Source organism: Dendrobates tinctorius, unplaced genomic scaffold, assembly GCF_039654945.1.
Source record: "Dendrobates tinctorius isolate UK_male_01 unplaced genomic scaffold, ASM3965494v1 ptg000129l, whole genome shotgun sequence".
Classification (NCBI taxonomy): domain Eukaryota; kingdom Metazoa; phylum Chordata; class Amphibia; order Anura; family Dendrobatidae; genus Dendrobates; species Dendrobates tinctorius.
In genome coordinates, this window is record NW_027361797.1 from 50336651 (window position 1) to 50447788 (window position 111138).

General features: G+C 44.2%; 1 protein-coding gene and 1 pseudogene across 1 annotated transcript; both read left to right on the forward strand.

Moving 5' to 3' along the window:
* Window positions 1–8826: 8826 nt before the first annotated feature.
* Window positions 8827–53690, forward strand: LOC141047862 (cytochrome P450 2K1-like; annotated as a pseudogene).
* A 13872-nt stretch (window positions 53691–67562) lies between these two features.
* LOC141047813 (uncharacterized) lies at window positions 67563–70145 on the forward strand. The gene is made up of 2 exons (XM_073543133.1): window positions 67563–67865; window positions 68432–70145. The coding sequence occupies exon 2, from the start codon at window positions 68665–68667 to the stop codon at window positions 70084–70086; it is 1422 nt and encodes a 473-aa protein (XP_073399234.1). The 5' UTR covers window positions 67563–67865; window positions 68432–68664; the 3' UTR covers window positions 70087–70145.
* Window positions 70146–111138: the final 40993 nt, after the last annotated feature.

Sequence of the window (111138 nt, forward strand, 5' to 3'; positions counted from 1 at the left end):
GCCCTCAAATTCTATTTAGCTGACTGTAATGGTAATGTAAAATATGACATAAGATTCCACAGATTATCACATTGCAGAATCTTCTATTTACACACTGAACTATGCTATGTCATTGTAGGGGCTTAACCCCCCTTCCTTTCCTTAGCTTGTCACACATTGCAGCCTTTGCCTGCATCTGCATTAACAGCTTGTAACACTACACCAGCTCTTTCCTGTCTCCCTCCCTCCTCACTGCAAGGAATGTTAATTATACAAAGAGGGTAGTGCAAAGTAATGTAAACATCCTATGGGACAGTATAATAAACAATATGTCACAAGTGACCATAATTAGTGTCCCAATATATTTATAACATTGGACTGTAATTGACCAATTGCCAAAATTCATGTAGAGAAGAGGGGGGAAGGACGAATCCAGAAAGGCAACCAAAGGTCATGGTGAAAAATATATTTTATTTAGTGGAAATGCAAGAAACAAATTAGGTACAAGTTTGTAAGCATTTACAAGCAATATATGCCCACTGGAGATTTTGCTTATTTTTGCTATGTTTATCCTGAGAAAATAGCGGCTTTATGTCTTGCATGACAACATTGGTATATTACTGGCAACATGGTGCCCAGGGTCCTAATAATGTGTTATCAATGATTAACTAGTACTTGCATGTTTTTTAGCCATTTGTTTCTTGCATTTCCACTAAATAAAATATATTTTTCACCATGACCTTTGGTTGCCTTTCTGGATTCGTCCTTCCCCCCTCTTCTCTAAAGGAATGTTAATTAGCCAGGAAAGAAGGTTCTTTGTCTAAGAGAACATGTACTTCTCTTATATATATGGGAGATATTAAAGAGGCCGTATCTCGGACCCAATCAGTGACAGAAATGTGAAAATTACATTTCTGCGATGGGCGCCGACTCAGCTTCCTAGCCCATGTTTTTCACGGTTCCAGTGCCAACAGAATCGGAGAAATGGATTTCTCCTGAACGGTGTGGAATAACTAGTTCAAGTTTGGTCTTGAATTAATGCCAGCGACAAGCTGGAAAAGATGATACTATGTGCATGTCTATACGAGGTACCCTCTCCTCTGCAAGATATGTTTATTATAAGTTTCAGAACCAGATTGTAACTGTAAAAGCAGGGGGAGGACCATTACCAGACAGCCCCTTTGGTGATGTCACAAGCCCAGACTTATAAGGTAGTTGCTGCTTGCGAGCTGTGCCACAAGACCTCATCCATGAATTATGATGTCTGGCTCCACCCCCAGGATGGTTCTGCCTGAAATGATGTAAGCAATATGTAAGTTATCTCTGCTTTTAAATCCTTTTTATTTGCAATCGTATTGTATATACGGTACTTTTATTGTCTCATATCGTAAAACCTATTTATTTTCTGTAAACACTGCCCATATTTTGGGAATAAACTATAACATTTATTAGTTCTGCCTCCTTGCTCTGTGAAGAATTCATACATGCCTATAAGCTAATTACGCTACTGCTTTGGGTTTGCTTCGAACCCCTCTATTAATTTTAAATATGAGGAATCTGAAGCTGGTGGCAGCAAAGTGTGTTCTGGCTAGGCGGGTAGTACTGGCAGTGACTGAGTGGGTTTTATAAGCTGATTGTGTGGCTGTGGCCAAAGCATTTATAACTCCCTCACTGCAAGCGGGCCTAATAGCCACTGCACAACAAGCAGCCCAACCAGCGACTAATTATCCAAGGTGTAGTTCCCTGACTGACCTCAGGGTAAGGGGGGTGCTGGAGAGCTGCAAGTTCCAAAGTGGAACTGGAAAGGGGGATATCCATAAATCCTGACAGCTTGTAACATATTGTGGCAGTGGTGGGATAACTAAAATAAACCCCCCAGCGGTAAATTGTTAGGGCAGGACTAGCTTGCTGTTTTTATCACATGGTGACAGCGGTGGGATAACTAAGATAAGCCCCCCTGTGCCTGTGATAGCCGTGTGCAGCCAAAGGTCACACCCCCTGATCATGACACTGACTACATTGTTAATTTACTAAAACTTTAATACATCAAATCTACTGGAATTAAAAATTGTCACAACAAACCTCTTTTTCCAAGAATTAAGCAAAATGAGGTCTAGAGTATTTTAAACAAGATTGATATGTTATTGAACAAAAAACACATTATATTTGAATATTTACAGAGTATCACACACCAAGCAGAGTGAGAGGGAGTTCAACTACAATATACAGAAAGGTTAAGATATGCACTAAAATAGAAAGATAATGGAATTATTCTGATTGTATAAGGCCGTGCTATTCTATCTTAATAGGACTGATCAGATGAACTTAAATGCCATTGCACATATTATCTCATAACAAGACTTAAAGAGGCAGTGCCCTAATAAGACTGATCAAGTGATCCTGAGGTTATTGCACAGATTGTTCCATGAGAAAACAAAATCACATGCCAGTGCACGGGAACCTCAAAGCAAAACCACAGTATAAAGTGCCAAAAAGTGCATATAGTGCAAATCAAATCAATAAAGATAAAGTGCAAGTGCCATCGTAACTTACATTGCAATGGAAGACCTAAACCCCCAGGATGCCGCTTCAACGCGCATTTCACCTTTCTTCGTCAGGAGGCGTGGCTTCAGTCAGTCTAGTATCAGTATAAGTAGAGGAAAATAACCAATAGTGGGTCTGCTATTTAGTGACGTCTGCTTTAGCTGGCGCATGGTATGGATGACAGATTTACAGGGATTTGTGAGCCAGTGTGCTATACACCTTGAGCTGCATGTTTTCCCTTAGAGCGGGCAAGGGTGGGATTCATAATATCCCTACTGTCGGACAGGGCGTTGGAGTGGGCTTCTCCACTGTGGGAGCGTGACGATCATGTGGTGCAGAGTGCTTCATGGTTCCTGAGCACCCTGAAACAGGTCTTTTTGGGACCTCGAGTCACCCATGATACGGCGCTCCAACTGCTGGTACTGACTCAGGGCTCATCCATGGTCAGCCATTTTGCCATCCACGTCCGGACTTTAGCATCTGAGCTAGAGTGGCCGGACAAAGTCCTTATCCCTGTATTTTAGAGGGACTGGCTAACCATGTGAAAGACGCTTTGGCCACTAGGGATATTCCTGCCACACTGGAGGAGCTAATAGCGGTGTCAACTCGCATCGACCTTCGTTTTAATGAGTGAAGGCTGGAGCGGGCCCAGTGTAGGCAGAGATTTCGGCTGGCTCCCACGTTCGCCAAACCTCTGGAGTCTCCAGTCCAGGCGTCCGAGCCACATGAGGCCATGGAGGTGTCACGAGCGGGATCTAAGTCCCGGACCGCTCGTGCACTCAACGTCTGTCATGTCTGCCGGCAGTCAAGACATCTTGCCTCCAGAAGTCCTCAGCGGTCAGGATAACGTCCCCGTTTAGTGACTGTAGGAGGTGGTTCACTAGACACAGCGGCGCATTCCTCCAAACTGTCATTTAAGGGGACAATTACCATTGGCCCATCCACTCATACGGTAGAGCTTTGCGTGGATTCCGGGGCGGAGGGCAACTTTATGTCTTCTGCCTTCCACCAATGTCACGCAATTCCTCTGGTGATGCTCACCAAACCATTGACCGTACGAATGGCAAATGGGTAGACACTGCGCTCACAGATAACTCATCAGACCATTCCATTTACTCTCCATGTCTCCCTGCTAGTCATTCCCGAGGGAATTGATGAGGTCCTCTTAAGGATACCATGGCTACGCTACCACTCCCCTCATGTAGAGTGGTCCTCAGGGAGAATTCTGGGATGGAGTGAATCCTGTGAAGGTAGATGTCAGAGGGAGTGCGTTCAGGTTGCTACTACAAAGGTACCTGCAGATCTTTATTCTCTCCCCAAACACTATTGGCCCTATGCAGACGTGTTCTCCAAGAAGGCTGCGGAGACCCTTTCGCCTCACTGCCCCTATGACTGCCCTATTGACCTCTTGCCTGGTGCTGAGCCTCCCTGGGGTCGAGTTTATCCACTATCTATCCCAGAGACGGAGGCAATGACTCAGTACATCCAGGAGAATCTGGCAAGAGGATTTATTAGGAAGTCAGTGTCACCTGCAGGGGCGGGGTTCTTCTTCGTGCAGAAGAAGAACGGAGAACTACATCTATGTATAGATTATAGGGGTCCTATCGCCAATATAATAAATTGGAAGCAGAAGGGCACCACTGAATAAAGGTGAGGGATACACCTGTGATCAGTAAAGACAACACTGTAGAATGAGTAGAAAAAAGCTACTGATCACGAACACAAGGATCACCACAAAAAATTACAATTTTTGTTCCATGATGTGTTTTTTCTGCAATACAAATTGTAATTTTTTGTGGTGATCCCTGTGTTCGTGATCAGTAGCGTTTTTCTACTTATTCTACAGGGGTCCTTTCACCATCACCGTTAAGAACAAGTACCCTCTGCCCCTGATATCTGAGCTATTTGATAGGTTGCGGTGAGCGAGGGTTTTTACTAAACTTGAACTGCGGGGTGCTTACAACCTGATTCGCATCTGTGAGGGGGACGAATGGAAGACGGCATTTAACACCAGGGACGGCCACTACAAGTATCTGGTGATGCCCCTCAGGCTCTGTAATGCCCCTGCCATTTTCCAGTACTTTGTAAGCGATATCTTCCGGGACATGCTCACCACCTTGGTCGTAGTCTATCTGGATGATTTTCTCATCTACTCTCCGGATATAGATTCCCACCGGAGAGATGTTTGCAAAGTCTATAACCTCCTACGGGCAAACTCCCTCTATGCCAAGTTGGAGAAGTGTGTGTTTTGAGTAGGAGTCCTTGCCTTTCCTGGGCTATATCATCGCCACCCAGGGATTGGCTTTGGATCCTGCCAAGCTACAGGATGTGATGGACTGGCAGGAACCCCATTCTCTCAAAGCAGTGCAGCGCTTTATGGGGTTCATTAACTCTTTTTGCCAGTTCATTCCCCACTTCTCAACTTTGGTAGCTCCCTTGGTAGCCCTCACCAAGAAGGGATCAAATCCCAAATTGTGGTCAGAGGAGGTCTCCAAGGCCTTCCTCTCTATCAAGTCCCACTTCGCTAGCGCTCCCATTTTACATTGCCTCTATGTAGATAAACCATTTATAATGGAGGTGGATGCCTCATCCATCAGTGCTGGAGCATTCCTCTTCCAAAAGGATGCTCAAGATCGGAAGCATCCTTGCTTCTTTTTCTCCAAGACCTTCACACCGGCAGAGAGAAATTATTCAATCGGGGACAGGGAGTGGCTAGCTATGAAGTTGGCCTTCTCGGAGTGGAGACACCTCCTGGAGGGGCCTCATTTTCCCTTCCAAGTCTACACCGACCACAAGAATTTGGTGTACTTGCAAACCGCCCAGCGGCTAAATTCTCGCCATGCTAGATGGTTACTGTTCTTCTCCTGGTTCCATTTCACCCTCCATGTTCCATTTCACCCTTCATTTTCTCTCCGGGGAGAAGAACATTCGTGCCAACGCTCTCTCCCGCTCCGTAGTGTCTTCAGAGGAGGAGAAGGAGCCTCGGTTAATTGTCCCTTCTGATAGCCTGAGGACCATGGCACCGGTTTCGCTTGTCTGTGCCCCCGGGCAAGACATTTGTGCCACCTGATTTGTGACTGGAGGTTCTCTTTTGGGCTCACTCGTCCAGAGTGGGTGGACATTTTGGGACCAAGAGGACATGTGAGCTTCTGGCGAGGTCGTACTAGTGGCTGCATATGGCCTGTGACATCGGAGACTATATTCGGGCGTGTGTCTCCTGCTCCAAGAATAGGTCTTCTTGACAACGGCCTGCTGGGCTACTTTACCCCCTGCCGATGGCAGACGGACACTGGGAAATGGTCGAGATGGACTTTGTGGTGGGTTTACCCAAGTCCCGTAGCTGCACAGTCATCTTGGTAGTCATCGACCATTTTTCCAAAATGGTGCACCTGGTGCCCCTTCCGTGGGTACCTCTTGGCAGCATTGTTCATTAAGCATGTTTTTCGCCTACACGGTATGAGTGACAAAATTGTCAGTGACCGGTGTCCCCAGTTTGCGTCTCGGTTCTGGAGAGAGCTTTATCCACTACTCAGCATTGAGTTGAATCTCTCTTCAGCTTTGTTAGAATCTGTTCAGTTTGTGACTATCCGCCATTTTCTTGTAGTATTCTGGCTGCTGGTCTTTCTCCCCTGGTGCTGGATTTGTCTTGGGTCAGGTGATTGTATCACCCTTTATTAACCTGCACCTGTCTCCCATTCCTTGCTGGACAACAGTGTTAATCCGCTTGAAGTCTGGCTTGGAGCCTTGCTTTGCCTTCTGTTTGTTTAATTAGTGCAGTTCTGGGACCTCTGGTTCTGCTAGTCTTAGTTTCTGTTTTCAGTTTGTTTCTGCAGCCTTCTCTTTGTTTTCTATTAGGAGGTGACCCGTTTTTGTACCCAGTCCTGAGATCTTTCAGGGACCCCCTTCCCCCTATCTATAGGTCTTCGCTTGAGATTAACCTAGGATCGTCGGTGGGTCTATTCACAAGGAATGGGTCGCCCACTTCATCGTAAGGTATCAGCCTAGTCGCAGTGCATGGTCAGTTTTCCCCCCTTCTACCCTAGTCCTGTGCTGCAGAACCGTAACAAGCTTACCATCCCGAGACAAATGGTTTGGTAGAGAGGGCCAGCCAGACCCTGGTCACGTATCTGTGACATTTTGTTTCGGCCAGGCAGGATGACTGGGCATCCTTGCTACGTGGGCAGAGTCTGCGTTGAACAACGCCGTAGCCGATTCCACTGGACAAACCCCATTCCTCCTTAACTACAGCCAGCATCTGTGGGTTCCTGTGCCGATGCCCATGTCTTCCACAGACTCTAGGGTGGTAGACTGGGTGGTGGAGAAACGTGACATTTGGGACCGCACACAGGATGCCGTCTGGGCCTCCAGGGGGATAATCAGGGTTTCTGTCGATGCTCACCGGCACCCCGCTCTGACCTTTGCTCCTGGTGACTTAGTGTGGCTCTCTGCCCGTAATATCAGGCTGCAAGTTAAGTCCAGTAAGTTTGCGCCTCACTATATAGGTCCCTTCAAGGTCCTGGAACAAGTTAACCCTGTGGTCTATTGTCTTGCCCTTCCTCCACGCCTAGGTATCACTGACACCTTTCATGTGTCCTTCCTAAAACCCGTTCACATGTCCCGGTTTTCTGAGTCATCGGGCTAGTCTACGGACGATTATGATGTGAACACCATTGTTGGGTGCAAGGTGGTATATGGCAAAAAGTACTATCTGGTGGACTGGAAGGGTCATGGCCCAGAGGACAGGACCTGGGAACCTATTGAGCACATTCGTGCTCCTCAGCTCATTGCAGCTTTTGAGCGTAGCGAGGCCCAAGGAGGTGGGGGCCCTAGGAGGGGGGTAATGTTAGGCGTCGAGTTCCTGCCACTGCTCAGGGGGAATCTCAAGCCATGTCCTCTGTGGTCTCCCATTCTTCTTTAGCTGCAGAAATTCCTGCTCAGCAGAGACGTCGGTCATAGCGTTTTGCTCAGGTTAATGCTATGCGTCTGGTTGCTGCTGCCGCCCCAGGTTCAGCTATAGCATCCAGCATTAGTCAGCGGTGAGCAGACGCTCCTGGGACTAAGTCCTGCTTTTCTTCATCTGAGCATGCCTGTAAGATGACCACTCATTGGTGGTCGGAGGCCACATGCTCAGGTCTTCAAGCAGCTCAGATTGGGTCATCAGCAAGGTCCTGGAAGGCTGCGGTTATAAAAGGATCGCATGGCCGTGCTCTACTATAGACCATGTGGAGTGAGTGTTATATGTACGTATGAATGTCTCTGGTGAATGACTCATTATGAAACACCCCTACCCTTGGTACACATGTGTTGGTCAGCCTTTCCAGTTAGTGCCTAGGCTGATAGTGCAGGTAGGAGGCAGAGTCAGGGCCTAGCTTCAGTGCCTATTAGTGTCTTGCCTGTACGCCACTGTGCACTTTGTACTTCACAGTTGCCAGCATCTATTAGTGGCGTTTGCAGGTGCGACGCCGTGCGCTTAGTGGGTCTAGAGAAGCTCTTACCCCGCATCCTTGGGGAAGAGTCTTGTGACCGTACTCTTGCGCTGACTCAGCTGTGCCCTGTGACAGTCAACAGGGTAAGGCATCTGTGTTATGCGGTTCCGTGGCTCTGTGAAGCAACAGAGCCCGTCGCTACTACACACTGGGTGGCGTTTAACCCACGTGTGTCCAGTGTGATACCGCCATTCAGTGTCCGCCATTACCGAGCAGCAGTTAACATCTCTGCACGGTGGACTCCAGGCTGCGAACGCACCTTATTACCATCTTTATATTATTTGGTGCATTCTGCCAGCCCTAACACTCCCTTAGATGTAATTGTCAGACATGTCCAAAAATGGAAAATCTTTTCAACCTTTTGCCCATCAAGTTCTGTTTAGCTGATTACATTGGTAATTTATTAAAACTTTAATACACAAAATCTAATTCAAAACACTTGAGCACAATAGATATAAAGTTCATCGTGCTATAACTACAAACAGATTCATTCATGTCCCCAAACATTAGTATGTGAACTCTACCCCATGGCGCTGGTACAGCTGCAGAGCAAATAAGATTAAAAAATGCAAATCATTTTCCTTTATCCCACTGTACACATCACATTATAATACACTTGGCTAGCATTCATTTGGATGAAATACACAATGCTATGTATGTAATAACAAGAACATCTAAGCCAAGATTGCCTGACAAAGGTAAATGGCAAAGGGCCAATCAGTTTATTATGGGTAATTTGTGCCTTAGTAAAGATTAACACATGTAGGAAATAAGCCGAAGTGTATAAATATAAGGACAACAGCACAATCAGAACAGAATCTTACCAGTACTTCGCTATGGCTTTTATTGCCTACTTTTTGGCTAGAGCCGATGTGTTGCTATACTTTTCAATTTTCATTGCACTATTCATCTATTGGATAAATGGAATTAAGAAGAGCACAGCAAAGATGCCCCCTGGACCTATGCCTCTGCCGGTCATTGGAAATCTCAACCTGCTGGACCTGAATAGACCCCACGAATCTCTGATGCAGGTAGGATACTGCACTTATTGTATAGTCAACGGGGGTGTAACATTATTTAGCTGAGGGCAAAGGAATTGGGGGTATTTGATGAATGAGACAGGTATAAATGGATTCATGGTGGGCATTAGCGGTCTGGAGGTCTTATTCTTTGCTGCATTATACACAAACCATTGATGTGAATGGGCATTGTGTAACTCTTCATTTCGCATGTCGTGGCGAGGGAGAGAGATTGAATATTTACTGGCAGATTGCCCTGGTAAAATAGCTGATCCCTCCAATTGCTGGCAGGTAGACACTTTGTGATGAAAATTTTAAGGGACTGTCTAACAAAATAGGGATTGTTCGAAGTCAAGAACCTTTTGAAGAGCTGTAGACTTGTCATGCTGCTGGAGATGCGTGCAACCACGTTCTGCTATCATGGTTTTGTGTTAATTTACAAAGTTAGTTTCTCTTTTATCAAAACAATAGGAGAATAACAAATGGATTAATGACAATAACATAGCATTTAATATATGGCCAAATGTAAAGACACATTAGAAAGTAATAGACTCTATTATATCTATACTCTGTTTTGCAGTCTCTCATATACAAGAGCTGTGCACTCCTGGCTCACACGCTGCACATTTCTCTGCCATGTTTGGGGTGATCGGTGAGGGTCTAAGAACCTAGACTCCCTTCGTAAAGTGTCTTCAAAATATAAAAAAAAGTGTAAAAGTTATACTCTTTATATAGTTAATTATCAGGATCAATGTTTATAGTTATGACTCCAACTGAACTCCAAAGAAATTTGTCTGAACTTAAAAGTCAATGAATGTGTTGATTCATCATGAGCTACTAAAGGGCTAGATGATGGTGAGCGTGGGTGCCATTCTTGCATGGTGTATCTAGGGTGCTAATCTCCCCAGGCAGGTAGGCTATTGAGAGTCATTGTCTGACCTATCTTGTCCTGTAGTTCACTTGGCGCAATAGTGGAAATTCGAACCACTTGGGCCATTATATATTTGGATAATTTGGGAACTTCAATAGTATTTTTTTACATTTAATTGTAAAAAATAAAAGTTATCTATTAATGGGGGAATTCAATATATTAGTCAAACCTTGCAGAGTGTGCTATATCATTTAGTATTCAGGACAGGAATTGAGGCTCTAAGCTTGATGGTTACACTTCAAAATTGAGGCAGAGAGCTTAGTGGTTGTGGAGTAATAGGAGTATTCTTTTTCACTCTAGCATCAGATCACTTACAGTCACAGGTAGAATACTCAGGGCTCAAAAAACTGTTGCAGCATACTTTCCACTATCTTACCTATGCAGGGCACAACTGCTTCTGGAGACACACACTTTGTCTTTGCTCAGTTCTCCTGGTGAAGGCCACAGTTTCTCACTGCTGGCTCAGGTCTTAGAAGACTTCCATTTCAGGCCACAGCTTACCTCCAGCCACAGTTTCTCAAACAGTTTCTAACTATAGTACCCATTAGCGTTCCGGCCATAGCTCCTCTCTTACTTTCATGGGAACAGTAGCCATTTCAAGGCAGGCAGACTGATGTATTCAATTTCCCAAGGTCACCACAGAAGGTTCTAAGTTCAGTATTTGTCTTAAGGTCAGGACATTCATTCCTTCTGGACATTCCCTCAGTTAGCTTGGATGCTTCAAACACTAGCTATTTCGAACTCTAGCCTGCCAGGCTTAATTTTTCACCTGTTCCAAACAGATTTTTACACCTCTTGTTCCCTATCTTTAGTGATAATGCAAAATTCCTTGAACATATCACGATTCTTGCATATTTACCCAGCTTCATGATCTCAACAGCAACTGTCTTAGAAGTTTATCTTTATTAGCTCTGTTTAAGTGACATTGTGGTTTGAAAATACATGTTTTGTCTTTACAGAAGTATGATTCAAATTAATGTTTTATGAAAACAAAAAAATTATGATATTTTGCAGCTTTCGGAGAAGTATGGTGAAGTATTTACTTTGCATTTTGGACCCAAGAAAATGGTGATACTTGCTGGATATAAAATTATAAAGGAAGCACTTGTTACGTGAGCTGAGGATTTTGGAGAACGGGCGACTTCTCCAGTCTTCGATATCGTCTCTAATGGACATGGTATTTATAGAACTATTGTGCATTCTATGAATCGTAAAATCCACAATGGTGACCTGTTAGGTGACCTGTTAGGGGAGCAGAATACTATAAAGTCAAGTAATTATGGATGATTCTGCTAATAAAAGATTCAGTAACAACAAAGGTCATTTATGAGCAAATGTTATGAGTTGAAGAACACTTTAAACATGTAAGCCAACTCTTAGAGGTTGCGTAATGACTGCAGAAAGTCGTAGCGGCTAGTGGCTTTACTTCTGCATTCTTCTTATTCCTACTTTATTGTCATCATCATTCTTCATCCTTTTTCTCATTTTCATATTTGTTTTAAAACATTATTTGTGAATTTTGCACAAATTAATATACATTAAAATGAAGCTGCTGATATTCATTGAACAAATCCAGGGGAACAAACAACTGAACATTTTTTATCAGTCAAGGGTGAACATGAACAAGAAAGACACAAAAGAAAAAGGGAAGAGAGGGAGGCGCTCAGGTTATTCCTAGAAAGTAGCCAGCAGTCCTGTTTTTAACTTTTATCCACCTTCTCCATCTTTATTTAATCTCCTTCTACTTCTCTACACCATTTTTCTTCTGTTTCCATCTTCTCATTCATCTTCCTCATCATCATGTTCAGTCTTCTTCATTTTTCATTTTGTTTTTTTCTTTGATTTCGTCTTCCTTCTTTTTGTTTTTTCTTTATCTAATTATTCATCTACTTCATGATTCTATTAATTCTATTGATTCTATTAATTTTTTATCTTATCTCCTTCCTGGCTTCTTTGCCATCTCCTTAATCATCATTATCATAACATCATCTTGACCATTCCGCCATCACCTCTTTCTTCATCTTTATTATTATCATCTACATTTTACATTTCCTCCTTTGTTTCTTCTTTCTCATCCATCATCTTCTTTTTTAACTTTCTCCTTCCGTTTTATCACAATTTTCTTCATTCTCTCTTTCTTACTCTTCCTGTGAGTTTGGGTCGCCCTCCCAGGGCTGTGGGGTACTCGGTAGTGGGCGGGTCTCTCAGATGGAAATGTCACAGCAGCGGTGACCCGGTCCGTGGCCCTGGGCACCCAAGTAAAAGGGAGATTGAATGGTGGAATGTAGGTGATTATATGAATAGTTCGTGACGCCACCTGTGGTGTTAGGCAAGGGAGGTGTTAAGCCGACGCTGCATGCAGATCCTCTGGGATTGATGGTATGGTGCAGCAGAGATGTTATAGCTCCCCACAGGTGGAGCTGTAGTCCCAGGGCAGTGTAGATGTAGAGGCAAAGGGAAGGCGTAGGTGAGGCAATGTCGGGCACCAAGATGTAGCAGTGCCGGGTGTGTTGGAGCAGGAATAAGTGGAGGACACCAGAGCATGTAGTTCCAAAGCTTTACTCACAGTCTGTTGTGCAAACAGGTGCCTGCCTCCGTGCCGTGTCCTCCGGGTCAGGGACTCAATCAACCTCCAGGCCAGATGGAATGCTCTATTCCAACAATCCGCCAACATGTGCCTTTCTGAACGTCTCCTCTTATAGCGCCTATAAATGAAGTACTCCTAGTACTGAGTTACACTGGAGTACCTCCTGTTCAATGTTCTTATGAACTTTCCTTGAACGGCAGACAGCTGTAGCCTGCTTCGGGGACTCCTTGCTTCCTAGTCCCGGCTCACTTCTCTGATGCTGTTGTGCCCCCAAGTCTGATGTGGGAATAAAGTATTGTTAACTTCTACTCCTCCGGTGTCTGCTGCAGGATCATTAGTATCCATACAACCTCGGGGACTGGGCCCCGGCCTTGCGCTTAGAACTTCTAGGAAGGGTTCTCCTCTAACCCACGCCCTCTGTTCTCTTTTACTCCTCACGTTCCGTACTAATCCTTTCTTTCTATGGAAAACTCAGGTTTCCTTTCTATGTCTCTTTCTTGTGCCAGCAGACCCAGGTCACTCACTCTCAGTGACTGAATGACTGAATCCTCAACTCTTCCCGCTCTTTGTAATATAAACTAACTCCATCCACCTCCCAGCACGTTTCGTGTTCCAAGCAGGGAGCCACCAATGGGTGCTTTGTTATACTCCAAGCAGGGAGCAGCCGAAGGTGCTTTGCTACACTACTTTGTGGTGTGGGGTGCAGGTGTTGGAGCGTGTTTGGGAGTTTCCACCTTACCTGGATGGTGGGGTACCACACCTCAGGAGGAGGTGCAGTACCTCTGTGGCGACTGAGCCTCAGGGGCACCACATTTTCTTATCTTTTTTTTTCTTGTCCTCACTTTCTCTTCTTTTATGTAACCATCATCCTTTTCTTTTCTGTTTCTTCTCTTCTTTCCTTTTAGGCTAAGTGCACACGTACCGGAACTCTCGCGGAAATTACCGCGAGAATTCCGGAATTCCAGTCCGCGGGAAAATCGCATTTTAAATTCCCGCGATTTTCCCGCGGAAAAACTAGCATTTTGCAAGCGTATTTAGCTTGCAAAATGCTAGCATTCTCCAAGCGATCTGTAGCATCGCTTGGAGAACTGATTGACAGGTTGGTCACACTCGTCAAACATAGTGTTTGATGAGTGTGACCAACTTTTTACTACTGAGGCCGCCTATGCAGCATCAATAGTAAAAGATAGAATGTAAAAAAAAAATAAAAATGGCGTTATTCTTACCCTCCGACGTCCCGCGCATCCGTTCCCAGTAATCCTTTGCGAAAATGCCCGCAATGACATCAGTTCTCGCGGGATCGCGACGTCTCGCGGTCATTCGCGATGACGTCGCGCGAATGACCGCGAGCCTTCACGATCCCGTGAGAACGGACGTCATCGCGGGCATTTTTGCAAAGGACTACTGGGAACGAGAGCGTGAAGAGAAGCAGGAAGACTGCGCGGGACGTCGGAGGGTGAGAATAACAATATTTTTTATTTTTAAATTCTATTTTTTACAGGGATATGGTACCCAAAGCCCGGAGGACAGTCTCCTCTCCTCCGGACCGTGGGTACCATCCGCAAATGTTCTGCTTACTTTCCGCATGGTGTGCACAGCCACATGCGGGAAGTAAGCGGAACAATGCATTCCTATGGGTGCGGGATCGCCGCGATTCCGCAAATTAATGAGCATGCTGCGGTTTTTACCCGCGAAGCGATTCCGCCGCGGTAAAAACCGCAGCATTAGTACAGCATTGCGGAATCCCATAGGAATGCATGGGATGCTTATGTTTCGCGTTTTTGCGGCAAAATCGCGCGGTTAAAACCGCCGCGGAAACGCGAAAAAAACGCCACGTGTGAACTCAGCCTTACTTTTACAACATTTTCTTCTTTCTCATTTTTTTCTTTCTCATTATTAATAAAGTTATTATTGTGTATGACAACCTTGGTTGTCAATTTACATGTATTTTCTTACTTGTGGGTGTTTTCTTTATAGATGCAATTTTTAAGTCACTGAATTAAACTTCTTCAAATTTTAAAAGAAACCACTTGTTGGATTGTTTAGATTACTAAAGGCTATTTTCTAATCAGTATGATTAATTAATACTTACGAAAGTTTTTCATATTTAACTACACTTTAGGTATAATACTTTCTAATGGAGAAACATGGAAATCTATGAGGAGATTCACGCTATCAACACTTCGAAACTTTGGAATGGGGAAGAAAAGTGTGGAAGCCAGAATTCAAGATGAATTAATGCCCCTTATAGAAAGTTTTAGATCTCACAGTGGTAAAATACATCATTCACATTTATCCCATAGCTTTTATATACTCTATCTTCTTGACTGTCTCTTTTCACAACCCGGTCTACAAAATCCACATTGTCAATCCACAACACCATTAAATTATAATGTTATTCAAAGGGGTTTTGTAGACCCCCATTCATATATAGTAGAGGGTATGCCACAGTGTGAAGTTTTTGCTCTATTTTTGCATCACACTTGGAAAATATCTGCAGCATCTAAACATATCATTAGTATTTTAATGGACTGTAGAGTTTCTCCAATTATCACTTGTTTGTTTGTTTCAGTAATCTACTGTCATTACTGAAGGTAGTTTTGACCTGAGGTTACAATATCTGGAGCATTTTTTTATTCATATTTTATTTTATTGTAAATATATTTTTTGTTATTTTAGGCAAACCATTTGATACTCACATGCAGATAAACACTGCAGTTTCCAATGTAGTCTGCTCTATTATCTTTGGGAAAAGGTTTGAGTATGGTGACCCAATGTTTGAAAAATTACTCAAAATGTTAGAAGAAAATGTCAAACTGGTTGGGACACCCACAGTTATGGTAAGAAAACCTTCAGATCTTATATCTAACCTTTTTAGTGAATTCTCAGAAGAAAAGTATCAGGTTCACCTTTAGGACTAATGATAGTGCAATCATAAGCTCAGGCAAATGGACTCACACTCATATTTTGCTTCTCACCCAATACCCTCCAGTTGCCTCAGTTATAAAATAAAAGTGTCATATATTTTAGATGATGATGTACAAACTTGATTCAATACATGGTTCCTTACAATTAATGTACAAAATCCAATTAATATTCTGTTTCCCCTTTCTAAAATTTAGTGGGTTACTGTACTGGAGCAGAACAGTCCTTCTCAGACTTTCACCAAATACAGTGGGCATAAGATGAACATAATAGGGAGTTTAAGGAAACAGACTGGTATGAAGGCTAGATAATACTGATTACATTCCTCTATTGATTTATTATTTCTATAGAACCAACATATTTCACAGCACTTCACATATTAGAGGGGACTTGTAAAGACAGTAAAGACATTACAGAATTACACATACCTCAGATACCAAGAGGAGTGAGGGCCCTGCTCGCAAGCTTACAATCTAGGGGGTGCATGAAAGTTAGATGATAAAAAGCGCTTGTGTTGTATGGTCCAGCAATCCATATAATAAATAGGGTACTCACATAATGCTGCATGTGGAGCGCCCCGCAGGGCCTTAGGTTACTCGGTACATGGCCGGTCAAGTTCTCTAAAGGGGATGTCATGGTGGCAGTGACCCGGCCCGTGGCCCTGGGCATCCAGTAATTAAAAAAAGAGGAAAATTATATGGTGTTTGGTTTTGACGCCACCCATGGTGTTCGGCAATGAGCGGCTGACACTGCGGTTTTGGTCCCCTGGGGCTGTTGGTGATGCAGCAAAGATGGTTCAGCTCCCCATGGGTAGAGGGGGCCCTAGGGCAAATATATTTAACTAGATTATGGCCAGATGCTATCGCATCGGGAGGATGCGATAGCATTACACCTCTTGCCATGTTAACCCTCAACACACACACTCCTCTCACCTTTCACCATCTCCACTCACTCTTTCACTCCACATACGACCCCTTCTCTCACTCCGTCTCTCATACTCACGCCGTCATCGCCGCTGCTCCACGATCCCCGACATCTTCTTCCGCCGGCGCAATCCTGGATCCAGACGTTGTCCACGCCGGTGACATGTTCTTGCGGCGACGCCATCTTGAGTATCGTGAAATCCCGCGATACTCAAGATGGCGTCGCCGGAAGAACATGTCGCCGGTGTGGACGATGTCGGGATCCAAAATGGCGTCGGCGAAATCTCGCTAGTTTTCGCCAACGCCATTTTGGATCCCGACGTCGTCCTCGCCGGCGACATGTTCTTGCACGACGCCATCTTGAGTATCGCGGGATTTCGCCCATCCAAAATAGCGTCACCGCAGGAACATGTCGCCGGCGTGGATGCCGTCGGGATCCAAAATGGCGTCGGCGAAATCTCGCGAGATTTCGCCGACACCATTTTGGATCCCGACGTCCTCCACGCCGGCGACATGTTCTTGCGTCGCGACGCCATCTTGACTATCGCGGGATTTCGCCGATCCACAATGGCGTCGCCTCAAGAACATGTCACCGGCGTGGAGGACGTCTGGATCCAGGATGGCGCCGGCGGAAGAAGATGTCGGGGATCGTGGAGCAGCGGCGATGACGGCGTGAGTATGAGAGACGGAGTGAAAGGGTCGTATGTGGAGTGAAAGAGTGAGTGGGCATGAGTGGAGATGGTGAAAGGTGAGTGGAGTGTGTGTGTTGAGGGTTAACGTGGAAAGATGTGTGCGGTGACGTCAACGGTTGCAACTGGACGGAAGTTGTTACAACCGGAAGCTGCTTAGGGCATTTATTATTATAGATTGTTCAGATGGTGGTGAACGTTGGGGTTCAGAGGAAAAGTGAAGGACACAGAGAGGTGTGGTTTTCTTTACCTTTTACTTGAACGTAAATGCAATCTGGAGTACCACATACAGAGAATGGATTGGGTCCAGCTCGCCTGGAGGCATTCAGGGGACCCACCCTGCCAGGTGTGGTTGGGGACCTTGCTTCTGTGCTTTCGGGTCCCTGCTGCTTGTAGCTAAGCTGTGACCCTCTCCTGCGTGATGATTGCTAACCTGTATGGCTGACAGCATGAGCCTATATCACGGGCACTGTCTTGTTCACTGTCAGCCCCGGGCTCTTCGTCTGCTGCCGTGCCTTTAGGTATCAGTGTGGCCCAGGAACTTGCAGGCCCCTGCACTCCAGATTCGGCGGTCAGGGCGTACAGCTCCTGCCCAGCCAAGGACTCTGGCGTCCCTTTTAACAGCGCTTCGCTCTGGGGTCAGCTATATGCAATTTTAGTTCCCCCAGAGCCCCTTGTCTCTGCTCCTGTCCCTTCCCTCTCCACAGACCAACTCTCACTGTCTGTAACTGTCTTTTCATGAGCTACAACTGCTCCCATTTCCATGACAACTCTCTTGTTTACTCTCTCAGTTGTCTTCTTACTTACTCACTAACCCCACCTGCTGGCCAGAATTTATAAGGAAGCTCCCCTTTCTGACTTTCAGTAGGAATTGTCATGTACACTGTGTTACCTGGCATGGGGACCCCCCTTCTGCCTCCAGGCATGACATCACCCCTTAGAGGGAGGCAATGTCACTAAGGCAACCGGACTCTGGGGTGCCACATTTCCCCTAGTGAAATTTACCTGGACTGAGGTAACATAGCAAGAATTGTTAACAACAACAATAAATGAAATTCTACAGTCTTAAAAATGTAAAAATTATCAAAACAAAACAAAAAAAAAATAGCACAGTTACTGCAGCGACCAGTCCTTACGCTGCTGTCCTTGAATTGTCTTTGTCCTTGTACCTGGGGTTTGGTTGATTGGAACCGCCTTAGCCCACTTTGTGTGTCATCCCTGGGCGTGGCTACAGGGCACTCTGTAGATGGGCCTGGTTTTTCAGCCACGCCCGTGGCTTATTTTCAAGGCCAAGTTGGGGTAACTATTTACAAGTTCTGACAACACATAGTCCATAGGCCCAATTGTCCTTCAACTGATTATTACAATTTAAAAAGAACAAAAAATCACACAAGCGCTTACTGGCAAAAAAGAGAACTGTGTCCTCAGCTGCTGAGGTCAAATAGGGGTCGGTGTCAGCCCAAACTGCATAAAATAGCGAAAATAAACAAATTGACCTGCGCTATAGGACTAAAGAAAATAAACAATGATAAAAACCAAATAGAGAAAAAACCCACTCTAAAACATACATAGATAAAATAATGGCATGTACAGTATATGTAACATATCACTCACCAATAAAAGGCAATAGATGTGATGCAAATTGGTGGCTGTGACTGCTGCTCTTTGATAGAGGTGAGAAAATGCATGGCAGATGTCTTACTCCAAGGGGTTAAGTGAGCAGTGCTCCTTATCAATGCAAATGCAAATGACAGCTTGTGAAAGCTGGTGGGAGTGAAAGCTTTTAACAATAAACTGAAGCCAGGTAAGCTCCAAGGCAGTGAGGCTGTGATAAAACCCAGCACAGGGAGGGAACTGCAGAGAGGCAGAGGCTGGCTGACACAGAGTGGAAGGAGGGCGGGAGGTTAGAAGTGTAAGGTAAAAGCAGGGAAGCTTCAGCCGAAAGGGTCCCTGGATACCTGCTTGGAAACAGCCGCCCGAAAGTAACTGAGCGTGTGACGTCACAGCTCGTCACAGGGCAGCACAAGGATCAAAAAGCTAACCAACGCGTTTCAAAGGCCTAAGCTGCCTTCTTCATCACCTGAGAGTATTTATGGGCGTTATCCCAGGATCATAGGCACCCTGATGAAGAAGGCAGCTTAGGCCTTTGAAAAGCGTTGGTTAGCTTTTTGATCCTTGTGCTGCCCTTTACGGGTTGTGACGTCACACACCAGTCAGTTCTTTTATTGATTGTAGATTGTGACAGGAAAGGGTGAATCTCTAAGACGCAATAAAAGGAGTATTACAGAATATATAACTTTACAGTGCTTAAAATACAAATAGTCTGCAATACACAGTAACATGAGGTAATATACGAGTGGATGATTACTGTGACGGAGTCAGCTTACGCTGAGTTGATTTCTTTAGAGTGGATCCTCTGGGTCGTGGCCCCCACCCGCCTAGGGCGAGCTGACCTTGTGAGGAACCACCCCCTATACAGGGAGTTTCTATGGCAAGACCAAGGGGGTGAGCCACCACGACTGCTGGAACCAGAAGGCCGGCTCAAGTAGACACTAGGTACGAGTGTCTGACGACAAAGGACATGCAGGAAACAAGACAATACGTGAATTCAAGGTATCTTCATTACGGCAAATTCAGGATAACATTAAGTGTAAAACGTGATAACAGGCAAACACAGCAAGCTGCGTGCGTGGCACGCCAAGGTCCATGGCATGGTACATGCCAGAAGGTAAGCCCGGTTACCGGCAAGGACACAATGGCATCGGACTCTGGCCAGCTGGCAAGGATCAGGGCATCAGGCTGCGGACACCAACTCTGGACATCAGGCCGTAGTCTTCATGCTTACGATCTCTGGCAGTGATGGCAGGTTCCGGGAATCCAGCAGGCAAACCAGGGTACAGGCAAGGAGGCACGACAGATCTGCAGACATAGTGCGTGTTAGGGAACACGCCGAGATCCAAGGCAAGATTTCAGGCATGGTGTGTGCTAGGGGCACACCAGGGTCCAGGGCAAGGTGCAAGGCAAGGTGCGTGTGTAGGGGACACGCCAGGTTCAAAGTGCAAAGTACAAGACATGGTGCGCGTGTAGGGGGCACGCCAGGGTTCAAGATCCAAGAAACAAAACAAGGTGCGTGTGTAGGGACATGCCAGGGTCCAAGGCAAGGTCCTGCACGTGCCGAGGGACACGCCAGGGACAGGGTTCAAGGCAGAGTCCTGCGCATGCAGAGGGGCACGCCAATTTGTCCTCTCGCGGGGGAGACATCAGACGTTGTCTTCTCACCAGAGAGGCATTTTGGATTTATCACCTTGATACAAGATATCCGAAAGGTCTTAATAAAAGACATGATTTAATGTTGCATTATTGTTAATGTTTTTATTGTGTTTTGTTTGAATTACGATGTCTGTCTGAAATGTCATGTGACCATTGGAAGTAATTCTATTGGACAGGTATATTATATATCCTACCCAAAATGGAGTTTAGATATGGCTGTGACAAAGACCATGTAGGTCGAAACGCGTAGCCTCATCTTGTTCTAATCTGGTCTGATATATGGAGAGATTCATGATGTGTCTATTTTAAATCGATTTAATAAAGAAGAATTTTAAGCAGCTGGAGCTGAACTTTCTCCTTTCTCAACATAGGAACTACTACAAGTCCAAGGATAGCAGAGATAAAACATGGCACAAAAGACAACACAAGACATGGCACAGGACAAGAGACAAAGTACAAGCACAGAGCGTGTGCAGAGACGCGCGACAGGGCAGAGTGCAGGGGCACAGAATACGGGGAGCGACCGAGCAGACCAAGCAGCCATGCAGGGAAGCAACACGATACTCAGGCCCCGACCATAGGAAGGGGCGGTCTGAAAAAGGGCATTAGCACCTGCACTTCCGGCGCAAGACCTGGGGAGAACTTCCGGTTCAGATCCTCCTGGATCATAGAGCATTGCTAGATCAGACTGGGCTAGACCATAGAGAAGGTCACATGATCAGGACCTCCAAGATCATTGAGAGGATTGTTGGATCAGACTGTGCTGGAACATAGGAAAGGTCACATGATCAGGGGCTCCAGGAATACAGAGAGGATTGCTGCATCAGACAGTGCTGGAACCTAGGAAAGGTCACATGATCAGGGGCTCCAGGAACACAGGGAGATTGCTGCAGGCAGAGCAGAGAAGGCTGGTCACACAGCAACGGCGTGTAGCCATAAGGTAAAACACACATGCGCACTGGCAGGCAGCCATGAGATGAGGCGCACGTGCACACTGCTCCAGGCATCTTGCAGCACAGCAGTCATGAGGTGCGTGTGCACACTGCTTCCAGGGATCTTGCAGCATAAGACATAACGGGCATGATAGTTCAGTGCGCGTGCACACTGCTCCAGGAGTCATGCAGCATACCAGACATGGCGGGCATGACAATTACATATTTAATACAGCAAACATACTTATAAACACAAGACTGTAACACACAGATAATGACTTACCAACTATGCTAATAGCAGGCTGTTTACAAGGAGCATGCAGAAAAACGAGTGGTGTGTTTTCTCCTCAGAAGCATACAGGAACAATGGCTGCTATTCCTTTCACAGTGTCATAATAAGACCACAATGCAACAGGAACAATCCCACAATGCCCTATACATTAAACCGCCAGCAGATGGTGCTGTTACCTTACAAAATAAAAATATAGGAAGGATTAACCCCTTAGTGATGGGGCCAATTTTTTAAATTCTGACCAATGTCACTTTAGGCTGTCTTCACATTTGCAGATGTCAGAGCTGCAGAGGGCTGCATAGTTTCTCCGTGAATCTCCACCCACTGCCACACCTCCTCCGTTCATCTCCACCTACGCCTGTATGCGACCTGCGTATCTATCTTTAACATTGGGTACGCAGGCGGTATGGATGTATGCAGTTGCCTCCGCATGCGTCGTTTTGACGCTGCGGCGACCTGCGTCGAACGCAACATGTTGCATTTTGTTGTCAGCACAGCTTCAAAACATCACATGCGGAAGCATCTGCACACATCCGCATGGCCTGCATACCCAGTATTAAAGATAGGTACGCAGACCGCATGCAGACGTAGGTGGAGCTGAACGGAGTAGGTGCGGCAGTGGGCAGAGCTTCATGGAGGAACTACGCAGCACTCCGCAGCTTTGCCGAACACTAGTGTGAAACTAGCCTTATGTGATGATAACTCTGGAATGCTTCAACAAATCTCATTGATTTTGAGATATCATTTCCCACATATTTGCCTTACATCAGCACCATTTTTATAAAGCTAATTTATTTTGTTATCCTTTTAGGAGGTTTAAAAATGTAGCAGTTAATTTTTCATTTTTTCCAGGAAATTTACAAAATACAATGTCTGTAATATCTGAGACACAAAAAATGACTAGACTTTTAGGCAGCAATTATATTGCTGGAGAGGACAATAATATTACCTATTGAATACATCAGATTTTAGTTTGCTTCATACTAGTCCCAAAAGCACAGAAAGTATAGGCCCCGTTACACATAACGATGTCCCAGCGATCCCACCAACGATCCAACGTGGATGGGATCGCTTGGACATATTTAGGCTGATCGCTGGTGACCTGTCACATAGACAGACTCACCAGCGATCCGGACCAGCGTGCATGCTGGTTTCCAGGGTAAACAGTGGGTATCCAAGATCCGCGCTGCTCTTAGAAACCCACTGTTTACCTTAGATACCAGCGTGCAGTGTCGCTGATCGTTGGTCTCCCGCTGCCACGCGATACGTGCTGGCTACCGGGAGACCAACGATCAAAAAATGGCCCAGGATGATCGTGCAGGATCAGCGATACTCGGCGGGGGGGGGGTCGCTGATGTGTGTCACACACAGCGATGTCGCTGGCGAGAACGCTGTGAAGTCACACAATCAGCGATCTCGCTGTGTGTGACGGGGCCTTATGAGTCTAAAAAAGCCCCAGTGGCCATTGTGAAAATTTCAGGATCACCATTATTTTTTCTTAAGTAAAGATCTTAAAAGTAAAAAGAAAAAATATATGTAACACAAACAGTAGGTCATTTTGGTAAATATGTGATGATAGCTTCCCTATAAGTGATTTATTTTTAGGTGAAAAATTAGACACAGCCGAAGCATTACTCTTTCATAAAAAGGAGACCATTTTTCAAATTCTAGTAAATGCCTATAATTAATTGATTGATGTGATATGTCCTCTCTTTGATAAAGAGGTTTGAATAGCACTCAACAGAGATCGCCATTATTCTTATCAGTTCTTGTCCCCAATAAGGGTCACAATCCAAATCTGTCTCTCACTCACATACTAGGACTAATGAGCCTACACGCCCATTTGCGTTTTAGAATATAGGAAAAAAGTGTAGATTCTCGAGGAAACCCATGCAAGCCTATAAGAAGAACATACCAACTTAGGTCCCATTTACACAAGTTTTTGTATATGTTTTGCATTTTCTTATTTGCTACTATTATAGTCTATGGCCATTTCACAAACCCAAAGTCATATCCGATTTTGATCCATAAAACTTATCGATTTCAGTGCATTTGTGCAGTATCCATTTTTCACTGAGTAATGCTGGTTGAAGCTTGGGAAACTTGTGCTTTTTTCTCATATGACAAAAATGGATGACAAGCATGAATGGTCAGGAAAAATCCATCCACACAGACTAAAAATGTATACAACCGGATCCACTATACTGATAAAAGTGATGTAGAAAAAAACTGAACATGGTCCAATTCAGACAATACACTTGGCTGGATTCTAACCTAGGATCCTAGTGAGGTAGGGTGGAGCGCCACTGACTGGCCGAGCTGCTCCCAATATATGCTGTTATTGAATGTATTTATTGTTGTAAGAAAATCTAAAGAGGAATTGTTGATTTCCACAGCTGTATAATTATTATCCCTTCCTCGGATCAATCCTTGGCCTACATAAGAAACTAAAGCAGAACATACAAGATCTGAAGAGTTTTATTTCCGAATGTTCGATGAAACGACGATTGGAGTTCGATGCAAATGACATCACAGGATATATCGATGCATTTCTTCTGAAGCAGGAACAGGTGCATTAATGGTGCATGTGTTACCTTAATTTTCATTCATAAGATCAAAAGGATGTGATATCAATTATTCTGGGAACATCTGAGAATTTTACTATCTACTTCGTCACGGTTGGTTTTAGGCGACATGTGACCATGTCGCCGAAAGTAAAAGTGAGACGTTAAATGTTGAACCATTATACAATGAGACACGAGTCACTGCAGTAAATATATATACTACTTACTGCAAGCAAAGGGAGGTCAAACAATCCGAGGTCAGGTCCAGGAAATGGACAGTATAACAAAGGAAAGTCAGAGACGAATTCTAATACACGAGCCGAAGTCAGGAAAGCCAGAGAGACAAAACAGTTACAGGGAGCAGGCACCAGCAAAATCAGGTCAGCAGCAAAGGGTCTGAGTCCAGGAAGAGAGGCAAGTCAAGAAGGGTCAGGCACAGAGCGCAGAGGGATTAATGTTATACTGGCAACAGTAAGTGTAAGATTGACACTGGGGGAAGGAACTAGCATGCTGTTAGGGCTGGCGGAACGCACCGAATAATAAAGAGATGGTAGGAGGTGCGTTCGCAGCCCGGGGTCCACCGTGCAGAGATGACAACTGCTGCTTGGTAAGGGGGGGACAATAACTGGTGGTATAACTAGTACACAGGGGTTAACTTCAGCCGGTTAATAGGAAGCGGACCCTGTTGCTTCACAGGAACGCGATACCGCTGAGTGAGTGCTAGTGTTGTGGTCACAGGACCCTGCCCCAAGGACACAGGGTTAGAGTCCCTCTAGACCCACAAGCGTTTGGCGCCGCTACTGTGGTGCCTGGACGTACACAAAGTAAAGATAAAGCACACTAGGTGCAGACAGCGCCGCACTGGCGGACGCCACTAACCAGCCTAACCTTAAGGCTGGAAAGCGCAATGTTTGCGCATGGCGCCACACTGGTTGTTGCTGCTTGACCCTGTATAGTAGTGCCTTGTGCTTGATTGCACAATTAGACGCTAAGTGTGGTGCAGAGGACGGGATGCACCGTGGCACATAGGTAATACCACCTGTAGGCGCTGACTTATCTCCAATACCCTATCACTTGCACAACCAGAGGAAGGGAGTCTTAATGAGTCAGTCACCAGAACGCATACATCCATCTTCACACACACAACTACAAAATACTGTCTATACTAGCGCATGGCCTAGCGGCCATGCGAGCCTTTTATAGCAGCGTCCTTCCTGGACCTTCCTGATGGTCCAATCCGAGCTGGAGAAGGACCTGAGCATGTGACCTCCGATCTCCAATGAGAGATCATCCCACGGGCATGCTCACTAGACCGAAAGGAGGATTTAGAACCTGGAGTAGCTCGCTGCTTACCATGTGTTGCTATAGCTGGACCAGAGGTGGCAGCAGCAACCAAAGCCACAGTGCTAGTCTGAGCAGAGCGCCGGGATCGACGAGTCTGCTGAGCAGTCTCCTCTGCAGCCGAAGAGGAATGGGAGACCCCCGAAGGCAAGGCTTGGGATTCCTGCTGTGCAGTGACAGAACCCGATGCCTAACACATGGTTAAGTAGAAGCCTGATTAAGGAAAATGAACACAGGTGATTGCAGCACAGTCCCAGCACAGACAGACAGCCCCGACACAATGTAAGAAAGAGACAGAAACAGAGTGGAAATTGTGATATATCAACTACACAATCATATTTAGTCAGCACAGGTCTTGTGCTGAGAGCAGAAGCACCGATCTCTGAGCTGAATGTACATCAGGCAGAGGTCTGGGACTAACAGAACAGTTAAGTAGCCTGGCAATAATCTGGGACTCCCAGTCTCAGATTGGGTGACTGAGCTGTCAATCAAAGTACTACCATCTTCAGCATGCCCCTGTACCAGATTGGACGGCTGAGCTGTCAGTAGCTGCATCCCAGACACATTGAGGGGTGAAACCGTAACATTTCCTTAATATTTCCCATTTAGGAAGCTATAATCATGAGAACGTTATTGTGACAAACTTAGTGTTTCAGGCAAGAAAAATGTAAGTAATAGGGGAGGTTGCCTACCAAATAAGAAACCTAAGAAGGTGATAATTACCTAGGAACAAGCTTACTATAGTAACATGGGGAATATTCGTGTTATTTAATTTTAGGAAGCAACGAAAGCTCAGTCATATTTTAATGAAGAAAATCTACTTACTTCCGCCCTGGATCTCTTCGCTGCTGGAACTGAAACTTCATCTACAACAATCCGCTGGGGAATTTTATTGATGATGAAGTATCCAGAGGTTCAAAGTAATTCTTGATATATTTTTAAAAGTTATGTAAGAGAGTAGGTGAAAAGCTACAATCTCTATAGACCACTAAATCACCTCTTCCGGAAGGCTACCACTTTACCCAGATATTCTTTTATTTATTCACTTTTGCATCATATTCTATATACTGTATAATGGTCGGCTTTTGATGTCCGCCCTTGTAGAAGTCAATTTTTAATTGCTATTTACTATAATTGTACAAACAAATTATCAATTAAGTTGAGGTAATTCTAGTATATATTTTTTTGCATTTATTGCAAGTTTTATATTTTTTAATCCCTTTTCCCCCAAGGGTGGTTTGCATGTTAATGACCGGGCCAATTTTTACAATTCTGACCACTGTCCCTTTATGAGGTAATATCTCTGGAACGCTTCCATGGATCCCGGTAATTCTGACATTGTTTTTTCATGACATATTGTACTTCATATAAGTGGTAAAATTTCATTCATATAACTTGCGTTTATTTGTGAAAAAACGGAAATTTGGTGAAAATTTTGAAAATTTTGCAATTTTCAAACTTTGAATTTTTATACCCTTAAATCACAGAGATACGGCACACAAAAAACTTAATAACATTTCCCATATGCTTACTTTACATAAGCACAATTTGGGAACAAATTTTTTTTTGTTAGGAAGTTATAAGGGTTAAAATTTGACCAGCGATTTCTCATTTTTACAACACCATTTTATTTTTAGGGACCACATCACATTTTAAGTCACACCATTCTAAAAACTGCACCCCTCAAGGTGCTCAAAACCACATTCAAGAAGTTTATTAACCCTTCAGGTGCTTCACAGGAATTGAATGTTTAAAAAAATGAACATTTAACTTTTTTTTACAAAAAAATTACTTCAGGTCCAATTTTTTTATTTTACCAAGGGTAACAGGTGAAATTGGACTGCAAAAGTTATTATGCAATTTGTCCTGAGTATGCTGATACCTGACATGTGGGGGGGAACCACTGTTTCGGCGCATGGCAGAGCTCAGAAGGCGAGTAGCACCGTTTGACTTTTTCAACGCAAAATTGGCTGGAATTCAGAACAAAAACCAGCATTTCATGAAATTTTTTTGGGTGCTGCGTTTACACCTTTCCATGTGTGGTAAAATTGATAAAGCGGTTTGATTCTGCGGGTCAGTATGATTACAACTATACCTCATTTATGTCTTTTTTTATGTTTTGGCGCTTTTATGAAATGAAAACAATTTTATATAAAATATAAAAAATTATTATTTTTGCATCGCTTTATCCTGCGAGCTATAACTTTTTTATTTTTTTGCTGATGATGCTGTGCTGCAGTTTGTTTTTTGTGGGAGAAGATGATGTTTTCAGTGGTACCATGTTTATTTATATTCGTCTTTTTGATCGCGCGTTATTGCACTTTTTGTTCAGCGGTACGATGATAAAGCATTGTTTTTTGCTTTGTTTCTTATATGTATTTTTTAAGGGGTTCCCTAAAGGGGTTAACTAGTGGGACAGTTTTATAGGGCAGGTCGTTACGGATGTGGCGATACTAAATATGTGTACTTTTATTGTTTTGTTTTTTTTTATTTCCAAAAAATGAATTTATTAGGGAATATTTTTTTTTTTAATTTATTTAGGGATTTTTTGGTTTTTGAATATTTTTATTAACCTTTTATCATTACATTGAAAACGTGTATATATTATATCCATAAGGAAAAGAGGGAAGGGAAAATGAAAGGTAAGGGCAGGAAAGGACAGGTACATTGGTAAAGAACTCTGGTTGGTAAATAGTTCTGGGCATGGTAAAATTACAAAGATAACATAAAATTAATCACAAATTATCAAAAAAATACCTAATTTGGGAAACTATAAACAAAGTTATTAAATACAATAGTCCAATGTTATTTAGTTTACTCGTATTACTTGTGTTAGGAAGTATTCTGGATGCAAAACATCAGTAAATTGTCAGGGGAAATGATTAGACCAGTATTTCCATTTTTTTGAACACTTACATAGACTGTCATTATTAATTGCGAATAGGAATTAGAATGATTTATGTAAGTTTATTCTTTCTTCTATTACTGAGTAAAGAGGAGGGTCTTTTTTCTTCCAATTAAATGCTATAGAGTTTTTAACCACAAGTAAGATGTGTGTAATGAGAGGTTTTATTGAAGGGTCTCTGTCTTCCATCCCTAATGACAAAAGTGCCATTTGTGGTGACAAGATTATAGGTTTATTGTTCAATTTGTTAACTAATTTTGAAATTTGCTTCCATAATTTTTGAATTTTAGGACATTCCCAAAGCATGTGTAAGAGGCTTCCTTGTAGGCCGCAATTCCTCCAACACAGGGGAGAATTGCTTTTATCAATGTGTGCAAGTCTTACTGGAGTGAAGTACCATCTGGAAAGGGTTTTAAAATATGTTTGGTGTAGGGACATATATATATTTGAAGCATAAGTCAAACTCATGGCGTCTTCCCAATCTTCCAATGAAAAAGAAGAGTTTAAATCCTTTTCCCCATCCGATCATGGATGAGTTCTTATTTAAATGATTGTCCTCATTAAAATGATTATAGCTAAATCTGAGGCTCCAAAAAATGTTATGATTAGGATTACACATGAGTTTCACTAAAGCTCCAGACACTGATCTATTATTTAGAAGAAAATCCGATACAGACTCTTTAATCATCGTAAAGTATAAAAAATCTGTTACGTTGAGTTTATATTTACTTTTGAGGTCTTTGAAAGGGAAGAATTTTTCCCCATCATGGATGTCTTTGATTTTATTTAAGCCTAATTTTGACCAATGTGGGGGGATCGGTTTGTTGTGCAAAGAGGTGATAAAGGAAAGCTCAAAATTATTTATAAGATTTGAATTTGTTGTATTCCTATTTTTATTTTTATTTAACGCTAGCTTCTTCCAGGCTGTAATAATTGCTTGAAAGATTGGATGAGACGGTTCATGGTGTGATTTTTTGAAAATACTGTTATAGAGAGTAATACACGGATGAGTATTATTGTTTAAATAGAGTTCTTGGCAAGACCAAGCAGGTGAGTTTTCCTGATTTAACCAAAAATGGCTCTGTTTAACAATATTGGCCCAAAAGTAGGCATAAATATTTGGTAAGCCCAATCCTCCATTCGTTTTGCATTTATACAGTGTTTTTGTAGGAGTTCTTGCCTTTTTGTTATTCCAGATGAATGAGTTGATTAAATTTTGTATTTTTGTAATGTGGGTATTAGGGATTATAAAGGGTAAATTTCTAAATATGTATAACATTTTCGGGAAAGTGATGGTTTTTATTATCAGTGTTCTACCTATCCACGAGAGGTCTTTGTCGGTGAAAAAGAGTATATCCTTTGTTACTGTTTCAATAATAAATTCCATGTTTCTAGTTATTAAGGTATTAATCTTTTTTGTAATGGCTGTTCCTAAATATATTAGTTCGTCTTCCGTCCATCCAAATTGTGATTCTTCATTAATTCTTTTTATCTGAACCTCACTTAGGTTAAACTGCATTATTTTTGATTTGTCTCAATTAATTTTAAAGTATGAGATTTTGGAGAAGTCTTCTAAATTTTGCAGAACTTCCTTAATGGAAGTAACTGGATCTGTGAGAGTGAGAAAAATGTCATCTGCAAATAAATTGATTTTTAATTTTCCCAAAGTCAAATCCTTTTTTTTCTTATTATCTATTAAGGGCCTGTCACACTAAGCGATATCGCTAGCAATATCGCTATAACTTGTGACGTTATAGCGACATTGCTAGCGATATCGCTGTGTCTGATACTTACCTACAACCCGCTCCCCTGCTGGTTATCGCTGATCGCGCGAGAACGTCCTGGACTGTTTCTCGTCATCAGCTTCCTGCGGCGCTTCCTGTGGAGAGACGAGCGAAGAGCGTGGAGCCGGGCGGGAGGACGTCAGGATCGCCTAGTGTGACAGGTAAGTAGCGACCCCCGTCCCCAGTGATGTCGCTGGTGAGATCTGTGACCACTTAGCGATGTACCAGCGATCCTGACCACATCATATCTCTGGTCGGGATCGCTGGTACATCGCTAAGTGTGACAATACCAAAATCTTTTGAGCTAGAGGCTCTATTGCAATAGCAAATAGGAGAGGGGAAAGAGGGCAACCCTGTCTGGTCCCATTTGATATCACGATAGAATTGGATATATGGTTGTTTGTGTAAAGTTTAGCTGTTGGATTATAGTATAACGCCTGAATTGTTGATATAAATTTATTATTAAAGCCAAACCTTGAAAGTGTAGTCATCAGATAGTCCCAATTAATCCTGTCGAAAGCCTTTTCGGCATCCAAGACCAGGAATGTTGAAGGAGTTTTTGAAGAGTTAATCATCTTTATTGTATTGATTAACCTTCTTGTTCCTTCAGTTGGTTGTCTGCCTTCCACAAAACTGATCTGATCATTAATGATGATAGAAGGAAGTATAATTTTATGTCTATTTGCAATAGCTTTAGCATAAATTTTGACATCTGTATTTATTAGAGAAATTGGCCTATAGTTTTTCACACTTTCCAAATCTGCTTTAGGCTTAGGAATCAGGGTTATAGTGGCCCCAAGCATCTCCTCAGGGAAGGAACCTGTAAGGGTACCGTTACACTTAGCGATGCACCAGCGATTCCGACAACGATATGGATCGCTGGTGCATCGCTATGTGGTCGCTTGTGAGCTGCCACACAGGCAGATCTCACTAGCGACATAGCAGGGGTCGGGGGTCGCTATTTACCTGTCAGACGTGGCGATCCAGACGTCCTCCCTCCCACGTCCACGCGTCGCTCGTCGGCGCCGCAGGAAGCGCCCGACGAGAAATGATCCAGGACGTTCTTGCGCGATCAGCGGGGGAGCCGGTCAGAGGTAAGTATCACATGTAGCGATATCGCTAGCAATATCGCTGCTACGTCACAAAACCAGTAACGTTACAGCGATATTGCTAGCGATATCGCTATGTGTAACGGGGGCTTAACAGATGCATGATTAAATATTTGAGTAATATGGGGGGTGAGGATCTGGTCAAAAGTTTTATAGTACTCATTAATTAGACCATCAGGGCCAGGGGATTTATATGATTTAAGTTGTTTGATTGTGTCTAGTATTTCTTTTTCCGTTAAGGGAGACGTAAGCTCTTCTAAGTTTTGCTGGCTAATTTGGGGGAGATCAATGGATGAGAGAAATTATTCTATGGTGTCTTTATTGGGTTTAAATTTAGAATCATTCCCATTAATGTTATAGAGGTCATCATAGTATTCAGCAAAGGTGTCGACTATGTCCTGGGGGTAAGATTTAATTGTACCATTTCCAGATCTTATCTTGTCTATTCTATTGTAAATTCTCTTTTTTTTTATTCGACGCATCATAAAATTTGTGGGCTTATTAAGCGAGGAGTATAATTTGAATTCTGAGTTTTTGATCGAGTCATATGAAGCAATCAATTTGTTTTTAAGATCTTGTCTAAGTTGGGTGATTTCTTGCTTTAATTTTTCTGAGGGAGATTGTAAATTAGTCTGTATATTCTCCTTAATCTTAATTTGAGTTTGGATATTCAATATTTTTTGCTCATCTTTTCTTTTTGTGTGTAGAGGAGAGTTGAATCATAGTTCCACGAATTACGGCTTTGTGTGCATTCCAACAGGTAAACGGTTTAAGTGAGTCGTCTTTATTTTCTTTAAAGTAGTTTTTTAGGCAATTTTCAATAATGGCTTTGTATTTCGGGGTATACAAGAGAGTAGAATTGCGTTTCCATAAAAAATTATTTTTAAAACTGGGGCCTAATTTAACTATACCAGTAACAGGGAATGGTCCGAGAAGGTTTTATCATTAATAAAGATTGAACTAAATTTGGAGATGGTCAACACATCTGTAAGTATCAGATCAATCCGTGAAGCTGATTGATGGGTATCTGAGAAGAAGGTATACTCTATTGATGTGGTGTTGATACACCGAAAAACGTCAAATAATTCGTTTTTTTCAAGCCAATTATTTAGCGTGGGGTATAGATGTCTTTTGGGGGCTGAAGAGTCCATGTGTCCATCCAATGTTAAAATCTAATAGGAAAGAGCAATTAGTTCCAGCTGCGTGTAAAAAATTTCTTCTTTATTTCAACATTTAAAATATGTCATCTTCATAGTAAATGCCATACACACGGACACGGCAACGCGTTTCAATCTGTATGATCTTTGTCAGAGCCATAGAGATACACTGATCTCAGCTACATATATGCTGCATTTAAACCAATGACATGCACAGATATAATCACATGACAATTACACTCATTAAAAATGCAAAACAAAATACAAAATTAAAATAAAAACATATGTTATAAAAGAGAAATATTGCTCCTTTCAACAATAATGAAGCATTAGGTCATTTCGTTTGTTCAGACCGTTCGGGGATCGGGCATTTAGGTGATAAATCCAAAAAGCCTCTCTTGTTAGCAGGCGTCGCTTTGGATCTCCGCCACGGAAAGGAATTTTAACCTGTTCTATTCCTTGCAATTGAAAGCTCGAAGTATTTCGAGCATGATGCCTAATAAAGTGCTGAGACACAGCTGATAAATTCCGATTCATGTTATTGATATTTTGAATGTCATGTAGATGTTCTCTGATGCGCATCTTCATTTTTCTAGATGTGCATCCTATGTATGATAATTTACAAATGGTACAATTAATTTTGTATATTACATTAGTTGAGTTACAATTAATGTATTGTTTTATAGTATATTGCACTTTGTTCACCGCATCTGAGAAATTTTTTGTGACATTTGCATATCTACATGTTTTACATTTTGTAGCTCCACATCTAAAGAAACCATTGCAGGTTAACCAAGTTCTATTTATTTTGCTATTGAGAGAAAATAGATTAGGTGATAATTTATCTCCCAATGTAGGGGCTCTTCTCGACACTATATTGATACCTGACTTTAATATGTCTGCTAATTTAAAAATGTGCAAAATTATTCATCTAGAGATCTAACTCCAGATCAAATTGAGATCTTATCCTTGGGGTTAAACTTTGCTCCGGATCAGGACTTTGATCTGTTCACGACTATATTAGATGTGAATAAGTTCATGCGTAACTTGACTGTTAAGAAACATTTTATGAACGATGTACAAACAACAATTAATGAAGAAGGAGAACGTGATGATAACACCCAGATAATGACTAATGAATTTTCACACATGAACTTTCAGGAGCAGGTGTCCTTGGTAACTTTACAAGATTTGGATACAGACAAGAACGGAGAAACAGAATATGTCAATCAGTCATCAAATTTTTCCACAAAAAATCCCTATTTTTATCCGGTCCATGCGAGATCTCAGTGTATGGACCGATTTCAAGATATAGTGGAAAAGGAACTGCAAATCTTGTTTAATCAGAAAAATAGTAAAATAGGCAAATTTAAAAATCTGTCTGGTAAGCAATTTGCAGCCCTAAAAGAATTAAAATCAATGACAGACATTGTTATAAAAATGTCAGATAAAGGTGGGGTAGTTGTGGTTTTAGATTCCAAAGATTATTATGATAAAATGATTGAGTTATTATCGGATAAATTGACATATAGAAAATTGGATCAGAATCCTTTAGAACAATTCAAGGATAAAACTAACCAAATTATAATAGAGGGTTTGGAGTTGGGAGTTATTACCAAAAAACAAGCAGAATATCTGCAAGTGAATAAACCGGTGCTCCCAATTATATATGGAGTACCGAAAATACATAAAGGTAGTGGTATTCCTCCCATGCGGCTGATTGTATCAGGCATCGGATCAGCACATGAGCACTTGTCGCAATGGGTTGACACACTGTTGCAACCGCTTGTACAAAGAATGCCTGGCTACATCAGAGATTCCAAACAGGTGTTACAAATTTTTTCCAATAAGATTTGGTCGTCCTCATACTCATGGCTCAGTTGTGATGTAGTATCACTATATACATGTATCCCTCATGATCTAGCAATAAGAGCTTTGCAATTTCATTTAGAAAGGTTCAGTAATTATTCTATAGATTTAATTAATTTTATTTTGCAGGTAGTAATATTTCTGATGTCACATAACTTTTTTTCCTTCAATCATTGTTATTACTTACAATTGAAGGGAGTAGCCATGGGAGCCAAATTTTCACCGTCCCTTGCGAACTTGGTCATGTCATATTGGGAATATGAATTTATTTTTTCAGGTTCCAATCCTTTTTACAGTCAGGTGGCATGGTATGGCAGATATATCGATGATACCCTAATTATATGGGATGGAGATTGTCATGTCTCACGACTTGGGAAATCATTTAATATTTGCATTGCTTGTGTTGTATCCTTGTTGCTAGGCAGAAGTTTGCCTTTCTCTGTATTTTGTCCCAACTCTCTCCCTGTAGTCCTGTGATGTATGTTTGTTCCCTCCCTTATTCTCCATTTTGTGATCGTCCCTCCATCTGTATGCATCTTCTTACATGTCCTCTGAAGAATATTCCTTTTTACCTGCTGCTTTCATCATAATACAAGAATTTCAGTTAAAGCATCTCTCTTTTCCTTTAGGCTTCTTACATGAGATCGTGGCTGAGTTAAGCTGTCTGATTAATCGGTATGAACGTGAGTACAGGTCGATACGGAAGGGGCCCAGAAAGAGAGGTCTATCCAGGCACCATACGTTCTACATATCCATGAGTCAGAACAGTAAAAAGGAATAACCTGCCTTCAGAGACAGTAACTCAAGGTCTGTGCTGAATCTCAGTGGAAAAGGACATTTTCCAGATAGACTGTAACCCAGTTCCAGCCAAACCCCAACGTGCATAGAAGCCACACTGCAGCTGAACAGAGAGGAATATAACTCCCATCATTACGCAAGACCCTGCAGCTGCACCAGCATTAGATACAAAGTATCAACTCTGTGCAGAGTCTGTGTATTTCCTGTTGCTGAACAGTGAGAAGTATAACCCTCATCATCCACTCTTCCTGCCTGCAATCTAGTCATGTCTGAAGCAAGGAATACAATGTCCCTACCAGACTTACAAGCACAGGAAAGAGACCCAGACCCCCATCCACCATCTAGCGAAAGGGAAAAACGTACAGTCAAACCCACATGGAAAGTCATGGAGAATTTAGAGACTGCAAAATGTGAATTATATAGTGATGTGTCTTCAGTATGGAAGAAAGTGCTGAGTCACATAGACACTGCATCAAGGCCTGCTTCTCATGAGTTACCACCAGAGGGAGTTCTAGAACAATTATGCACAGCATACCAAATGTACATGCAGAAGAGTGACCAATGTATTATTCTCCTGAAGAAACTGAATCTCCCAGAGACTTTAAACGAATTGCAAGGTTTCCAGCAGCTTAATTCTGAAAGAGACTGCACTGTACGTGACATTAAAGCCAAGATAGAGGCTAGAATCGCACGGACACCAGATGCATCAACTCGCTCATCCAAATCGTGTAAGCACTCAAAACGTTCATCTAGGTCAAGTTCATCAAAATATTCTACTCTTACTGAGCAGCTTATAAGAGCACATGCTAAGGCTGAAACTACTAAGGTACAAGCTGCCTTTGCACAAAAGAGAGCAGAATTGGATGCAGCTGCTGCACAAGAGAGCAGAAATGGATGCAGCTGCTGCACAAAATAGAGCAGAAATGGACGCTGAAGCAGCACGCATGGAAGCTCTAGAGAAGGAATGTGAGCATGCAACAGCCATGGCAGAATTAAAGGTACTCGAGCAGGCTATCAGTGGGAGTCAAAAGAGACAGCGTCAGTTTGTGTGAAATGGAGGCAGAAGACCCTATTGAACGCACAAGAGACTACGTGCTAAGCCAAGATGGCGAACCGCAGATCATCACTAACACTCCTGATGGTGTTGACGCTTCTCCAGAGCACCAGGATGCCGATCCACTTACAGAATCCTGCATTCAAGGTCAGTACAATGCTCCCAAACTTGAACTTCCTTCATATTCCAGTATGCGCCAAAACCCTGCATCTCACCAAACTCCACAGGCTAATACCTACATGCAACCCAATATGCCGGCAGGTCATTATCGCCTCGACTACCGCACAGTGCCACCTCCGCAGGTAGCAGAAACTATACCCACCAAACCAGTTGCTGGACTAAATGCATATGCCACTCCATACTTCCCCATGTTTCAAGGCCAAGACGTCTCCACCCCTATGTACAACACCGCTCAGCCTACAATTGTGCATCCTAAGTCAGAAAGAACAGACATGTCCGACTTCGCAAGGTACATGATTCGCCGTGAACTTACTAAAACCGGTCTCACAAGGTTCGACGACCAACCTGAAAATTACAGAGGTTGGAAAAGTGCCTTTAGAACCGTAACTAGTGACCTCGGCATCACTGCTGCGGAAGAGCTGGACCTGCTGATCAGATGGTTAGGACCACAATCCACAGAGCGTGTCAAGAGACTCAGGTCTGTACATATCAGTAATCCAACGGCTGGTCTCATGGCTGCATGGGAAAGACTAGAGAGAAACTTTGGCAGTCCAGAAGCCATAGAGGATGCACTGTTCAAGCGACTACAGAGTTTTCCAAAGATATCAAGCAAGGACAGTTCAAAGTTCCTAGAGCTCAGTGACCTGCTGTTAGAGCTCCAGCTGGCCAAGGCAGACACCCACCTACCTGGCCTCAGCTACCTGGACACTGCTCGTGGAGTAAACCCCATTATCTCCAAGCTACCATACAATGTACAAGAGAAGTGGACTGCAATAGGGTCAAAATACAAGAAAGACCATCAAGTGTCATTTCCTCCGTTCTCCTACTTCTGTGAGTTTATAAAAGACATTGCAGAGTGTAAGAACGACCCAAGCTTTTCCTACGGAGAATCCAGTGGCCCAGCTTCACCTAATTCTAAATACGTGAGCACACGCTCGAATGACAGAAACCGCAGGGGTCCAGTGTCAGTGAAGAAGACGGATATTCTTCCCTTACCAACATCAGCCCCAGGCAAGAACAACAAGGGTGAAAAGATAGAGAACCCAAATCGTGAGTGTCCCAACCACAAGAAGCCACATCCCTTTAAAAAGTGAATCGGCTTCAGGAAGAAATCGCTCCAAGAACGCAAGGAACTTCTAAAGAAGTTTGGGGTATGCTACAGATGTTGTGCTTCTACTGAACACCTTGCTAAAGACTGTAAAACTACAATTAAGTGTATGGAGTGTGACAGTGAGGATCACGTACAAGCACTCCACCCATACCGTCCTGACTCTACACGTACTCCTTCCCACACCACGAGCCATGGCGGGGAGGACGCAGCTCAAACTGCAAGTCATACCACAATATCTTCTTCATGCACAGAAGTCTGCGGAGAAGGTCTCTGGGACAAGTCCTGTGCGAAGATTTGCCTGGTGAACGTATATCCCAACGGTCACCCAGAGAAAGCCGTGAAGGTGTACGACCTCTTGGATGATCAGAGCAACCGATCACTTGCAAGGTCAGAACTCTTTGATATGTTTAACTTAAAGGGAAATGCTTACCCTTACACCTTAAGTACCTGCAGCGGTGTTACAGAGGTCTCTGGGAGAAGGGCCAGTGGTCTTATAGCGACATCCCTCGAAAACACCGTAGAGATACCCTTACCTACACTTGTCGAGTGCAACCAGATTCCATCCAATCGAGAAGAGATCCCAATGCCAGAGGCTGCTCTTCATCACCCACATCTCAAGGGGATAGCAAACAAGATACCAGCCCTCAACAACAGCGCAGATATCCTGATTCTGCTTGGCAGAGACATTCTCCGGCTGCACAAGGTACGTCAGCAAATTAACGGACCACACGACGCACCATTTGCCCAACGCTTTGATCTAGGCTGGGTAATTATAGGCGATGTTTGCATACACAAGATGATGAGACCTAATAACATCTCCTCTTACAAAACACACATCTTGCCAAATGGTCGCAGCACTCATTTTCAGCCATGCCCACATCATTACTGGGTGAAAGAGAAAGTGAGCAACACCAAGAGGCAACAGGAATCCTTCAACAACATGAACATGCTCCAACCCTGGGACGAAAACCTCGGGTCAACAGTGTTCGATTCCACAAATGAAGACAACAAGTTAGCACCCACAAGGGAAGATAAAGAATTCATAAAGGTTATGGACAAAGAATTTGTTCAAGATGACTCCAACAGTTGGGTAGCTCCTTTACCCTTTCGTTTCCCAAGAGCGAGGTTGCCGAACAACCTGCAGCAAGCAACTGCAAGGTTCTCATCCTTAAAGCGTACCCTAAAGAGGAAACCAGAGATGGAGAAGCATTTCATTGACTTTATGCAGAACATCTTTGACAGAGATCATGCTGAACCTGCGCCACCACTGAAGGAAGGAGAAGAATGTTGGTACCTTCCATCCTTTGGTGTCTATCACCCTCACAAGCCTAACCAGATCAGAGTGGTGTTTGACTCCAGTGCTCAGTATGAAGGCCTCTCTCCCAACAACCTGCTACTAACTGGACCCAACCTGAACAACAGCCTCCTTGGAGTATTGATCCGCTTCAGACAAGAACCTGTTGCTATAATGGCTGACATTCAGCAGATGTTTCATTGCTTCATCATGAAGGAAGACAGCAGAAACTATCTTAGGTTCCTATGGCACAAAGACAACAATGTCAACAATCAAGTCATAGACTACCGGATGAAGGTCCATGTCTTTGGCAACAGTCCTTCACCTGCTGTGGCGATCTATGGACTGAGACGGACAGCCCAGGAAGGTGAGAGAGAGTACGGATCCGATGCTCGTCAATTCGTAGAGAAGAACTTCTACGTAGACGACGGGCTCAAGTCCTTGCCCACAAGTGAAGAGGCAATTGACCTACTCTCCAGGACACAGGAAATGCTATCCACATCAAACCTCAGACTCCACAAGATCATCTCTAACAGTCAAGAGGTAATGAGCACGTTTCCATCTGAGGACCATGCCACGAACCTAAAGGACCTCAACCTAGGTTCTGATGTTCCTCCCACACAGCGCAGCCTTGGTCTACTGTGGGATATCAAACAGGACACCTTCACCTTCCAAGTGTCGCCCTGTGACAAACCCTTTACCAAATGAGGAGTCCTATCTGTCATAAACAGCATCTACGATCCTCTCGGGTTTGTAACATCCATCACTATTCAAGGCAAGATACTGTTAAGACAGCTCACTGCCGAGAAAACTGATTGGGACACCCCGCTTCCGACTCAGAAACAGCAAAGGTGGGAGACATGGAAGAAGTCCTTGAAGTTCTTAGAACAACTCCAAGTCCCACGTTGTTATTCTCCAATGATTCTTACCCCAGCTACACTTCTTACACAGAAGATTGGAGCTGCTACAGTTCCTTCCGGGAATTTCGATAACAAGGACATTTACAAACGTCAGTGGAAGCAAGTACAACACATAGCTAACGTGTTTTGGCACCGTTGGAAGACTGAATACTTGCACCTGCTTCAAAACCGTCACAAATGGCAGACACCCAGTCCCAATCTCCAAGAAGGAGACCTTGTCCTCTTAAAAGACAAAGAGGCACATCGTAACGACTGGCCAATGGGTCTTATCACCAAGGTCATGCCCAGCGAGGACGGAAAGACTTGTAAGACAGAAGTTAAGGTGACAAAAGGGCGCTCTACCCGAACCTTCTTCCGTCCGGTCACTGATCTCGTGCTGCTTCTACCAAAGGAGGACATCACATGAACTGAACATTGCTCCTGGACGTTGCTCACGGCGGGGAGCATACCTACTCATTCCCCAGTTTTATTGAAAATTGCCATTGGATTGCTGGGTTGGTGGAAGACTTGGCATGTTTGCGGCTTCCCCAATCCGAAGATGGGTTTAATAGACTTGGACTTATCTTCCGGTGTGATCTACGGGTCAACAACAACGAGTTGGACTTTAAAAATGTTTGATGTTTATTATTGCATACATGTTTTTCTCTTTTCTCTTGTTTTTCAGGTTCGAACGACTTCGAAGAATTACGGACATCGTGAAATCCAAGGATTTCAGACGGGGAGTGTCATGTCCCACGACTTGGGAAATCATTTAATATTTGCATTGCTTGTGTTGTATCCTTGTTGCTAGGCAGAAGTTTGCCTTTCTCTGTATTTTGTCCCAACTCTCTCCCTGTAGTCCTGTGATGTATGTTTGTTCCCTCCTTTATTCTCCATTTTGTGATCGTCCCTCCATCTGTATGCATCTTCTTACATGTCCTCTGAAGAATATTCCTTTTTACCTGCTGCTTTCATCATAATACAAGAATTTCAGTTAAAGCGTCCCTCTTTTCCTGGAGTCTTCTTACATGAGATCGTGGCTGAGTTAAGCTGTCTGATTAATCGGTATGAACGTGAGTACAGGTCGATACGGAAGGGGCCCAGAAAGAGAGGTCTATCCAGGCACCATACGTTCTACATATCCATGAGTCAGAACAGAGATGTATCTGCCATACCCGGCTTCATGCAATATTTAAATTCTAACCAATACAACATTAAATTTACACACGAACATAATATGGAACACATATCTTTTTTGGATTTGGATTTATTTGGTGTTGAGGGGGAAAGAATATCTACAAAAACACATCACAAACAGTATAGTGGGAATACCATCCTGCATGCGACTAGTAGCCACAATAAACATACCCTTAAAGCAATACCAGTGGGAGAACTCACAATGGTTAAACGTAACTGTAGTGAAGATAGTAATCTAGATAGAGAACTGGAACATGTAAAGAAAAAATTAAAAAATCGCATGTACTCAGATTGGTCTTAAAATCGAGCACAACAAATAGTAGAAAAGAAAAAACGCAACAAAATGATTTTTTCTAGTGGCAATACAAATGAGACAACTATTGGGAAAAAAACATATATTTGTTTTCAGTTTAGTCGCCAATTCCCACAAATTAAGGGAATTATTAACAGATATTTGCCCATCTTATATGAAGATAGTAAATTAGCAGACATATTAAAGTCAGGTATCAATATAGTGTCGAGAAGAGCCCCTACATTGGGAGATAAATTATCACCTAATCTATTTTCTCTCAATAGCAATATAAATAGAACTTGGTTAACCTGCAATGGTTTCTTTAGATGTGGAGCTACAAAATGTAAAACATGTAGATATGCAAATGTCACAAAAAATTTCTCAGATGCGGCGAACAAAGTGCAATATACTATAAAACAATACATTAATTGTAACTCAACTAATGTAATATACAAAATTAATTGTACCATTTGTAAATTATCATACATAGGATGCACATCTAGAAAAATGAAGATGCGCATCAGAGAACATCTACATGACATTCAAAATATCAATAACATGAATCGGAATTTATCAGCTGTGTCTCAGCACTTTATTAGGCATCATGCTCGAAATACTTCGAGCTTTCAAGTGCAAGGAATAGAACAGGTTAAAATTCTTTTCCGTGGCGGAGATCCAAAGCGACGCCTGCTAACAAGAGAGGCTTTTTGGATTTATCACCTAAATGCCCGATCCCCGAACGGTCTGAACAAACGAAATGACCTAATGCTTCATTATTGTTGAAAGGAGCAATATTTCTCTTTTATAACATATGTTTTTATTTTAATTTTGTATTTTGTTTTGCATTTTTAATGAGTGTAATTGTCATGTGATTATATCTGTGCATGTCATTGGTTTAAATGCAGCATATATGTAGCTGAGATCAGTGTATCTCTATGGCTCTGACAAAGATCATACAGATCGAAACGCGTTGCCGTGTCCGTGTATATGGCATTTACTATGAAGATGACATATTTTAAATGTTGAAATAAAGAAGAAATTTTTTACACGCAGCTGGAACTAATTGCTCTTTCCTATTGATCACACGTCAGTCCAGACGGAGTTCCGAGGTCTGCGGTGAATACCTGGTGAGCTGGCTTTTGTTTGCTTTAAATGTTAAAATCTCCCATGATTACTAGATCTCCCTTTTTCTTTTCTGCAACTTTTTTCATAAGCTTATCTAAAAATTTGGTTTGTCTGGAGTTGGGAGCATAAGCGTTAACTATGGTGCAGAGCTGGTTATTAAATTGGCCGATCAGAATATGATACCTTCCCTGAGCATCACAAATTTCTTCCTCTAGTTTAAAGGGGATTGTATTTTTTATAATAGTCATTACACCTGCTTTCTTCTTTTTGTTCGTTGATTTGAAAACGTGGGGATAATTTTTGTGACGAAATTGTGGTTGTTTATCTGTCGCAAATTTTGTTTCTTGTAAACATATGATTTCTGCCTGGTATTTATCAAGTTCTTTCCAGAGTGTAAATCTTTTGTGCCGGCTATTTAACCCTCTAACTTTGTATGTAAGTTATTTAATACTCATTTCGTTTAATAATAAGGAATCGACTTCCTAATGATGGTTAGAAATTGAAGCAGTTTTCAAAGTAATGGAATGATTTATAAGTAAACTTGGACTATATAAATGTAAAGCTTGTCTATGTATTTAATACTTAAAACTCTAACAATAACAATACAAAATTCAAACGTCAAATAAACGTTACAATGTATTACAATGTATCAGACGTAGAATAATTAGATCTTGGAAGATCCTACCAAAGTGTAGGATAGTTTGTCTGGGGAAAGTTCGTGTAAGAGCCCTTAGGGCAAACCCTAGTGCTTGAAGATTTCCTCATCAAGAATAAACTAGGGTGTATACAAATATAAACAATGAAGCATTGAAACAAGATAAAACGATAATTAAACATTGTCGGTTATTTATAAACGTTACATTTGCACTAGATTTCAACGCTTTGGAAGAGGAGATGCTGGGGGTGTCTTGGCGCCTTGATTTCTTTTTAATGTTGCTATAAATCTAAGACCATCTTCTGGATTTGAGAGATAAATTGTTTTCCCTCCGTGAAGAACCAGCAGCTTCAAAGGGAAGCCCCACCTGTATTTAATTCCTTCGTTTCTTAAGACAGAGGTGGTTTCTTTGAAAGCTTTCCTGCCTTCAATGGTCTCTTTGGATAGATCTGCAAAAATCTTAAGGTGATCAAAAGGTTCTGGAAAAGTTTTATGTTCTTTTAAGAAATTTGGTATCTTTTCTTTAGTATTATAAAAATGCACACGCATTATGGTGTCTCTAGGCGAGTCAACTGAAATATGGTTCGGACGGGGGAGTCTATGTATCCTATCTATTGTCAACTCAGGTTCGGGTGTGGAAGGAAGAGTTTTTTTTACATAAAGATTTAATGTAGCCTTCCAAGTCGCTTGGTACAACATTTTCTGGGATTCCGCGGATTTTCAGGTTATTGCTACGATTTCGGTCTTCAAGATCCACTAATTTAGTTTTAAGTTTGTTCAATTCTTTTTGTGTGTCGTGGTTTATTTGAGAGTTTTTACCCACTATCTCTTCTACTTTCAGCAGCCTATTTTCACTCTCTTCTAGTCTTTTGTTAAAAGATTCAAGAGATGACTGTATCAAAATTGATTGTTTTTCAAAATTAATTTTCATGTTTTCATTGATGGCTCTGACTAGGTTCGACATGTACACCTCTATGTCATTTTTTGGTGGAGGAAGATTGTTGAGACTCCATGACTGATGTCCTTCTGAGTCTGATACCTGAAGGGAGTTATCTCTTTTGGGCTTGTTTTTCTCTAGGCTGAAATTGGGGGAGGAGTCTGCGAACTCTGACTCTGATTCAGAGTCTTCTCCAGTGCCCGAGCCCGCATAGGTTTGGCCCCAACTACATTGTTTAGGTCTTTTATGTGATGAGGATACATCCATCTCCTTGCCAGGTGGGTTGCCAGAGGAAGCTTGTAGTTTGAGGACATTTTTGGGATCAGTTACTTTCATTGGGTTACTGTTTGAGGAAAGTTTATTACTATTAGTAGACAAGTTGGTGCTCTTTTTTTAGCTCTGTTTTAACCTCCGGACGTTTAAGAGGTGATCTTAATTTTACAGGACTAGTCAAGTTTGGTAAAACTTCTGAAGGAGAGTAATATGAATGAAAGTGGGCAGATTTATCTTTACCATGTCTATTTTTTTGTGAGGAGCTGGATGAGGAGTTATTAGGTTTTTGATTGGAACTCATTTTACCATTAAGCGAGTTAACCAAGAGACTTAGTTCCTATTGTGTTCGATGCAGAAAATGTGAAATGGGTAAAATTTCCCCTTCAAAGTATATCTGAAATGAAGTTGGTTAACAATAGCAGGATAACCTAACTCTATAAAATATGGTATAAACCAATGTTATGGCATTTGACTCTGTTTTAAATGAGAAAGGTGGATAAAGAATTATACATGATGGTTCTTTTAACGACAAATAAGAATATGTGTATAAAATATCACCATCAAACAGTTAATTTATGCTGTGAAGAAATAGCAGGATTAATAGAGAAGAAATGTTGGGATTCAATCCAGTAGGCGCTGTAATATCTGTGATCTAGTCTTCTAGGTTGAGTTCTGGCCGTTTTTGAAGCAATGGTGATCAGAGTCCAATTTTAAGTTCTTTATTGCAGAACCACAGTAATCGTAGTTTTTGAACAAAGAGGAAGTTCCTGAGCTGTATTCTTGTGGCAATTAGACTATTATCTAGGATAATGGGTTCTTTAGTCTCAAAATCCAAACAGTGACTCTGAAATGCTGTGTATTGTGACACCTATGAGATTGCCGATCACAGTTGTGTCCTCCTGAGTCACAGTAGTGTATCCTCCCACAGTCCAATCAGTGACTCTAAAATATTATATGTTGCAGCGTTTTTGGGATTGCCAATCGTAACTGCGATCTCAAAGTCCAAACAGAGACTCTGGTAAGTTATGTGTTGCTGCACCTCTGGGATTGCCGATCTCAGCAGTGATCTCAAATTGCCGATCGCAGGTGCGCACTCTGTTGTCTCCGCTCCCTCTCTCTGGCTTTAACAGCTTTTAATGAGAGATGGTTCCCCGCACTGTCTCTTACTTGCAGAGGCAAAGTTCCCTGTCACCAGAGAACCTGCCACTGGCTCGTTGGAGACAATGGGATTATCTCAAGGCAACTCCTGTGTCAGGAGCAAGCAGAGGCAGTGTGGGCACTGTGCACTTGCCTGTTCTCCTCACTGCTTGTCCGGATCTTTTCCTCCTCTGCTTTTTGCGGTGTCCATGGTCCAGTGGCTCTGGGAGTGTTACACTTCCACAGTGAAGGTCGGTGGCTGTTTTGGAAGCCTCTGTCTCCTTTAGGTAAGATGTCCAATACTTTTCAAGATGGCTCACGTGGAGATACTCCTTGCTTCTTCTTCCTTTGCACACAGTGCTGCAGGGGAAGCTGCTGTCTCAGTGTCACAGACCTGCCAGCTTTAACAGCTTACATCTCCGCAAATATTAATCCAAATTCGTTGGGAGAGGTCTCTAAATGCTCCAGAGACTCTCCAGAATATGTCCCAATAAAGAATATTGAAGAAATCTTCTTTAAAGTAGCTTTAAAGTCGCTTTCAAAGGGTTGCCAGTAAGGAGCGCCGGTCTCCTGCTACCTTCAGAAGCAGAGCTCAGGCCACGCCCCTTTAGGGATTTTTTATAAATTATTTTTACACTTTTTTTTTACTTTATTACTTTGTCCCGGGGGGACATTACTGTCAAGTGTCAGATCACTCATCTGACACTTAGAACAGCGCTGTGTCAGATCAGCGATCTGACAGGCGCTGCACAGGCTTCCTCACTGCCTGCTCTCAGCAGGCAGTGAGGAAGCCACCTCCCTGCAGGGAAGGAGACCCTCCGAGCAGCGCAGCACATCTTGCTGCTCGGGGGGCTCAGGGAAGCACGGAGGGAGCCCCTTCCTTGCCGATGCTTCCCTAATCTCCCGGTACACTGCGATCATGTTTGATCGCAGTGTGCCAGGGGTTAATGTGCCGCCCCTGACACATAGTGCCGGTTGTCAGCTGTGAAAATCAGCTGACACCTGGCCGCGATCAACGGCGCTCCCCCGGGGGCAGCACGGTGGCTCAGTGGTTAGCGCTGCAGCCTTGCAGCGCTGGAGTTCTGGATTCGAATCCCACCAAGGACAACATCTGCAAGTAGTTTGTATGTTTTCCCCGTGTTTGCGTGGGTTTCCTCCGGGCACTCCGGCTTCCTCCCACACTCCAAAGACATACTGTTAGGGAATATAGATTGTGAGCCCCATCGGGGACAGTGATGAAAATGTGTGCAAACTGTAAAGCGCTGCGGAATATGTTAGGCTAGTTTCACATTAGCGTTTTTTTGCGCAGCGCATCGTGCGCATAAAAAACGCAAAGAAAAACGCAAAACAAATGTGCGTTTTTTTTCTTCATGCGCACGCTGATGCGTCAAAATAACGCAGTGTTACTTGCGTTTTACATGCGTTTTTGCATGCGTTTGCGTTTTTTATGCGCATGCGTTTTTAGGTGTGACATTTCACAATAGAAAAATCCTTGACCACCAATGGGTCACCAGTGGGCGTGTGTCATTGGAATGTTTTATAGACCCTGTACTGCTGAATTCATCAGATTTTGCTGCTGTTTCCGGTGTCAAGATGGACCTGCATCTGGATAATTTCCGCTTCAAGCTGGATCTTGACATTGCGCTGTCTCAGGCGTATGTCTTTTGTTGCCAGCAAGAAAGGGAGAGGGAGAGACAGCAGAGACGGCAGCGGCGTCGGTTTTGGAGGCATCCAATCATCGAACTCCGGCCAAGCCGTGGAGCATATCACACGCTGTACAGCGAGCTACAGGAAAACCCGGAGAAATTTGCTGACTATACACGGATGTCCCAGGAAAGCTTCCTTGACTTGCTGGGTATGGTTGAAGGAAACATCCGGAGAAGGGACACTCAGCTCCAGCGTGCCATTCCTCCCGAAGAAAGGCTCCTTGTCACCTTACGGTATGTATGTTGTTATGTTTGCATAATTTTTTTGGCTTTTTCCATTTTTTTTTTTTTTTTTTTTGGTCCAAAAAATTAGGTTTTATTTTGGCTATTGAATTTTAACATTATTTTTGGGAAATTGCTTTTTTGCATAATGGTTTTTCTTCTGGCATGTACTAATCCCAAGCCTTTATAAAATGTTTTTTTGCTATGTTGTATTAAAAAAACATGCAAAATAGTTAGGCCATGTACTTTTTTATTTTCAGTGTTTTTAGTAATACCCAAGACAGAAATATAATTATTTTTTCTTTTTATGTTTGGCAGGTTCCTGGCAACTGGAGAGAGTCTTTCATCCCTGCATTTCCAGTACCGGCTGGGAATCTCTACTTTATCCGGGATTGTTGCCGACACCTGCAGGGCTCTGTGGGATGTTCTGTGTCCGGAGTTTCTGCCATTGCCCACTGCCGAAAAGTGGCTTCAAATATAGGAGAAATTCTGGGCAGTCTGCAATTTCCCGAACTGCCTAGGAGCGGTGGACGGGAAGCACATCCGCATCACAAAACCCGCAAGAAGTGGCTCCGAGTACTACAACTACAAGAAGTACTTTTCCACAGTCCTAATGGCCATTGCGGATGCAGACTGCCGGTTTGTGGCGGTGGACATAGGGGCATTCAGATGGGGCAACGATTCACAGACTTTTAAGAACTCTGATATGGGCTGGAGGTTGTACGGCAACCATTTCAATTTTCCACTGGCACGGCCTCTTCCCCAAACCCAAACTCCACCACTGCCATTTGTAGTGGTTGGGGATGAGGCATTTCAGATGTGCCCAAACCTGCTGAAGCCGTACTCCAGCCGTGACTTGGACCACCGCAAGAAAATTTTCAACTACAGGCTTACGAGGGCTCGCAGGACTGTAGAGTGCGCCTTTGGCATTCTAGTGTCCAGATGGCGAATTCTCAGCACCGCCATCAATCTCAAAATGGAAACAGTGGATGAGGTGGTGAAGGCATGCGTGGTTCTCCACAATTTTGTTATGGCAAAGGAGCGGCCGAACTTTGACATGGATGAGCCTGCTGCCAACCCTTTGCCAGATTTTACTCAGCACCCTCTTCGGTCCTCAGTCGAAGTTGCCCAAATGAGGGACCAATTTGCGGACTACTTTTTATCCGATGTTGGTCGTGTAGCATGGCAGGATCAAATGGTTTAATAGTTTTGTTGTTTGTTAAAAATAAAATACATGGTTTTTTATACCTGTACCCAGTGTACTGTGTCTTAATAAACTCCACTACTCACCTGCCCAGGTTAAATTGAAGAAAGGGAAACCACCATAAAAAAAATAAATATATATTTATTTATATATATATATATTTATATATTTATATATACATATATATATATTTATATATATATATTCATATATATATATAAATATATTTATATATATATATTTATATAAAATTTATTTATTTTTTTTGGTGGTTTCCCTTTCTTTACTTTATACCGGATGGTCAGCCATCCAACTCTGAAAGGGATACTATATTTCATTTTTTTTTATTTATTTATATATATATATATATATATATATATATATATATATATATAAATATATATATATATATATTTATATATATATATATAAAAAAAAAAATGAAATATAGTATCCCTTTCAGAGTTGGATGGCTGACCATCCGGTATAAAGTAAAGAAAAACAAACCATAGTGTAGGGCGCAGTGTGTGCAGGCGGCGAAAGACACAATAACCAAACATTATTTTGAAAAAAAAATATAACATTTATTTAACTTATTTTTTAGTTGCTGGAAACTGGGGGGTGTGGAGGGATGAGGAACGGCTTTGGGTGGAGTAAGGGGTTCTAGGGGAAGGAGGAACCAAAGAAGTGGGGGAAGGGAGCCGAGGCAAGGAAAGTTGTGAAGTGGGAGGTGAGGGAGGAGGGAGGGTAAGAGTCCTCCTCTTTGTTTTTTTATGACGGTGGCCCTTCGTCTTGCTGCTGTCCTCGCTTGAGCTTGAGGACTGGCTAGACCCCGGGGACCGCCTTGAGCCTCTGGACCGCCTTGAGCCTCTGGAACGCCTGGAGGCTGTGGACTGGCTGGAGCTGGGGGACCGCCTGGCGCTTGTGGACCGCCTGCCAGGATCTTGTACCTGCTGTGGCATGCTGGTGGTGGTGGATGTCCTGGCAGGGGCCGTAAATATTGAATGCGGGTCCCCCAGCTGATGCTGCTCCGAGGTGGTGGTGCTGGTGGTGGTGGCGGTCCATGCAGGCGTGGTGGCTGTGGCGGTCCATACCGGGGTGGTCCTCCCGCTGGTGGTGGTGGTGGCGGCGCTACAGGCAGGGGTGGTGATGACGGGCCATCCAGTGGTGGTGGCGGCAGCAGTGGTGGGCCAGGCAGGAGCAGCGCTTGGCATGGTGTTGGCGGGTAAGTGTCCAGCTGCACTTGGACTTGGGGCGGTATATTGGTGTCCGGCGAGGCTTGGAAGTGTGGTGGCTGTGCAGTGATATGCAGCAGAAGTAGGTAATGCTGTAAAACGAGTCAGGGGTGGCACCGGTGGAAATGCCACCGCTGACTGCTGCATAATCCTACTCTGCTGCATAGCCTGCATAAAAGCATTGTTGCAGGCCTGCATGACAGTCAACTGGAGGTCAGGGGTAAGGTGTTCCGCCATGTCCCGAGCGATTTGGGTATAAAAATGATGCGCTGGTCTGGTGAGGTCGACTTCCAGGCGCTCAAGGCGACCCTCGATAGACTTGTAGCGTTGGTCCAAAAGGAGGAAACCACTCTCAAGTCTATCGGAGAGTGCCTTGAGGCTACTCTGAAAGACCGAGCTCAATTCAACGAACTCGGGCATGAGAGGCCTGTCCAAGGTCCTCTGCCGCTGCTGGCGGGAAGTGCCCGCAAAACCAGTGGCAGAGACCTGGGACAGGGGAACACCTGAGCGACCAGCTTCCTGGTCTCCAGATGACTGTGGTGCAGACCTGCAAGGTGCTTCCTCGCTGATGGATGGCTGGGAGGGGTCCGGGGCAGCTTGATGAAGGACCGCTTCGGGCCCAGGTTGCAGGGTGCTGCTCCAGGTGCTGTGAAAAGAAAAGAAAGAAATTACTACCATAAATTAACAATCGCCAACTCCTGTGGAATAGAAAAGCACAGAATAAAACACAATACAACTAGAAAATACTTACGTTCGGGAGGCAAGGACCGGTCTTAAAAATGCCAAGGCACGATGGTATCTGTACTTCGTGCCGGTCCTTGCCGCAGCACCACTGCGAACCTTATTCTCCTGACGGATATCCCTGTTGAAGCGGTCCTTCATCGAGCGCCAACGGGTTCTGACTTTGTTCACTGTGGTGGAAAAAAAAAAAAAGAAAAAAAGTAAGACTATGCACTGGAGGCTGTGATCATCCAACTGTGTGTGATGATAGAAACTCCATGGAGTTAATAGCATCACACACAGTTGGGTGATCCCGGCCAAGATCACTGCTGCATCACACTGCATTTAAATACTTACGAAAATCCTTGCGGACCCGGGGAGAGGCGTTGTCCCAGCCATCCATCAGCGATGCGGCCACCTCGTTCCAGAGCCGCCGGATCACCACGTTGTCCGAGTGCAGTTGGTGACGGGTGTCCCACAACGGGACTCGCTCCTGGACTAGACGGATGAGCTCGTCGTTGTCCAGGGCGAGGTCCTCCTCCCGCTGTGGAGCCTAGAAAAGAAAGACAAACATTAATCTTTGAAAGATTTTAAAATAAAAAATCTCGAAAACTAGCTGAAGAGCCCGGCGCTGCCCGGGCATAGTAACTAACTGTGGTTAGTTATAGAAAATTATAATTATCCTCCATCCCATAGTCCCGTGCCCATATTCCATCATACATATCCTCCATCCCATAGTCCTGTGCCCAGATACCCATCATACATATTCGCCATCCCATATGCCTGTGCCCATATACCCATCATACATATTCGCCATCCCATAGTCCTGTGCCCATATACCCATCATACATATTCGCCATCCCATAGTCCTGTGCCCATATACCCGTCATACATATCCTCCATCCCATAGTCCCGTGCCCATATACCATCATACATATCCTCCATCCCATGCCCATATACCCATCATATATATCCTCCATCCCATAGTCCCGTGACCATATACCATCATACATATCCGCCATCCCATAGTCCCATGCCCATATACCATCATACATATCCTCCATCCCATGCCCATATACCCATCATATATATCCTCCATCCCATAGTCCCGTGACCATATACCATCATACATATCTGCCATCCCATAGTCCCGTGCCCATATACCCAAACAAACAAACATACACACACACACACACACATATACACACTTTGAGCTTTAGATATTGATAAACAAGCCATGAAAAAATTATTTGTTTTAAATGAAAATAAATGCAAAAAAGCAACAAACATCGAAAAAAACAACCATGAAAATTTAAAAAAAAAAAATTAAAAAATACCAAAAAAAAAATAAAAAAAATAAACCAGACTAGAAAATAAGTAAAAAAAAAAAAAACAGTCCGTCTGTACTTACATCACGTCTTCCCGCCCGCACTTGGCCTTGCTGCTCCTGCCGTTCCTCCGGTGGTGGTGGCGTGATGGAGGATGAGGTCTGAAAATTAAACCAAAAAAATTAATCACATGTGTTTATTTTTTCCAATCCATACGGAAGCATAGTACTCACTTCTTCTGCCTCTTGCCCTGTCCCGGGGACATATTCCTCACCAGATGAAGACATGCTGCAATAAAAAAAAAAGAGACATAAGTACATAGAAATGTATTGAAATTTCAGCCAGACATTAGGTTTTTCATACTTACATTGGTGCAGCTTGTGCTGTGTGTCCACTCGTGAGCAATCCTTAAAGTATTGTGGAATCCCAGTGCCCACACCATTTTATCACCTTGGTTTAATTTTTTTTTTTACTGTCTAGACCAAATTTCAGTCATGTTTATTTAAAAAACGCATGCGCATAAAAACACAAGCGTGCGCAAGACCATGCGCAAGTATTGCGCTCCCATAGGCTCCAATGTGGTGTTTTTGCGCATTCCGTGCGCATTCCGTGCGCATGCGTTGTTTTAACGAGACAGGGCGGAACCAAAAATGCAACATGTTGCGTCTGACGCGCCTGGCACGAAAGACAAAAAAACGCATGCGCACGAAAGTGCAAATATGCGCAAGACCATGCGCACATCACGTTAAATATAGGTGCGCAGTGCGCATGCGCACTGGTGCGCCCGATGCGCTGCGCACAAAAGCGCTAATGTGAAACCAGCCTTAGCGCTATATAAAATAAAGATTATTATAAAAAATAAAGATTATTATAATGTTCTAGCATGATGCTGACACCCAGCCTAGACAGGGACATGTGATTTTTGGCAGAGTGTGACATTTAGATTGCACCTAAAATATCTTTTTTCATAGCAGATAATAATCCAAAATTTAGTCTCTTCAAGCTTTAGAACTTTGTTATATGAAGGAGTATACCGGTAATTCTTGATGTAATCATCAGCAATCCAATAGAGAATGAATGCAGCGGCAGTGCCCATGCTTGATCTCCATTTAAAGATAACCTGTCATGTTCCCAAATGCTATTAACCTGAAGATATAGGGTTAATCTGCAGGATAATAACATTCCAAAGCTGCTCGGCCACTGCACTGAAAGCTTGGCTACAGGGAGGAAATTAACTCTATTCCTCCCGGCAGCCTTTGGCTTTCAGTCATTGTGGCGCAGCCGGTGCAGCTTCACTCACCTGTCAATACATAGTGAGCATCAGCTGTAACCATGCCCTACCACTGACTGACCATACAAATCATAAAAAGCCTATAGTATATTAAATAAATACATTGGTATTGTTCTGCAAGTACAAAATGTAACAAAATATGCTTTCTTTTTCTTTATAGAGAAGGTACAAGAGGAAATTAAAACACATATTAAACCTGGACAGTTGCCGACTGTTGAAGATCGGAAGAAAATGCCTTATACTGATGCAGTAATACATGAAATACAAAGGTTTGGAAATATTGTCCCATTGAACGTGCCACGCTCAACTCCAACTGATGTGTATTTGCGGGGTTACCTGATCCCAAAAGTGAGTTTATGTAAAAAATTGTCCTTATGCTCAAGTACTGTAAGTGTTTACCTAATAGTAAAAGGGACCGCTAAGGGGTCCACGGTCATCCAAATAATCTCAGATTTTTTAAATTCATATAATAAAAAAATATTTGCTATATTGTTCACAGGGCATAGAGGTTATTCCATTCCTGACATCAGTTCTCTATGACAAGACTCAATGGAAAACTCCCTATGATTTCAATCCTAATCACTTCTTGGATGAAAATGGGAAATTTATCCGACATGATGCATTTATGCCATTCTCAGTAGGTAAGTAATGAGGAGCATTAAGATGAAAAATCAAATCATTTTACATGTCACTTAACTTAATACAAAATATTGCCCAACAGAATGACCATATTTTAACAAAAAATAATAGATTGTGAGCCCTCGCGGGCAGAGTCCTCTTCTCATCCTGTACCAGTCGTGACTTAAGATTACTGTACTTGTAGAGTTGTGGCCAAAAGTATTGACACCTCTGCAATTCTGTCAGATAATACTCAGTTTCTTCCTGAAAATGATTGCAAACACAAATTCTTTGGTATTATTATCTTCATTTAATTTGTCTTAAATGAAAAAATACAAAAGAGAATGAAGCAAAAAGCAAAACATTGATCATTTCACACAAAACTCCAAAAATGGGCCAAAAACTCTTTTGTGTTTTTTCATTTAAGACAAATTAAATGAAGATAATAATACCAAAGAATTTGTGTTTGCAATCATTTACAGGAAGAAACTGAGTATTATCTGACAGAATTGCAGAAGTGTCAATACTTTTGGCCACAACTGTATGTATTATATATACCCCTCCTCACATGTAAAGCGCCATGGAATAAATGGCGCTATAATAATAATAAATAATAATAATATACAACTCTGGCAAAAATTAAGAGACCACTGCACAATTTTATAAAAATCAGCTTCTCTATATGTCTGACAGCCATTCCATTCCAGTGTCAGTTGAATTCCAACTAGAGTGCACCTCATTCTACTTAATGTGCTTCTGATTAGGTGATCACCTGAACGAAATCTTATTTATCAAAGGAAAGTGTGATGGTGTGATATGCTATGTGGATATCATTTTGTGTATATTTCTATTTCACTGATTTTCATAGTGTTTTTCTTGTTGCCTTGTATGTCTACAGTCTGACTGTATCTATGTCTCTTGATGACCCCTTGTAGTTCCTTAATCCCCAAGGCTCCTTTGTCATGTCTGGGAGGCCGGAAAACCGCCCCAACCTGTCTGATTACCCCTGGACATAAGGCGGGGGCTGGGGAGCACAGGGGCTGGACAAATCAGACGTGTTTGGTGTTTATCATGAGAAGACGGCACATCAGAGTGAAGGGGAAGCATATCGACCCATTTTATCCTCTGTCTGCTAGATTATTGGACTCCCATCTCCTTGGACATTCATCCTGTTACTGAACTGCATTCGTGTTCTGGACTATTGTACCCTCAGTGTGGTGGATTGTTTATGGACCTTTTAGTTTTTTCTATAATAAAGGTCTTGGGATTGTTCACACTTCCCTCGCTCTGTTTATTGTGTGGTATCAGAGAAGGACCCCGTGACAACTGGTGGCAGTGGTGGGATCAACAGAGTGTTACCCAATGGAGAACCACCCACAGAGTGAGTACAGAACTTGGACTGTATCCAGTTTACAGGAGAGAGCCAGAGACCTGGGCCTGAACGACCAGGGACTGACTATAGAAACCTTAATTGACCTAGTGGTGGGCGCTAGCCCGTCACCTCCTCCCAGATGTCTGAAGGACGAGCACTGGAGACAGGGACCCTCATACAAAAAAGCTAGTGGCTGATGTGGTACGAAGAAGAGATGGCTGTTCTGGGCTCAGGCGTCTCTCAGGAGTACAAGGAGGAGGCTGCTCACAGGGCACAGTGAAAACAAGAAGCAATGGAGCTTGAAAGAGGGAGTAACACAATGTGGAGTGTAACCCCAACGATCCTGTACGGATCACCCGGACAGAGTTTAAGCCATTTGATGAGGCTTCCGGAGATGTGGAGGGGTTCTTCAAGGACCTTGAGTAGCAGTGTGCTGTGATGGAGGTACCCCACTCTGACTGGATGTGTTTGTTAGTGGGACTCCTGAACGGTAGCATGGCGGAGGCTTACCAAACAATTGACGCACAGCGGAATCGGGATTGTAACATTGTAAAGCGGACTATCCTGGATTATCATGCTATCATCCCAGACTCATATAGGACCATGTTCCGAGACCTCCCATGCACCATGGGGGGATCGGTTAGGATGTATGCACATAAGATGTCCCAGGCATGTCGGAAATGGCTGGAAGCAGAAAACACCTTTACTGTGGAAGATGTTATACAGGTACCCTGGATGGAGCTGCCGCCCTGGCCGATGAAGCCCTTACTATCCGACCGCAATGGAGGAGGCTTCTGGACAATGAACTATGGCCTGCTCCTGCGCCCCGTCCCTCTCCGATTATATCTGCCCTTCCACCTAGTTGCAAGCCGATGACAATCACACCTCACAATCCTAGGCCCCAACAGTTCCGACCACGACCTGGGGGTATCACAGAGAGGAGATGTTATGGGTGTGGGCGACTTGGACATTTTCAGTCTGGCTGTCCCTCAAGGATTCGGAGGGAGCCCCACGCAGGCCCACCTCGTCCAGTGCATCTTGTACACTCCATCCAACCTGAGGAAGAGCTACTACCACCCCCATCAGAGTGGACCAAGGACCATGGCACCATAGATACCCCTCCTGGAGTGTACGGACTCCGGCCTTTGTCTTTTAGCTACCCAGAGCAACGCCACCTGCAGGATGTCTTAATTGATGGATACAAAGTGTCAGAATTTAGCGACACGGGGGCATTCCTGACTATCGCTGACCCCCATGTGGTTCGACCCGAGGCAATTTACCAGGGTCCGGGAATTCCCATTGTCCTGGCGGGGGGTGCCCGCAAATATATACAGTGAGCTTCTGTGCGTTTGGATTATGGTTGTGGAGAAAAACTGTGCTGGATTGGAGTTTTGGGAGGATTTCCTGCAGATATCCTCCTTGGGAACGACATTGGGGAGTTACAGTGCCAATTTGTGGGAGCAGTCACCCGACTACAGGCCCTTCAAGCACTATGTCATCCGGACCTCACCAGGGAGCAACCACCACAAACCGCATCAGAGTCGGTAAGCAATACATTCGCTGCTACTACATTGGGAGAGTCTTGGGACAGAGAGGAGTTTAGGAGAGAAATGGAGGGTGACACTACCTTAGCAGCCCTCAGGTGAAAGGCAGAAACTGGGCACATGGGAGGTAATGGGGATGGCTTCACTCGAGAAAACGGACTGTATTATCGTGTAACAAAGGTCAGTGACAAGGGCAACTGTTATGAATGGGTAACCGAGGAGAAAAAAAACAAAACAAGCTAAGTCACAGGAAACCAGAGAGGTTGGTAACTATGCAGATTGCAGATCCCTGATCCTAACCACACAACTAGCAGCAGCCGTGGAGCGTACCTATGATGGTCCTAGACGCTTCATCACAGCCGGAGGACTAAATAAGCCTGAAGCAAGAAAAGGGGAAAACTAACTGCCCCAGAGCAGACCCCAAAGGAAAGACAGCCCCCACACATGTATTGACGGTGAAACAAGATGAAAGCACAAATGCAGGCAGGAAAATAGGCTGAGCAAACGATGGGGCCCAAACTAACTAGAAAGGATAGGAAAGGAAAGACACTGTCTGCAATCTGCAAAAAACCCTACAAAAATAAAGTCCAACACTTCTGATAGCAAAATTAACCCTGAAGTCACTAGACTACTCCCACTATATCAGCACTCTGAAATATTCTGAGACAGAGCAAAAAGAGGCCAATCTAATAAGGGACAAAAAGCAAATTGGCAAATACAGATAAATAAGAGTGGAAATTTAGCGCAGCCCCGGCCGGGGCTGGCTGACCACACAAAAAACTGAATAGACCAACAAAATCAAGTGAGAACATTAGCAGAAAAACTTAGCTTTAGATGACTGGAACAGAGCTGAAAACCAAGACCTGACAAGCCAGAAGGAATCACCAGCATCAGACTAGGGCGTCGGCTGTCTTAAATCCAGTCTGAGATTCCTGTGATCCAATCGTCATCCTCATTATCAGGTGGCAGATCACTACTGATTAAATCAGCCTCACTACCTCCAGTTACCACCAGAGGGAGCCTGGAAGGAGAACTCACAACTGGTGGACCGGAAAATGAACTCACAACAGTACACCCCCCTTGAGCAGGGGTCACCGAACCCTCATCCATGCCATCAGGCCGATCAGGATGGGCCCGGTGAAAAGCACAAACCAATCTATTGGCATGAATATCAGAGGCAAAGACCCAAGAATTATCCTCCTGGCCATAACACTTCCATTTGACCAAATACTGGAGTCTCCATCTAACCGAACGAGAATCCAAAATTTTCTCTACCTCATATTCCATATTGCCTTCAACCAACACAGGGTCAGGAGGTGCTACCATAGGAACCACTGGCTCAACAAACCTCTTCAACAGAGACTTGTGAAATACGTTATGGATCTTGAACGTAACTGGAAGAGCCAATCGAAAAGAAACAGGATTAAGAATCTCCAAAATCTTATAAGGTCCAATAAATCTTGGCTTAAATTTTGGAGATGCAATCTTCATAGGAATATTCTTAGATGACAACCAAACCATATCACCCACTTTAAACCGGGGACCAATGGTCCTAAAATCGCTGGGAATTTTCCTGAGAGAGTGACAACTTATCGACCACTTGGTCCCATATCTGCTGCATTCTCTCAACCACAGTGTCCATACCTGGGCAAGACTAAGATTCCACTTGCCCTGAAGAGAATCGAGGATGAAACCAAAAATTACAAAAAAAGGGTGACATCAAAGTGGCAGAACTAGCTCTATTTTTCAGTGCGAATTCAGCCAAGGGCAAAAATGAGACCCAATCATCCTGATCAGCAGATATAAAACATCTTAAATAAGACTCCAAGGTCTGGTTTGTTCTCTCAGTCTGTCCATTGGTCTGGGGATGAAACGCGGAGGAGAAGGATAACTGAATTCCCAGATTGGAACAAAAGGCTTTCCAGAATCTGGAAACAAACTGGACTCCTCTGTCGGAAACAATATTCTCAGGAATCCCATGTAACCGAACCACATGTTGTTAAAACAAGGGCACCAACTCAGCGGAAGATGGCAATTTTGGGAGTGGTACAAGATGGACCATCTTCGAAAATCTATCACAAATCACCCAGATAACAGTCATTCTCTGAGAGACAGGAAGATCAGAAATAAAATCCATTGAGATATGGGTCCATGGTCTTGGTTGGGCACCGGCAGGGGCATCAGCAACCCACTAGAACGAGAACGAGAACAGGGTTTAGACCGAGAACAAGTCCCACAGGACTGTACAAAATTCCTAATGTCACGAGTTAAGGCAGGCCACCAAAAAGACAGACTCACCAAATGTCTGGTACCAAAAATACCTGGATGACCAGCCAATGTGGAGCAATGAATTTCAGACATCACTCTCTTTCTCCACTGGTCAGGAACATACAATTTTCCCATAGGGCAACGCTCAGGTTTATCCTCCTGAAATTCCTCCAGGGCGCATCTCAAATCAGGCGAAATGGCAGAAAGAACTACCTCCTCACCTAGGATGGTAGTAGACTCGGTCACATTAAGAGAATCGGCAAAGAATCTCCTAGAAAGGGCATCTGCCTTAACATTCTTAGTGCCCGGAAGAAAAGAGACCACAAAATTAAAACGCTTGAAAAACAAGGCCCATCTAGCCTGCCTAGGATTCAAGCATTTGGCCGACTCCAGATAAATCAAATTTTTGTGATCGGTGAGGACCACAACTTGATGTCTAGTTCCCTCCAACCAATGTCTCCATTCCTCAAATGCCCATTTCATGGCCAACAATTCCCGATTCCCCACATCATAGTTGCGTTCAGATGGGGGGAACTTTCGAGAAAAGAAGGCACAGGGATTCATCTTAGAAGTCACAGGGTCTTTTTGGGACAAAACAGCTCCTGCACCAAACTCAGAAGCATCTACCTCCACCTGAAATGGAAGTGAGACATCAGGTTGCCGTAAAACTGGAGCTGAAGTAAATCTCCGCTTAAGCTCCTGAAAAGCTGAGACAGCCTCAGGAGACCAATTCAGCACATCAGCGCCCTTCTTGGTCAGATCAGTCAGTGGTTTGACAATACCAGAAAAATTACCAATAAATTTACGATAGAAATTGACAAAACCAAAAGGGCCTTCAAAGAAGTAGGCTGAACCCAATGAAAAATGGCCTGTACCTTGGCCGGGTCCATTTCAATAGTCGATGGAGACAAGATAAATCCCAAAAATGAAATCTTCTGTACACCAAAGAGGTATTTCGATCCCTTAACAAACAGGGAATTCTCCCTCAAAATCCGGAACACTATCCGGACGTGTTCCACATGAGAATCCCAATCACTAGAAAAGATCAAAATATCATCCAGATACTGTAGATGATCAAAAACTTATCCACAAAGTCACGGAAAATATCATTCATAAAGGACTGGAAGACAGAAGGTGCATTAGTGAGCCCAAAAGGCATCACCAGGTACTCAAAATGTCCCTCTGGAGTATTAAACGCCGTCTTCCATTCATCCCCGTGCTTGATGCGAATAAGATTATGCGCCCCCCTGAGGTCAAGCTTAGTAAACCAGCAGGCACTCTTAACTCTGGAGAATAAATCAGACATCAGAGGTAACGGGTTCTGATATTTAACAGTCATCTTGTTAAGGGAATGATAATCAATACACGGTATTAATGAACCATCTTTCTTGGCCACAAAAAAACCCCCAGCACCTAAAGGTGACGAGGATGGTCTAATATGACCCTTCTCCAACGACTCCTTAATATAGGACCGCATAGCATCATGCTTGGGTACTGATAAGTTGAAAAGCCAACCCTTGGGAAATTTACACCCAGGCATCAACTCAATTGCACAGTCATAACTTCTATGAGGAGGCAAAGACGCAGACTTACTCTCACTAAATACATCAGAAAAATCGGCTAGATAATCAGGAATATCATGAGACTGAGGAGAGGTGGAGAAAACATAAGCATCCCTAAGAACACACTGACAACCCCAACTCACCACAGACCCAGACTTCCAATCCAAAACTGGATTATGAGTTTGCAACCAGGGAAAACCCAGAACAATAGTATCATGCAAATTATGCAGCACCAAAAATTTACAATTTTCTTGGTGGTCTGGGGCAACTCGCATTATCACCTGGGTCCAAAACAGAGGTTTATTCTCCGCCAAAGACGTAGCATCAATACCCCTCAAAGGAATAGGCGTCTGCAGAGGCGTCATGGAAAAACCACAACGTTTAGCAAAGACCAAATCCATCAGATTCAACGCTGCTCCTGAATCCACGAAAGCCTTAGTAGAAAACGTGGATAAGAAGCAGATCAAAGTAATTGCCAAAGGGAACTTAGGTTGTACACTGCCCACAGCAAATGTGTGTGCAAAACGTTTCTCTCGTTTAGGGCAGACAGAAATAGTATGATAGGCGTCTCCACAGAAAAAACACAGCTTATTACGCTTTCTAAACTCCTGACGTTGCACCCTAGACAAAAACCCATCTCATTGCATAGGTTCAGACGTTTGTTCAAAAGTTGGCAGCGCCTCCCGTGTAGTCTTACGTTCACGTAAATGCCGATCAACTTGAATGGCTAATGACATAGAATCATCCAGACCAGAGGGAACAGGAAATCCCACCATAACATCTTTTACGGTCTCTGATAAACCCTTCCGAAAGAGAGCTGCCAATGCACTATCATTCCATGTAGTAAGGACCGCCCACTTTCAGAATTTTTGACAGTATAACTCTGCAGAGTCCTGACCCTGGTTTAATGCCAACAGGGTTCTCTCAGCTTGTACAACAGCATTAGCTTCATCATACAACAACCCCAAGGCCTGAAAAAATGCATCCACATTAGTCAGAACAGGATTTTCAGGTGTGAGAGAAAAAGCCCAATCCTGGGGATTGCCGCGCAGCAAGGAGATGACAATTTTAACCTGCTGCACAGAGCTCCCCGATGAGTTAGGCTTCAAGGCAAGAAATAATTTACAATTATTCTTAAAATTCAGAAATTTAGACCGATCCCCAGATAACACATCAGGAGTAGGGATCTTAGGTTCAGCAGCATGTGACTGAATGAAATAGGTGGAAATTCCCTGTACTTCAGCAGCAAGTTGCTCCACATGATCAGACAATTGTTTAATCTCCATTAGGAAAAAAAAAAATCCTCCTACGGCCCCAGAAAAAAAAGAGGAAAAAATAAATTAAAAAAAAAAATTCTGACACTTTTTTTTCTTTCTTTAACAACTTTTTCCTGCTTTTGAGTACCCTAGAATCTGCGGTATGGCTAGTGATTTTGTTATGAATGGGTCACCGAGGAGAAAGAAAACAAAACAAGCTAAGTCACAGAAAACTAGAGAGGTTGGTAACTATGCAGATTGCAGATCCCTGATCCTAACCACACAACTAGCAGCAGCCATGGAGCGTACCTACGATGGTCCTAGACACTTTGTCACAGCCGGAGGACTAAATAAGCCTGAAGCAAAAAAAAAGGGGAAAACTAACTGCCCCAGAGCAGACCCCAAAGGAAAGACAGCCCCCACACATTTATTGACGGTGAAACAAGATGAAAGCACAAACACAGGCAGGAAAATAGGCTGAGCAAACGATGGGGCCCAAACTAACTAGAAAGGATAGGAAAGGAAAGACACTGTCTGCAATCTGCAAAAAACCCTACAAAAATAAAGTCCAACACTTCTGATAGCAAAATTAACCCTGAAGTCACTAGACTTCTCCCACTTTATCAGCACTCTGAAATAGTCTGAGACAGAGCAAAAAGAGGCCAATCTAATAAGGGACAAAAAGCAAATTGGCAAATACAGTTAAATAAGAGTGGAAATTTAGCGCAGCCCCAGCCGGGGCTGGCTGACCACACAAAAAAATGAATAGACCAACAAAATCAAGTGAGAACATTAGCAGAAAAAGCTTTAGATGACTGGAACAGAGCTGAAAACCAAGACCTGACAAGCCAGAAGGAATCACCAGCATCAGACTAGGGCGTCAGCTGTCTTAAATCCAGTCTGAGATTCCTGAGGTCCAATCGTCATCCTCATTATCAGGTGGCAGATCACTACTGATTAAATCAGCCTCACTACCTCCAGTTACCATAAGAGGGAGCCTGGAAGGAGAACTCACAACTGGTGGACCGGAAAATGAACTCACAACAGGCAACCCTGATGCAACGAACAGGCAACTCATTGTCCCTCAGAAGTACAGGGCACAGCTACTCCAACTGGTCCATGACATCCCCTTGGCTGGGCATCAAGGGAGGAAAAGGACTGAAAAGAGACTCACCCAAAGTTTTTACTGGCCTGGCATCTCGCAGTCGGTAGCCCATTATTGCTGCACCTGCGATGTGTGCCAGCGAATGCGGCATCCAGGAGCTCAACATAAGGTACCCCTGCAATACCAGCCCATAATTGAAGAACCATTTCAACGTGTAGCTGTCGACATCATAGGTCTTCTGGCCCACCCCAGTCGGTTGGGGAAAAAATATATCCTGACTGTGATGGACTATGCCACTAGGTATCCTGAAGCTGTGGCCCTGTCCAGTATTACAGCAGTAAAGGTAGCTGAGGCCCTTGTTACCATCTTTACCGGGTAGGGTTTCCTAGTGAAATATTATCGGATCAAGGCACTCAGTTCATTTCAGATCTGGTCCAGTCCCTATGGCATACCTGTGGTGTTCTAGCCATTCGCACCACCCCATACCACCCGCACTCCAACGGACTATGTGAACACTTTAATTGAACCCTAAAAAATATGCTGAGGGCTTTTGTTGATGTTGAAAAAGACTGGGAAAAGTACCTGCCACATCTCCTCTTTGCCTATCGGGAGGTTCCCCAAGAGTCCTCAGGGTTCTCTCCCTTCGAACTACTGTTTAGCAGGAAGGTCCGTGGGGCTCTCACTCTTCTGAAAGAACATTTAGAGGGAGGCTTCTCAGATACCGGAATGCCCATCGTTCCCTATGTTCTAGAGTTCGGAGACTGTCTCTCCCAGCTAGCTACCTTGGCTAAAGAACATCAGCGAATGGCCCAGTCCGGACAAAAAACCTGGTATGACCGTAATGCCAGGACCCGGGAATTTATGGAAGGACAACAAGTGCTCATGATTACTGCTTCCCCTGCCAAGTTTCAAGCATTGTGGGAAGGCCCTTATCAGGTTGTCAAGAAAATTAATGACACTAACTATGTTATTGCCCTGGACTCTAGTGGTCAATGATAGAAAACCGTCCACGCTAACATGCTGAAAGTCCACCACGACCGATCTCTGCCTGTTCTAGCTGTCTGCCACCCCCCTAGTGATACCGCCGATGACGAGTATCTCCCCGATCTCCTCCAGGTTGCCCAAGCGGGAGAATCACTGGAACAAGTGTCCCTGGGCTCCCATTTATCGGATATACAAAAGGACGATATTTTCGCCGTACTAAGGCCAAGGGCTGCTGCTTTCTCCTCAAAGCTGGGGAAGACTACTCTCACCAGCCACCATGTGGAAACTCCCAGACAATGCCCCATTCAGCAGGCTGCCTACCTGGTTCCAGAGGCTGTTCAAGGAATGATGAAGAATGAACTGGAGGAGATGAAATGACTGGGAGTTATTCAGCCATTTCACAGTTCTTGTGCCTCTCCTGTCGTCATGGTCCCCAAGAAGGATGGTACAACAAGATTCTGTGTTGATTACAGATGATTAAATGATGCCATCAAGAGTGATGCTTACCCCATGCCCAGCATTGATGATCTATTGGATCGTCTGGCCAGTGCCCAATTTGTGAACACATTAGACTTGAGCAAGGGGTAGTGGCAGATACCACTAACAGAGGACGCTTGGCAGCGCTCAGCCTTCATTACTCCATTTGGGCTTTTTGAGTTCCTGGGAATGCCCTTTGGGATGAAAACTGCCCCCGTTACTTTGCAGAGACTGGTAGATCGACTGTTACAACAATGTCAGGACTTTGCCTGTGCTTACTTGGATGACATTGCCATTTTTAGCACCTCCTGGGAGGAACATCTTAACATCTTAAACACTTGGGCATAGTGCTAGACTATATCCTTGCTGCAGGATTGACCATTTGCCCTGATAAATGCCAAATAGGGATGGCTGAGGTGCAGTACCTCGGGCATAGAGTAGGGGGTGGGAATCTAAGGCCTGAGCCTGCCAAGGTGGAAGCCATTAGCAACTGGTGTAGACACCAGACTAAAAAGCAGGTACTTGTATTTTTAGGAACTGCTGGTTACTATCGCAAATTGTTTCTAACTCCAGCACCTTGGCCAAGCCCCTAACCGACCTGACCTGCAAGAACATGTCTCGGAATGTGATGTGGACCACTGCATGCGATGATGCCTTTTCAGTGTTAAAGACCGCCCTCATCACTGCTCCTGTCTTGGCTTCCCCTGATTATAAGCACAAGTTCCTCGTGCAGACAGATGCATCCACCTTTGGGATTAGGGCAGTACTTAGCCAAGTGAAAGCTGCCGGAGAAGAACATCCTGTTGCTTTTGCCAGTCGGAAACTACTGGATCGGGAAGTTGCCCATGCCACTATTGAAAAGGAGTGCCTTGACATCGTATGGGCGCTAAAAAAAATTGAAGCCATACTTGTGTGGCAGAGACTTTACAATTGTTACAGACCACAACCCCCTCACATGGCTGAACCACGTATCGAGGGACAATGGAAGATTGCTGCGGTGGAGCTTATCCTTACAACCCTACAGCTTCTCCATCCAATACAAGCGGGGAAGCCAACACCAGAACGCCGATGGACTGTCTCGACAAGAAGAACCATAGGCTCCCCAGGCCGACCTACCCCTGCCACTGTACAAGGAACTATAAATGATTGAGCAATGTGGACTAAAGTGAGCAGGCCAGAGGTCTGTGTAGACCTTATAGCATGCTCCCTTATTATGAGGGGGAGAGGTTGTGTTGGTGTGATATGCTATGTGGATATCATTTTGTGTATATTTCTATTTCACTGATTTTCATAGTGTTTTTCTTGTTGCCTTGTATGTCTACAGCCTGACTGACTGTATCGATGTCTCTTGATGATCCCTTGTAGTTCCTTAATCCCCAAGGCTCCTTTGTCATGTCTGGGAGGCCGGAAAACTGCCCCAACCTGTCTAATTACCCCTGGGCATAAGGAGGGGGCTGGGGAGGACAGGGGCTGGACAAGTCAGACCGTGTGTAGTAATGATCGTGTGAAGACGGCACATCAGAGAGAAGGGGAAGCATATGGACCCATTTTATCCTCTGTCCGCTAGATTATTGAACTCTCATCTCCTTGGACACTCATCCTGTTACTGAACTGCATTTGTGTTCTGGACTATTGTATCTTCAGTTAGTGGATTGTTTATGGACCTTTCAGTGTTGCTTATAATAAAGGTCTTGGGATTGTTCACTCTTCCCTCGCTCTGTGATTGCGGGGTATCGGAGAAGGACCCCGTGACAGAAAGTATAAAAAACCCTGCTGTGGTGTTCACAATCCTCTTGCAATAGGACAAGCTGGCAACTGGCAAAATAAGTGCTAGTAATATCCCAAAAGTAATAGGAATGAAAAAATAACTTTCAACCATGCCAAAGGAGTTGAAAAGAAAAGTCTTGAGTGTGGAAAAGAAGGGTTCAATTCTGGTTTTACTAGCAGAGGGATACAGTGAGCGTCATGTTGCCTCCATTCTTAAAATTTCTAAGACAGCAGTCCATTCCAACAAGGTCAAGCAGCAGACATTGGGGACAACAAAGCTACAGACCAGCAGAGGGCAAAAACGACTCTCTACTGACCGGGATGACTGTCATTTTATTCCAATGTCACTCTGCAACCACATGATGACATCAAATAACCTACAAAAGGACTGGCAAATGGCAGCTGGGGTGAAGTGCATGGCAAAAACAGTTCGCAACAGGCTCCTAGAGGCAGGGCTCAAGTCATGTAAAGCTAGAAAAAAAGCCTTTCATCAATGGGAAGCAAAAGAGAGCCAGGCTGAAGTCTGCCAAAGACCATTAGGATTGGACCATAGAGGACTGGAGTAAGGTAATCTTCTCCGATAAGTCTAATTTTCAGCTTTGACCAACACCTGGTTGTCTAATGGTTAGACGGACACCTGGAGAGGCGTAAAAGCCACAGTGTCTTGCATGCACTGTGAAATTTGGTGGAGGATCAGTGATGATCTGGGGATGCTTCAGCAAGGCTGGAATTGGGCAGGTTAATCTTTGTTAAGGACGTATGAGTCAAGCCACATACAAGGTTATCCTGGAAAAACAGTGGATTCCTTCTGCTCAGGCAATGTTTCCCAACTCTGAGGCTGGTTTCACACTTGCGTTTTTTTTTGCGGGATTTTAGCGCTAAAAAACGCATGCGATTTTTTTTCCTATACTTTGCATGGGATGAGCTTATGTGCGCATACACATGCGTTTGTATGCGTTTTTCCGCGCATGCGTTTTTTTGCGGTATGCGCTCGGGCGCACAAAATGCATCCTGTTGCATTTTTTGAGCGTCCGACTTGCCTCAAAAAAACGCATGCGCACGCAATGCGTTTTTTTACAGCAAGACACCCATTATAAGTCTATGGGTGCGCATATGTGCGCATTGGCATGCTTATGTATGCGTTTTTTTAGCGCTGCGTTTTTTTGGCCACTTTTGGTGGTGTCCACTTGTTGTACTAGTTATAAACTTCTAAAGTAAAAAAAAAAGTCTATATAAAGGAGGTACCTGCCAAAACTCTGCCACTACTACACTGACAGATTGGAGAGCAGACAGTCACCAAGGAACCCATCTTCCCGTCAAGAATGTGAGTATATTACATTATATGCCTGTCCTTTTAAATTATGTATGTACTAATGATTTTTATTATTTTTACATGCAGTATGTCTTCAGAATCCGAATATTCCCCATCGCGGCAGGAATTGGCGCAAGCAGACCGTGAGGTGATTATTTTCGTGCATCTGGTAAGTATATCTGCTGCTACTCCAAATCTCTTACGTTTTTTTCAACTTTTTTAAGACATCATCATCATCATCTTCTGTGGACGGGACTACTGAGGGCGAAGAGCAGGAGCAGCGAAGCCAAGTCCCGGTGGTGATACGGAATGTATGTATCAAATGATTTGTAATGTTCTTTATTTTTTATCTTCTATTTTTACTCTTTTTTATGTTTCTTTTTTTTGTAACTTTTTATTCAATTTAAATTTGAATTTTCTAATGAATGTGTTTTGTCTAGGTTCCACAACGGGATGAAGACGTCTACCTGGATAATGAGCAGCTCATCAGCCTGGTCCAGGAGTGTGCGCCGTTGTGGGACAGCCGTGACCGGCTGTACAAGGACAATGTGGTGACCCGGCGGCTATGGAATGGGGTGGCCGCAGCGTTGATGGATGGCTGGGACAGCGCCACAGCATCCTCCAAAAAGGCGTTTAGTGAGTATTTCCCTGCTCTGTATTGTGCCGCAGTGACTGTTGTCCTTGACGGCACTGTTGGGTTTCGTGCTAGGTATATTCTAGCAGGAAACCCAACAGTGTCATCGGGCTCTACAGTGACTGCTTTGAGTATTGTATTGCTATATTGTGCCGCAGTGACTGTTGTCCTTGACGGCACTGTTGGGTTTCGTGCTAGGTATATTCTAGCAGGAGACCCAACAGTGTCATCAGGCTCTACAGTGACTGCATTGAGTATTGTATTGCTATATTGTGCGGCAGTGACTGTTGTCCTTGACGGCACTGTTGGGTTTCGTGCTAGGTATATTCTAGCAGGAAACCCAACAGTGTCATCGGGCTCTACAGTGACTGCTGTGAGTATTGTATTGCTATATTGTGCTGCAGTGACTGTTGTCCTTGACGGCACTGTTGGGTTTCGTGCTAGGTATATTCTAGCAGGAAACCCAACAGTGTCATCGGGCTCTACAGTGACTGCTTTGAGTATTGTATTGCTATATTGTGCCGCAGTGACTGTTGTCCTTGACGGCACTGTTTTTTTTTCCCAACAGTGGACAAAGTCCGAACACGTTGGCGTTCGATCAAGGACCGCTTCAACAGTGATGTTCGTGCTGAGGGCCAGGTTCGCAGTGGATCTGCGTCAAGGACCAGAACTAGATACCGTCACTATCACGCGTTGCAGTTCCTAAGACCGGTCCTTGCCACGAGATCGTAAGTATTATAAATTTTGGGTTTTTATTTTTATCTGTGTTTTTAATCCACAGCTGATGCTTCTTGTAAAGGCATGGTAGTAATGATTTTCCTTTCTTCCACAGCACCTGGAGCAGCACCCTGCAACCTGGCCCTGGAGCGGTCCTTCCTCGGACGTCCTCTGACCCGTCCCAGCCATCCGACAGCCAGGAAGCACCTTGCAGGTCAGCCACACACAGCTGGTGACCAGGAAGCTGGGCCATCAGGTGTTCCCCTGTCCCAGGTCTCTGCCACTGGTTATGCGGGCACTACCCGCCAGCGGCAGAGGGCCTTGGACAGGAATGTCTTGCCCGAGTTTATGCATTTGAGCGAGGCCTTTAATTCCAGCCTAAAGTCGCTGTCCGACAGAGTTGAAAGCGGTTTTGCACTCATGGAACGTGGTTTTAACCACTTTGAACACCGCTTCAATTCTGTAGAACAGCTCCTTGACCGTCTGGAGGCTGACCTCAACAGACCAGCACACCATTTTTTTAGTAAGATTGAAAAGGGCATGGCGGAACACCTTAGTCCTGAGCAACAGCTGAATGTGCTGCAGGCCTGCAACAATGCTTTCTTGCAGGCTATGCAGCATAATCGGTACGGTCAGCAGTCAGTGGTGTCATTTCCACCTGTGCCACCATTGACTCGCTTCACCTCACTACCGACTTGTGCTGCATACCACTGCACGGACACCTCTATTCAAAGCCAGGACACCCACCGTTACACCACCACAAGTCTGAGTGCAGCTGGTCACTTCACCGACACCACCATGGCAAGCGCTGCTCCTGTCTGGAGCACCACCGCCACTCCCATGCATGCGTGGAGCTCAGCCACCACTAGGCAAACATGGAACAGCCCTGCCGCTACAACAACATGTAGTAGCCCTGCCACCACCACTCCGCAAACCTGGACCATCACTGCCGCCACCAGTCCTCCTGCAAGGACGAGCACTGCCAACCAAGAGCAGCAGCAGCAGCCACCTCAGCAGCAGCAGCAGCCACCTCAGCAGCAGCCACCTCAGCAGCAGCAGCCACCTCAGCAGCAGCAGCAGCCACCTCAGCAGCAGCAGCCGCCACCTCAGCAGCAGCAGCCGCCACCTCAGCAGCCGCCACCTCAGCAGCAGCAGCCGCCACCTCAGCAGCAGCAGCCACCTCAGCAGCAGCAGCAGCCACCCCAGCAGACGGGGGACCTACACTCAATATTTGCCCCAAGTTCAAGGCGAAATCAATCGAGGCGGGCATTGGGCCAAAGTCGGTCCAGGCACACAAGCCTACGGCGACATGCCATTACAACAAATGTACCTGAACAGATTTCCTCTCCTCCAAGTGTTCCTAGTTTAATTCCCTTAACTGGACTACCTTCCCCCACAAGTTTTGTTGCCCCTTCCCCTCAAACACCGTCTTCAACTGCAAGTGTTGCATATTCCCTGCACACCCCCAAATTGAAACCATCTGCCCCCAAACGCCGGAAAAAATAATTTTTTTGTTTATTTTTGTGATTAAAAATAAATTTACATTTGTGGTTCACCATTACAAAGTTTCATTAATGTTGTTTGCGCCGCTCACACACACTGATGGGTACATGTTAAAAACCAACCCAAGGCCTAGTATAGTCATATGTGAAATAACACGGACTAGTATAGTCATACCAAGGCCTAGTGTAATAACTCTAGTTTTACCAACTAGAATCTGGTTTCATGAAAAACAAACTGTTGAAACTTGTCTATTTCTACACTACCACAATTTTAAATAAAAGTTGGAATTGAGCTGATTACATTCATCCACTCAATGCTGACTTGTATTCCCCATTGACTTTCATTGGGGTTGGGTTTTGAAAAAATCACATACTTTTTTTTCAACTAGTTGGACAATTTTCTCTTGAAAAAAATTGGTTTCCTGATTCATGGCCTGCAGCTTTGCTCGTTCCAATATATTTCACGCAGACTAGCAATGCTGCATTTTAACTCATATGTGTATTTACCTGCCCAGGTGTGTGAACATCAAAAACTTCAGTTATACATGGGAAGTTTTTTTATTTAATTGGAGTTTAAAAAATATAGTGCACTCAGTACTGGTATCAAATAAGGTTTTTTATTACCATAAACAAACAAAAACATTCTTACACCATTTCATCTTGCCAGTGCACCCGTCCTACATCAGAAATAAAGTAGGCCGCAAATTGGTCCCTCATTTGGCCAACTTCAACGGATGACCTGAGAGGGTGCTGAGTGAATTCAGGCAATGGGTTAGGAGCATCATCGTCCAGTTCAAAGGTCGGGTGCTCTTTAGCCATCACAAAGTTATGTAGAACCACACAGGCCTTCACCACCTCATCGACTGTTTCAAGTTTAAGATTAATGGCCGTGCCCAGAATTCACCATCTGGAGACAAGAATCCCAAAAGCACACTCGACAGTTCTTCTGGCCCTGGTCAGCCTGTAATTAAATATTTTTTTGGTGTGGTCCAAGTCCCGGCTGGAGTAGGGTTTCAGTAAGTTTCCGCACATTTGAAAAGCCTCATCGCCAACCATTACAAAGGGCAGTGGCGGAGCTTCGGTGTGAGGAAGAGGCCGTGGCATAGGGAAATTAAATTGGTTGCCATACAACCTCCGGCCCATGTCTGAGTTTTTAAAAGCCTGTGAGTCATTACCACGGCCAAAGGCTTCAATGTCCACTGCTACAAACATACATCCGGCATCTGCAATGGCCATGAGTACTATTGAAAAATACTTTTTGTAATTGTAGTACTCAGATCCCGTTCTTTTGGGTTTGATGATCCGTATGTGTTTACCATCAACAGCTCCCAAACAGTTGGGGAAATTGCATACTGTCCAGAATTTGTCAGCAATTTCCATCCACTTTTCAGCGGTGGGCAGGGGCATAAATTCTGGACAAAGAACATTCCAGAGAGCCCGGCAGGTCTCCGCAACAATTCCAGACAAGGTAGAGATTCCAATACGGAACTGGAAGTGTAGTGAAGATAGGGTTTCTCCAGTTGCCAGGAATCTGTGAACAGAGAAAGAAGTTAAATTAATATTTATGTATATTATTTTAAAACACTATAAAATAAAATATTAGTACATTCACGAAAACTAATTACCCAAGGTTTTGAATATTAAATTTTTAAAAAAAAGCAATCAGACCGCACCCCTTGGTTTTTAAATATTACGTACCGTAATGTCACCAGTAGCCGTTCCTCAGGAGGAATCGCACGACGGAGCTGTGTGTCCTGTCTCCGGATGGATTGTTGGACACGAGCAAGCAAATCCCTGAAACTTTCTTGGGACATCCGGATATAATCTGTAAATTTCTCCGGGTTTGCCTGGAGCTCGCTGTAGAGGGTGTGGTATGCCCCACGGCTCTCCCGGAGTTCAACAATCGGATGTATCCACATACGCCGCCGCTGCCGTCTTCGCTGCCTCTCTCTCTTCCTTTGTTCATGGCAAGCAACTGCATACGCCTGAGCCATCGCGATGTCCAAATCCAAGTTGAAGTGAAAACTCTTCCAGCGCATATCCATGGTCACGAGAAGAATCAAGCAAATGTGAAGAATACTGTAGACAGGGTCTATATATTAACATACCACACCCACAATGAAGTCCCATTGGTCTTGTGTGTTGTTGAATGGTTTGTTTTTCTTTTTTGGGGGGTTTTTCCAAAATCTGTAAAAAAACGCAAACGCACAAAAAACGCATACAAACGCACAAAAACGCTGCGTTTTTTTCCTGCATGCGCATAAAAATGCTTGAAAAAAATGCAGAGTTTGTATGCATTTGTATGCGTTTTTTCTATGCGTTTTTTTGCTTTTTTGCTTTTTTCCAGCAGGACAATGTGCCATGCCACAGAGCTAGGTCAATCAATGTGTGGATGAAGGACCACCACCTCAAATCCCTGTCATGGCCAGCCCACTCTCCAGACCTGAACCCCACTGAAAACCTCTCGAATGTAATCAAGAGGAAGATGGTTAGTCACAAGCTATCAAACAAAGAAGAACTGCTTACATTTTTGTACCAGGAGTGGCATAAGGTCACCCAAAAGCAGTGAGAAAGACTGGTGGAAAGCATGCAAAGACGCATGAAAGCTGTGATTAAAAATCATGGTTATTCCACAAAAATATTGATTTCAGAACTCTTCCTGAGATAAAACATTAGTATTGTTGTTTCTAAATCATTATGAACTTGCTTCCCTTGCATTATTTGGGGTCTGCAAGCACTGCTTTTTTTGTTCTTTTGACCATTTCTCATTTTCTGAAAATAAATACACAATTTAGTACTTGGAATTTCGAAGACATGTTGTCAGTAGTTTATAGAATAAAAGAGCAATTTACATTTTACTCAAAAATATAACTATAAAGAGAAAAATCAGACAAACAGAAAATTTTGCAGTGGTGTCTTAATTTTTGCCAGAGCTGTATGTTTTCTAAATCTCATATTTTTCTTCCAAAAAATTCAAAAATGTTCTATGGTCTTATTAAAATGCTCAGCATATGCATGAGCACGTTATAATTTTTTGTAATATAGCCTGGAGTAATGATAATACAATAATTGTATTTAATCAATGCCAACATATTATACAACACTTTACAACAAGGCTATGTGCCCATGATCTGGAACTATCAGCGCTTTGGATGCAGCATATGTTCACTGTGCCCAAAGCGCTGCCTTCTATTGAACCAAGGTAAATCCGCATGTGTTCACTGAACCATGCAGATTTACTGCATTCTATACATTATATTGATTCAATTTTTCTTGTGGAGGCGTCTTGAAAGACGCTCCCCATATCAGTGTCCATTGGTGTTCCGTCGGCGTAAATGCACGCGTAGTATAAGCTGGGGCTTGGTCTGGATATGAAACATCCTGAAGCCTTGAAATAGATCCATTCAGTTAACAATGCTTTCCAGGGGGTTCCTGGTAAGTTTTGTGACTTTCTGGAGGTCTCCTTTTCTTCCAGGACACTCGCAGCCATTTAGAGAGATTTGTAAAGTATGCATTATTTCCAATTTATTTCATTACTACAAGTGTTAGTGTAAGGGGGATGACCGGACCGAGGGTACCTGCATGCCGGGTCCGGAACTAAAAAGACTGCATCCCCTGTTCCCAAAGGGAAGCATGAGTAAGCCAGACCTTCCCCTATTGCCTGGGGGAAGCGCTAGTGAGGTGGACCTTCCTGCTGTCCCAGGAGGGCAGGGAGTGAGAGGAGAAAAGAGCATGCAGCAACGGGGGCATAAAAAGGAAAAGTGCACGCAGCAAGTGAGTTTGCGCCAACCCAGAACAGCGCGCATGAGAGTGGTGAGCTGCGCGCTCTGCTTCCCCCACCAAAGAGTACCTGCGCTGCGTCAGGGCCCCACCGTATACAGAGGGACCGCTGCCAGGAGAGGAGCCGGGAGTGTCAGAGCAGTCCAGGAAGAGGGACTACTGCATAGAGTGCAGAGCCAGGTGTGCGCAGAAGCAGCCAGGAATTGTGCAGACCAGCGTCCACCATCTCCCGCCACCAGCAGCGGGGACCAGAGATGGAGAGGAATGTGCAGAGTGTGCTGGTGACTACAGAGAGAAGGTGCAGTGTGCTGGTGGCTACCAGAGAGAAATATGCCATACTCTCCATGTCCGTGAGTACAATACATGTGCCCCTTAAGAGTAACAGGGGACAGGACAGACACTTGCATCCTGACTGTGCCAGTAACTATTTGCCGAGCTACGTTGGGCTTGTACAGGACTGAGGCCCGAACCCTTGTCAGACATTACAGCAGGGACCAGTGAGTGCTTCGGTCCCAGAGCATCCGTACAGCGCAGTCCCGCTCCCAAGCACCGTCACCGCCACTGCTGACAGACACTGTGAGGAGAGTCGTGCAGGAGCCACATCGGGCTCAGACAGTGCCGTGGCCCACGCTCCTCCGGCCACATCAGTATATGGACTAGGGTTCAGTGGAAGGTACCGGAGACCGACTGCTGCCACCAGAAGACAAGTCATTGACACCCACAGGACCCCTTTGGAAAAACACCGTGCCAGCTGTTGTCAGCGCTATCCATTTCATGAACTTAGGAATCACTGACTCTCATAAGAACTGCCGTTACTAGAACCGTTGTTCTTTATCATCCAATATCGTTTGCCAGTTATACTGTTTAATCCACTGTTTAACCCTTTACCTCCCTACGTGGTGAAGCCCCATGTAAATAAACCTGTTAACCCTTGCTCTGCCTCCTGCCCGTCACTGCCTCCCGCAACATGCTTACATTAGGCTGGAGTCACACTATCGTACAATAGGTCCGAGTGAAATGCGATGATACGTCATCACATAGCACTCGGCCCAGTGTTATTCTCTGAGGCTGCACACATCAATGATTATTTTCTCATGCCGAATCGGCATGCGAGAATAATCCCGGGATGCTACGATTGGTCGAGTCTTGGCTCACTCGCACTCGCATGTAAGTCTGTGGGTGCGAGCGACACAATTCACAGCACACGTTATACTCTGACACCAGCAGCAGAGTAGATGGAGAAATTAATTTCTCTGCCTCCTCCGCACCTGTGCTTCAGCCTCTTTGTGTGAGAGGATTGGAGCACAGTAGGATGACACCTGGCTTCCACTCGCAGCAGAGCAGGAGCCGAGGGTCAATAGCATATCGCACCCGATGATCTCGCATCCAATGTCGTACGCTGGTGTGACTCCAGTTTAAGGGTATGTGCACACGTTGCGGATTCTGCTGTGGATTTTTCAGCGCGGATTTTACTAAATCCGCAGGTAAATGACCTGCGTTTTTCCTGCGGATTTAGTGCAGATTTTCTGCAGATTTTGTGCGGATTTCCCCTGCGTTTTTACACCTGTGGATTTCTATAATGGAGCAGATGTAAAAACGCTGCGGATTCTGCACAAAGTATTGACATGCTGTGGATTCAAATCCGCAGCAAATCTGCGCTGAAAAATCCGCAGCATGTGCACAGCGTTTTTTGTTTAACATTGAATATAATGGTACTGTACACCGCAGGAGAATCTGCTGTGGATCTGCAGGGCCAATTCCGCTGCGGATCGCAACAGAATCCGCAACGTGTGCACATACCCTTAATGTCAAAATCTACTTTCAACATGACATTGTTAACTCAGTGATCCCATTTCTACAGGAAAAAGAGCTTGTGCTGGGGAGGCCTTGGCCAAGATGGAACTTTTCCTGTTTTTTACTGGACTTCTTCAAGCATTTACTTTCTATCCGCCTCCAGGAGTTTCCAGAGAAGACCTCAGTCTAAAGCCTCTTGTTGGATTCGGATTAGCGCCCACACCATACATGACTTGTGCAAAGCTAAACTATTAGTTTGGGGTGAAAAAACAGAGACTGATGTATTTTGTTTGATTGTATTTTAATATATTTAATTTTCTATTTTTTTAAATCTCATTATCAAATCTCTTTAGTTGAAAGCTGTGGAATAAATCTTGCAATGATCTCCAATTATCTTAATTGATCTTTAGGCTAAAGGAATCTTTTTTAGTTTTAGTAAATGCTGATAGACCTTTATTTCATTGGTGGGGACCCCCTTACACATTACGTTAAAGTCGGGCAAACATCTAATCTGTATAGGGCCCCTTGAGTTTTCATCAACTAATGAAGTCAGGAGAAATTATGTTCAGTCATTATGAAGGTAAATGCTGTAAGGCTTTTCTCCACTTTTGACATTAAACATTCACAAATCAAGAGTACACATATTTTGGGAAGTCAGTAGAGATAGCTATTAGTCGATTGAGACTGACCTTTTTCTAGGTTTATCGGCACTTGTAGATTACTAATCAGGGCCCGGGTCCATTCTCCATCACCTTGACTGATTACAATGTAAATATTCAGAAGAGGAAAGTCCTGAAAACGGTCATTACACCCAATGGCATAAGACATAAGACATATGACAGTGGAAAGTTCTCTATAGTGAATAATTGTAATTGCTGTTGTTATTATTGCGCACACATGCAGGGAAATAATGCACTGGTCTATAGATATGTATCTCTGCACATCAGAATATTATTGCCTGTAAAAAATAAAAATACTATTAAGATCTATAACTACAGCATTGTTCTGTCTTCGACATTTAATTCATAATCCCTGACTATCTGCTTGTTAAATGTTTTCATTGTTTCTGGCTCCCTCTAGTGACCAGGGTCATAACCACAGGGTTATTGTGTTATTTTAGTTTCACTTTCTATTCCCCTTCATTTGCAATGCATTCTGGTAAGGTTGCAATGCACCCTGGTAGCCTTATGCAAAGGATTATGGTTAGTTCAGCCCTCATTTTCCCTCCAGTCCACCTTTCCCTCAGCCTGCATCCTGGAAGCATCTCATTTCTCTATGCCCCTTGTGACAGCATTGCTGGTATGTAATCATGCTTTCTATATCTAATTTCTGTCCCATATTAGCCTGCCTAGTTAGTTTTCCCTGCTCAGCTAGTAGTGCAGATGTTGATTTATAATGTACAGTGGGGAAAAAAAGTATTTAGTCAGTCAGCAATAGTGCAAGTTCCACCACTTAAAAAGATGAGAGGCGTCTGTAATTTACATCATAGGTAGACCTCAACTATGGGAGACAAACTGAGAAAAAAAAATCCAGAAAATCACATTGTCTGTTTTTTTTTCAATTTATTTGCATATTATGGTGGAAAATAAGTATTTGGTCAGAAACAAGCAATCAAGATTTCTGGCTCTCACAGACCTGTAACTTCGTCTTTAAGAGTCTCCTCTTTCCTCCACTCATTACCTGTAGTAATGGCACCTGTTTAAACTTGTTATCAGTATAAAAAGACACCTGTGCACACCCTCAAACAGTCTGACTCCAAACTCCACTATGGTGAAGACCAAAGAGCTGTCAAAGGACACCAGAAACAAAATTGTAGCCTTGCACCAGGCTGGGAAGACTGAATCTGCAATAGCCAACCAGCTTGGAGTGAAGAAATCAACTGTGGGAGCAATAATTAGAAAATGGAAGACATACAAGACCACTGATAATCTCCCTCGATCTGGTGCTCCACGCAAAATCCCACCCCGTGGGGTCAGAATGATAACAAGAACGGTGAGCAAAAATCCCAGAACCACGCGGGGGGACCTAGTGAATGAACTGCAGGGAGCTGGGACCAATGTAACAAGGCCTACCATAAGTAACACACTACGCCACCATGGACTCAGATCCTGCAGTGCCAGACGTGTCCCACTGCTTAAGCCTGTACATGTCCGGGCCCATCTGAAGTTTGCTAGAGAGCATTTGGATGATCCAGAGGAGTTTTGGGAGAATGTCTTATGGTCTGATGAAACCAAACTGGAACTGTTTGGTAGAAACACAACTTGTCGTGTTTGGAGGAAAAAGAATACTGAGTTGCATCCATCAAACACCATACCTACTGTAAAGCATGGTGGTGGAAACATCATGCTTTGGGGCTGTTTCTCTGCAAAGGGGCCAGGACGACTGATCCGGGTACATGAAAGAATGAATGGGGCCATGTATCGTGAGATTTTGAGTGCAAACCTCCTTCCATCAGCAAGGGCATTGAAGACGAAACGTGGCTGGGTCTTTCAACATGACAATGATCCAAAGCACACCGCCAGGGCAACGAAGGAGTGGCTTCGTAAGAAGCATTTCAAGGTCCTGGAGTGGCCTAGCCAGTCTCCAGATCTCAACCCTATAGAAAACCTTTGGAGGGAGTTGAAAGTCCGTGTTGCCAAGCGAAAAGCCAAAAACATCACTGCTCTAGAGGAGATCTGCATGGAGGAATGGGCCAACATACCAACAACAGTGTATGACAACCTTGTGAAGACTTACAGAAAAAGTTTGACCTCTGTCATTGCCAACAAAGGATATATCACAAAGTATTGAGATGAAATTTTGTTTCTGACCAAATACTTATTTTCCACCATAATATGCAAATAAAATGAAAAAAAAACAGACAATGTGATTTTCTGGATTTTTTTTTCTCAGTTTGTCTCCCATAGTTGAGGTCTACCTATTATGTAAATTACAGACGCCTCTCATCTTTTTAAGTGGTGGAACTTGCACTATTGCTGACTGACTAAATACTTTTTTTCCCCACTGTATATATGTATTCCAATGTACCCTGTATTGACTGAGCATATTTGTATGTTTATATTATAGTTTCACAGCACCAATATACCATCACGTTCAATAAAGCACAGATTCAACCTACAGTCTCCTTATTGGACCCCGGTATAGCTGTTTAGCTGCCTGTATAAGCTACATGAATTCTGCTTCAATTAGTGAGGACAAAACAGTGAAGCAGTGTCTGTCCAGCTAGTGGGAATACAGATGGAAGAGCCTTCCATCTTGCAGGACCGCAGTGAAACAGCGGCTATCCAGCTAGTGGGAACTCAGAGAAAGAAGAGTCTTCCATCCTGCAGAGGCCAGTTAAACAGCTGGTATCCAGCTAGTGAAATTCAGGAAAAAGACAGCCCTTCATCCAGCTTGCAGAAACTAGTGAAATTGCAGCCACCCACCTAGTGAGATTCAAGTCACCGGCTACACAGAGACTAATACAGCTACAACAATCTCTGCACAGCCAAGCATTCCTCCAAGACACCATGTCCCACAAATCACACAGGGCAAAATCTGTTACTCCCATCTCGTCAAAGACCATATCCATCAGCAGCGCAGTCGTCATTGCCCACGCAAATGCTTAAGCCGCCAAAATGTGAGCAAGCTATGCTGAAGAAGAGATGCAACTTAAATTATAGAAAGCACGCTTAGATGACCAAGGGGGAAAGGCGCAGTTAGAGAAGGTACGCGTGGATGCCGCCTTAGAGAGCCTAGCAGTAAAAAGAGAAGCTGCTGCAGCCCTAACTGAAGCAGAATCGCTAGAAGCCACGCACAACCCTGAGCTGCATAGCCGAAGCAGTACGTCAAGTCTGAAGTTGCCACTGCAAGACTCGCCACAATGCACATCTCAGAATGTTAATGAACTTCCTGATCCAAACTATAACCAAGAACACGACACATCCAGTGAAGCGAGTGAGAGTCATCATGAGGCTCAGCTCCAGGAAAACGTGGAGCAAAACAATTCTGCTAATGACTACCTTACCCCTCACCAGGTAACCAACGTGAATCACCTTGCTGACACATCGCACATCAACCAAAGCAATATGACACCGGCTGGTGCCACCCTGAGGATACTAACAGGTATGAACGCACCTCACATCACTATCAGGGTGACCCATCACCATTATACTCTGCTGACAACCGGTTCACAACAGAATTTGCTAAGTTCTTCACATGACGTGATCTGGTTGCCAAGGGACTCATAAAATTCACTGACCACGTTGAAGGATACAGAGCATGGAAAGCTTCCTTCCAAAATGTCACTAGAGACTTGGGGCTACAACACAGGTAAGAGATAGACCTCTTAGTCAAATAGCTGGGAGAAGAGTCAGTCAAACACGCAGTAAGGATCAGAGACATTAATATAAACCACCCTCAAATTGGCCTTAAAGAGATCTGGAAGAGGCTAGATAAGTGTTACGGCTCAGCAGAGGTAATAGAGAGAGCCTTGTTCAAAAGAATCAATAACTTTCCTAAAATATCTAACAAAGGTCTCCAGAAACTTAGAGAACTAGGTGACCTGCTAAAGGAAGTCCTAGTTGCCAAATGTGAAGGTGACTTACTAGGACTTGCATTCCTTGATACAGCCAAAGGTGTTAACCCTATAGTCCAAAAGTTGCCCTACAATCTACAGGAGAGGTGGCTCACATGTGGTTCCACGTACAAATACAAACACAGTGTTCCATTCCCTCCCTTCTCCGTTTTTGTAGACTTTATACACGAACAAGCGACAATCAGGAATGATCCCAACTTTGATTTTGCAATGTCATATGCCACACTGTCATCAGCTGCAAACCCACGCAGAACATCTGTGGCAGTGCACAAGACTTATGTTTCTTCTCCAAGTTCCAATTGCAGACAAAGGTACAGGACCCTGACAAGCAGTGCCCGCTCCATCAGAAGCCTCATCCTCTCCTGAAATGCAGAGCCTTCAGGAGGAAATCTATGCCATATCGCAGAAGCTTCCTGAAAGAGAATGGTATCTGCTACAAGTGCTGCTCATCCACAACTCATCTCGCCAAGGATTGTAAGGTCAGTGTAAAATGCACAGAGTGTGGCACCACAGGTCATAACACTGTTCTACACCCTGGCCCAGCTCCATGGAGTGCACAAAACTCGCCAGCTGACAGTGAGCATGGCGGGGATGAAAGGAACACTGATGCAGCTACGCCAGAGAACACTTCACAATGTACTGAAGTCTGTAAAGGGACAATAGACAGTAGGTCCTGTTCAAAAATATAGAGACAAAGCTGTGAGACTGTATGCTATCTTGGATGATCAAAGTAATCGATCCTTGGTTAGATCAACAATAGATCTGAAATCCCTACACCAGATGTGGCAATCCATCACGCTCACTTGAAACGCATAACACACCTTATACCGGACTCGACCATCAGGCCCAGATAATACTGCTGTTGGGACGAGATATCCTACAGGTCCATAAAGTGAGACGTCATATCAATGGACTCCACAATATTCCTTATGCCCAAAGACTAGACCTAGGATGGGTCATAATAGGAAACGTATCCTTGGGACGCATGCACTCCCCATCTTCTGTGACAAGTATGCTAACAAATACATTGGAGAAAGGACACCCATCTCTGTTTCAACCTTGCAACAACGAGTTCCATGTCAAGGAACTACCACTCAGCATCCAACTGCCCAATCATTTAATAGACTTTACTCATGACAGCAGTATGGTGTCAGGAAGCTATGAGGATCAGTTGGGGTGCATAGTCTTCCAGAGAACTAAGCAAGACAGCCAAGTAGCAATCTCGGTAGAGGACAAGTTGTTCTTAGAGGTAATGGACAAGTGACTTGTAAAAGATGAGACCAACAGCTGGGTTGCACCTCTTCCCTTCAGAACCCACAGACCACATCTACCAAACAGCAGAAATCAGGCATTAAAACGTTTCTCCTCTCTTAATCATAATCTGCAGAGGAAACCGTAGATGAAATATCACTTTTTCTCCTTCATGTCAAAGATTTTTGAGAACTGCCATGCAGAACTAGCTCCCACTCTCAAAGACTCTGAAGAATGCTGGTTCCTACCCATGTTTGGAGTATACCACCCTAAGAAACCGGGCCAGATTAGAGTGGTGTTTGACTCCAGTGCTAAGTTTGATGATGTCTCCCTGAATGATGTTCTACTGACAGGACCAGACCTCAATAACAAACTGCTGGGAGTACTTATGCCCTTCCGTAAGGATTCCATTGCCTTCATCGCTGACATCCAGCAAATGTTCCATTGTTTCCTTGTGAGAGAGAGAGACAGGAACTTCCTAAGATTCCTCTGGTACAGGGACAATGATCCTACTAAAGAGGTCACGAAGTATCGCATGAGAGTGCACATCTTTGGCAATAGTCCTTCACCTGCAGTCGCCATTTATGGATTCAAAAGGTCAGCTCAAGAAGGAGAAACAGAATACGGATCAGATGTCAGACAATTCATAGAAAAGGACTTTTATGTTGATAACTGTCTGAAAGCCATGTCTTCAAATGAGACTGCCATCAGTTTTCTCAGGAGAGCCCAAGAGATGCTTGCTTGCTCTAACCTCAGGCTTCACAAAATAGCCTCAAACAGCCAAGAACTCATGAAAGCATTCCCTTCACAAGACTTGTGTAACGGTCTCAGAGACCTGGACCTGGGGTCAGACCCCACACCAATGCAACGCAGCCTTGGGCTTCTCTGGAATCTACAGTCAGACACTTTCACCTTTCAGATTAGCCAGGAAGAATAGCCTTTCACACGCAGAGGTGTCCTGTCTACCATCAACAGTCTGTACAATCCCCTGGGATTTGCAGCTCCTGTTACTATACAAGGCAAAGCCATACTAAGAGACTTAATTAAGGAAACATCTGACTTGGATGCACCTCTACCACCTGATAAGAGAATCCAGTGGGAAGTATGGAAGAACTCCTTAGCAGCACTCTCCAACCTGAATGTACCAAGACCATACACCCCTGTACCGTCTACAGAAATACAAAGCCAAAGACTATATGTATTTGCAGATGCTTCTGTCAAAGCAATTGCTGCTGTTGCCTACCTCAAAACTGTAGACTCCAAATGTCAGAGCCACATTGGATTCGTTATGGGGACGGCCAAACTTGCTCCACAACCAGAGCACACTATACCAAGGTTAGAGCTTTGTGCTGCAGTCTTAACCATTGAGATAGCACAGTTCATCGCATCCGAGATGGACATCGACCTGACACAGTCCAAGTTCTACTCAGACAGCAAAGTAGTCCTGGGATACATCCACAATGAAACTAGACGATTCTATGTTTATGTCAACAACAGAGTGCTATGAATTAGGAGGTCAGTTCATCCAAAATAGTGGCATTACATTCCCATGGACCAAAGTCCTGCAGATCACGCAACTAGAGCAGTTGACGCAAGTCGACTAGGGAGCACAACATGGTTCTCAGGACCAAAATTATTTACACTGAGGAACATTCTCCAGACACCTTTGAACTAATAGGAGAGGTCTCAGATGCTGAAATCCACCCTCAGGTGTCCACAATGACTTCTGCTATCCAGCTTGGATCCCACAGATTTGACAAATTTTCAAGTTGGAAGTCACTTACTCGAGCCATTACCTGCCTGACTCATATAGCTCGCTCATTAAAGATAACCAGAGCTTGTGACACAGAAAAATGTAAAGGTTGTCATCTCTGTAAAAACACCTATGTTGCCTCCGACTTGGAATCTTCCAGAAACCACATCATCTCCACTGGTCAGAGAGAAACCTACACTGTGGAAATCCAATGTCTCATTAACAAAGCTCCAATATCAGCGAGCAGTGCATTGAGAAAACTCGACCCATTCATCGACAACAATGGCCTGCTTTGAGTAGGAGGCCGATTCAAAGAAGCTAAAATGGAGTTTGAGGAGAAATTCCCCCTTATCATTCCCGGAAAATGTCATGTTGCCTACTTAGTTGTACAACATTACCACAATCTAGTCAAACACCAAGGAAGACTAATTACTGAAGGAGCCATCAGAACTGCTGGCCTGTGGATTGTCAGTGCAAAGAAGCTCATCAGTAGTGTCATCTACAAATGCATTACCTGCCGTAAGCTTCGTGGTTCGACTCAGACCCAAAAGATGGCTGACCTACCAGCAGATAGAATCAGCCCAGACCCTCCTATTACTAGCGTTGGTCTTGATGTGTTTGGACCTTGGTCAGTTGTTACTTGTCACACGAGAGGCGGACAAGCCAATAGTAAACGTTGGGCTGTCATGTTTACCTGTCTTTCAATCAGAGCCGTCCACATAGAGCTCATTGAGTCACTAGACACTTCAAGCTTCATCAATGCTTTGAGACATTTCATTGACATCCGTGGTCCTATCAAACATATACGTTCAGACAGAGGTACCAACTTCATTGGTGCAGCAAAGGAATTGAGAATACCTTCAAATCTAGACCATAAGACTCTCGAGAGGTTCTTCAGTGACCAAAGTTGCACATGGTCATTCAACCCACCTCACTCCTCACACATGGGTGGATCTTGGGAATGAATGATTGGTCTAGTATGGAGAATTCTTGACTCCACTCTTCTTCAGGGAGGAACAGCGTGACTTACCCACGTAAGCCTAACCACCTTCATGGCAGAAGCTGCAGCTATAATCAGTGCAAGACCCTTGGTTCCAGTCCCTAATGACCCCGAGGAACCCTTGTTATTGACTCCAGCTACTCTCCTCACCCAGAAAACAGGACTATCCAGTGCCCCTCCAGGAGGATTCGACACTAACGACCTCTACAAGCGCCAATGGAGACAGGTACAAAGTCTTGCCAATACATTCTGGGACAGGTGGCGCAAACAATATTTGTCTACCCTGCAGCCACGGATGAAGTGGCAATCTACCAGGCCTAATCTGAGGATTGGTGACCTCGACCTTGTGAAAGACTGTAAAGTCCACGGAAACCAGTGGCCACTTGGACTAGTGACTGCAACATTCCAGAGTAAGGATGGCAACGTCCGCAAAGTCGAACTGAGGCTGGCCAAAGGGAATGAACTTAAAACATTCTTCAGACCAGTAACTGAATTGGTCCTATTGTTGTCTTCAGAGGAAGGAAATAGTGACATCCGTTGATGCCAGACGGGGAGTGTTCTGTCTCCGACATTTAATTCATAATCCCTGATTATCTGTGCTTGTTAAATGTTTTCATTGTTTCTGGCTCCCTCTATTGACCAGAGTCATAACCGCAGTGTTATTGTGTTATTTTAGTTTCACTTTCTATTCCCCTCCGTTCGCAATGCATTCTGTTAAGGTTGCAATGCACCCTGGTTGCCTTTTGCAAAGGATTATGGTTAGTTCAGCCCCCATTTTCCCTCCAGTCCACCATTTTCCCTCAGCCTGCATCCTGGAAGCATCTCATTTCTCTTCTCCCCTTGTGACAGCATCGCTGGTATGTAATCATGCTTCCTGTATCTAATTTCTTCCCATATTAGCCTGCCTAGTTAGTTTTCCCTGCTCAGCTAGTAGTGAAGATGTTGATTTATAATGTATATACAGTATGTATTCCAATGTACTCTGTATTGACTGAGTGTATTTATATGTTTGTACTGTAGTTTCCTCGCACCAATATACCATCACGTTCAATAAAGCACAGATTCAACCTACAGTCTCCTTATTGCACCCTGGTATAGCAGTTTAGCTGCCTGTATAAGCTACATGAATTCTGCTTCATTTAGTGAGGACAGAACAAGCATATTATTTTATACATAACAGTGCAACGTGTGGCTCACTGTTGAAGTTTCTGCCTTACAGGTTAGGAGTTGTGAATTAAAATCCTGGGAAAGACATTCAACAAAAATAATTATTTAAATGGAGTCTATCATCCCAAAGTGACATTATAAAGTAAGCACAGAGCTTTGTAGGGGATATAGCCCCTGTATAAAAACAAACATTTAATGTTCCAATATCTGCCTCTGTTCTTTAGAACTTAAAGCATAAGCAATTGGGATGCTGAGTGAACAGTAAAACCCACTGGTTTTGCACACTTCCATCACTGGTGATCAACAGCGCTGGCTGCATTGTCTGCAGTGAAAGCTCAAGCAAGCCAGTGCTGTAATTCACCAGTGATAGAGGCGTGAGCATGCACAACTAGCGGATAGAATGCTGCACTGGACCTCTTGACTAAGCCTATGGTTCACAGATTAGTCTAATTATCATATGTGATTGAACTTCACCACTCTTTCCCAACACTTGTTACCTCTGTGGGTTGACTATTCCTACAGTTTCAGCACACTCTCCAGAGCTAACAAACTCGCCTGAGAATGCATTCAGCCAACAGTACTCCTACGGTAGCCTACAAGGGACATTCACAGGTTTTGCCTTATAAATATTGATAGACCCAAAAATAATGATGTGTGGATAAGGACTTATTCTCAGTTCTGAAACCCAAGAAAAAGGTATTCAATAAAGGAAGCAGTCAAAAGAGTCCTCTTAACATTTTATTCAGTAAGTAGATCATACATAAAAGCAAGTGCAAATACAAATTAAACAGTTCTGGAGGGGGGGGGTATGCCCTCAGAAAAAGTGGTGATGAATTATTATTATTATTATTTATTATTATAGCGCCATTTATTCCATGGCGCTTTACATGTGAGGAGGGGTATACATAATACATACAAGTACAGTAATTGAAATCACTATAATAACGTACCTGAATGCAAAACTCATGTACATAACATCATGTATACCAAGTGCAAAATAGAATTATCAGGTAATAATTACAATTATGATTAGTTTTTTAAAATTTAATTAAAATAATGTACATGATGAAGTAGAGGTTCTAGAGTTAATAATGATACTTTTCCAAAATAATGCCTAGTAATTGTCAATTGTTATCTATTTTAAAGGGGATAGGAAGAAATATAATTCATGATCCTGGGGAAGTAAATAAAGTGCAAGTGCTAATACATTTCACAGATAGTACAGTACATGCAGAGTGTTGTAGGAGAAATCACCATAGGAGGACCCCTCACACAGGTCCAATGCCGTTTCTCTCCTGATTTGTCAGGGAGTGTGGTGGGGAGGGAGATGCAAACAAATATATATGGAGATCACACCTGCACATGATTATTAATGAGTAACGCCATATTACCGGGCACCGTTGGTCGCGCATGCGTCCTGGGAACACATCCAAAGAGAAGGATGCTGAGCACGTCACTGAAGGGCGTGTTGACTTTCATGACTCGCCTCTGAGTCAGTCCACTCCCGATGCGAGATGCGAGCCAGGAGAATAAGCACCACAGCGCATGACGCTCCCCACAGCCATTTTGTTACAGGGAAGTAAGATGATTTTGAAAGGCTAGAGTATGGGTATAGATCTGTAACTAGTTTGTGATGTATATAAGGCAGGGAATGATGGCAGGTTAGCACTTGTATTATAATAACACAAAAAGAACAAAAAATACAAAAGGTGAGAAAACACAAAATTGTGTAGACCGGTGATGGGGTGAATTATGAGTGAATTGGAATTATGAATTAAAAAGTATTTGTACATATGCAAGGGCGATGTGCCAAAGACAATTTTCCATACAATTTCTGCTACTTATTAAATGAAATACAGAGTATGAAGTGAAAATGGTGGAAAAAAATAATGACTTTATGTGATAAATATATATATATGTTAATGAGGAAATTATGCACTTGCCTGTGTATACTGTACATGCTAACCACAGGCATGCATGTGTAGGGAAGGTGACCTGACGGACGGACTGACTGGTTAGATTTCAGAAGGGAAAACAGCTAGGAAAGTGTAGGTGACGTGCAGTACCTTGAACTGACATTAGAGGGCAGGGAGGAGTGTGAGCATAGGACTTGACATCAGCTTAGGGCTAAGAAACCGTTGGTCATGGGGGGCGCAGTTATAGGGAACCGGGAAAGCTATAAATTTGACAGGAGGGTTCCAGAAAGTTCCAGTCCACAGGGGGAGCTCAAGTGACAGGAAGACTGCGACAGTTTGTGCACTGTGAGGAAACCAAACCAGGGGAACTGAGGAGAGAGAAAGTCAGGGGGGTGGTCCTGACATAAAGTACCGCAGTATAGACGAGGCTCCGGGTGTAGGACACCGTATTTGGAACAACGTTTGACCAGTAAAATTACTGTTGGTGCACAGGCCTACGGCGGCCACAATGACGGAGCTGTCAGAAGCGTCGCAGAGTGTAAAGGGGGACGGTACATATATATACGTCCCCGGAGAAAGTACGGTGTTAAATGTGTTCTGTAACCGGAGAGCTGTGAAGAGAAGTGCGGTGTGCGGTGAGGCCGTCTGGCGGACGGCGAGAGAGAGAATAAACTTGGACCTGTTGCACCCGAAACTTGCCTCCAGCTTGTGTCTGTACTAGAGTTGAGCGAAACGGGTCGAAAAATTTCAAAAGTCGCCGACTTTTGGCAAAGTCGGGTTTCATGAAACGAAACCCGACCCTGGGATGAGGTCGGCCACGAGGTCGGCGACTTACGCGCCAAAGTCGCGTTTCAAAAGTTTGTTTTGCTCTCTTTTTCAGCCAATCAGGATCCACGGACACTGTGGGCAACGTGATGACATAGGCACGGGTCACCACCATCTTTCAGAAGGGCATGCAAGTGATTGGCTTGCTTTGGTGGGCGTCACAGGGGGTATAAAAGGGCGTGCACGCCGACCGCCATCTTACTTCTGCCGATCTTAGCATAGGGAGAGGTTGCTGCTGATTCTGTAGGGAGAGCGTTAGGCAGGGAAGAAGGAAAAAAAAATGCTTCTGCTGCTAGCGATTTTGCCTGTACAAACACCAGTCACTGTGTGCAGTGCAAGGGGAGGCTATATAGTGGTGTATCAGTGGTGTTGGTTGTTGGGCTGCCTTCTAAGGCTTCCTAACATTCCTGCATTGCTGTTTACCCACTGCTCCGCAAACTGCTTTTTTAAAAGCAATCCCAATTTTTTTTTTTGTCCTGCTGAGGTACTGAGCGTGCATTTTTCACACCATACAGCGGTGTACGCTCCTCACACAGTACCGTGTAACGGCTGATATCATAGCCACAGTGACATCTTACTTCTGCCGATCTTAACATAGGGAGAGGTTGCTGCTGATTCTGTAGGGAGAGCGTTAGGCAGAGAAGAAGGAAAAAAAACTGCTTCTGCTGCTAGCGATTTTGCCTGTACAAACACCAGTCACTGTGTGCAGTGTAAGGGGAGGCTATATAGTGGTGTATCAGTGGTGTTGGTTGTTGGGCTGCCTTCTAAGGCTTCCTGACATTCCTGCATTGCTGTTTACCCACTGCTCCGCAAACTGCTTTTTTAAAAGCAATCCCAATTTTTTTTTTTTTGTCCTGCTGAGGTACTGAGCGTGCATTTTTTCACACCATACAGCGGTGTACGCTCCTCACACAGTACCGTGTAACGGCTGTTATCATAGCCACAGTGAAGCTATCAGTGTGTCACTCTGTGAGAATAAGTCGAGGACATGTTCCGTTCTTACAGACCTGCACTCTAGGGAGATTCCTATTCTGCCCAATTATACATTCACCTTGTAGTTTGTGATACACTAGCCAATTTCTGCCTGTGACAGCGCTCAGATATTCAGTGGGCCTCACACAATCCAAAAGTGTCCAGTGTCCACAAGTGTATGCAGAAATTCAAAATCTCCCTTATCCTCTAGTCACTTTGGTCACAGCTGTGCCATCCAGCCTGTGACAGCGCTCAGATATTCAGTGGGCCTCACACAATCCAAAAGTGTCCATGGTCCACAAGTGTCTGCAGAAATTCAAAATCTCCCTTATCCTCTAGTCACTTTGGTCACAGCTGTGCCATCGAGCCTGTGACAGCGCTCGGATATTCAGTGGGCCTCACACAATCCAAAAGTGTCCAGTGTCCACTAGTGTGTGCAGAAATTCAAAATCTCCCTTATCCTCTAGTCACTTTGGTCACAGCTGTGCCATCGAGCCTGTGACAGCGCTCAGATATTCAGTGGGTCTCACACAATCCAAAAGTGTCCAGTGTCCACAAGTGTCTGCAGAAATTCAAAATCTCCCTTATCCTCTAGTCACTTTGGTCACAGCTGTGCCATTGAGCCTGTGACAGCGCTCAGATATTCAGTGGGCCTCACACAATCCAAAAGTGTCCAGTGTCCACAAGTGTCTGCAGAAATTCAAAATCTCCCTTATCCTCTAGTCACTTTGGTCACAGCTGTGCCATCCAGCCTGTGACAGCGCTCAGATATTCAGTGGGCCTCACACAATCCAAAAGTGTCCAGTGTCCACAAGTGTCTGCAGAAATTCAAAATCTCCCTTATCCTCTAGTCACTTTGGTCACAGCTGTGCCATCGAGCCTGTGACAGCGCTCAGATATTCAGTGGGCCTCACACAATCCAAAAGTGTCCAGTGTCCACTAGTGTGTGCAGAAATTCAAAATCTCCCTTATCCTCTAGTCACTTTGGTCACAGCTGTGCCATCGAGCCTGTGACAGCGCTCAGATATTCAGTGGGCCTCACACAATCCAAAAGTGTCCAGTGTCCACAAGTGTCTGCAGAAATTCAAAATCTCCCTTATCCTCTAGTCACTTTGGTCACAGCTGTGCCATCGAGCCTGTGACAGCGCTCAGATATTCAGTGGGCCTCACACAATCCAAAAGTGTCCAGTGTCCACTAGTGTGTGCAGAAATTCAAAATCTCCCTTATCCTCTAGTCACTTTGGTCACAGCTGTGCCATCGAGCCTGTGATAGCGCTCAGATATTCAGTGGGCCTCACACAATCCAAAAGTGTCCAGTGACCACTAGTGTGTGCAGAAATTCAAAATCTCCCTTATTCTCTAGTCACTTTGGTCACAGCTGTGCCATCGAGCCTGTGACAGCGCTCAGATATTCAGTGGGCCTCACACAATCCAAAAGTGTCCAGTGTCCACAAGTGTCTGCAGAAATTCAAAATCTCCCTTATCCTCTAGTCACTTTGGTCACAGCTGTGCCATCGAGCCTGTGACAGCGCTCAGATATTCAGTGGGCCTCACACAATCCAAAAGTGTCCAGTGTCCACTAGTGTGTGCAGAAATTCAAAATCTCCCTTATCCTCTAGTCACTTTGGTCACAGCTGTGCCATCGAGCCTGTGACAGCGCTCAGATATTCAGTGGGCCTCACACAATCCAAAAGTGTCCAGTGTCCACGAGTGTCTGCAGAAATTCAAAATCTCCCTTATCCTCTAGTCACTTTGGTCACAGCTGTGCCATCGAGCCTGTGACAGCGCTCAGATATTCAGTGGGCCTCACACAATCCAAAAGTGTCCAGTGTCCACTAGTGTGTGCAGAAATTCAAAATCTCCCTTATCCTCTAGTCTCTTTGGTCACAGCTGTGCCATCGAGCCTGTGACAGCGCTCAGATATTCAGTGGGCCTCACACAATCCAAAAGTGTCCAGTGTCCACAAGTGTCTGCAGAAATTCAATATCTCCCTTATCCTCTAGTCACTTTGGTCACAGCTGTGCCATCGAGCCTGTGACAGCGCTCAGATGTTCAGTGGGCCTCACACAATCCAAAAGTGTCCAGTGTCCACAAGTGTCTGCAGAAATTCAAAATCTCCCTTATCCTCTAGTCACTTTGGTCACAGCTGTGCCATCGAGCCTGTGACAGCGCTCAGATATTCAGTGGGCCTCACACAATCCAAAAGTGTCCAGTGTCCACAAGTGTCTGCAGAAATTCAAAATCTCCCCTGTCCTATAGACACCTTGTACCTTGTTTTACATTACTATATAGTTTGTTGGATTTTGTCTACATTTCTACCAAAAATGAGGAAGGCTGGTGGAAGAGGCCGTGGAATTGGGCGGGGGTTGGCAGCTGGTAATGATGGTGTTGGTGGTGGATCTGATGGTAGTGGCAAGAGCAAAATAGGACCGAATGCAGGAGGTGTTGAGCCTGCGTCATCGTCTGGCTCCATAAGGCTTCGAAGGCTTAGTTTTCTAGGAGTTGGCAAACCGCTTTTAAAGCCAGAGCATCAGGAAAAAGTTTTGTCTTACATTGCTGACTCAGCCTCCAGCTCTATCGCCTCCTCTTCTTCAGTTGTAAAAAGTAAAAGCACTGAGTCGTCATTGGAGGCTCATGTTCATGAACCACACCTTTCCTTGTGTCCTTCACCACAGCCAAGATTGAAGGATGACGCAGGCCATACTACTGATTACTCCATGGAGCTGTTTTCACATACCATGCCTGGATTATCAAGTGAAATGGTGAATTACCCAGGCCAAGATGAATCTGACATGGAGTGCACTGATGCACAGCCGCTGATGGATGATTCTGCTGGTACATTCACTCAGAGCACTACATTGTCCTTGCAGTGTACAGAGCCAGATTCTGACCCTGATGAGACTTAGGTGCCCCTTCCCGCACACTATACCACCATACACGGTGACACAGAGGAAGGTGCACATGACATAGAAGAGGAGGTGATGGATGACCCAGTTGTTGACCCAGATTGGCATCCATTGGGGGAAGAGGGTGCTGCTTCCAATAGCTCAGATGAGGAGCATCCACAGCAGACATCGACATCGCAACAGCTGTTATCTGGCAGGCCCGGAGCACTCCAAAGACAGGTTCCAAACATTAAAAGAGTTGCTGGACAGCTTGTCCAGAGGGTCAAAAGATCACAGCGTGCTAGGCCGCAAAATGTCTGCCAAAGTAGGAAGAGTGCAGTGTGGCACTTTTTTGAACAAAATCCTCATGATCAGGCCAAGGTTATCTGTAAGAAGTGCGCAAAGACCTTTAGCCGAGGGAAAAATCTGAAAAATTTGAATACCAGTTGCATGCTTAGACATTTAACCAGCATGCACTTGCAAGCGTGGACACAACACCAAGCCTCAAGTGCCACATGTGCAACTGATCACAACGAAGGTAGTCAGCAACGCTACATTGTTTCCCCCACTGTAAGCCCACCGGTTAGCACAGCACCAAATGTTGAGGTGTCGTTGCAAGGCCACAGCAGTCAGGGAATCCCACTGTTATATCAACGAAAGACTGATTCTAGGCCATCAGAAAGAACACCAACTCCATCACCATCATCAACCCTCTCTCAGTCCGCCCTGTCCACCGCTACTTCCACCATATGCAGCTCTCAAGTCCAGCTCACCCTCCCAGACACTATGAGTAGGTCAAGAAAGTACTCAGTCCCTCATCCGCGTACACTGGGTTTGAACGCCCACATTGCCAAACTAATCTCGTTTGAGATGATGCCCTTTCGGTTGGTGGAAAGCACAGCTTTCCGCGAACTCATGGCCTATGCAGTACCAAGCTATGACCTACCCAGTCACCACTTCTTCTCTCGCAAAGCCATCCCAGCCCTCCACCATCATGTGAAAGACCGCATTGTCCATGCACTCAAGCAGTCAGTGAGCGGAAAGGTGCACCTCACAACTGATGCATGGTCCAGTCGGCATGGCCAGGGCCGTTACGTGTCCATCACTGCGCACTGGGTTAATGTGGTGGATGCAGGGACCACAGGGGACAGCGGTGGTGGGACAGTGCTGCCTAGCCCACGGTATAGGAAACAGTTGGCTGTAGGCGTTCGACCCACCTCCTCCTCCTCCTCCAGAAGTGAAAGCTCGTCCACAGAGCGCAGTCATACGAGCACTCCATCTGCAGCTGCCACTGTTGCACACGATGTGTCCCCCTATCGAGCAGCTAGTGGAAAGCGTCAGCAGGCTGTGTTGCAGATGATGTGTCTGGGCGACAGACACACCGCCGAGGTGCTGGCCGAGTACTTTCAGCGACAAACTGAGTCATGGCTGGGCAGTGTACATCTTGAGGCAGGCAAGGTAGTTAGTGATAACGGCCGTAATTTTGTGGCAGCCATAGCCCTTTCAAAACTCAGCCACATACCTTGCTTGGCTCACACCTTGAACCTGGTGGTGCAGTGCTTCCTCAAAAATAATCCGGAGTTAACAGCCCTGCTCCAGAAGGTGCGAAGACTGTGCGCGCACATCCGCCGGTCGCCTGTACACTCCGTTCGTATGCAGAAGCTGCAGCGATTGCTCCACCTTCCCAACCACTGCCTCATTATCGACATTGCAACAAGGTGGAACTCCACCCTGCACATGGTGGAGCGGCTGTGCGAGCAGAGGCAGGCCATTATGCATTTGTGGGAGGATACACGGCCAGGCACTTTGAGAGCAGACATGGAGTTGACAGGTGTGCAGTGGTCGAAGCTGAAAGACCTCTGTAAAGTCCTTCAGTGTTTTGAGGAATGCACACGGCTGGTAAGCGCAGACGACGCCATCCTAAGCATGAGCATCCCACTTATGCGTCTGCTCATGCAAACTTTGACGCACCTTAAGGAGCAGGCGTCTGCAGCCAATGTTGACGAGGAGGGAATCCTTGATGACATTCAGCCATTGTCTGCTCAGGGACTTCTCCTGAACGAGGTGGAGGAAGAAGAGGAGGAGGAGGATGATGATGGGGATGATTTCTTAGGGGAGGAGGATGCATCTCATGGGGCAAGTGAAAATGTTGGCATGGCAAGGTCTGGTACAGGGTTTGTGCGTGACTGGAGGGATGTGGATTTGCCAGAAAGTGCTCCTCCAACCAGCACTCGCAGTGCATCATTGACACCGGGAACATTGGCCCACATGTCAGATTATGCCTTGCAGATCCAAAAAAAGGGACCCCCGCATTGCCAAAATGATGAACGATGATGACTACTGGTAGGCCAGCATCCTGGATCCACGCTATAAAGGCAAATTACAAAACATCATGCCACAGGAGAACCTTGACCTAATATTGTCTAATCAACAAGCAACTCTGGTAAATCGGTTGCTTGAGGCATTCCCAGCACACAGCAGCGGTGATGGTTCTCACACGAGTCGTACGGGCCGGGGGCAGGTTGGCAGAGGTGTCCGTGGTGCACACAGCAGAAGTGGCGTTGGAGACAGGGGTTTCATGACAATGTTGTGGACTGATTTTTCAAGTACCGCTCACACAACTGGTAATACTGCATCGATGGAAAGTGACAGGAGACAGCAGTTGTCAACTATGGTTACAAACTACTTTTCCTCCCATATCGATGTTCTCCCACACAGGTCATTCCCCTTTGACTATTGGGCCGCTAAACTGGACACCTGGCCTGAATTGGCACAATATGCCTTACAGGAGCTCGCTTGCCCAGCTGCAAGTGTGCTATCGGAAAGAGTCTTCAGTGCAGCTGGATCAATCCTGACAGAAAAAAGGACCCGTCTGTCAACCCAAAATGTGGATGATCTAACCTTCATTAAAATGAACCACGCATGGGTTTCCAAGGATTTTGTCCCACCTTCCCCTGATGACACATAGGGTGACAGAAAAATGGCTTGCTTTGGTCCACCTCTTCCTGAGACTTGACCTATTTCACCTTTTGCATCAGCTGAATGTCCAACATCAACATATGCGACTTTCTAAAACTCCCTAACTGTGCTGCCTCCCCCCCCATGGCCAGGGTCACCACCTAGCGCACGACACCGTGCGAGTGCCGTTGCCCTGTACAGGTGGGTAGGCCGACTCTTGGGCGCGGGCACTGGCACAGGGTCCCTCATAGTGCAATCAAGTGTCTCTGACGGTGGTGGTGCACACCCGCCGTCAGACACACCGCCGTACTATGAGGGGCCCAGTGCCAGTACCGACGCCCACGAGTGGGCCCCCCTTGCTTGGGCAGGGCCCCAGCATTTGCAATCTTTACCTCTCCCTGCTCCTCCGCTGTGTAGTCTGGGCTGTCAAATCCATACTGTGCCTGACACCGTCTGAGCCTGCCTCCTGATGTATAGACATAAATTTTGAATGTGTACGCTATCCATACATGTTATCTGGGGATACGGTACCCTTTCTCACCTTCGTGCAATCACGTGCAATCCATACTGGGCCTAACACCATCTAAGCCTGCCTCCTGATGTATAGACATATATTTTGAATGTGTACGCTATCCATACATGTTATCCGGGGATACGGTACCCTTTCTAACCTTTGTGTAATCACGTGCAAGCCATACTGGGCCTAACACCGTCTAAGCCTGCCTCCTGATGTATAGACATATATTTTGAATGTGTACACTATCCATACATGTTATCCAGGGATACGGAACCCTTTCTCACCTTTGTGCAATCACGTGCAAGTCATACTGGGCCTAACACCGTCTAAGCCTGCCTCCTGATGTATAGACATATATTTTGAATGTGTACGCTATCCATACATGTTATCCGGGGATACGGTACCCTTTCTCACCTTTGTGCAATCACGTGCAAGCCATACTGGGCCTAACACCGTCTAAGCCTGCGTCCTGATGTATAGACATATATTTTGAATGTGTACGCTATCCATACATGTTATCCGGGGATACGGTAACCTTTCTCACCTTTGTGCAATCACGTGCAAGCCATACTGGGCCTAACACCGTCTAAGCCTGCCTCCTGATGTATTGACATATATTTTGAATGTGTACGCTATCCATACATGTTATCCGGGGATACGGTAACCTTTCTCACCTTTGTGCAATCACGTGCAAGCCATACTGGGCCTATACCGTCTGAGCCTGCCTCCTGATGTATAGACATATATTTTGAATGTGTACGCTATCCATACATGTTATCCGGGGATACGGTAACCTTTCTCACCTTTGTGCAATCACATGCAAGCCATACTGGGCCTAACACCATCTAAGCCTGCCTCCTGATGTATAGACATATATTTTGAATGTGTACGCTATCCATACATGTTATCCGGGGATACGGTAACCTTTCTCACCTTTGTGCAATCACGTGCAAGCCATACTGGGCCTATACCGTCTGAGCCTGCCTCCTGATGTATAGACATATATTTTGAATGTGTACGCTATCCATACATGTTATCCGGGGATACGGTAACCTTTCTCACCTTTGTGCAATCACGTGCAAGCCATACTGGGCCTAACACCGTCTAAGCCTGCCTCCTGATGTATAGACATATATTTTGAATGTGTACGCTATCCATACATGTTATCCGGGGATACGGTAACCTTTCTCACCTTTCTGCAATCACGTGCAAGCCATACTGGGCCTATACCGTCTGAGCCTGCCTCCTGATGTATAGACATATATTTTGAATGTGCACGCTATCCATACATGTTATCCGGGGATACGGTAACCTTTCTCACCTTTGTGCAATCACGTGCAAGCCATACTGGGCCTATACCGTCTGAGCCTGCCTCCTGATGTATAGACATATATTTTGAATGTGTACGCTATCCATACATGTTATCCGGGGATACGGTAATCTTTCTCACCTTTGTGCAATCACGTGCAAGCCATACTGGGCCTAACACCGTCTAAGCCTGCCTCCTGATGTATAGACATATATTTTGAATGTGTACGCTATCCATACATGCTATCCGGGGATACGGTAACCTTTCTCACCTTTGTACAATCACGTGCAAGCCATACTGGGCCTAACACCGTCTAAGCCTGCCTCCTGATGTATAGACATATATTTTGAATGTGTACGCTATCCATACATGTTATCCGGGGATACGGTAACCTTTCTCACCTTTGTGCAATCACGTGCAAGCCATACTGGGCCTATACCGTCTGAGCCTGCCTCCTGATGTATAGACATATATTTTGAATGTGTACGCTATCCATACATGTTATCCGGGGATACGGTACCCTTTCTCACCTTTGTGCAATCACGTGCAAGCCATACTGGGCCTATACCGTCTGAGCCTGCCTCCTGATGTATAGACATATATTTTGAATGTGTACGCTATCCATACATGTTATCCGGGGATACGGTAACCTTTCTCACCTTTGTGCAATCACGTGAAAGCCATACTGGGCCTAACACCGTCTAAGCCTGCCTCCTGATGTATAGACATATATTTTGAATGTGTACGCTATCCATACATGTTATCCGGGGATACGGTAACCTTTCTCACCTTTCTGCAATCACGTGCAAGCCATACTGGGCCTATACCGTCTGAGCCTGCCTCCTGATGTATAGACATATATTTTGAATGTGTACGCTATCCATACATGTTATCCGGGGATACGGTACCCTTTCTCACCTTTGTGCAATCACGTGCAAGCCATACTGGGCCTATACCGTCTGAGCCTGCCTCCTGATGTATAGACATATATTTTGAATGTGTACGCTATCCATACATGTTATCCGGGGATACGGTAACCTTTCTCACCTTTGTGCAATCACGTGCAAGCCATACTGGGCCTATACCGTCTGAGCCTGCCTCCTGATGTATAGACATATATTTTGAATGTGTACGCTATCCATACATGTTATCCGGGGATACGGTACCCTTTCTCACCTTTGTGCAATCACGTGTAATCCATACTAGGCCTGAGAACGGCTGGCGAGCTGTTAAGCAAGCTACAGCACCTGTGGTTTGCACACGTAAGTTTTTCATTTTTTCAGGAATGACAGTTAGGCCTAATTCCGGAACTGCGGTTGACCTGCACTTACTGGGAAATCATCGTTTCTCGGGTAATAATTGTAATCACAGATCCCCATCACTAACGTTGTTCAGCGGGTTATCTGCACCTGTAAGTGACAAACGCTGGCCTTTTCAGTGTAGCGCACATGCAACCACGGACATGTAAGGGCATGACCCACCAGTTATTGGCCAATCTCATGTGCCAGAGCCTCACGTGCCCCTCTAGTAAGCCGGACTCAGACCGTGGGGCATGACGGAGTCTCGTTCGTTAACGGAATTAAGCTTGCAATGTGTGCATCTTTTCTGTAGCTTGCATGGTTGAGGTTTCCCAGGTGGAGTCGAATTAAACCGTAGGCTCCACTCCTGGTGGTGCCCTTCTGGACATTCCTTTAAGGTTCAGCTTTGCAACCATACTGCCCACGTAAAACAAACACTTTGCCTTCATGAACGCTGTTTGGAGGGTCATGACTCGTGGGAATAATGCCACCCAATCAATTAACCTGCTAGAGAGATCCTTCGTTGCTCCCAAGCATGACATCACACTCCCTAGGAGGAAGGTAATGCCACTGTGGCGACCGTACTCCTGGGGGCGACACAAGTGCACTGATGCCCAGCCACTGCTCGATGAATCTGCTGGTACATTGACCCAGACCACTACATTCCCCTCGCATGCTACCCGGCCTGAATCTGACCCTGATGAAACTCAGGTTACCCTTCCCATATACAGTTCCATCTTACACGGTGACAAAGAGGAAGCTGCAGATGAAAGTGCAGGTTCGGCCCACCCGCCATCAGACACACCACCGTACTATCAGGGGCCCTGTGCCAGTGCCGTCGCCAACGAGTGGGCCCCCTCTGCTTGCTCAGGATCACAGCACTTGCAAGGTTGAAATACTGTGCAGTGAGATGGAAGATGGGGACGACGAGGAGTCCAGACTAGTACAGGGATTCCCTAGCGAGGAGACTTATTTCATTGTTTTCAATGTTGTGACAGCAATTTTTGGGGAGCACTATACTCTGGAGAATGATAGATGGGGCCCACCATACACTGGAACATTCCAAAGGTGGACATCAGACACTGGAGCAGCATTTACAGGGCCCATTATACACTAGAGCATTAGAAATGGGGCCCATTATGTTTGGAGCATTATTTGGGACCATAAGACAGTGGAGCTTCATCCATGGGGACCAACATATACTGTAGCATTATGTGGAGCTCATCATATACTGTTTCAAACATTATATGGGACCAATGATTCTGTATGGAGAAATAGATGGGCCTTGTCATGAGATGTAAAAAGTGAAGTATTTTTCATTGTACTATACCGCTATTTCTCTGCCATATCGGAGCATGATGAGTTGTGGTATGTGTTAAAGGGGCGCTCTTTCGCCCAGGGCACATGAAAACCTGGAGCCAGCCCTCCCCCCCCACAACTTTAGCTAAATAACCCCCATTTTTCAGTGCGTAACTTGTATTATGAAGTTAATTAAGGTTGACAAGCTTAAGTAAGAAGAATTGATGCTTTTGGCATTCAAATGGGCACTGTAGGTGTGTTTCCTGTCCTCCTCTCACTGCCGACTTTTATTCCCCATTGACTTACATTGGGTTTCGTGTTTCGGGACGACCCCGACTTTTCCCTATAATCGGACGATCTTGCTCGACCCGACTTTTGGCAAAGTCGGGTTTCACGAAACGAAACTCGACCCTAAAAAACCCAAAAGTCGCTCAACTCTAGTCTGTACGTCACTGCGCGGTATCCAGAGGGACCACCCCCCAGCCCGGCCCACGACCCTACACATGGATAAATACACAAAAAAATAGTAAAGAATAATAAAATAATTATAGAACATGAAAAAATAGCTAATGAAAACACTAAATAATACAAAAATAAATATATAAATGAATAAAAAATAAAAGTTATATATCGTATATACTCGTGTATAAGCCGACCCACGTATAAGCTGACCCCCCTAATTTTGCCACAAAAAACTGGGAAAACTTATTGATTTATGTATAAGCCAAGGGTGGTGCTGCACAAGAGTTAATGGTGGCCCAAGAAGATGCTCCATAGATAAATTCCCCTCGTAAAATGCTGCACAAGGGTTAATGCTAGCCCAAGAAGATGCTCCATAGATAAAACCACCACATATGCTGCTGCACAAGGGTTAATGCTGGCCCAAGAAGATGCTCCATAAATACCCCCATATGGTGCTGCACAAGGGTTAATGGTGGCCCAAGAAGATGCTCCATAGATAAAAAAAAAACCTATATTGCTGCACATATGTTAATGGTGGTCCAAGAAGATGCCCCATAGATAAATACCCCCCCATAAAATGCTGCACAAGGCTTAATGCTGGCCCAAGAAGATGCTTCATAGATAAAAAAGCCCATATATTGCTGCACACGGGTTAATGCAGGCAAAAGAAGATGCTACATAAATACCCCCATATGCTGCTGCACAAGGGTTAATGCTAGCCCAAGATGATGCTCCATAGATAAACCCCCCATATGCTGCTGCACAAGGGTTAATGCTGGCCCAAGAAGATGCTCCATAAATACCCCCCATATATTGCTGCCCAAGGGTAAATGCTGGCCCAAGAAGATGCTCCATAGATGAAAAAAAAACCATATATTGCTGCACACGGGTTAATGCTGGCCCAAGAAGATGTTCCATAGATAACCCCCCATATGCTGCTGCACAAGGGTTAATGCTGACCCAAGAAGATGCTCCATAAATACCTCCCATATGCTGCACAAGGGTTAATGCTGGCACAAGAAGATGCTCCATAGATGAAAAAAAAAACATATATTGCTGCACACGGGTTAATGCTGGCCCAAGAAGATGTTCCATAGATAACCCCCCCATATGCTGCTGCACAAGGGTTAATGCTGGCCCAAGAAGATGCTCCATAAATACCTCCCATATGCTGCACAAGGGTTAATGCTGGCACAAGAAGATGCTCCATAAATACCCCCCATATGCTGCTGCACAAGGATTAATGCTGGCCCAAGAAGATGCTCCATAAATACCCCCCATATGCTGCTGCAATTATAAAAAAAAATGACATAGTCACCTCTCGTCACTGGGGGCAAGGTGCTAGTGTCGCCGCTCACTCAGGCCCCCAGCACTGGCGATATTTACCGGTCCCCGATCCACTGTCTCCCGGGTCTCTGCAGCAACGTTCAGCAGAGGGCGTGCACTGACTACGTCATTGCGCCCTCTGCTGAACATCACAGCCAGAGGACTCGGGAGATGGAGCAGTGCACGGCGATGGAACGGGGACAGGTGAATATTGCTCTGCCCCCGTCATACTCACCCCCTCCTGGCTCACGGTCTTCTCTGTAGCCCCTGCTTCTCCCTCGGTCGTCTTCTTCCTGCGTTCAGCAGTCACGTGGTACTGCTCATTAAAACCATGAATATGCGCATATTCATGACTTTAATGAACGGTACCACGTAACCCTGAACACAGGTGCAGGAGACCTATGGAGAAGCAGGGGGGGCAGAAGAGATCTGCCAGGAGGGGGTGAGTATGGTCTCTGACACGCCTGCTCCCCCTCCCCCACCGACCCCTCGTATATGACTCGTGTATAAGTCGAGAGGGGAACTTTCAGCCCCCCAAAATGGGCTGAAAATCTCGGCTTATATGTGAGTATATATGGTAAATAAAAATAATTAAAAAATAATAAAATAAAAAATATTGATTATTGAATAATAAATTAGAAATTAATAAATAAAATTAAATAAATATAAATATATAACAAAAAAAAGTAAAAGGATAAATAATATAACAAGCCATCAATCACCACCACTTTAATGCAAATATATATAGAGATCATAATATAACATTCTCAAATTTATACAATGTAATTTTCTGGATTTTATTTTTGATATTCTATCTCTCAATGTTAAAATTAACCTACCGTTAAAATTATAGACTGTTCATGTCTTTGTTAGTGTGCAAACTTGCAAAATCAGCAAGGATCAAATAATTATTTTCTTCACTGTATTCTATGAGGAAATTCCAAAATCCACCCTAATAGATCGCATCGGTGGCAATAGAATTACATCAGCTACATCAAGCCTACATAGTTGATTATAAGGCGAAATTGCACACTGGAGATATGTGATCTACCCACAAAAAAAAGTGAGCAAAAAGAGTCAAGGTTGTATATCGACTTATTATACTCAGCTCCATTTAGACCCTCTGTCATGACTTCCATCCTCTGGTTTACCATCTTCATACGGAGAATATGAATGATAACACCAAAACTTTTTCTCCACTCATGGTTAGTGGTTGGGTGAAGCCATTTATTGTCAAACTACTGTTTTCTCTTTTTAAATCACAATGACAACCCAAAACATCCAAATGACCCTGATCAAAAGTTCACATACCCTGGTGCTTTTAGCCTTATAGCATGCACAGAAGTTGACACAAATGGGTTTGAATGGCTACTAAAGATAACATCATCACCTGTGATCTGTTTTCTTGTAATCAGTGTTTGTGCCAAGATGAAAAAAAAGGCCAAGAAAGCAAAATTTGTCAACTTTTGAGCACAACTGTATATATGTAATGGCAATGTGCCAAAAGACAATATGACATACAAGTTGTGCTACTTATTAAGTGAAATACAGAGTGTGAAGTGAAAATAATTAAAAAAATAATTATTGTGTGTGTGATGAAATATATACTGTATATATGATAAAGAAATCATGCACTTGAGTGTATATTCAATACATGCAAACCGGTATATGCATGCATATATACACACAAAAATAGTAAAGAATAATAAAAGAATGATGGAAAAAAATAGATAATGAAAAAATAAATAATACACAAATAAATATATAAATGAATAATAGAAAAATAAAAAATAAAATTTATTAAAAAAAAAAATAAAAAATATTGATTATTGAATAATAAATGAAAAATAAATAATACATACAATTAAATAAATATAAATATATAACAAAAATAAAAATAAAAAAATTATAAAAAATAAAAGGATAAATAATATAACAAGCCATCAATCAACACCATTTTAATACAAATATATATAGAGATCATAATATAACATTCTCAAATATTCTATGAGGAATATCCAAATATCCACCCTAATAGATCGCATCAATGGCAATAGAATTACATCTGCTACATCAAGCCTACATAGTCGATTATAAGGCAAAATTGTGCACACTGGAGATACTGTATGTGATCTACCCCCCAATAAAGTGAGCAAAAAGAGTCAAGGTTGTATATCGACCAATTATTTTCTGCTCCATTTAGACCCTCTGTCATGACTTCCATCCTCTAATTTACCATCTTCACAGTCTCAGCCTCTAGTATCGCCTGACTCTCCGGATAGGGTGAAGATTGATTTGCACTGGTGACCATGTTCGTCCCAGCCTAAACACTGCACAGACCTTCAGCACTAAGGTCTAGCACTTCAAGGGGTTAATTGGCACCTTTTCCATATATGATTTTTTGGCAATACTTTTTTGCGCTTCACTCAACAGTTTTAAAAAGTGTTTAGAGGCAAAGATCATAAAAAAAAGTTAGCTACGAAATTGCCAAATTGCATAAAAATTTTGGCTCAACCAAATAGACCAACCAAGGGGTGAAATTAGGAAGGGGAAAGTGTTTATCATGTCTAGCAAGTTTCTCCAAGTCTGTCAATTAGAGTAGGCCCCTGGGGTATATTTGGCTCATATTTTGCTTTGTTTAGTTTCATGCTGTTTATGTAAGAAGAAATAATAAATCCGCCTCAATATATGTTTTAAAAATAAAATATACAGTGGGGAAAAAAGTATTTAGTCAGCCACCAATTGTGCAAGTTCTCCCACTTAAAAAGATGAGAGAGGCCTGTAATTGACATTGTAGGTAGACCACAACTATGAGAGTCAAAATGAGAAAAAAAATCTAGAAAATCACCTGACATGATTACAAAGAGTCAGCCAAGACATCCAGACATCCAAAGAACCACATACAATTTACAAGAAAGCAGCCAGGAAATCATCGCTCCATCATGAGGGACACATATTTGACATTCTACAGGATGCCAGCTTAGAAGACCACGGCCTCGGCTGGAAGAACACAGATCTGCTCCATTGACCATCGCTGAACCATGGATATGTTTGGGGTAATCAGGAATGGGTCCCACTGGTCACCTGGCTCTAAGGAGATGTTTGAAGAAGCCAGGTTGTGACCCTCCGGTCAACTGGCCTTGTATCTCAATGGACTGTCATCTTCTTAAGCTTGTCGTTACCTCCTCTTTGTGCATGTCACAGGTGGGGTAGTTGGCCCTGGAAGCTCTGAAGTCACAGCTGCTCTTATCCCGGTGAGTCAGCAAAAGGGTAAGACTCTGTAATGTGCAACATCAGGAGTATTTTGCTGGGACAATTCTATTTGTTATTTGCATGTTTGTGGATCAATAAAGTATTACAACACTGTTTTACCCTCACCCTGTGTTGTCTGAGTAATAATATGCCCAGAGTAAAAGGAGAACGGGCGCTCCGCCGCTGCCATGATGACAGAGAAAAAAATTAGACTCCATGAAGATGATGTTGTGCAGTAGTGTCCATTGGAACACGATAAATGCTATTGCGTAGGCACCATCGCCGGCACCATCTTAATTGAAATGGCGGTAGTGCCTGCACAGTAGCATCTATCGCATCAAGGAAGCCTAAATTTTTATTTCTCTACCAAAATGGTGCCGTCGGCAGTGCCTGTGCAGTAGCATCTATCGGAACGTGATAGATGCTACAGCACAGGCGCAGCCACCGGCGCTATTTTGATTAAGTTAATTTTTTTTCCAACAAAGCAAAACACTTAAATTAAAAGAATATATGCACAATATACATTGTATCATGCTACAGTGCAGGCACCGTCACCGTCACCTGAATGATGAATGTTATTTTTTTTCAAACAATAGTATATTCAGTAGATAAAATAGGGGGCAGGTTACTGAAGGATTAGTGACCTGTCATAAGCCCATAAGGATAAATATCTAAGAAGATCACCACTTAAACACCCCCCATATTTATCCTTATGGGCTTATGACAGGTCACTAATCCTTCAGTAACCTGCAAAAAACTGCAAAACTGCAAAAAAAGATTAAACAAGAACCACAAGACAGATTTCCTCAACCAAAGTGTCATTTTAATCAATATAATGGCGACAAACTGACAGTGTCTGTAGGCTACTGAGCAAAATCCTGCTGACAGGTTCACTTTAACCATTGTTTTCTTTGAAATGTTCCCCAATGATATACTAATCTCATCACTGCTGAGCTTCTAGAGATCAGGTGCACTCCGTCATGGAAGGCAGAAAAAGGTTTTCAATTTCTTTACGGCACCACTGCTGGGAATGGAATTTTATCCAGATTCAACTGAAAAAATATATATTTACTATCCAAAACAAGATTAACTTGATTGGTCCTCCTGAATAAAATACAGCTAATACTGTACACGAAGAGGAACCATCTACTAATACTGGGCTTATTCTGTAAATCATGTCCTATGTGGCAAAACCTGGCACAATTTTTTCGATGAGGTTCACTTTCTTCAATGTAGACCAAGGTTGGAGTTGCAACTTCGAGGCTCCCATAGATGTAATTGTGAGATATGTTATGAATGAGTCACCGTAGGAGGCAAAAACAGAAATACTAGCTAAGTCCAGAAAACCAGAGAAGTTGGCAGCTATCGGATTGCAGACCCCTGAACCTATCAACAACAACTAGCAGTAGGCGTGGGGGGTTCCTACGGTGCCCTAGAACCCTCGATCACAGCCGGAGAACTACACAGCCTAAAGACAGAAAGGGAAATCTAAACTGCCCCAGAGCAGACCCCAAAGCAATAGGCAGCCCCCAACATATAATGACGGTGATGCAAGATGAAAAAACACTCACACAGATAGAAAGATAGGCTGAGCAAATGATGGGGCCCAAGCTAACTAAATAGGACAGGATAGGAAAGCTGCTGTCTGCAATCCGCCAAAAACCCTTTCAAAACAAGGGCCAACAGGCTGATAGGGAAAAAGACGCTAGACTTCAAAAAGACTATATCAGCACTCAGGTATTTTCTGAAGACAGAGCAAAAAGGAATTCAACTCACCCCAGCAGGGAATGGCAGAAATTAAGAAAAACAAGGCAAAACAAAACACAAATGCAAAAAGCAGTGCAGAAAACTTAGCTTTTGAGGAGCAGGAATCAGACTGGTCTCCTAGAATCCCTCAGAGAGATCACCAGCAAGGCAGAAGGGCGTCAGCTGCCTTATATCCAGTCAGCAATTCCCGTCACCCAGTCATCATCATCATACCCAGGTGCTTGGTAATCAGCCTCACTACCTTCCTTCACCAGAAAAGGGAGTTCATCAGACCTCAATGGTGAAGGGGAAAATGCACTCACAACAGTACCTCCCCCTTGAGGAGGGGTCACCGAACCCTCATCCACGCCACCAGGGCGATCAGGGTGAGCCCGATGAAAGGCACGCACCAATCTTTTGGCATGAATATAAGAGGCAGAGACCCAGGAATTATCCTCCTGACCATAACCCTTCCACTTAACCAAATACTGGAGTCTCCGTCTAGCCAGACGGGAATCCAGTATCTTCTCTACCTCATATTCCATGTTACCTTCAACCAATGCAGGGTCCGGAGGTTCCACCCCCGGAACTACTGGTTCAACAAACCTCTTCAACAAGGACTTATGAAACACATTATGGATTTTAAATGTGCCAGGAAGAGCCAAACGAAAAGAGACCGGATTAATAATCTCCAAAATCCTGTAAGGTCCAATAAATCTAGGCTTAAACTTAGGAGAAGCCACCTTCATAGCGATATTTTTTGATGATAACCAAACCATATCACCAACCTTAAACTGGGGACCAATGGTCCTATGTCGGTTGGAAAACCGCTGGGCCTTTTCCTGGGAGAGAGATAACTTATCCACCACTTGGTCCCAGATCTGGTGCATTCTCTCCACCACAGTGTCAACACCTGGGCAGGCAGAAGGCTCCACCTGCCCTGAAGAAAATCGAGGATGAAACCCAAAGTTACAAAAAAAAGTGACATCAAAGTGGCAGAACTAGCTCTATTATTTAAAGCAAATTCGGCCAAGGGCAAAAATGAAACCCAATCATTCTGATCAGCGGAAATAAAACATCTCAAATACGACTCCAAGGTCTGGTTTGTTCTCTCTGTCTGCCCATTGGTCTGAGGGTGAAAAGCAGAGGAGAAGGACAACTGAATTCCCAGCTTGGAACAGAAAGTCCTCCAAAATCTAGACACAAACTGAACTCCTCTGTCAGATACAATGTTCTCAGGAATCCCGTGCAAGCAAACCACCTGTTGCAAAAACAGGGGCACCAACTCAGAGGAAGATGGCAACTTAGGGAGTGGTACAAGAAGAACCATCTTAGAGAACCTATCACAAATCACCCAAATAACAGTCATTCTCTGAGAGACAGGCATATCAGAGATGAAATCCATTGAAATATGGGTCCATGGCCTCCTGGGGACCGGCAAAGGCATCAACAACCCACTAGAGCGAGAACAAGGTTTAGACCGGGAGCAAGTCCCACAGGATTGCGCAAAATTCCTGACATCTCGAGACAAGGCGGGCCACCAAAAAGACTGACTCACCAGATCTCTAGTACCAAAAATACCTGGATGACCAGCCAATGCAGAGCGATGAACTTCAGACATCACCCTCTTCTTCCACTGGTCAGGAACATACAACTTTCCCCTGGGACAACGCTCAGGTTTGTCCTCCTGGAACTCTTCCAGAGCACTTCTCAAATCGGGCGAGATGGCAGAAAGAACTACCCCTTCGCCTAAGATGGTAGCAGGCTTGGTCACCACAGGAGAATCAGCAAAGAAGCTCCTAGAGAGAGCGTCAGCCTTGACATTCTTAGTGCCAGGAAGAAAAGAGACCACAAAATCAAAACATGTAAAAAACAAGGCCCACCTAGCCTGTCTAGGGTTCAAGCATTTGGCCGACTCCAGGTAAATCAAATTCTTGTGGTCAGTGAGGACCACGACTTGATGTTTACCTCCCTCCAACCAATGTCTCCACTCCTCAAATGCCCATTTCATGGCTAACAGTTCCCGTTTCCCCACATCATAGTTACGTTCAGATGGAGAGAGCTTTCGGGAAAAGAAAGCACCGGGATTCATTTTAGATGTTACAGGATCCTTTTGGGACAAAAAAGCTCCTGCACCAATCTCAGAAGCGTCCACCTCTACCTGGAACGGGAGTGAGACATCAGGTTGCCGCAAAACCGGGGCAGAAGTGAATCTTCGCTTCAGCTCCTGAAAGGAAGAAACAGCCTCCGGAGACCAATTCAACACATCAGCACCATTCTTAGTCAGATCAGTCAATGGCTTGGCAATACTAGAAAATTTTGCTATAAATTTCCGATAAAAATTAGCAAAACCCAAAAACTTCTGGAGGGCCTTCAAAGAAGTGGGCTGAACCCAATCATAAATGGCCTGTACCTTGGCCGGGTCCATTTCAATAGTTGACGGAGACAAAATAAATCCCAAAAAAGAAATCCTCTGTACCCCAAAAAGGCATTTCGATCCTTTGACATACAGGGAATTCTCCCTCAAGATCCGGAACACAGTCCGAACATGTTCCACATGAGAATCCCAATCCTTGGAGAAGATCAAAATATCATCCAGATAGATAATCAAAAATTTATCCACAAAGTCCCGGAAAATGTCGCTCATGAAGCACTGGAAGACAGAAGGGGCATTAGTGAGCCCAAAAGGCATCACCAGGTACTCAAAATCTCCCTCCGGAGTATTAAATGCCGTCTTCCATTCATCCCCATGTTTAATGCGGATAAGATTATACGCCCCCCCTGAGGTCAAGCTTGGTAAACCAGCAAGCACCTTTAACTCTGGAGAATAGATCCGAAATCAGGGGTAACGGATACTGATATTTAATAGTAATTTTGTTGAGGGCACGATAATCAATACATGGCCTTAATGAACCATCCTTTTTGGCCACGAAAAAAACCCCAGCACCTAAGGGTGAAGAGGATGGTCTAATGTGACCCTTCTCCAACGCCTCCTTAATATAAGATCGCATAGCTTCGTGCTCTGGAACAGATAAATTGAAGAGCCGACCCTTGGGAAATTTACACCCCGGCTCAGTTCAATTGCACAGTCATAACTCCTATGAGGAGGCAAAGACGCAGACTCATTCTCACTAAATACATCATAAAAGTCCGCCAAATAGTCAGGGACATCATGCGACTGATGAGAGGTGGAAAAAACCGGAGCCTCACTAAGGGCACACCGACAACCCCAACTCACCACAGACACAGATTTCCAATCCAAAACTGGATTATGAATTTGCAACCAGGGAAACCCCAGAACAATGGTATCATGCAAATTATGCAACACCAAAAATCTGCAATTTTCTTGATGGTCTGGGGCGACCCACATTACCACCTGGGTCCAAAACTGAGGTTTATTTTTCGCCAAAGGAGTAGCATCAATCCCTCTCAAAGGGATAGGCATCTGTAGAGGTGTCATCGGAAATCCACAACGTTTAGCAAAATCCAAGTCCATTAGGTTCAGGGCTGCTCCCGAATCCACAAAAGCCTTGGTGGAAAATGTGGACAGGGAGCAGATCAGAGTAATTGCCAGAAGAAACTTAGGTTGAACACCACCCACAGAAAACGTGTGTGCAAAACGTTTCTCTCGTTTAGGACAGACAGAAATAATAGGCGAGGCATCTCCACAAAAGAAACACAGCTTATTACGCCTTCTGAACTCCTGACGTTGCTCCCTGGACAAAACTCTATCACATTGCATAGGTTCAGACACTTGTTCAACAGGTGACAACACCTCTCGTGCAGTCCAGCGTTCACGTAAATGCCGATCAACCTGAATGGCTAATGACATAGAATCGTCAAGACCAGAGGGAACAGGAAATCCCACCATAGTATCTTTTATGGCTTCTGACAAACCCTTCCGAAAGAGAGCTGCCAAGGCATTATCATTCCAGGTAGTAAGGACCGCCCACTTTTGGAATTTTTGACAGTACAATTCTGCAGAATCTCGACCCTGGCTCAATGCCACCAGGGTCTTTTCAGCCTGATCAATAGCATTAGGTTCGTCATACAGTAACCCCAAGGCTTGAAAAAATGCGTTCACATTAGTCAGAATAGGATCATCTAGTTTCAAAGAAAACGCCCAATCCTGGGGATCGCCACGCAGCAAAGAAATTACAATTTTAACCTGCTGTGCGGAGCTCCCTGACGAGTTAGGCTTCAAGGCAAAAAATAATTTACAATTATTTTTGAAATTCAAAAATTTTGACCGATCCCCAAAAAACACATCAGGAGTAGGGATCTTTGGTTCAGCAGCATGTGAATGAGCAAGGTAGGTGGAAATTCCCCGCACTTCCGCAGTGAGCTGCTCCACACGATCAGACAATTGCTTTATCTCCATTGAGAGAAAAAAAAAATTCCCCCTTACGGCCTCAGAGATATAGAGGAAAGAATATACACACTTTTTTTTTTTACAATTCTTTCCTGCTATTGAGTACCCTAGGATCTGCGGTATGGCTGGTGATTCTGTTATGAATGAGTCACCATAGGAGGCAATAACGGAAATACTAGCTAAGTCCAGAAAACCAGAGAAGTTGGCAGCTATCGGATTGCAGACCCCTGAACCTATCAACAACAACTAGCAGTAGCCATGGGGGGTTCCTACGGTGCCCTAGACCCCTCGATCACAGCCGGAGAACTACATAGCCTAAAGACAGAAAGGGAAATCTAAACTGCCCCAGAGCAGACCCCAAAGCAATAGTCAGCCCCCAACATATAATGAAGGTGAAGCAAGATGAAAAAACACTCACACAGATAGAAAGATAGGCTGAGCAAATGATGGGGCCCAAGCTAACTAAATAGGACAGGATAGGAAAGCTGCTGTCTGCAATCCGCCAAAAACCCTATCAAAACAAGGGCCAACAGGCTGATAGGGAAAAAGGCCCTGAAGACGCTAGGCTTCAAAAAGACTATATCAGCACTCAGGTATT

Bases quoted from the DNA above. Each gene is read 5' to 3' on its own strand.
- LOC141047813 (XM_073543133.1), top strand. From the start codon at position 68,665: ATGGTAGTAATGATTTTCCTTTCTTCCACAGCACCTGGAGCAGCACCC.